General features: G+C 50.3%; 12 protein-coding genes across 19 annotated transcripts; 7 read left to right on the top strand and 5 right to left on the bottom strand.

Annotated features, from left to right (window-relative positions):
- Positions 1-2,218: 2,218 nt before the first annotated feature.
- On the top strand, positions 2,219-11,259 carry FOXR1 (forkhead box R1). The gene is made up of 6 exons (XM_028105938.2): positions 2,219-2,279; positions 8,601-8,675; positions 8,779-9,041; positions 9,256-9,482; positions 10,534-10,772; positions 11,231-11,259. The coding sequence occupies exons 1-6, from the start codon at positions 2,219-2,221 to the stop codon at positions 11,257-11,259; spliced, it is 894 nt and encodes a 297-aa protein (XP_027961739.2).
- A 7,109-nt stretch (positions 11,260-18,368) lies between these two features.
- Positions 18,369-25,403, top strand: CENATAC (centrosomal AT-AC splicing factor). 2 transcript variants are annotated; one of them, XR_003609749.2, is made up of 11 exons: positions 18,369-18,551; positions 18,668-18,831; positions 19,253-19,351; positions 21,582-21,648; positions 21,721-21,783; positions 22,114-22,178; positions 22,326-22,431; positions 23,347-23,377; positions 24,766-24,855; positions 24,953-25,065; positions 25,150-25,236. XR_003609749.2 is itself a non-coding variant. In XM_028105893.2 (11 exons), the coding sequence occupies exons 1-11, from the start codon at positions 18,432-18,434 to the stop codon at positions 25,223-25,225; spliced, it is 1,014 nt and encodes a 337-aa protein (XP_027961694.1). In that variant the 5' UTR covers positions 18,369-18,431; the 3' UTR covers positions 25,226-25,403. The 2 variants fall into 2 exon arrangements, 1 of the variants encoding a protein (XP_027961694.1); XM_028105893.2 differs by having other exon boundaries at positions 24,933-25,065; positions 25,150-25,403.
- RPS25 (ribosomal protein S25) lies at positions 25,273-28,025 on the bottom strand. The gene is made up of 5 exons (XM_028105894.2): positions 27,922-28,025; positions 27,615-27,710; positions 26,910-27,093; positions 25,462-25,561; positions 25,273-25,368 (listed from the first exon to the last, which is right to left on the bottom strand). Exons 1-4 carry the CDS (start codon positions 27,922-27,924, stop codon positions 25,467-25,469), a joined length of 378 nt encoding a protein of 125 aa, XP_027961695.1. The 5' UTR covers positions 27,925-28,025; the 3' UTR covers positions 25,273-25,368; positions 25,462-25,466.
- A 347-nt stretch (positions 28,026-28,372) lies between these two features.
- TRAPPC4 (trafficking protein particle complex subunit 4) lies at positions 28,373-31,056 on the top strand. 2 transcript variants are annotated; one of them, XM_028105724.2, is made up of 5 exons: positions 28,373-28,598; positions 28,774-28,948; positions 29,556-29,659; positions 30,299-30,425; positions 30,708-31,056. In XM_028105724.2, exons 1-5 carry the CDS (start codon positions 28,424-28,426, stop codon positions 30,784-30,786), a joined length of 660 nt encoding a protein of 219 aa, XP_027961525.1. In that variant the 5' UTR covers positions 28,373-28,423; the 3' UTR covers positions 30,787-31,056. The 2 variants fall into 2 exon arrangements, with proteins under 2 accessions (XP_027961525.1, XP_087873665.1); XM_088017539.1 differs by lacking the exons at positions 28,373-28,598; positions 29,556-29,659 and having other exon boundaries at positions 28,815-28,948.
- A 698-nt stretch (positions 31,057-31,754) lies between these two features.
- Positions 31,755-38,159, bottom strand: SLC37A4 (solute carrier family 37 member 4). The gene is made up of 9 exons (XM_028105993.2): positions 38,108-38,159; positions 36,558-36,901; positions 35,488-35,720; positions 34,937-35,180; positions 34,268-34,426; positions 33,933-34,018; positions 33,308-33,421; positions 32,553-32,691; positions 31,755-32,421 (listed from the first exon to the last, which is right to left on the bottom strand). The coding sequence occupies exons 2-9, from the start codon at positions 36,703-36,705 to the stop codon at positions 32,255-32,257; spliced, it is 1,290 nt and encodes a 429-aa protein (XP_027961794.1). The 5' UTR covers positions 36,706-36,901; positions 38,108-38,159; the 3' UTR covers positions 31,755-32,254.
- A 17,016-nt stretch (positions 38,160-55,175) lies between these two features.
- On the bottom strand, positions 55,176-66,794 carry HYOU1 (hypoxia up-regulated 1). 2 transcript variants are annotated; one of them, XM_028105872.2, is made up of 26 exons: positions 66,613-66,794; positions 65,681-65,778; positions 65,358-65,451; positions 65,102-65,180; positions 64,803-64,957; positions 64,630-64,706; positions 64,154-64,335; positions 63,838-63,953; positions 62,355-62,547; positions 62,011-62,145; positions 61,770-61,852; positions 61,515-61,647; positions 61,156-61,343; positions 60,823-60,961; positions 60,231-60,291; positions 60,004-60,083; positions 59,406-59,591; positions 59,088-59,260; positions 58,865-58,952; positions 58,627-58,749; positions 58,317-58,450; positions 58,100-58,184; positions 57,225-57,459; positions 57,085-57,132; positions 56,761-56,811; positions 55,176-56,632 (listed from the first exon to the last, which is right to left on the bottom strand). In XM_028105872.2, the coding sequence occupies exons 2-26, from the start codon at positions 65,769-65,771 to the stop codon at positions 56,568-56,570; spliced, it is 2,994 nt and encodes a 997-aa protein (XP_027961673.2). In that variant the 5' UTR covers positions 65,772-65,778; positions 66,613-66,794; the 3' UTR covers positions 55,176-56,567. The 2 variants fall into 2 exon arrangements, with proteins under 2 accessions (XP_027961673.2, XP_027961675.2); XM_028105874.2 differs by having other exon boundaries at positions 66,663-66,794.
- An 8,621-nt stretch (positions 66,795-75,415) lies between these two features.
- VPS11 (VPS11 core subunit of CORVET and HOPS complexes) lies at positions 75,416-85,396 on the top strand. Its single transcript, XM_088017547.1, has 16 exons — positions 75,416-75,644; positions 76,224-76,368; positions 76,668-76,803; positions 77,130-77,293; positions 78,103-78,350; positions 79,042-79,243; positions 79,642-79,793; positions 80,721-80,907; positions 81,791-81,937; positions 82,046-82,234; positions 82,335-82,496; positions 82,716-82,855; positions 82,942-83,144; positions 83,276-83,447; positions 84,560-84,782; positions 84,910-85,396. Exons 1-16 carry the CDS (start codon positions 75,454-75,456, stop codon positions 85,072-85,074), a joined length of 2,826 nt encoding a protein of 941 aa, XP_087873673.1. The 5' UTR covers positions 75,416-75,453; the 3' UTR covers positions 85,075-85,396.
- Positions 85,397-87,323: 1,927 nt separating this feature from the next.
- HMBS (hydroxymethylbilane synthase) lies at positions 87,324-95,366 on the top strand. 3 transcript variants are annotated; one of them, XM_028105999.2, is made up of 14 exons: positions 87,324-87,495; positions 89,676-89,729; positions 90,079-90,151; positions 90,729-90,778; positions 91,316-91,371; positions 91,717-91,794; positions 91,982-92,059; positions 92,398-92,473; positions 93,540-93,653; positions 93,904-93,942; positions 94,192-94,311; positions 94,552-94,605; positions 94,748-94,834; positions 94,932-95,366. In XM_028105999.2, exons 1-14 carry the CDS (start codon positions 87,463-87,465, stop codon positions 95,103-95,105), a joined length of 1,086 nt encoding a protein of 361 aa, XP_027961800.1. In that variant the 5' UTR covers positions 87,324-87,462; the 3' UTR covers positions 95,106-95,366. The 3 variants fall into 3 exon arrangements, with proteins under 3 accessions (XP_027961800.1, XP_027961802.1, XP_087874307.1); XM_028106001.1 differs by lacking the exon at positions 87,324-87,495 and adding an exon at positions 89,371-89,510; XM_088018181.1 differs by lacking the exon at positions 87,324-87,495 and adding an exon at positions 89,397-89,462.
- A 332-nt stretch (positions 95,367-95,698) lies between these two features.
- H2AX (H2A.X variant histone) lies at positions 95,699-97,060 on the bottom strand. The gene has a single exon (XM_028105853.2). The coding sequence runs from the start codon at positions 96,967-96,969 to the stop codon at positions 96,538-96,540; it is 432 nt and encodes a 143-aa protein (XP_027961654.1). The 5' UTR covers positions 96,970-97,060; the 3' UTR covers positions 95,699-96,537.
- A 726-nt stretch (positions 97,061-97,786) lies between these two features.
- Positions 97,787-102,407, bottom strand: DPAGT1 (dolichyl-phosphate N-acetylglucosaminephosphotransferase 1). The gene is made up of 9 exons (XM_028106039.2): positions 102,036-102,407; positions 101,583-101,703; positions 101,197-101,410; positions 100,800-100,946; positions 99,676-99,760; positions 99,127-99,315; positions 98,726-98,813; positions 98,411-98,566; positions 97,787-98,328 (listed from the first exon to the last, which is right to left on the bottom strand). The coding sequence occupies exons 1-9, from the start codon at positions 102,194-102,196 to the stop codon at positions 98,263-98,265; spliced, it is 1,227 nt and encodes a 408-aa protein (XP_027961840.2). The 5' UTR covers positions 102,197-102,407; the 3' UTR covers positions 97,787-98,262.
- A 5,857-nt stretch (positions 102,408-108,264) lies between these two features.
- On the top strand, positions 108,265-117,565 carry C2CD2L (C2CD2 like). Of its 2 annotated transcripts, none has more exons than XM_028105922.2 (14): positions 108,265-109,000; positions 111,023-111,118; positions 111,486-111,605; positions 111,774-111,884; positions 111,974-112,090; positions 112,185-112,296; positions 112,438-112,546; positions 113,380-113,444; positions 113,535-113,662; positions 113,755-113,929; positions 114,666-114,767; positions 114,894-115,027; positions 115,115-115,400; positions 116,464-117,565. In XM_028105922.2, exons 1-14 carry the CDS (start codon positions 108,647-108,649, stop codon positions 116,673-116,675), a joined length of 2,121 nt encoding a protein of 706 aa, XP_027961723.2. In that variant the 5' UTR covers positions 108,265-108,646; the 3' UTR covers positions 116,676-117,565. The 2 variants fall into 2 exon arrangements, with proteins under 2 accessions (XP_027961723.2, XP_027961722.2); XM_028105921.2 differs by having other exon boundaries at positions 114,891-115,027.
- A 3,399-nt stretch (positions 117,566-120,964) lies between these two features.
- On the top strand, positions 120,965-132,963 carry HINFP (histone H4 transcription factor). 2 transcript variants are annotated; one of them, XM_028105883.1, is made up of 10 exons: positions 120,965-121,049; positions 126,646-126,830; positions 129,091-129,320; positions 129,574-129,685; positions 129,861-130,013; positions 130,522-130,599; positions 130,687-130,807; positions 130,894-131,032; positions 131,124-131,248; positions 131,984-132,963. In XM_028105883.1, exons 1-10 carry the CDS (start codon positions 121,003-121,005, stop codon positions 132,405-132,407), a joined length of 1,614 nt encoding a protein of 537 aa, XP_027961684.1. In that variant the 5' UTR covers positions 120,965-121,002; the 3' UTR covers positions 132,408-132,963. The 2 variants fall into 2 exon arrangements, with proteins under 2 accessions (XP_027961684.1, XP_027961685.1); XM_028105884.2 differs by lacking the exon at positions 120,965-121,049 and adding an exon at positions 121,365-121,511.
- Positions 132,964-134,239: the final 1,276 nt, after the last annotated feature.

Genomic DNA, 134,239 nt, shown 5'->3' with positions numbered 1-134,239 from the left:
AGAGTGAGAGAGCACAAGCAGGGGGAGCAGCAGAAGGACAGGGAGAAGCAGGCTCCTCGCTGAGCAGGGAGCTCGACACGGGACTCGATCCCGGGACCCTGGGATCATGACCTGAGCCGAAGGCAGACGCCCAACCATCTGAGTCACCCAGGTACCCTTATTTATTTTTTTAAATGAAGTTTTATTTATTTAAGTAATACCTACACCCAAGGTGGGGCTTGAACTCACAACCCTGAGATCAAGAGTCACATGCTCCACTGACTGAGCCAGCCAGGTGCCCTGAGGAACAGGATTCTAGATCAAAGTATCTCCTCACAAATTACTTACTAATTACAAAAGAGAGAAAGAGAGAGGGTAAAAAAAGGTAACTACCCTCGAGAAACCTGGTGGATACCACTAAACCAAGTGATTGAAATTAACATCACTAATAATGAGACAGCTGACATCGTGTGCCTCTTGATGTGAATTACTGAGAAGGAAGCAACATCACTCGTATGATATTCTTGCCCAAAATGCACAAGTCTAATTATGAGGAAACATCAGACAAACCTAAACTAAGGGACATTCTACAAAATAAATGGCCTGTACTCTTCCCAAAATGTCAATGGTATGAAAGATTAAAAAGGCTGAGAAATTGCTTGGGATGAAAGGAGAGCAAAAGACTTGAAGATGAAATGCACTGTGTGAGCCTGACCTGGATCCTAGACCAGAGAGCAAATTTATATAAAGGACGTCATTGGGACAATTAGTGAAATTTGAATAGGATCTGTATGTTAAATATAGTATTGAGTCAATGTTAAATTTTCTGATTTTGATTATGGTCTCATTTCTGGTTTTCTGGTTATATATGACATTATCCCCTTTTTTAGGAAATACCCAGTGAAGTATTTATGGGTAAAGGGCATTACGTCTGCAAATTACTCTTAGATAGTTCAGAAAAATAACAATAAATGTCTTATATAGAGAGAAAAATTAAAATGTGATAAAATGTTAATACTTGGTGTCATTGGTGAATTATAGGATTCAGGTATACAGGAATTTTTATACTAATCTTGGGATTTTTCTGTAAATTTGAAATGATTAAAAACCAAATTTTAGGGCACCTGGGTGGCTCAACCGGTTAAGCGTCTGCCTTCCGCTTCCCAGGGCCCTGGGATGGAGTCCTGAGTTGGGCTCCCTGCTCAGCAGGGAGTCCGCTTCTCCCTCTGCCCCGCCCCCCACACCCTGTGTGCACTCTCTCTCTCGCTCTCCTCTCTCTCAAATGAATAAAATCTTTAAAAACCAAATTAAAAAACAAAACACTCTCCTGGGACTCCTGGGTGGCTCAGTAGGTTAAGTGTCTGCCTTCGGCTCAGGTCATGATGCAAGAATCTTAGGATCGAGTCCCATATCGGGCTCCTTGCTCAGCGGGGAGCTTGCTTCTTCCTCTGCCTGCAGCTCCCCCTGCTTGTGCTTTCTCTCTCTGACAAATAAATAAATACAGTCTTTATTTTTTATTTATTTTTTAAGATTGTATTTATTTATTTGAGAGAGAGAGAGAGTGCCCTAGCACGAGTCGAGGGGGAGAAGCAGAAGTAGACTCCTGGCTGACCAAGGAGCCGTGATCCCAGGACTCTGGGATCATGCCCGCCGCCGAAGGCGGACGCTTAACCATCTGAGCCACCCAGGTGCCCCTAAAAAAATCTTAAAAAAAAAAACCACCCCCCAATCCTATCTTCAGCAAGTACTACGAGTAAGATCTTGGATAAGCCATGAAATCTATCAGAACCTCTAGAAAGTAGCTATTAATACTATCAAGGGATCATTCTTCAGTGGTGGTGGTAGAGAAACTTACTAAACACAAGCAGAGCTTTGTGCAAATGCAGAGGGGCAAGAGGGCCTGGGATCCCTCCCTTCGGGACCCTCAGGGGCCCCAAGCCCCAAAATCAAAGTGTAAGGGGTTGAGGAGAGAGGTCGCAGAGAGTAGCCGGTGGAGGCCAGAGGCGATTAAAGGCCTCAAATTGGGGACTCTCCACACCTGAGCTGGCGCCAACTAACCGGATCCGAGCCCGAGCCCGGGGCTTTGAGGAAGTGGTGCGAGGCCTCAGCCTCAGTGTCTCCGAGTCTCCCACCCCCTACCGGGCGACCTCTCCTCTCCCTGAAGGTGGACCTGAAACTCCAACACCTCGACCTCTGGGCCAGCCTCCATGGCCAGGTCCCGGGCTTGCTGGACTGGGACATGGGCAATGAATCCTTTCTGGCCTTCACCACGGCGCACCTGCCCCTGGCCGAGCAGAACCGTGAGTGTCCGGCGCTGTGGGGGAGGGGCGTGGCGGGCGGCAGGTGGGGTCCTCGCTGGGCGCTGGGGCGCTCACCCCCTCCCCGGCCCCCAGCCCCCCACCGCGGGTCCCGCAGGGGAACCTGGAGCTGGCTGCGGTTTCGGGGCCCATGCCCCTTCGCCGGGCCGGCGCCCCCACCCCGTTCCCACCCCGCGAGGGGGCAAGGCAGGCCTCCACCGAGAGCCCCCTGCGGGCAGCGGGTCCGGCCCCAGCATCCGTCCGCCTGCTGCCTGCCACTTCCGCCCCACTGCCCGCTGAGTCCCAGAACCTTCTAGGCCTCGCCGTGGCCCTCTTCCATGGCGCTTACCGCCATTTGGCACACCACGCATTTCACTCGTTCTGTGTTTTAAAAAAGTTATGTTTTGTTCAAGGCTGTAGCCCCCTCTTAGTACGTTGGCTGACACCTAGAGGTGCTCAATATTTGCTGAAGGGATGGGTGACCGTCGTGGTCTTTAAAAAGAGGACTTTTTCTTGGGACCTCAAGGGCAGAGAGTGGAGGTGATCACCTCCTAGTTCGTGGTACATTATTGTCATCTGTTCCCGCAAGGTGCTTGGATTAACCCATTGTCCCCCTTCAATTCACCCCCCACGCCCCACACGACCTTCCCTCACCTCCCACACTCCCCTGTATCTACCCTAATTGTTTTAATGTCATTAGATAGGTGTATCTTTGAGAACTATTTAACGTTATTTTATGTTTATAGATGACCTTAAATTACTAAATGCTCATTGCTTTTTTTTTGGCTACTTGCGTTGTTTTTTTGTTTGTTTTTTAAGATTTTATTTATTTATTTGAGTCAGAGAGCATGAGGGGGAGGAGAGTCAGAGAGAGAAGCAGACTCCCCTGCTGAGCAGGGAGCTGGATGTGGGACTTGATCCCTGGACTCCAGGATCATGACCTGAGCTGAAGGCAGTCGCTTAACCAAGCCACCCAGGCGCCCCTGCCTACTCACATTGTTTTTGAGAGCTACTCTGGTTGCTGAATGAAGATCTGGTTCATTATTTCTTTTTTTTTTTTAAGATTTTATTTATTCATTTGAGAGAAAGAATGAGAGGGAAGAGGGTCAGAGGGAGAAGCAGAGCCCCCCGCTGAGCAGGGAGCCCGATGTGGGACTCCATCCCGGGGACTCCAGGATCATGACCTGAGCCGAAGGCAGTCGCTTAACCAACTGAGCCACCCAGGCGCCCTGGTTCGTTATTTCTGATGGCTGGGTGGTATTCTATCATCTGCATATACTACCTTTTGCATTTTAGTTCTCCTTACTAATGGAAACCTACATTGTCTCCAACTCTCTGCCACCATAAGTAATGCTAACGAATTCCAGTATCTTTGTTGATTAAGAAATATTTATTGAGCACCTCCAATTTGCCAGGCGATGTTCTAGACCCTGGTAATACATAATGAACAAAACAGACAAGTCTAAACGGACTCTGCCTCTGCTCTCTCTCTCTCTCTCTCTCTCTCTCTCTCTCTCTCTCTCTCTCTCTCTCTCTCTCTCTGACTCTCATGAATAAATAAATAAAACATTAAAAAAAATATATATGGTATGTTATAAGGTGACAACTAAGGGAAAAAGGACACCGTAAGAGGGTTCAGGAATGGTGGTGGTTGTGGGTTGAGGTGGTGGCAGCCACAGTTTTAAATAGGGTCATCAGGTTGGGCTTCCTTAGGAACATAATATTGGAGCAAAGAGTTGAAGGGGGTGAGACAGTGAGCAAGAGGATATTTAGAGGAAAAGTTTCTCAGGCAGAAGAAATAGGGCAAAATTCCTAAGGAGGGAATATGCCTGGGGTGTTTGAGGCACGGGAAAGAGGCCAGCAAAGCTGGATCAGAGTTAAATACAGAGGGAAGTTCACAGGGTGTGGAGCAGAGATCCGGAAGAGCCCATGTGCCACTCTAAGGACCTTGGGGTTGACTTTCAGTAAGATGTGGCATGGTTGAAAGGTTTTGAGCAGAGGAGTGACATGATTCAGGCTTCCCGAGCGTGTGAGCCGTGTGGTTGCATAGGGGGCTGGTACTTGGTTCGATGTTCTGCTATCAGTCTTGAGGTTTTTAATTTTTTTTAAACATTTTTTTAAAGATTTTATTTATTTGACAGCGAGAGAGGGAACACAAGCAAGGGGAGTGGGAGAGGGAGAAGCAGACTCCCCACCGAGCAGGGAGCCCGATGTGGGGCTCGATCCCAGGACCCTGGGATCATGACCTGAGCCGAAGGCAGACGCTTAATGACTGAGCCACCCAGGCGCCCCAGAGATTTTTAATTTTTGAACAAGGAACCCTTCATTTTCATTTTGCAGTGGGCCCTGCAAATTATGTAACTAATCCTGCATGATCTATATTCTGAAAAGATCACTGTGGCTGCTGTGTTGAAAGTACATTGTAAATATGGAGCTAAGAAGCCGGTAGACTAAGCTACTACTGTAATCCAGACAAGAGATGGTGGTAGGCTGGAGGGTCAGGGTGGTGGCCGAGAAAGCAGAACCATCTGGGTTCGTTGATGGATTTGGATGTATAGTGTAAGAAAGAGAGATTAGAACATGATTCCTCCAAAGTTTTGGCTGATTAAGTAAAAGGATGGAGTGGCCTCATGCTGAGACAGGGGAAGCTTCTGGTAGGACAGATTTAGGGAGGAAGATCAGGAATTCTGTTTGGGACTGATGCTGAGTTTGGCATACTTTTTAGATCTCCAAGTAAAAATGTTGAGTAAGCAGGAGGATATATAAGTCTGGAGTACTGGAGGGAGGTGTATTTTAAGAGTCTTTGGTATGTGGGTAGCATTTAAGGAGTGAGAAGAAGAGAAGAGAGAAGAACCAAGCATGAACCCTGGGGACATTCCTTTGTAAAGATACTGGAGAGAAGAGAGATAACCAGCCAAAATTAAGGAAATGACCACTGAGAATCAAAACCAAGAGATCGTGGTCTCCTAGAAGCAAGTGAAGAAAATGTGTCAAGGAAGGAGTGGTCATATGAGATGACCTATCCCCTGTGAGGTCAGGTGTGAGGTAGACCAACAATTGGATTTAGTACAGCAGACATCATTGGCGACCATGATGATGGTGGTTTGGGTGGGGTGGTAGAGATGAAAGCCTGATTGGCAAGGGCTCAAGGGTGGTTCTTTCTAGGAGTTCTGCCTCAAAGGAAAGCAAAAACGTGGTGCAATGGCCTGGCACAGAAAATGGGGACAAAAGAAGGTCTTTTCGGTAAGATGAGAGACTTAACATCATACCTGAATGCTGATGAGAATAATCCAACAGAAACACAACAGTGAATAGAGGAGCGGTTGGTTACACCAACATTGTCCTTGAGAAGGCATGAGAGCATCAGTGCCAGGGAGGGAGGGAGGGAGACTGACAGCAGCACTCTCCTTTGATCTCCCTGAGATCACCAACCTGCTGACCCTGTTACTTTCACTGTTCTCCATCCCTGGATAGTCTCCCCTCTTTAACCTGGAATCCCATGGTCAAACGTGTTCTCTCTTGCAAACACTATCAATTCCTTTGACCGTCGCTGGCTTTGGAGCACTTGCTTGGCCAAACCACAACCCTGAATAAATCCAGGTCTACCAAAGGTACTCCAAAGCCACGGATCAATGGATTGGTGATATCATGGTATCCAAGGCTAGTTGGGAGGGAGTTAGTTGGAAAGATGGGTGAAGTATTGTTTTTTTAAGTTTGTTTCTTTGTTTGTTGAATCAATCTCTACACCTAAATGATCCTAACAAGGAAGATTAGCATAAAAGTTCCTGTATTGACTTGAATAGACACACCCAGGAGTAGACTGTCACGTGTAGCGATCAGTCCTTCAGTATGGAAGCACCAGTGGCTGTTCAGATCTGCAATGTGAGGAAGGATTCTATTTCCCTGCATCTTTGTCAACACTTGGTATTATCTGTTTTTATGATTCTTGTCAGTTTGATGTAAAGTGTTATCTCATTATTTTATCGTATTCTTATTACTGGTTAGGCTGAGAGCATCTTGTTAGTAATTCAGATATCCCTTCCTTGTGAATACTGATTCATATCTTTTGCCCATTTATAGGTTTGTTAGCTCCTACAACATCAAAAAGTGAAAGGTTGTCTATCTAGTAGAGAGCTAAGAACTTTATGAGTTGAAAATTTCTTTTTTGGCTTATTTTATTGTCTAGTAATGTTTTTTGTTTTTCGTGGTTTTACTATGCAGAACATTTTAATTTTTAGGTATTATGATATCTGCATAAGATGTATGGATTAATTTGAGGGCAGTTGGTGTCTTTATAATATGTATCATGTCTTCATTTATTCAGAACTTTTATGTCCTTAAATAGTGATTGCATCTTTTTCCCATGAAGGTCTAGTTCATTCTTTGATGGGTTAACTCCTAGATAATTTATTTATTTATTTATTTTAAAAGATTTTATTTATTTGACAGAGACACAGCGAGAGAGGGAACACAAGCAGGGGGAATGGGAGAGGGTGAAGCAGGCTCCCTGCAGAGCAGGGAGCCCGACGCAGAGCTCAACCCCAGGACCCTGGGATCATGACCTGAGCTGAAGGCAGACGCCTAACAACTGAGCCACCCAGGCGCCCCAACTCCTAGATAATTTATAATTTTGATTGCTACTGTAACCAAATAACATAATTTTTATTATTATTATTATTTATTATTAGTATATTTTCCAGTTTCTTCACGCTACTGTAGAGGAACAGTGTTTATTAGTATGTTGTTCTTATGTCTAGCAAACTTGCTGGGACCTTATTGGTTCTAATAATTTGTATATTGATTTTGTATGGTTTCTATCTTAACGTTCTTTTTTTCTATAAATAATGGTAGTTGTGTCTTTTTCTTTCCAACTTTATATCTCTTTCTACTTTTTCCACTTTTCAGGGCGCCTGGGTGGCTCAGTCGTTAAGAGTCTGCCTTCGGCTCAGGTCATGATCCCAGGGACCTGGGGTCGAGCCCCACATCGGGCTCTCTGCTCGGCGGGAAGCCTGCTTCTCCCTCTCCCATTCCCCCTGCTTGTGTTCCTTCTCTCGCTGTCTCTCTCTGTCAAATAAATAAATAAATCTTTTTTTAAGATTTTATTTATTTGACAGAGAGGGAACACAAGCAGCGGCAGAGGGAGAGGGAGAAGCAGGCTTCCCTCCGAGCAGAGAGCCCGATGTGGGGCTCGACCCCAGGTCCCTGGGATCATGACCTGAGCCGAAGGCAGACTCTTAACGACTGAGCCACCCAGGCGCCCCTATAAATAAAATCTTAAAAAAAACCAACAAAAACAGAAACATGATGGGGGCACCTGGGTGGCTCAGTCGGTTGAGCATCCAACTTGTGATTTTGGCTCAGATCATGATCTCATGGGTCGAGGGACTGAGCCCCACATCAGGCTCGGTACTCAGTGGGGAGTCTGCTTGAGATTCTCTTTCCTTCTCCCTCTGCCCCTCCCCCCACTCACTCGCACTCCCTCTCTCTTGAATAAATAAATCTTGTAAAAAAAGCAGAAATGTGATGAGTGCCTAGCAATTAACTAGGACAGCAGGAAGAGGGAAGAGTGTTTCTGGCAAAGACAATGGCTTGTGGAAAGGCCCGGGATCTAGAGTGTGGTGTGTTGGAGATGTAGAGAGAGCCTGGGAGGAATGACAACACTGATGAGGGGCCAGGGCCTTGTAGACCACCTCAAGGAACTTCAATGTGGCCCTCATGGAAAGCCATCAAAAAGTTCTTAAGCAGAAGAGTGACAAGATTGGATTGATATATTGGGAAGATGCTCCCACTGCAACAGGATTAAGTTAGAGAACAGCAGATAAACGCTGTAGGGTTATGGCTGGACTTGGGGACTGACTGGGTGTAGCTAGACTGGAAAGAGAAGAGTTAGGAAGTCAAGAACATTTGCATGTTTCCGGCCTGAAGGACTGGTTAGGTGGTGGTGCCACTTGCTGAAACAAGGAATACAGGAGGTAGATGGAGTTTAGTTTTAGAAATGTTGAGTTCGAAGTGCCTGCGTAGTGGAGACCTCCCACAGGCAGTTCTGTTTACGGGCAAGCAGAGAAGTCTGGGCTAGAGGTGAAGTTTTGGAAGCCCTGAGTTGATAGATGGTGGCTGAAGTCAGTCACAGGCATTCATGAGATCGCTCAGGGGACAGTGCGTGTGGAGTGGAGAATGAGACGGTCAGAGAGGTCAAATATGGTGTCCTAACGCCCTGGGGCGGGCCCACAGCCCTCTCTCGGAGAAACTTCCAGGCCCAGGATCCTGGGGCCACAGTGGAAATCCCAGGACGTTTTGACCCTCTTCAACCTTTCCTTTTGTCAGTTGCCAGATACAGACTCCGAATAGTTGAGCCACCAAAAGTACCCGTGGAGAAAACAGCCAGCCCTGGTAACGATGGTGAGTAGGGGGTGGGTTCTCCAGCATGGCCGTGCGGCCCAGGCCCCCCGCCCCTCCCCGAGCCAGTGAGCTGTGGTGCACAACCTCCTTTCTTTCCACACAGGCCCAGCCCTTGAGCCCAACCTGTGGATGTGGGTAAACCCCAACATTGTGTTTCCCCCTGGAAAGCTGGAAGTCCCAGAACCTCGTAAGTGGCAGGATCTGCCAAGCACGCTCCCCTCCCCTCAGCTGCCCCCAAGAGAGGAAGACTGCGCCAACTGCTCCTCGGAGGCCACAGCGCCAGGGTCAGAGTCGCTGCCTTCCTCCAGCGAGCAGTCTCCCCCTCGGAAGCGGAAGAGGTTTGCCTCTTCCCCCAGCCCCTGGGAGGTAGGAATTTCTGGGCCCGTGGGCTGGACTTGGGCTGTAGGCAGGGCTGTTTGCTTAGGGCTAACCAAGGGTGAATGGGTTCAGGAATTAGCCGTGCGCCCTTGGGTTGGGGAGAAGCCCAGGCGGTGGCCCAGACCACCCCCGCCCGTGCCACCGCACCCCGTGGAGTAGAGGTGGTGGAGTTAGGACCAGTTCCTACTCTGTGCTCCTCTAGCTCACAGAAGAGGAGGAGGCTGAGGACCACGATGACAGCTCCTCTGTGGCTCTCCCGTCCCCTCACAAAAGGGCCCCCCTCCAGAGTCGGAGGCTCCGGCAAGCCAACAGCCAGGAGGGGAGGCTCTGGTCCCGGCCCCCCCTCAATTACTTCCACCTAATTGCACTGGCATTAAGAAACAGTTCCCCCTGTGGCCTCAACGTGCAACAGATCTACAGTTTCACTCGGTATGTGCCACTGGGGGTCCTGTGAGGAGGGGGAGGGGAGGGGGCCAGGGCCAGTCTGCCCCAGTGGCCCTGGGCTGCTGCCTTGGTTTACCATGTGGGTCTGAAAGGATAAGTGTGTTCCCAGGCCTCCTTTCCCAGGCACTGCTTCCAGGGTGTCCCCAAATGTGTGTCCACGTATCCTGTGTGCCGGAAGATATCCACGTTCACTCCCTTCCACATCTAAAAAAATCCAACCGTTTTAAGATTTTATTTATTTATTTGAGAGAGAGAGAGAGAGAGCACAAGCAGGGGGAGCAGCAGAGGGAGAGGGAGAAGCAGGCTTCCCGCGGAGCAGGGAGCCCAATGTGGGGCTCGATCCCGGGACCCTGGGATCACGACCTGAGCCGAAGGCAGACGCTTAATGACTGAGCCACCCAGGCGCCCCTGTATCTGAGTTCTTTAAAATATAAATTCACCTGGGTCAGAAATTCTCCCATCCTCCCTGTCAGGATTTTCCAGTAGAAAGTCTGGTTTCCCCGGCAGTTTCTCACATGCTTTCCCTTTGGGCTGGACTGCCGGCCACAGCTCCCGGCACCCCCAGGGGCCAGGGGTGCCCAGTTGAGAAGGGATTTACATTTGCCTCTGAGAGTCGTGTGCACATGGGTGTGAGGAGCTTCTCCGACCTTTTCCCTCTAGCCGGAGAATCTCAGAATGTTGATCCACAAGTGGTGTCCTTCCTTGACCAGGATTCCTCTTGCAGGAGTCGGTTAGCCTGATTCTGCTGTTTGCGTCGCAAGTCACAGTCCTGAGCCCTCAGAGGGAAGGAGGAAAACGAGCCCGGGAATGGGAACAATAAACTGGGTTTAAAAGATGAGGGTTTGCACAAGCAACGCACCAGGTGGGGCTTTGCCACGGGCTCCACCAGCAGAGAGCCATTCTTCTAGGCCAGCTTGCCATTCTCCACCGCGAGAGAGGGGCCGGGGCTCCTGGGCCCTGGGGGAGAACAAGAGCATCAGGACAGGGCCTCTCCCAAAGAAACCGTGCCTTTCCTGACATTCCTCCCTGTCCACAGACAACATTTCCCCTTTTTCCGGACGGCCCCGGAAGGCTGGAAGAATACGATCCGTCACAATCTCTGCTTCCGAGACAGCTTTGAGAAAGTGCCGGTCAGCATGCAGGTGGGGGCCAGCGTGCGGCCCCGCTCCTGCCTCTGGAAGTTGACCAAGGAGGGACACCGCCGCTTTGCCGAGGAGGCCCGCAGCCTGGCCTCCACGCGTCTGGAAAGTATCCAGCAGTGCATGAGCCAGCCAGGTGAGAGGTCCTGTCACGCAAGGGGCTCAGGGGAGGGGGCCTGGCCATCCTGACGAGAGGCTGAGTGTGCAGGGAGGGAGGTTGGGTCACGCCATGCACGGGGCACCTTCTGTTGGGGGGCGGGGAGCATGGCAGCGGCCCAAGACCCTGGCGTGGCGCCTGCCTGCGGTGGGACCCCGCCCACACAGGCATGGCCTTGAGGTCCAGGGGGTGGATGGAAAAACCACTGAGGTGCAGCTGGCCTCACAGCCCGCAGCCTGGGGAAATGGTGGCCACGCTGCGAGAGAAGCATGGTATGAGGGGTCATGTGCAAAGGAGGCTTTTTCTTTTTCTGGAGACCTGGTGGCATTTGGGCCTTGAGGGAAAAGAAGTAGATCATCTGCTGTGAGATGATCCGGGCTGAGGGAACAGCAGCTGCAAAGGGCAGGTAGATTCCCTTGACTCTTTTTTTCTTACAGATGTGATGCCCTTCCTCTTTGACCTTTAAATCCAAGAAGCAGGAGTCAGTCCATCCCTTATTAAAGTTACCTGCAGCAGCCTGGTGTGTGTGTGTGTGTGTGGGGGGGTCTCTGGTGTGTGTGTGTGTGTGTGTGTGTGTAGTCTCTGGGATGGGGATGGGGTGGGAGGCGGGGGTCAGCTCTGGGGCTGGAAATGGACACCATTGGCCTGGCGCGCCACAAAGGGAGCTCGTGCTCTTCTTTCTTCAAAGGAAGAAAATACTCCACCCCCTTCAGGGATCCTGGAGCCACTCCCATTTTTCTGGATTATGAGGATAGTCTTGGGAGATGCTAGCTCATAGCAGCCCGCCACTCACAGGAGGGGATGTAATCAACTGGGAACAGTGGAAAGCAGCCTAAGGAAAGACATTACTTGTGGGGCAGTTGAAGGAGAGACAGACCCTCTGAGCAGGCCAAGAAGGAGCAGTGAGAAGGGCGAGAGGAAACAGCTATTTTGGAAAAGGGGATAGTCAGGCTCAGAGCCTCATTCTCCTCCCCATGTAACCATTTTGAGCAAAGGGTGGGAACTTAGAGCCAAGATGCAGGCACATCCCCCTTGCTGTTTGTCTCCACCACGCCCTTGGGAGAAGCCAGAGCACCAGCGGATTCAGAGTTCTCAGAGGCTTCAGATCCCAGCCGGACTGCTGGAGCTTTCCTGGTGGCAGGAGCTGGTGTCCAGGGCAGGGCCAGGTGCCAGCCTCAGGTCCGAGGGGAATACGGAGAAGCCCCGTGGGCTGAGGGAGAAAGAACAAGGTTTAAAGCTGCATCCGGATGCCCCAGGCATTCAGACAGTGCTTGAGGACAATACTGATTTTCCCATCAGCCTCTCATTCCCTCTCCTGCTCCCCCCTGTCCTGCTCCCCCACCCCAGTCCTGCCCGGGAACATAGCTCCACTCTCAGAACCCAGGGCTTGGGATATCCTCCATGCTGAAGGCAGCCTTTGACCTTGAAGAACTGACCCTTATACCTGGGGCCGTAGACAAGGAGTTCAGCCAGGAACCTAACTTGGTATTACACCTAAGCAGAGAGTATTTGTTGCATCATTTTTTTAAAGATTTTATTTATTTATTTAATAGAGATAGAGAGAGGGAGAGCACCAAGCAGGTGGAGTGGCAAGCAGAGGGAGAGGGAGAAGCAGGCTCCCTGCCGAGGAAGGAGCCCGACGTGGGGCTCGATCCCAGGACCCTGGGATCATGACCTGAGCGGAAGGCAGACTCTTAACCAACTGAGCCACCCAGGCGCCCCTTGTTGCATCATTTTAAGATATACTGAACTTTTCAGGAATGCAACTGTTCTGTAAAATGAAGGATAATTGTGCCTTTTTTTTTGGTTTGGAAGTTTACCAAGAGTTGTTTGCCACTTCAGAAAATCACTTCACTGACAGCAAAGCTGCTCTAATATTTAAAACCGATAGCACACAGCTGTATGAGTCTGTGTTTGTGTCTGTTGTTCTCTCGGGGATTCTACATGGACAAATAGTTGTTATATCAGGACAGCCAATATAAAGAAGTATTTTCAATAGTCATTTGAATATCCTCTCTTAAATCTAAGCTCTTCTCACCGTAGGTATGTACAAATTTCCTACTATCTCATATTCTCAAGTCTAGTTTATCCACTGAAATACACTTTATTTCATAAATTTCTCTCCCTTTATTTTTCTGTTATATTACAGTTAAAGTGTTATATCGACCTTTTTAAAATTACATGTGTTGGTAAGTTATTTTATCAGCAAGATTCAAGATGGTAAAGACAGTCTTTTTTTTAAAGATTATGTATTTATTTGAGAGACAGAGTGTGTGTGTGGAGGGGAGGGAGAGAGAATCTCAAGCAGACTCCATGCTAAGCACAGAGCCTGTCATGGGCTGAATCCCACGAACCCGAGACCACGACCTGAGCTGAAACTGAGTCAGACACTCAACAGACTGCATCACCCAGGCGCCCCAAGATGGTAAAGACAGTCTTTTTTTTTTTTAAAGATTTTATTTATTTGAGAGAGAGAGAATGAGAGAGAGAGAGCATGAGAGGGAAGAGAGTCAGAGGGAGAAGCAGACTCCCCGCTGAGCAGGGAGCCCGATGTGGGACTCGATCCCGGGACTCCAGGATCATGACCTGAGCCGAAGGCAGTCGCCTAACCAACTGAGCCACTCAGGCGCCCTGGTAAAGACAGTCTTACAAATCGTTTGCTCTATTCCTGGGGCATTAAGGCTGGTGGGGTAGAGAACCACTGAACCAAGCACAGATAAAATATAGCCCCTGCCCAGAGGGGCTCACCCACAGCGACATGGGCAACCAGGGAGGACAATGCACGTTTATAAGTCCAGCCCCCCAAAGCCTAGCGTGGGGCTTTTCAGGTAGTAAGAACGCACTATTTGCTATGATTTGTCACTAGTAACTTCTCTAAGCGGCACATTCCATATTCTCTGGAAGCACAGAGAAGAGAACAATCAGCCCTGTCTGGAGGAGCTAGGGAAGGCTTCTCACAGGAGGAGTTAGCACTGGTTCTTTATCCCAGGTCTAGAAAAGAACAGCCACTACTTGTCCAGAAGTGCCCAAAGCCAGCTGGGCTCTGTGGGGTGCTGCTGATGCTCCAAGGAGGCAGAGGGGCAGGCTGGGGAGGTGCGGAAGAGCAGCGAGGGGATGGGAAGAAAAAGTGACCAGTTCCAAGGAAAAGACAGCACAGACATGTGCAGGTGCCCAGTTGGAGCAAGACAAGAGCGGCCTTTCCCTAATCCACTTTGCAGGTGCTTTGTGATTCTCTCCTCCTAGACCCTCTGGATGCTAATCTCTATGTGATATCCACTCAGGGAGTGGGTGGAGGGACCAGGTCGTTCATGTCCTTCCCTCTGGGCCCACCCAGCACTGTGCACCCAGAGGCCCCACCACCACCACCACCACCACTCGGGTCTAGCTAGCTCCCAGGAAGAAGGACAGGGTCCCAAGTCCTCAGCTCTAGTTTCATCTGGCCTGGCCTCAATTTGTCCACCTCCTCTGCACATCCTTATCCCTGCCTACATTCCTGTCCATGTCTGGTCTGAGTTGCAAGTGGATCCCAAAGGCAACAGGTCAGAAGTAAAGAACAAAATACAGCCTTTGTGGAAAAAGCAGCCCTGAGAGAAACCTGCCTTTGCCTCTTTTGCCCTCTGATAGCATATTCTACTCCTACTCTCGGCTCCTTTTTTTTTTTTTTCACTTATGCAACCATTATTTGTTTTGTGTTTTTAGATTTTTTAATTTATTTACTTGGCAGACAGCGAGAGAGGGAACACAAGCAGGGGGAGTGGGAGAGGGAGAAGCAGGCTTCCCGCGGCGCAGGGAGCCCGATGCGGGGCTCGATCCCAGGACCCTGGGACCATGACCCGAGCCGAAGGCGGACGCTTAACGACTGAGCCACCCAGGCGCCCCAGAGAAGTCCTAAAAGATTTTAGCTGAGACCTGGATAACGAGTATCCAGGCTGCAGAATGGGGAATAAAAGTGTTTTGTAGAGGGCACAAAGTGGATAAAGCCTGGGAGGGAGGGACCTCCTCACCTGGGCCTGTTGATGGAATGCGGATAAGGCCACAGGACAGAATATAGTAAGCGAGGGGAGAAAAACCCAAGGTGAGACTGGGGAGGGAGGCAAGGACCAGGCCATGTGGCCTTTCTAGGTTATGATAAGGGATTTACATTTTTTTCTCAAGTATAGTGAAAGTAACAGAACTTTTTTATTTAAGTTTTATTTAAGTAATCCCTACACCCAACATGCGGCTCGAATTTACGACCCCGAGATCAAGCATCTCATGCTCTTCAGACTGAGCTAACGAGGTGCCCCTTATTTTTAAAATTCTGCTTAGCCGCTCATTGGCAGTGGCTGCTAGGAGAGCACACATGGAAGCAACAGGATTTGTTAGGAGGTGATGCAGTAGTCCAGGTGGACTAGGGCAGCGGCCAGAGAACTAGAGAGAAGCAGGCTGATTTGAGATGTAGATTGGAGGCAGCATCAATAAGTCAACAGGACTGAATGGATGCAGGTGAAGTGAGGCTTAGATCTGGTTGGTTGGTTGGTTTGTTTGAGCAATTGGGGAGAATGGTGAGGTGGGGAAGCCTGTGGGAGGAGCAGGTTTGAGCAGTTCTGATTAGAATCTGTGAGATGCCTGAGTGGCTAAGTGCATTCAGCACCTGCCTTTGGCTCAGCTCATGATCCCAGGGTCCTGGGATTGAGTCCCACATCAGGCATTTTGCTCAGTGGGGAGCCTGCTTCTCCCTCTGCCCGCCACTTCCCCTGCTTGTGCTCTCTCTCTCTCTCTCTCTCTGATAAATAAATAAAATCTTTAGAATCCGTGAGACATCAGGGCAGTTATAACAGATAACTGTTATAAGTCTGGGGTTCAGAAGATAAGTCTGAGCTGAAGATGTAAATACATCCGAGAGTCATCGGGATATAGATAGTATTTATGTTCTATGTGCTAACATAGATACCCACAACACATTCTGGGGAGAAAAAAACCCCCAGCAAAATAATATGTTGGATATGACTACAAATGTGACAAAAATTATGTGCATATATATAAATGTGATGTCTAAGCATAGAAAACCTTTTAGTTTTTTTTTAAGATTTTATTTATTTATTTGGGAGAGAGAGAGAATGAGAGATAGAGAGCACGAGAGGGAAGAGGGTCAGAGGGAGAAGCAGACTCCCCGCTGAGCAGGGAGCCCGATGCGGGACTCGATCCCGGGACTCCAGGATCATGACCTGAGCCGAAGGCAGTCGCCCAACCAACTGAGCCACCCAGGCGCCCTAGTTTTTTTTTTTTTTTAAATTTTATTATTTTAAGTACAATCTACAGACATGGTACTTGAACTCATGACCCCAAGATCAAGAGTCTGGGGCGCCTGGGTGGCACAGTCTGTTAAGTGACCCACTCTTGTTTTCGGCTCAGGTCATGTCTCAGGGTCATGGGATCCAGCCCCCGTGTCAAGCCTCGAGTTAGGCTCTGCTCAGTGAGGAGTCTGGAGGATAAATGGAGCTGACATAGACCACCCACTTGGAAACCAGTTAGAAAAATTTTATGTGACTCTAAGCAAAAGAGCAAGGGAGTTGAGGCAAGGTTTGCTCTAGGAGTATAAAGAGTATAGAACAGAACTTAAATGTCTCAGAAATCCAGTAAGACAACTTAAACAGGGTGGATATGAAGACTGAGTAAAAGCAGGTGTCAAAGATAACTCTCCCCAAAACTCCAGGCTTTAGCTTGGTGGTATTCCCTGGGAGGATGAAAATAGGGGATGTTCTCAAGTGGAAGATGTTGAGTTCCACTTCACACAAGTCAAGTTCAGTTGCAACTGAATGAACACTCCGTGATGGAGAACTTTAGGGAAACAGTTTCAAAAGCAAAATTGCAGAGGGCTAAGAAGTGAGTAGAAGTTGAAGCAGTGTAGACTACTCTAAGCAGCTTGGGAACAAATGAGGGAAACAGATGGCTGTGTTGATCTGCATTTGGGGTTTGATAAAAAGAGAGGTCTGGGAAGGTCAAGTGAAGTGTAGGTTGCCATGAGAGTGTAGTGGGAACAATGTTGGGATCCGGCGAAGCCAAGAGGACTTAAGCCCTAGACCACTAATTTTCAAACTTGATTGAGCATTAGAATTCACCTGAAGGGCTCATTAAACCATAGATTGCTGGGCCCCACTCTAGAGTTTCTGATTTAGTAGGTCTGTGGTGGGGCCCAAGAACTTGCGTTTCTAACAAGCTTCCAGTTGCTGATGCTGCTGACCTGGAGGCCACGCTTTGAGAACCTAGAGCAAAGCAGCTGGTAGATGCTGAATAGTTTTCTGAGTGAATGGGTAAGAGCACTCATCTTCAAGACTGGAGGTCTTCCTGCAGTTAAAGGCAAGATGGAAACTAAGGCCACGTGGAAGGGTGGAAGATGGTGGTCAGAATACAACTTCAGAGTTTGAATTTAGAGAAGGAGCAATTTTGGGCAGACAAGGTCCAGGATTGACCCTGCCAGGGAAATGATGGGAGGTCAAGGAATTGCGTGTTGGGGGATCTTCAAAATGAGTCACATCTGACAGAGGCCTGAGTCTACTGGGAAGCTCCAAGAGGAGGTCAAGATCTGAAGGAGAGTCTGGCTACTTTCTGGGCCTGAATTATGTATAGTTGACTGTATATACACCCACAGACATTGTAGCCCATCCAGCTTAATGCACCAGTACTGGTAACAAATCTAAGTGAAATTTGGGACTCTGTGTTAGTTCTGTCAGGCACATCCTATAAGTAAGGTCTGGGCTGGGCCCCGGGCTTTTTTGGGGTGCTCTAGGGTAGAGATCACAGCCTGGGGATTTCAGCTGTTTAAGGGAGCAATTTACCTTAGGCCCTAAGGTTTAGGAGAGCAGGACAGACAAGAAGGCTGTTCATGCTAGCAAAAGCTTGTAAAGAATGAAAATTCCACTGGATGAGAAAATTTACAGAATAAAAATGTCTGTTAACCCTCAGCAATGACTCTGCAGCCTTTTTATAGCTTCCCCTTCACAGCTTCACAGTAACGACTGCTCAGAACACCCCCTGGGAGTATGGCTGTGATTAGGTCTCAGATGAAGGCCGCCTGCAGCATGCGTTCCTTACCGCCAGCCGGAACTGAAGAGCACCAAAGGTGCTGCCTCCGATGCTTCACGCCTGTGCAAACTTCCACACGGTTACTTCCTCCCCGTGCCTCAGTTTCCCCATCTGTAAAATACCGGCAGTAATAGTACGCCACGTAGGACTATTGTAAGGATTAAGTGAGGTAGTTAATATGAAGCTCTCTCTGGACACACGGTGAGCACCCTATAGTACTAGTTACAATCTGTTCCACTGTCAATGCGGGTCTTTGTCAATGCCCCGACATGCGTGCGGCTTGTGGTCCTGCAGTGGCACCTAACTGTGGCGCCTGCTCTTTCCCGCGCATCCGCACAGCGCCGCCTCCACTTTCTCTGGGTAGACGGCATCTGGGAATGTCGGTGACGGCTGGGCGCGCACGTCTGCAGAGAGCCCCAAAGGGACTCGCGCAGCCGCAGATGGGTCTGCAGTGGCGCCTGCCCGCCGCTGGGGGCCGCGGGGACCGCTGGGTTCGCCCCGCCCCCGAGGGGGTCAGGGGTCACCGGATGGCGAAAGAGCCGCTGCGCGTCGCGGACACCCAGTCCTGGGCCCATGGCGCCGGCGCAGCGTTGCCCCCTGTGCCGCCAGACCTTCTTCTGTGGTCGCGGACACGTCTACAGTCGCAAGCACCAGCGGCAGCTGAAGGCGGCTTTGGAGCGGCTCCTGCCCCAAGTGCGGCCGGGAGGCGGGAAGGGGCCGCGGACGGCCTGGGGTGGGGGATGCCGGCAGTGCAGGGAGGGCGCGAGGGTGGGACGTGGGGGTTCCACCCGGTACCCTCTCCGCCGCAGGTAGAGGCCGCCCGCAAGGCCACCCGCGCCGCTCAGGTGGAGCGCTACGTGCCCGAGCACGAGCGGCGCTGCTGGTGCCCGTGCTGCAGCTGTGAGGTGCGGAAACACCTGAGCCACGGAGACCTGACCGTGCTGCACGGGGGGCTGCTGGAGCATCTGGCCAGGTGAGATCCGGCCTGGGAGCCTCATCCAGCACTTTCGCATACTGGTGCGTGGCCGGGGGCGGGGAGGGGTTGGGGTGAGTGAGAGGAGGAATGCTTTTGTGGTTTGATTGGGTGGGTCGAGTCAGCTTACAGGCATGGCATCCTTGAGGGGTGGAGGGCTTACGGCTGCCATGGTCCGGATGGTAGTGGTGGGAAAGCCAGCTGGGCAGCTGGCTCACGGTTACCTCCCATCATCTGCTCTCAGATTCTCCCATTTTTATTGGAAGAGGGAGACTGGACATCTGGAAGAGACTAGTAACAGTATTCGCTCAGCTTTGCCCAGAGGCAGAAACCCAGATGTCAGTGTGCATTACTTATCTAATGCCTAGATATCTGAGGGATATTCTGTAATCTATCATTGAGATTATCCGTTCATTCTCAGCCCAGAGCACAAGAAAGCAACCAACAGATTCTGGTGGGAGAACAAGGCTGAGTTCCAAATGAAAGCGAAGTTTCTGATCTCCCCCCAGGACTATGCACGGTAAGTCACTGATTATGAGAGATGAAATAACAGAATGGGGCTTCTCTGGGTCTGTGTCAGGTACTGGAGCTTTCTCTACTAATTGCAAAGTTCAGTAGGGCCTTCGTAAGTATCTGTTGTCTTCGTAGCACTCATTATTCTAGGCACTATATTGGACACAAAAGAACTATGATAGAGTCCTTTAAAGGTTTCTATCTAGTTGGGGCATGGGATTTACAATGCATTTAGCAAATAGAGAACTGTATATAATAAAAGTTATCTATAATCGATTATTTAAATCTGTGGTACAGAGAATATTAAGGTCCTTTAGGAATAAAAGAGGCTTTTTATAGTGTGTGCAAGCAACTGGTACTCACCCAGTGCCCTCTTTGAATAGTTTTAGACTCTATTTTAACTAGCCTCCAGAGGACCCTGAGAAACTGGAGTGCAGTAAGCTGGTCAGCACAGAGTGAGTGCTGCTGCTTCAGGAAAAGGACACAGACAGCCTCACACTACTTTTATTGGGACAATATTGAGATTATGGGGAATGGAACCCAAAGGGATCCCGGAACCAAAATTACAGAAAAACTCATGACATCTATTATTGTTTCCTACTCTGTGTGGAGAATAATGAGGGAATTGTGAGACATGCCTAAATCCTACTACCTTGTCTTCAAATCTGTGGTTCACACTGGGTGGGAGATGGGGAACTGAGGCCAAAAAGCACTCACTCCTTACACCCTGGCTCAGCTCCACATGGTGTTTGGTGGGAATGAAGAATAGTTGAGCAGAAAAAGTTGTAATTGAGAATTATGAGGATGGACTCTTTGAGCTTTTTATTAAATAGTTTTTTTTTTAAGATTTTATTTAGAGAGCTAGCACGAGAAGGGGGAGGGGCAGAGGGAGAGGGAGAAGCAGACTCCCTGCTGAGCAGGGAGCCTGACACCAGGCTCCATCCCAGCACGTGCTGGGATCATGACCTGAGCCGAAGGCAGATGCTTAACCGAGCCACCCAGGCACCCGTTTTGACTTTTGAACCTTATAAATTTAAAGCTCACACGCACAAGGCAAAGCCAAGTCTGACTGATTTGACTGGTTAAGATACCACGAGCCACTTTTAGGTTTAGACACGTTATTACTTACATAGTGAAGAGAATAAACCCAAAGTGCCAGCTTCCTAGGTCCTTGTCCCACCCACCAAAAAGGACCACTCTGAAAAAAAAAAAAAGGGCTAACTGCAGTGACACCCTGCTGCTGGGGAGCCCAGTGTGGCCTGCAGCTCTAATCTGAGAGGGTTGGGCAGAAAGCTGCATACTACATTGGAACCTGGGAGGTGATAAGAAACTCTCATGACAGCCTAGGGGTGTGTGTGAGGGGAGACAAGGAGGCAAGTGGGAGATGGCCCCACAGCAGCTCTTTTCCTCTTGTGTTCCAGGAGCATCACACAGGTGCTCAGCCAAGATTCTGATGCTGGGGTTCTAGGCTTTGCCCAAACAGATAGGTGCAAGGCTGCCAGGGCACTATGGTAGAGCCATTCCCCTACATGTGTTTTACCAGGAAAAAAATCCTAAAACTGATTGCAAACAATGAGATTATCGTAGCTATATATCAAATTGATAATAATCACAAAAGAATAGTAATTCAAGTAACTTGAACACAAAATTCTGACTCTATACCCTTAGGATGTTTTTCAAGGACTAAAGTACTGCGGAGGAATCCTGAGCTTTGCTTAGTAGTTTTATTGTCGATGGTAGTATTGTTATTTTTCTGATACCTTTCCGTGTGTATTGTAGGATAAAACAAGTATAAGTCTCATGATGTTCTAAAGCCCATTTTTGATTTCGCAAAAAGGAAATGTGTGCATAGTAGAGAAGTGGAGCCAGTATGGCAAAATGTCAACAGTGAATCTGGGTGAAAGGTACATGGGTGTTTATTGTTCATTTTGTTTCTGTGATTCTGAAATTATCCAAAATTTGAAGAAAAAAATAATCTGTTGAAGATTTTTTTTTAAAGATTTTATTTGAGAGAGAGAGAATGAGAGAGAGAGAGAGCACGAGAGGGAAGAGGGTCAGAGGAAGAAGCAGACTCCCTGCCGAGCAGGGAGCCCGACGCCAGACTTGATCCCAGGACTCCAGGATCATGACCTGAGCCGAAGGCAGTCGCTTAACCGACTGAGCCACCCAGGCGCCCTGCAGATGTTTTCATAAATGGCAGGGGCTGGGGTTCTTGGCTGACTTGCCCTTCTTTTTAGATTCAAGAAATCCATGGTGAAAGGTTTGGATACCTATGAGGAAAAGGAAGATGAGGTGATCAAAGAGGTGAGTTAAAAGGCCACTGAAGGACCCAGCCCCCATGACCTTGTACGTAGCTAAGCAGCCTCTCCCCCGCAGATGGCAGCTCAGATCCGTGAGGTGGAGCAAAGCCGGCAGGAGCTGGTTCGGTCCGTCTTAGAGGTTGGTGTCCCTCGGAGGAGCCAGAGCAGTATCCAAATCCACTTGGTCGCTGGTTCTCCCAGGTCCAGCATTTCACCTACCAGGCTCTTCTAAAAGAACTCATGGACTCCACGCTTCATCTGCTCGGCTTGAATTCCCTTACCTGTCCGCCAGGGGGCAGGCCTTGTCAGTGGCAATGTGGGCAGAGCTGGGAGGGAGGGGAGGAAGTTTGCAAGATGGGCAGTACTATAGGCCAGTATGCCAATTTGTTTCCTACTGGAGGGTGGGAGCATGGCCTAGGCAGACTCTTAAGCATCCAAGACACATTTATTTTTCCTGAATCAAACTCAGCCTCAGGCAGTGCCAGACCCAGAAGAAGGCTCTTCAACACTTGGAAGCTGGAAAAGGACCAACAGGTAAAATTGCTAAGGAATCTCTTCAGAGTTTGGCCTGTTAGAGCATTCTGTTAACTTTTTGGCTGGAAAATGGGAAAAGTTCATCTCTGCTATCCTCATGATTCAAGGACCTCATCTGCCAGCCTGGCTCCTGCTTGTCTTTTTCAGTCTAGTGGCTTCCACCTCACAGCAGCCTTCGTACTTGGACCTGCCACCCGCCCCAGCCCTTGACTGGATGGAGACAGGACAACCTTTGACATTCATCGGCCATCAGGTACAATGGATAAGCCATTTAGGAAGGGCCAGTGCCCCCTCAATTCCCAGGACACCCATCTCTCCTGGGTTTTTGTACCGATTCTGGCCATTGGGCTCTTGTCTCTTGCTGTGCCGCTCCATAGTGTTTTCTCAGACCTCTTTCCTCACCCTCCAGTGATCACATCCGCCCGTTGCCCCCACTGCCACTAAGGAGTGCCAACTCCTACAGCTCATCCTCTGCAGAACCCCCAGTTCCTGCTCAATTTAGGACATTTGTAAATATCCCACAGGCACCCGAGGCTAACCCCTACCATCCCTAGATTTCCAGAACTGTGGAAGAGTTATTTCCTCTTTCATCTCCTACATCCTGTCGATGAGGCAGCCTATTTTACCTCCTGGCTAGATGTCCTCCATCACTTTTCTGGAAGTTTCTATCCCCCCTGCAATCCTGTGCTGAACACAGAAAGCGACTGCCTCACCTGATGTTCTGTATACTCCAGCCATACTGTGTCTTGTGTTTTTTGCACGTCATTGCCTTAAATAATAGGCCTACCTTTCCTCATTCTAGCTCAAAGGTCACCTTTTCATGGAAGGCTTATGTGAACAGGTCGCCTGTTGTAAATGTACATGGGACCATGTAAAAAGTTGTGAATGTAATCTGTGTAATTTATACTTAAATCTCTTCCCCCACGATACATATGCCCTGTGAGGAAAGGGTTTTGCTTACGTGGCACCTAGTAGGCACTCTGTTTTTTGGACATCTTCATTACTGAGACCATGAGTCTTTTGAGGGACAGGACTCTGTTATTTAACACCAGCCAAGGCACAGAAGCACCACTGTGGTGCTTGCACCCCCTCCTGTGGCTTGTCCTTTTTCTAGCTAGGAATAGTGTCATCAGTTTCTTATCTGGATTTCTCTCTCCCTCCCCTACAGGATACACCAGGAATTGGTAACGTCCACTCAGGTAAGGCCCAGGGCAGTGTTTCTCAGATGGTAAGAGGTAATTATTTCTTTTTTTTAACCATTTATTTTAGGGGCACCTGGGTGGCACAGTCAGTTCAGTGTTCAACTCTTGGTTTCAGCTCAGGTCTGATCAGGGGGTCGTGAGATTGAGCCCTACGACAGGCTCCATGCTCAGCACGGAGTCTGCTTAAGATTCTCTCTCCCTCTTCTTTTGCCCCCCCCCCCCCCCCCCCCGTGCTCGCTTTCTCTCAAATAAAAAAAATTAAAAGATGTAAAGATTTTATTTATTTGCCAGAGAAACACAGCGAGAGAGGGAACACAAGCAGAGGGAGTGGGAGAGGAAGAAGCAGGCTTCCTGTGGAGCAGGGTGCCCGATGCGGGGCTCGATCCCAGGACCCTGGGATCATGACCTGAGCCGAAGGCAGACGCTTAACAACTGAGCCACCCAGGCGCCCCTTGAAATAAATCTCTTTTTAAAGATGGACACCAAACCGACTGCCCCCCAGGAGCCCCAATTACTTTTTTAAAGAATAAAGTTGGTTATGATAAAGTGCTATCTGATCAAGGACCTGTATCTTGAATATATGAAGAACTCTCAAAACTCAGCAGAGGCATGTAAAAAGATGTTCATCGGAGTGGCTAAAATTAAAGACTGTATATGTGAAGGAACATTCATAAACTGCTGGTGGGAATGTAAAATGGCAGAACCAATTGGAAAAACAGTTCAGGGATTTAGGAAGTTAAACATACACCCACCATTATGATCCAGACATTGCAGGAGAAAAGCAAACATGTCTGCACAAAGGCTTGCACACCAGATGGTCACAGCTTTAGTTGCAGTACCCTCAAACTGAAACTGAAAACAATCCAAACGTGCCTCAATGAAGGAACAGAGCAGTGCTCAACAAAGGAACTACTGTTAAGTGCAGCATAGATAAATCTCAACTATTAAAGGCCAGATCTAAAAGAGTACATACTAGCAAATGCAAATTAATTAACAGAAGCATATCCATGGTTGCCTGGGGCTGGGAAAAGGTACACAGAGATCAAGTACTTTAAAGGGGCAGAACAATGCATAGTGGTGATATTTAGTATCTTGACTGTGATGGTTTCACTCAATAGCTTTTCAAGTTATACACTTTACATGTGCGCAGTTGCAGGTCAGTTATGCGTCAGCAAAACTGTTAAATACCAGTACGGCATATCACATGTAAGATATGTTGCTTTAAATTAGCCCAGGGCCCTCAACTTCCCATGATCCAGAATTCCTGGCTTTTGCTTTTGAACATTTCTAGTTGTCAGTTAGGTAAGAGTTTATAGCTAGGGCATGTTTCACAGTAGCCTGGAACCTAAGAGTGCCTTCATTCCCGCTTAATGGGTCTTTTCCAGGTGCTACACCTCCCTGGATGGTCCAGGATGAGGAACACAGCTCCGTAAACCAACAAATAGGACCATCCTATGAAGAGTTTATTAAAGAAAGTAAGTAAACAAATTCAAGAATGGGTTCTCTAAAATTTTCCCATTTAAAACTGTTTAAAAAGTTTACTTATTTGTAGAGGAAAAACAAAAACTGAAGAAACTACCCCCAGACAGAGTTGGGGCCAACTTTGATCACAGCTCTAGCACCAGTGTAGGCTGGCTGCCCTCTTTTGGCCGGGTCTGGAATAATGGACGCCGCTGGCAATCCAGGTATGGATACAGTGCCAGGACTCCAAACCACTACCCCCTTGGAGATGTCAGCCTTCATCCTGCTAACCCTTCATTTCCTTTCAGACATCAATTCAAAACGGAAGCTGCAGCAAGGAACAAAGAGTCACATAAAGAGAAAAAGCCAATCATTTCCTGGTAACTTTTCCAACCACCATAAGGCATAACACCAAGTCAACAAACCCATACCTATTACCTTCTGTAACTGCTTTTCCTAGGAAAGAGACACATCCGCTTATTTGATTTAATAAAGTTTTATTTTCCAAAATGTACAGTTGGTGGGATCTGCAAAAAATAAAAATAAAAGAATCAGAATTGTAGAGCCTTATATAAGTGGGATGTATACTTTCTACTCTGTGGGCCCGAGTTCTTGCTTACCTTGTTCATGCATCTTCACCAGCAGCTGGGGCATCTCCACCCTTGGTGTTTCTGGTGTAAATTACTTGAGCTCTGTGCTTTGAAACCAGTTTAATAAGTCCTAGAGAGAAAAAGGAAGGTTTTCACGCAGTACTATGAAATGCTTCATAGACGCTAGAAATACTAAATTTGAGCATGAGAATTTAATAACAAAGGCAAACATCCCTACGTTTTTATTTTTTTAAAGGATTTTATTTATTTGACAGAGAGAGAGAGAGAGAGAGGGAACACAAGCAGGGGGAGTGGGAGAGGGAGAAACAGGCTTCCCGCTGAGCGGGGAGCCTGATGCGGGGCTTGATCCCAGGACCCTGGGATCATGATCTGAGCCGAAGGCAGACACCCAACGACTGAGCCACCCAGGCGTCCCAGATCCATTTCTTGGTGATAATCGAATTTTATTTATTCTTTCTAAATGAGGGGCCCATTACTGTTGGGATGGTTACCCTCATAGCACTTTAACTTAAAAGTCACTATTTCCGGGCGCCTGGGTGGCTCAGTCGTTAAGCGTCTGCCTTCGGCTCATGTCGTGGTCCCAGGGTCCTGGGATCGAGCCCTGCATCGGGCTCCCTGCTCCACAGCAAGCCTGCTTCTCCCTCTCCTACTCCCCCCCCTGCTTGTGTTCCCTCTCTCGCTATGTCTCTGTCAAATAAATAAGATCTTTAAAAAAAAATAGTCATTATTTCCCTATTAGACACTACAGGTGGCTTAAAATATTTACACTCACATATACTAATATGAGATTATGGTAATTATATCCACAACGAAATTTTTAAAATACTTAAGCAAAAAATGCTTTACTTTTTTCATAGCCACACTTCAACATCATTGGGTTTCTTAATTCTTTAAAATGAAATTATTTGAAAATGACGACACAGGGGTCCATGGGACAAAACTGGCCAAGAACCCTGCTTTGGGGTCTACCCTAGGGATAGTATTACAACCAGGGCGCCTGGGTGGCTCAGTTGGTTGGGCGACTGCCTTTGCCTCGGGTCATAATCCTGGAGTTCCAGGATCGAGTCCCGCATCAGGCTCCCTGCTCGGCGGAGAGTCTGCTTCTCCCTCTGATCCTCCCCCCTTGTCATTTGCATTCTAATAAAATAAATAAAATATTAAAAAAAATATTACAACCAGTGGTCAGCCCGTGCCTATTTTAGGAAATTCCAATAAAAATATTTAAGATGGGGGGCGCCTAGGTCGTTCAGTCAGGTCCTGGGATCCAGCCCCCCCACCCCCGCCAGAGGCGGGCTACTCCCTCTCCCACTCCCCCTACTTGTGTTCCTTCCCTCTCTCGCTGTCCCTGTCAAATAAATAACCTTAAAAAAACGAAGACACAAAACCATTTAGGGTAGCTAATAGGGGCAGGCCAATTTAACGTGTAAAACCACACCAGTACAACACACCCCTCTCACCTTTACTAAGGAGCTCCTGAAGGGCTGCCCTGGCCAGGGAACCTCGAATCTTCAGTCTCTCAGAGACAACAGCTGGAGTTATAAGCTTATAGTTGGGAACTTCCTTACAGAGTTTGTCATATGTCGCTTTGTCAAACAAGACCAGATTATTGAGCTTGTCCCGAACTTTGCCTTTGGACCACTTCTGCTCACCAAAAGGAAAAGGAAAGTCAGTACTCCTCGAAGAAACCACTCCCTCCCTCCCCAAACAACCTGTGTCGGAGAACTCTCTTCCATAGCCATGGTGCTATACCGCAAGGGTGGCTATTCCAACTCTACAAACTAAGATTCAAGTAATTTGAAACAAGAACCCAAAATAAAAGGAAGTCTAGTTGCCATTAACGGCGTCAAAGATGCGTTAGACTGGGGGGGGGGGAAGTCTTGGGGGAAAAAAGTCTTTGCGAATTTCGGATATAGGCTGAACCCCACGACATCAAATAAAATATCATGTACTAAGCATCAAAACATACACTCTTATTTAATTTCTAAGTGCGTACCACCCTATTCTTCCAAAAACACAGAACGGTGATGAGAGCCCAAGCTCTAACAATCGGACTCTAGACCGCACAACTCTAAAAGCCATTTGCTCTACATGTCACTTATTACCACAACCACATGGGTCCGGCGTCCCCAGTACCCCCCTCTCCTGGGGGGGCTCACTCCTACCTTCTTTTTCGCCTTGCCCCCAGATTTGTTCACTGGGTCTTTGTCTTTCTTGGCCGATTTTCCGGCATCTTTCTTCTTCTTGTCATCCTTGGGCGGCTGTAGAGAAAAAGGTGGAATGCAGCCAAGTCACAAGGCAGCCCCGCACCGCCCTAACCCCACTACCGGAGCACATGGGTGAAGCCATCCCCCGCCCGCCTTAAGAAGCGGCCCGGAGGGTCGGGGGCCCTCCGTCCAGTGCCGCCCCAACTGCGCCCCAGCACCACCCGGCTTTCAGAACCGCACCGGCTTGCCACCCGCGAGAGCTCACCATAGCGAAGCCGGGAGAGCAGCGTCCACCCCTGCAGCCTCGCTAAGATGTCGGACAAAAAGGAAGCACGGCTCCCCGACCGGCCCAGAAACCTCCACCCGCAGCGAGCGCTTCCGGGGCAAGGGGCGGAGCCCGCGGCGGAAGGCCGGAGACCCGGCTCCCTCGTGCAGCGGAGAGCGGGGCGCGGCGAGGGGGCAGTCGTTCCCGAGCCGCGCACCCCGGACGCTGCCCGCGACTTATTGGGCTTTGCCGCTAGTTGTGAGGCAGCCCCACGTTGTATTCCCTGGCTCTGGAAACGAGAGACAGAAAACAATCTGCCAGGCCCCGCAACGACCCCCGGCGACCCGTGGTGCTAAGCGTGGTGCTTTAAGTGCGCAGGCGCCGCAATCAGCGCGCTCGGGGCTGGGCGGAGGGGGCGGGGGGCGGGTCCCGCCGCTGCGGTTCCGGGGCGGGGCCGTCAGGAATAAGCCCAATCCGAGTCTTCAGAGGCGCGGTGGCCGCAATGGCGATTTTTAGTGTGTATGTGGTGAACAAAGCTGGCGGCCTCATCTACCAGTTGGACAGCTACGCGCCCCGGGCCGAGGCAGAGAAAACTTTCAGTTACCCCCTTGATCTCCTGCTCAAGCTGCACGACGAGCGTGTGCTGGTTGCCTTCGGCCAGCGCGACGGCATCCGGGGTGGGCTAGGCTTGCGTCCGAGGGGTGGGTCCGGTGGTGCGGCGTGGGCTGGTGTCTCTGCGGGGCTGGGGAGCGCGCGGAGGGAGAAGGGAGAGGTGGGTGAGGCCGGGTCGCTAGTCCCTTCGGCGGAATCCCCACGCTGGGGTTTCGTTGACCCTTAGCCTCACCTCTGCAGTGGGACACGCCGTGCTGGCCATCAATGGCGTGGACGTGAACGGCAAGTACACGGCCGATGGGAAAGAGGTGCTGGAGTACTTGGGCAACCCTGGCAATTACCCGGTGTCCATTCGATTCGGCCGACCTCGCCTCACCTCCAATGAGAAGCTCATGTTGGCCTCCATGTTCCACTCGTAAGTCCCTCAGCCCTTCCTAGGGTCTGTGGGCCTGCGCTTGGCCCTTAGGCCGGCTGGATTAGTGTGGTTCTGCGGGAAGTCTCCTGAGCGGCCGTGCTTACCTTTCTTCGCCTCCTTTTAAATCGTCAGTTCTTGTAGTTGTGAAAGAAAGAGAATTAATCCAGATGACTAGGTTTTAGGTAATACCGGCAGTGGTGTGGCCTTGCACAAGTCAACTTCTCTTCCCTCAGCTTTAGTTTCTAAAGTAAGGTAACAGAATTAAATGATCGTTAAGACCTTTTCCCATTCTCAACGATAGTAGAAGGTGTGCTGAGTAATCATAGGTGTGGAGTAAGTAACCATGGCACGCATTCCCAGTGGTAATTTTACCCAAAGTTTTCAATGTAAAATGTTTTAAGTATGAGTGTAAAATACATGCAGAGCTCAAATGCATTTTAAAGAAATTTGGGTGCTGTTGCTGCTGGGCAATTGACACGGCCTGTTCTGACCTCTCAGGGTGTAATGTGAACTCAGCAGAGAGGGTCGCTTCAGTGGAAAAGTTTGAGAAGCACTCCTCCCTCAAAATAGCAGGGTGCATTCCCAACCTTACCTCCTTTGCAAATAGGCTGTTCGCAATCGGTTCCCAGCTGTCTCCAGAACAGGGCAGCTCAGGCATTGAAATGCTGGAGACCGACACGTTCAAACTGCACTGCTTCCAGACACTGACAGGTAGGCGTCTCCCAATAGGCCAAAGGGATGCAGTGGGGCAGGTTGGGGGAAGGGGACTGACCAAAGACAACTTTGGTAAGCAAGGGGGTGATGGTTAACTTTTCCTGGGACAATTGCACAGACACATATGTCTGTTTTGTGAATCCAAAGCCAATATTTAATCTCATGCCAATTTTGTCCACACCACCCAGAATGCTCAGCCCTGGTTATCCTGTGTGCAGATAAAACTCACCGTAATGGTATCTCATGTTGCACACGTTTTGCAAGGTGTGTTTCAAAATGAAACCTGAATGCCAAATGGAAATGACCTTTGGATCGAGGCAATTGCCTCACTCCCTTAGTGGGGACAATTGAAAACTGCCTGAGTCTGCCCCCTGCCTGGCACTTGCCGCTGAGGGACCACAAGACTAGGAATTAAGTGACAGAGCTAGATGTCAAAGCGTGGTCTCAGTCAGTTGGGTGATGTGATAAAGTCACTTCCCTGCTCTGGTCTTACAGATTCACAATCTTGCCTTTCCTGCTTTATGGAGCAATAAGGATAAAAATAAAAATGGGCTTATGAAAATGCCACATGCACACAGGATGATGTTATTTGCTGCATTCTCTACCCTTTTGTAACCATTCTTGGTCCTTCTCCAGGGATCAAGTTTGTGGTGCTGGCAGATCCTAGGCAAGCTGGAATAGATTCTCTTCTCCGAAAGATTTATGAGATCTACTCAGACTTTGCCCTCAAGAATCCATTCTATTCCCTGGAAATGCCCATCAGGTAGGCGGTCCCCCTCCCCAGATACTGGTCAAAGCGTCCTTGCCCCTCCCTTTGTGCTCTTCCCTGAGGTCATTTTTCCAAAAGGATAAGAAGAGTTACTTTTAAATAGAACAAAAGTGGGCTAGTCTTTTCTTGCTGTTTTGAGAAACCAAAGACTTTTCTTGTCATTCATGTCCTTCTTCAAGCAAGAGTTTCCCCTGGCTCTACCTCGGCACCCAAGGTGGGAGGAGAGTCTGAGACCTCACACTTTGTCCTCATTTGTGCCTCTTGGGTCTGGCCTAGGTGTGAGCTGTTTGACCAGAACCTGAAGTTAGCCCTGGAGGTGGCAGAGAAGGCTGGAACTTTTGGACCTGGGTCATAGGCTGAGCCCGCAATGGATCCCCCAAGTTTTGAGAGATCCTACAGCAGGGATCCTGCTGTATCCACTCCAGTGGAGATCCCCGCAGCCTCGTTAGTGCACTTGAAAATGGGAGGGTGCCAAGCCTGATGACATGTACCGATCCCCGAGCCTTAAAGCCATGCTCTCTGCCCTCCTGTATCCACCGTGAGCCTACTTCCCAACTCTGTACAGGTTTATTTATGGAGGGAGTAGGCCCATAAATGCTTAATAAACATTCCTTTGATCTGTGTTCGCTATCCTCATTAATGGTTTGGGGGGAAAAGGCTCTGGTGGGGAGACAGGAATGATAAGGGAATTCTGGGAAAATGAGATACGTTCTAGTAGAAAACAAGGAATTGTTCATTGAATGAGCATGGGGCCTTGAGTCGGGAGCCTTGGGTCTAGTTCCGGAATTGCTGACTTCTAAGGTGGTGGCGGCAGTGGTCATGACGGTAGGGTATTTATCAGGTGTTTACAGCCAGGCTTTACTGCTTTAACTTAACCCTCACCCTAATCTCAGGATGCATTCTATTACGGACAATAGATTTAGCAAAGTACGGACTCTCTGCCTCAGAGTCTCAAAGCTAGTTACTAGCCCCTGAGTTTGAACCCAGGCTTTCTGACTACACTATCCGTGAGCCACGGTTACACTGCCTTTCTCCATCGAATGGTTTCATCTGCCTGAAACCCAGTAGTTTCATCTGTAACATGATCACTGAATTAGTGAAATTGGAGGCAAAGGAGCCATAAACTTGAAGGAGTCCATGTCAGATTTCCCATCCCAAGGAGATGAAGTTTGCCCCTTTTGGGGTGGAAAGAGCAGGTATCGAGAGAATGTTTTCCAAAGAAAGCAGTCTCTGGCTTGTAGTACCCCTTTGGAAAGAATGACTCACTGATAGTGTTTAGTATCAAATCTAGTTTTAATCTGTGTCAAGTCCTCCCCCCTCCCGCCCACGCCCCACACCGTCCACAGGGTACTAGTGAACGTCATGGCCTCCTCTCCCCTTGGAATCGAAGGTATTGGCAATAACCGTTTTCGGTGCTAAGAGGCCTTAGGGCAGCAATCATGGGTCACTGGTAGCCTGCAGCTGCAGGAGGAGTCTCACCTCTACTGGGGATGGCGTGGGAGGGCCCAGGAGGGGAAGAATAGGGTTTAGGGGACTTCCTGACTGCAGGGGTTTCCTGTTTGAAGCCAGGAAATAGGAGCTAATGGAGTCCAGGAACAAAAGTTGCCTTTTAAATAGAACACGGGATGGGGAGCTGGGACCTCATTAGCCACTGGTAACTTCCAGCGCCACCTGGGCAAGGGGAAAGGCGCACAAGAGGAAATCAAAGGTTCGGTGCTAACCGGAGCAGCCCCCCTTTCTTTCTCTCTGCCCCGCTCTCCCCCCCCCAGCCCCTTGCAGGGGAAGGCCACAGGTGGGAGAGGATGCACTGGAGCCTGTACTCTTCACTCAGCCTTCTTGGGCACTCGGCCCATCTTGGTGCGGATGTTTCGCAGGAGAAAGAAGGCAGCTGTGCTGAGTGCACAGATCACTTCAGCCACCCAGAAGGCTGTGCTCCAGCTATAGTGCTTGGCAATGGTGCTGAAGGGCAGCCCAGCCAGAAAGCCGCCCACTGCCAAGGAGAAGGGGGAGGAGCCCGGGTCATTTGTGAGGCTAGAGTCAGTAGGCCTGGCCCCAGCCTCTAGCTAGCCTATGTGTAAGGCACAGTGGGGTGAGGTAGACACTCTAGAGGGCACCACTTACCATTGGCCATGAGTCCCACAATGGCGTGGGAGGTGCCGCACAAGTTGGGAGGGGCGCTCTCATTGGCTATAACTCCGAACAAGGCAATGGGACCGTAAGAAGAGAAACCAAACACAGCTCCCAACACCAGGATCCAGAGCTGCAAGGACAGGGCAGGGTGGCATTTAGAGTCTGAGAAAGTCTACCTACCTACCACTGCCAGAGGGGAGAAAAATGCTTGGCCCTAGGAACAGATGATTGTAGTAAGGAGATAGTAAGTGACCTCCCTCATCCCACTTCCTGATACAATTGACAAGGCCGAGCTAGAGGAGTGGGGCCACGCTGAGCCAACCTGAGGGCCTGGGTGGGTAGGTGAAGGAGAGACAGAAGAAGCCATCCCTCCCTGTTAGATGCGCTCTCTCAGAATTGATGCTAGGGCAAGGCAGACAGGGTAGGACAAGCGGGAGACAAACCAGGAGGAAAACCACAGACAAGGCACCTCATGCTCCGTAAAGCCTGTGAGCTCAGCGAGTGGGTGAAGAGCTGGAGTCCAGAAAGCAACATCCTAGAGGAGCACAGGGAAGAGAAGAAAACCGGGCCCCAGGTCCAGGAGGAGCACCAAAGTACAGAGGACACGAGGTAAACCAGAACTAGAAAGGGAAATCTGAGAGGCAGAGAAAGGCCTGGGCCAGGGTGGAGCCAGGGACAGGAAGCCAGACAGTGGCCCTTGCTCTCTCATCCTTGTGCCGGTGGTGGGCCAGGCCCGCCTCATTTACCTTGGGGGAGTCACTGCTCACAGTTACCCGGAAGAGGTACATGGACACGGTCATGCCAGCCATCATGAACAGCAACAGGCCATGCCGAGGGTTCCCGTAGATGGACGGCCCTGCCTGTGGATACAGGCCCAGCAATGTCAGGCCCTAAAAGCAGCAGAGAACCTCCGCCTCTGGACCCTGACACGGCAGGGCTTCTGCTGACAGGTCTTTGGCACTCCTACCACAGTTCTTGGCCCTGGGGCAGCTCTGGGAGGCCCTGGGACCTGCTCATTATATTCTGAGGCCAAACTCCACCACATCCCCTCCTCCACCATGGGGACATATGCTGGCAAGCTGCACCTAGTCTCTCCTCAACCCCAGTTTCCCTGGGGTTGTAGAGAAGCCCACTGCTAGGCTGAGAGAAATTCTAGCTCTCCTTGACATCCGTTAAAACCCTTTCCCCAGGAACCTTACCTTGCCTCCACACCCTCAGCAAGTAAGAGTAGCCTGGAGTCATTCCAACCTCCCCCCACCCATATGCCAACCTGCCCATGCCCCAGGGCTCCTGCCTCTCTGGTGCCTGTCCCGGTCACGCTGGGGAGATTTAAAGGGACCCTCCTCCTTCCTGTCCCTTCTGCCCACTCACCTTTGCCATGGCCCGGTCTGACAGGTAGCCAGCTGCAATGCTGCCTACAAGGCCCCCAACCTCCAGCGCACTCATGTAGGAGCTACCTGGCGTAGGGAGTTGTGGTGGGAAGAGGGAAAGGAGGGGTGGAAGGGTGTTAAACACACTAGGGTTGTCCCAGATTGGCTGTAACCCAGAGAGGTACAGGGTCCCCAAGGGTGACCGGCCACAGCTGTCTGGGTGGTGCCTGGCCTCAGGGAAAGAAGAAAGGGATAAAGAGAAGCTGGGCCTGAATTTCCCATCCCTTTCATCGATTCCTGCTCCTAGGCCCACCCCTGCTCCAACACCCATCTTACCCACGAGGACTGAATGTCCTTTCTCCTGGATAAGGAAGAACTGGCCCCAGTCGGTACAGCAAGTCTTTACTCCAAATACCACAAGGTAGCCAGTGGAGAGCACCCACAGGTAGGAGGATAGCAGCAGCTCCTGCAAGGTACTCTCCTCCTTCAAGGAACCTGGGGGCAGGAGGAGGCCAAGCCTCAGGCTCTGCTCTTGCTGTTCTGCCCCGACTGAGCCCCCACCACTCATTAACCAGCCACAGGGCCAGAGTCCATCCACATAGCCAGGGACCGGCAGGAAGGTACCCCTTCACCCACTGCTCTGCCCTGTCCGCTCCACAGCAAGTCTCAGCAAATGAGAGAAAAACTGAGGATCAGGGCGCATGGCAGAAGGCACCCAAGCCACTTAAGCTGAGGATGCTGTCCAGGACCGGGAAGTCTGGCTCTGCTGTGAGGAAGGACCAGGATATAACGTGAGTCACAGCATTTGTTGGCTCTGCCACTTGTCTGGTACTTAAGTGTCTCTTGGAACGGAGTTTTATTTACTCCCCACCAACTCGCCATCACCACCCCTCGCCCTACAGCCATTGGCTAGCCCAGGGCCAGGCATCCAGCCAGTCCTCAGTGAGTCTGCCAGATGAATGATGAATGAAGGGGGCCCCATGATGAGCTTGGGTGGGGGCTCACCCTTCTTGCCCTTGGCGGGAGTGGGGTCCAAGTTTCGGAGTCCAACATCGGCAGGCTCGTTGTGGATGAGCAGGAGGCAGAGGAAGGAGACAACCACACCCAGGGCCCCGGACAGGGCCAGCGTGCCGCGCCAGTGGTAGCTCTGGGCGAGGGTGGTCGCCAGGATGGGGCCCAGCGCTCCAGCCAGGTTCATGCTCGTGGACAGAATGGCCCACCAAGTGCCAAACTGAGATGGCTCGAACCACTGTGCGGCAGAGGGGGACAGAGTAGGTCCCCATGTTAAACACGCCGAAGGTGAGGGTCAGGTGGGGCAGACCTAGGAGCTCACGTTACAGGGGTGAGGAAGAGTGCGCTTCTACTTGGCAGGGCCTATGCCCTCATCTGCCACCTGATCCCACCATGTTTAGCTCCTAAAATATCTTGACAAGCAATAGGAGCTGGACTGGAACTCCCAAGGAGCCTGCTCTGGGATGGGGGTGCTGGTACTCCCACATGCTCTTTGGGCAGCCTCTGTGCTAGTCTAAACCAGCTCCCTGGAAGCAGACACTCACCTTCCGCAGGATCTTCCCACATGGAGGCCAGCCCAGCCCCTGTGCCAGGCCATTGAGGAACCACAGAGCAGCAAAGACGGGTACCAGGGAGCTCCAGGAAAACGCTATATTGACCACGCCAACCAGAAGCAGCCCCAAAGAGAAGAGCCAGCGAGCACTCATCTGGTCAGACAGCACCCCGCTCACAAACTTGCTGATGGCATAGGCTGCCGACTGGCTGCTGGTGATGAGCCCTGCAGGGGCGGGGAGAGAGAGCAGGAAGCAGGACACCTGGGGAGTTAGGGGCCTGGGCAAAGGCCCAGGAGGCATGGAGGAAGGCATGGGGTCAGGTGTGTAGAGGTGCCCTGCAGGGTGAGATACGTTCCCTCCCAGAGAGCTAGGAAGAGCCTGTGCTGGAATCGTGGGGCCCCGCTCCTCCTCACCACCAGCGCTAGCCCCAGGCTGACCCATGACTTTTCAGCCTCCTGGAGAGGTCCAGCTGCAGCTGTCAGGAGGCAAGAAGGGAGGACAGGGCAGGCCCCGTCCCTGGGATTTACAAAGGCCTGATGACATTTCCCCCTCACACTGGATGCCAACCCAGGGCTTCTGGAAGTTCTGTTGCCCCACCTCTGAACATGGGGTGAAGAGCTTAGAAGTGGAGTCAAGGGCCTTCTCCCTCCTAAAATGTCACCTGGTGGGCCACATGAAGTTATTTTGCCAACTCCCCAGTTCCCGTGACTCACAACATCAGTGGCTGGCATGCACCCTGTGGTCTTAGCATGCCCCCACGCAGTGTGGAAACAGTGCTCAGAGCGCCCCTAAACACACTCAGAATAAGCCATGCCTCTGGGGGCACTCGTGGGTCACAGGCCCACAGAGACACATCAGATGAGCAGCACCCCTCAGGCACACAGAGAGCACATGCCTAGTTCTTCGCCCGTCCACAGGTATATGGTCAGAGTCCCTCAGGCGGCATCTGCAGGCCGCTCCCTGTCCTCTGCTGTGCAAAGACCCTCCACACTGCCACAAACACCCAACTTGTCTACTAGTCCTGGGTCCCAGGGCCCACGCCCCTGCCTTCCAAGGCTCACCCAAGTCATCCTTGTCCAGAGGGATCTCCTCCACCAACGACGGCATGACGAAGGAGAAGGTCTTGCGGTTGAAGTAGTACAGGCTGTAGCCTCCAAACATGGCCGAGAAGATCACAGCGCGGTAAAAGCCGTAGCCTCGGGCCGCCATGGTGGAAGGGAGCAGGCCCCACTGGTGGGGACACGGAGCCTCTGACCACAGCTCCTGCCGGTGGCTCTCTCGGTGCCCAGATCTGCTGAGTTAGGCTTTTTCTGGCTCCCTCCTCCACCCAGCCTCCCAGGCTCCCTTTATAGCCACCTTCTGGACAATCATTAAGCCTGGGGCAGCTTGTAGGGAACCCAGTGTCCTGAGGGAGACAAGAAAACATCAGATTACTGAGGGGGAAGTGGTAGGGGCTGGAGGGGGTCCCGGAGGGAGGCACTGCCTGTGAACCAGCACCAGCCAGCATGCTGTCCCCCCAGAACTTCTGCTTTTCTTCGCTTTTCCTTGTCTGCCCGCCTGTGAAACCAGCTGTGATTAAAGGCTCAACCTAATTACTTTTGTCTGCAGGAGCCCAGGGGAGGCAGGGGTGGGATAAGCAGAGATGCCCTCTCTAGCCCTGCTCCCTCAGTCACCTGCCTTCTCATTCATTCAACCACGAAGTTTAGGGAGAGCTTACTGGTTGCCAAGCATGGCACTAGGTGCTGGATTAGTTTCTACACACACACTCAATTAGACACATATCCCCAACAACCCGACTCACAAGTCTTAGGACTCAAGTAACTCCCAATGCTCAGCGCACACTGGGGTGTAACTGTTTATGGATAGTTGCAGACCCGTAAGCAGGAGAAACTTCCCCTTTGCAGGCCCTGGGTTGCGCTAAAAGCCCCCCTAAAGGCTGGGGTCGTGGTGGGGCCACTCAGCGGTCTCTGGTCCCTTTACTCTGTAACGACAGGATGGGGTGCCCTCTGGCCGGCTGGGGCCTGCAAGGGTCGGTGACAGCACGGCCCATGGGCGGGAAGGTGCACCCCGCGGACTTCAGGCGGCAGTGCCGAGCCAGCCCGCTTCCCAGCGCCCCGGCAACACGCCCCCGGCTTTTCAGCTCAGTTGGGAAAGCAATTGGAGCAGAAGGCGTACGCGCGAGCGGAGCAGGCGACCGCACGGAGTCTCCCGGAGGCTCCTGGCTTCGGGCTCCGAGTGGCTCAGCCCGGCAGGATGGGGCCAGGCGAAGGCTCTCGGCACCTGCCCAGCCCCGTGTCCTCAAGCTACCCGGGACACCCGACTCGGGCTGGAAGCCCACGCGCCCGGGTGCGGGAGCTGGAGAGGTGCGGAGACACCGAACCGGCGCGACAAAAAGAAGCAGGTGCGTGCTGGTCACGGGCAGCACCTCGAAGGCCCCCAGACCCAGGAAATGCCCCCCACCCGGAAAGGGGCAGCTGCAAGAACAGCTCCGGTTTGTATCGGAAGTTAGGGCAACCTTTGTTGGGGCTCTAACAAAGGAGCCCAGACACCCGAGACTCCCCCTCCAGCCTCGCCTTCAGGCAGCGCCCCTCCCCCGCATTCAGCCTGCTACCTGAACGCCGGCGGGAGCCGGAGTAGGATAGAGCGGGGCGGCGGGGCCCCCGGGCGCATGCGCGTGCGCTGGGGGCGGGGCCTCCGTCTGCGCATTGCTGGCTGAGAGCCAAGTCCACCCCTCAGCGCTTAGTCCTAGTCCTGCGGGTTGTTATAGGTTCTTGGGCGAGGACAGCGCCCCTTAGAGGCTGCATTCGTATGTTCCCTTCTTAACTGGTGGGGTTCAACAAATCCGTTTTTAGTGAGTGCCTCCCACTACCAATCACTCTTCCCGCGTTATTCACAGTCTAGGAAAGCTCTTGTAGAGGGCACGGTCTTTTCTGTAAGAAATTAAGGCAGTCCCGGAGCGCCTGGGTGGCTCAGTCGTTAAGCGGCTGCCTTCGGCTCAGGTGATGATCCCGGGGTCTTGGAATCGAGCCCCGCGTCGGGCTCCCTGCTTGGCGGGAGGCCTGCTTCTTCTCCCACAACCTCCTGCTTGTGTTCCCTCTCTCGCTGCGTCTCTCTGTCAAATAAATAAATAAATCTTAAAAAAAAAAAGAAAAATTAAGGCAGTCCCCATAAGCACAATATGAACATTTAACTTGTAATCAAACTGGTGTGAACAGGGTTAAGATAAAACAAACAGGGTTCTAGAGGGGAGGGGGTGGGGGGATGGGTTAGCCTGGTGATGGGTATTAAGGAGGGCACGTTCTGCATGGAGCACTGGGTGTTATAGCAAACAATGAATCATGGAACACTACATCAAAAACTAATGATGTGGGGCGCCTGGGTGGTTCAGTGGGTTAAGCCTCTGCCTTCGCCTCAGGTCATGATCCCAGTGTCCTGGAATCGAGCCCCCCCCCCCCCCCCCGCATGTGCTCCCTGCTCCGCGGGAAGCCCGTTTCTCCCTCTCCCTCTCCCTCTGCCTGCAGCTCTGCCTGCTTGTGCTCTCTCTCTCTGTCAAATAAATTAAAAAAAAAAAACTAATGATGTAATGTATGGTGATTAATATAACATAATAATAATAATAAAAGATAAAATAGAGTGTTTAAAGTACCTGGCCAGAAATAAACCTTAAATTCTAATCCCAGACCCACTACATTTTTAACAATGTTACCTTGGGTAATAATTTCTATGAGCCCCAGTTTCTTATAAATCTCATAGGTTTGTTATGAGGACTCAGATTTTTTTTTAATATTGTAATTTTTATTTTTATTTTTTTTAAAGATTTTATTTATTTATTTGACAGAGAGAGACAGCGAGAGCAGGAACACAAGCAGGGGGAGTGGGAGAGGGAGAAGTAGGCTTCCTGCTGAGCAGGGAGCCCGATGTGGGACTCGATCCCAGGACCCTGGGATCATGACCTGAGCCGAAGGCAGACGCTTAACGACTGAGCCACCCAGGCGCCCTAATATTGTAATTTTTAAAATAATGTCTACACCCAACATGGGGCTTGAACTCACAACCCAGAGACCAAGAGTCGCATGCTGCACTGACTGAATCGGCCAGGCACGCCTCAATAGAAGATTTAGATAAGAATTAAGAAAATTTAGATAATTGCTTTCATAGAAACCGCGGGAGAATTGCTAAAAGAATTTTAAGTGTTCCAAAGTTGACAGTAAAGGATGTTTTAAATTGGGAAGGTGGTCAGGGAAGGGAGGAGAAGCCTGCAATCTGCAAGAGCCCAAGCAATGTCACTCCAGGAGGCCTCATGAAAGATTTTAAAACAGGATTGTGAAACACTAAAGTATTACGATAACCACTCTCAACCTACAATCCTTGATTGGATTCTGATGAGAACCGTGAGTGTGATCAGCGTTTTCCCTCATTTCTGTTTGGGTACCTGAAATGATGAATGATGTCAGGGATTCCCATCTGCACAGGAGTAAAGCATTCAACCTCCCAAATGAGGATCTTGGGTCTAGCCAATTGGGAGGAGCCGATTCAGGAGAAGAAAAGAAATTAATGAAGAACTGGAGTCTCGATATCAGCAAAGTATGGATAGTAAATTATCAGGAAGCTATTGAGGACATTGTAGACTTGGTTTCAGTGAGGTAGGAGATCATGATGGAGAAGGTGATGTGGCTGGAGATGATGATGATGATGATGACTCACCTGATCCTGAAAGTCCAGATGACTCAGAAGGTGATTCACAGAGAAAGAATCTGCTAAAGAACTCCAAGCTACTGAGCACCCTGATGAAGTGAAGGACCCTCAACAAAACTAAGACAACCTACTGAATGGGACTAGATATTTGCAAATGACATTTCCAATACAGCATTAGCATCCAAAATATATAAAGAACTTATACAGCTCAACACCAAAAAACAAATAACCAAATTTGAAAATGGGCAGAAGAGGGGCACCTGGCTGGCTCAGTTGGTGGAGCATGCGACTCTTCATCTCAGGGTTGTGAGTTCCAGCCCTATGTTGGGTATAGAGATTACTCAAAAATAAATAAAGAGGATAAATAAAGAGGGGCGCCTGGGTGGCTCACTCGGTCAAATGTCTGCCTTTGGCTCAGGTCATGATCCCAAGGTCCTGGGATCAAGCCCTGGGTCAGGCTCCCTGCTCATCGGGGAGTCTGCTTCTCCCTCTGCCTCTCTCCCCCGCTTGTGCTCTCTCTCTCTCTCTCAAAAATAAATAAATAAAATCTTAAAAATAAATAAATAAACTTTAAAAATTTTAATTTAAAAAATGGGTGGAAGACATGAACAGACATTTCTCCAAAGAAGACATCCAGATGACCAACAGACACATGAAGAGATGCTCAACAGCACTCATCATCAAGGAAATGCAAATCAAAACCACAATGAGTTATCACTTCACACCTGTCAGAATGGCTAACATCAAAAACATAAGAAACAAGTGTTGGCAAGGATGTGGAGAAAAAGGAACACTTGTGCACTGTTGGTGGGAATGCAAACTGGTACAGCCACTGTGGAACACAGTATGGAGGTTCCTCAAAAAATTAAAAGTAGAATTACTGGGGCGACTGGGTGGCTCAGTCGTTAAGCGTCTGTCTTTGGCTCAGGTCATGATCCCAGGGTCCTGGGATCGAGCCCCGCATAGGGCTCCCTGCTCAGCAGGAAGCCTGCTTCTCCCTCTCCCACTCCCCCTGCTTGTGTTCCCTCTCTCGCTGTGTCTCTCTCTGTCAAATAAATAAAATCTTTAGAAAAATTTTTTTAAATAAAAACAATAAAATAGAATTACCATATGTTCCAGTAATTCCACTATTGGGTACTTACCCAAAGAATGTGAAAACACTAATTCAAAAAGATATGTGCACCTCTATGGTTATGCATTACTTACAATAAGCAAATTATGGAAACAGCCCAAGTGTCCATCAATGGTTGAATGGATAAAGAAGATGTGGTATATATGCAATGGAATGTTGCTCAGCCATAAAAAAGAATGAAATCTTGCCATTTGCAACAACATGGATGGATCTAGAGAGTATAATGCTAAGTGATATAAGTCAGAAAAAGACAAATACCTTGTGATTCCACTCATGTGTGAAATTTAAGAAACAAAATGAACAAATTAAAAAGAGACAAATGGAAAAACAGACTGTTAACTATAGTGATCAAACTAATGGCTGCCAGAGAAGAGGCAGGTGGGGGGACAGGGAACTTGGTGAAGTGGATCAAGAGTGCAATTACCATGATGAGCCCTGAGTAACGTATGGACTTGTTGAACCACTCTATTGTACACCTGAAACTAATATAACACTATGTTAACGATACTGGAATAAAAATAAAAATAAAAATAAATAAAAGTAAGCTTTATTGTTATGACACACAATGGAGGACTGCTCATAGAGCATAGACCTTTACACTATAATTACTTAAAAGGGTCTTTTAAATAGGGTTTTTTAAATAATTACAAAAAGTGTTTGCATTCAGATGCCATGGGTTACACTTTTATGGGCATGACTATAACCATTTTTGCAAAGAGTTGTATAAAATAATAAATACAATACTCAATTTCTTTTCATGTTAACACCATCAAACTTCTTTTTTTAAAGATTTTATTTATTTGAGAGAGAGTGAGTGCAAGAGCACAAGCAGGGGTGGGGGGCAGTGGCAGAGGAAGAAGCGGACTCCCCACTGAGCAGGGAGCATGTCCAGAGCCAAAGGCAGAGGCTTAACCCGCTGAGCTACCCAGGCACCCCCGCCCCATCAAACTTCTAATCCCATCTTTTTATCCTTTCAAACACAGTTATGGGGGAGACATGTTTTTGTTTGTGGTAGCTGTTTCATCTTTTTTTATTCCTTTATATTTTTCTCTTATAAAAAGTTTATCTGATACTGTGATATGTTCATGATATTAACATGTTCATGTCATTATGCTTTGTAGTAGTATTATTCATCATGGGTATTTCTACTGTCAATAACAATCTAAATTAATGTCGATAAAAGATTAGGTACTACTGGTCTTTGGACCAAAGCAACATGAAAGCAAACACTTTGACATCTGTTAGGATGGAGTTGCAACTGTCATACATTTGGAATGTTATGATCCCAAGCAATCTTTATGTAATGTGAATTACACTGTATATTTTTGATAAAATTTGGCCAAATTTTACAGAAGAAATTATTTCTCTGATCGTTTGGTCCTATTTAAAACTGATTTTTTTTGGGGGGGCGCCTGGGTGGCTCAGATGGTTGGGCGTCTGCCTTCGGCTCAGGTCATGATCCCAGAGTCCTGGGATCGAGTCCCGCATCGGGCTCCCTGCTCCTTGGGAGCCTGCTTCTCCCTCTGCCTCTCTCTCACTCTCTCTCTCTCTGTGTCTCTCATGAATAAATAAATAAAATCTTTAAAAATAAATAAATAAATCTGATTTTTTTAAACTAATACGTAACCAAAGTTAACTTTCTTCCTAAAAGCCTAAATAAGGAGAAAGCAGTTTCCCATTAAAAAAAAAAAGGAAAAAGGAAAAAGTCTTTCATGACTTTAATAATTTTCAAGAGTCTAAAAACATTTTTTTTTTAATTTAAAAAAGAGTGTAGGTCAGGGCGCCTGGCTGGCTCAGTCATTAAGCATCTGCCTTCTGCTCAGGTTATGATCCCAGTGTCTTGGGATCCAGCCCTGCATTGGGCTACCTGCTGGGCAGGAAGCCTGCTTCTCCCTCTCCCACTCCCCCTGCTTGTGTTCCCTCTCTCGCTGTATCTCTCTCTGTCAAACAAATAAAATCTTAACAAAAAAAAAAGCGTAGGTCAGTTTTTTTGCAGAATGTCTCTCAAAATAGAATTGTCCAGCTGTGTTTGCAATAAGGATCATGTTAAGCAGTTTTTGGCAGATGTACTGTATAGAGTATGATGTACCACATCAGGAGGCTTGTGGTAAGTTTGATCATTTAGTTAAAATGGTGTCCACCTGATTTCTATACTGTAAAGTGTATCTCTTTGTAATTAGTAATCTATGGGTCCCTACTTTGACACCTTCATCTGTGGACCTCCCCTACCTCTCTCTAGGCTTCAGTTTCTTCCAACCTCTGATCAACCTCCACCTGAAACCTTCAGAACCATCCCCGCAACCACCCACTGCCTCGGGGACCAGCTAACACCAGCTTTCGAGCTTAACCCCCCCTGCCCACCAGCTACGAGCTCCCAGATTTGCCAGAATGATTCCACCCACGTGGAGGCCGTGGCCAGCCGCCTGGTCAGCCTGCACCTTCGGGCCTCCAACCCTCCCTCTCTCTGGACTTCTAATTCCACTGCGAGGGTGTGTTTCTGGACCGCGAGGGCACTTCCCCGCGGGGCTGGGCCGAGGACCAGCACCAAGGCACTGGGATCCTTGGGTGCAAAACCGAGACCCTGGCCGCGCCCTCCTCCAGAACAAACAGAAGCCTCCCAGGACTGACCAGGCAAACCCCTGAACTCCGTGGAAGCCGCCCCGCCCCAGAGAAGAACCTGAAGCAGGCCCTTCTGGATCTGCAAGCCCCGGGCGGTGCCCATGCAGACGCTGGGACCTGCTGGAGAACGGCATCCTAGAGAAGCAGGTGAAGCTCAGTAGGAAGATGGGGCGCACCTGCCTGAGCTCGGCGGGCTGCGCTGCGCAGCCTCGCTTCCAGGGGCTCACCCTCCAGCGGACGGGCAACCCCCAGGGGCCCGGGCCTTCGAGGGGGTCCCTCTGCACCCCCTGCTGTCGGGGCTTCTGCCTGAGCCTCTCCCTGCAGCCCCTAGGCAGCTTTTTAAACCTCGACCAAACCGGAAAGCAAGTGGAAACAGTATAGCTCTTTGCAGGAAAAAAAATCTTTTGGAGATAATCCCTCATTAGTGTATAAAAACACAAGTGATTTTTGGGCCCCTGATTTTGTATCCTGCAACGCTACTGGATTCCTTTAACAGTTCTAACAGGTTTTTTTGGTGGTGTCTTCAGGGTTTTCTCTATATAAAATCATGTCATCTGATGGGTAGAGGAAGATCATCTTAATCCAGTGTTCTCAGGCTCTTTTTACCGTCTTAAAAATTGAGGATTCTAGAGAGTTATGTGGGTTGTATCTATGGATATATTTTTTAAGATTTTATTTATTTGACAGAGAGAGAGCACAGCAGGGGGAGCGGCAAGCAGAGGGAGAGGGAGAAGGAGAAGCAGGCTCCCTGCTGAGCAAGGAGCTCCATGGGGCTCATCCCAGGACCTGGGGATCATGACCTGAGCTGAAGGCAGAGGCTTAACTGACTGAGCCACCCAGGAGCCCACATCTATGGATATTTTTCACATTATCAAAACTGAGAGATTTAAAAAGCACTTACTTATGAATACATTTTAAAGCAATGCTAATAAACCTACTAGGATATCGATGTAAATAACATTTTTAATGAAAAATAATTATATTTAAAGAATTTATGAGAATAGTGAGATTGTTTTACATTTTTGCAGATCACTTTAACTTCTGGTTTAAAAGACCACTTATTCTCACATCTGCTTCTGCATTCAAGCTGCTGCCTCTAATGTTTTTGTTGAAGCATATGAACATAGAGCCGCACACAGTTATGCAGTTGGAAAGGAAGGAGTAGTTTTATAACCTTTCCAGATATTTGGGAATATTCTTTTTTGATACTACACTAAGCTGGACAAGTGGTAGTTTCTTAAAGATTGGCTGCAATGTGGAATCTGAAACTAAGTCAACGAGGTTTTCATATTCTAATAAGTTAAAATCTATTGGTCTATCTTGCACTAAAAATGGATATTTTACACATGCATGATTTTTTTTTAGAGTGTGTGCGCGTGCAGTGAGGGGGAGGGGCAGAGGGAGAGGGTGAGAGAGAGACAATCCCAAGCAGGCTTCACGCCCAGCACAGAGCCCCATGCAGTACTTGATCTCATGACCCCGAGATCATGACCTGAGCCGAAATCAGGAGCCGGATGCTCAACCAACTGAGCCACCCAGGCGCCCCCGCATGCATGATATTTTTAACATCATGTGTTGGTCATTTGGAAATGGTTGTTCACTGAATTATGCAGATCTTCCCAATGTTAATGTATTTCATTACACAATACCCCCAAAAAATGATATTTGGTAATATCACCACTGGTTTTATTGGAAAAGCGTTAAAAGAGTAGGAAGCCATCAAGCTCAAATTTTGTTTTTGGCAACAAATACTGTCTGTTGTTTTCCTTGAAGTGATGGGATCACTGTGTTCATTTTGGAGAAAATGTCTGCCAAATACCCGAGTCCCAATAACCATAGCTTGTTTCTCAGGCGTTTTTTTCCAGTAAAACTGGTGTTCCATGAAAGAGGCTAATTCAGCTCGCAGCTCAAACAACTGCATAGATGTGTTTCCTCGGGGCAACCACTGTACTTTCAGAAGTACTTCAATACCTTACAAAAGATGTGTACTCAAGAGTTGAAATTAATAAGAGTAATGGTTTCCCCTTACCTTTTTTTTTTTAAAGATTTTATTTATTTATTTGACAGAGAGAGACACCACGAGAGAGGGAACACAAGCAAGGCGGAGTGGGAGAGGGAGAAGCAGGCTTTCCATGGAGCAGGGAGCCCGATGCAGGGCTCGATCCCAGGATCCTGGGATCATGACCTGAGCTGAAGGCAGATGCTTAACGACTGAGCCACCCAGGTGCCCCGGTTTCCCCTGCTTTATCAAGGACAGTCTCAAGTGAACCTGCCTTTCTTTTTCTAACTTTGAGTGTGTGGTGGTGAAGAAAACCATGATTACTAATACTGCTTGACGCCACTGCCTTGATTGGCTCCAAGGGGTCTGCAGCTTAATCTTTCATTGCTTTTACACCATCAGGGCAGATATGAAAAAAAAAATTACATCTCAGTATTATTATTAAGATAATTGTGTCCTCCCTGACTCCCTAAAAAAGTCCTCAGGGGTCCAAAGATTGCACTTTGAGAATTACTGCCTTAGTCCAACCAAGATTTGAGCAGATTTGATTGGACAGTATAGTCTTTGTAAAGGGTGATATAGTTCATGTTTACCCTTATTTCTAGAGTACAGTCCCTCGGGGGTCCTAACTTAATGCCTGGGCTGTTTTTCAGGATGCCTTCTCCTTGGCGGGCTTTGAGGTCTAATTTTTGTCCACCACCACCACACCCAGTCCTAGGAGGCTTCCGAAAGCTGGACTTAGCCTCTCTCTCAGCAGCTTCTTTCGAATTGGCAAATCCCGTGGTGATGCAACCATCAAATGTTGAACTTGCTTCTTTGGGACCTTGACCCCTGTGGCAGACTGATTGTAAAAAATAGCTGAAATTCTTCATCTATAGTAGGTATATACAATGGAATATTGCTCATCCATAAAAAAAGAAGGAAATCCTATCATTTGTGACAGTATGTTTGAAATGAGAGGGCATTATGCTGAGTGAAATAGTCAAGACAGAGAAAGACGTATATAGTATATTACTTACATATGGAATTAAAAAAAAATAGGTGGGGGGGGTGCCCGGGTGGCTCAGTTGGTTAAGTGTCTGCCTTCAGCTCAGGTCATGATCCCAAGGTCCTGGGATCAAGCCCCGCATCAGGCTCCTTCCTCAGTGCGGAGCCTGCTTCTCCCTCTGCCTGCCGCTCCCCCTGCTTGTGCTCTCTCTCTCTCTGACAAATAAATAAGTAAAATCTTAAAAAAAAAAAAGGAAAAAAGTACCAAATGGAAACATACCTGGAGAGAATTTAGGTAATAGTTATCAAACTCAGATTTTAAGATAAATGTGATTAGTATATCCAAGGAATCAGATGACCAGCAGAGACCTAGAAACTGTGAAAGATACTCAGTTGGATACTCTTAAACTGAAAAATACAATAACTGGAAGTAAGAATAGATCGGACACAAGTGAGGAAAGAATCAGAAGATAATTAAATTTACTTTTGTCTAAAAAAAGCAAAAGCCAAAACAAAAAACTATATTATGTAATTGTGATGGTTAATTTTATGTGTCAACTTAGAGGGTGCTTTGGATGAGATTAACATTTAAATCAGTGAATTTTGGGTAGAGCAGTTTGCCCTCTGTGGGTGGGCCTCATTCAATCAGTTGAAGACCTGAAGAGAACAAAAAGACTGACCTTCCCTGAGCAAGAAGGAATTGTCCAGGGGTGCCTGGGTGGCTCAGTCATTAAACATCTGCCTTCGGCTCAGGTCATGATCCCAGGGTCCTGGGATCGAGCCCCGCATCGGGCTCCCTGCTCTGTGGGAAGCCTGCTTCTCCCTCTCCCACTCCCCCTGCTTGTGTTCCCTCTCTTGCTGTGTCTCTCTCTCTGTCAAATAAATAAATAAAATCTTAAAAAAAAAAAAGAAGGAATTGTCCAGTAGACTGCCTTCGGACTTCATTAGCACCATCATGTTGCCTTTGGACTGGTACTGCTCCATTGGCTCTCCCAGGTGTCCACCTTAATGATTTTGAACTCTCTAGCCTCCATAATTGTGTGAGCCACTTTCTTATAATAAATCTTTATATATATATATATATATATATATATATTTTTTTTTTTTTTTAAGTAGGGCTTGAACTCACATCCCTGAGATCAAGACCTGAGCTGAAATCAAGAGTTGGATGCTCAACCAACCGAGCCACCAGGCACCCCTGATCTGTTTTGAGTTAGTTTTTGTATATGGCATAGGGTAAGGTTCCAATTTCATTTTTTTTGCATGTGGAAATCCAGTTTCCCAGCACCACTGGCTGAAGAGCTGTTATGTCCCTATTGCGTTGTCTTGACACTTCTCAAAATTCAATTGAGTATATATGTAAAGGCTTATTTCTGGTCTCCCAATTCTATTCCATTAGTCTATATGTATATCCATATACCAGTACTACACTGTTTTGACTACCATAGCTTTGTATTAAGTTTTGAAACTGGAAGTGTGGGTCCTACAACTTTGTTCTCCTTTTTCAAGATTGCTTTAGCTAGTTGGGGTCCCTTGAATTTCCACATGAATTTTAGGATCAGATGATCAGTTTCTGCAAAGAAACTCACTGAGATTTTGATAGATATTGTATTGAATCTCTAAATCAATCTGGGGTGGGATGCCTGGGTAGCTCAGATGGTTAAGTGTCTGCCTTTGGCTTGAGTTGTGATTCCGGGGTTCTGGGATTGAACCCCACATCAGGCTCCCTGCTTGGTGGGGAGCCTGCTACTCCCTCTCCCTCTGCCTCTCCTTCTTGTGCTCTGTCTCTATCTCTCAAATGAATAAATAAAATCTTAAAAATATATATAAATAAATAGGGTGCCTGGGTGGCTCAGTCGGTTAAGCATCTGCCTTCGGCTCAGGTCATGATCCTGAGGTCCTGGGATCGAGTCCCACATCGGGCTTCCTGCTCAGTAGCAAGTCTGCTTCTCCTTCTGTGCTCTGTCTCACTCTTACTCTCTCTCAAATAAATAAAAATCTTTAAAATAGATAGATAGATAGATAGATAGATAGATAGATAGATAGATAGATCGATCGATCGATCGATCGATCTGGGGAGTATTGTCATCTTAGCAATATTAAATCTTCCAATCCATGACCATGGATGTCTTTCCATTTATATAGTTCTTCTTTAATTTCCTTCAGCAAATGCTTTGTATTTTTTAGTGTATAAGTCTTATGTTTCCTTTGTTAAATTTCTTCCTAAGAATCTTTTTGGTGCTATTTTATTTTTTACTAATCTCTATACCCAACATGGGACTCAAACTCAAAACCCCAAGATCAAGAGTCACATGCTCTTCTGAGACAGCCAGGTGCCCCTCTTTTTGATGCTGTTGTAAGAATTATTTTATTTCTTTTTGTTTGTTTGATCATCGTCATTGTATAGAAATACAACTGATTTTTGATTATTGATTTTGTATCTTGCAGCTTTGCCAAATTTGTTTAATAATACTGACAGATTGGGAGGCCTGGGTAGCTCAGCTGGGTAAGCGTCTGCCTTCAGCTCAGGTCATGATCTCAGGGTCCTGGGATTGAGCCCCACATCGGGCTCCCTACTCAGTGGGGAGCCTGCTTCTCCCTCTGCCTGCTGCTCCCCCTGCTTGTGCTCTCTCTCTGACAAATAAATAAAATCTTTTTTTAAAAAAAGATTTTATTTATTTATTTGACAGAGAGACAGCGAGAAAGGGAACACAAGCAACGGGGTGGGAGAGGGAGAAGCAGGCTCCCTGTGGAGCAGGGAGCCCGATGTGGGGCTCGATCCCAGGACCCTGAGATCATGACCTGAGCCGAAGACAGCCGCTTAACTGACTGAGCCACCCAGGCGCCCCACATAAATAAGATCTTAAAAAAAAAAAACTAACAGATTTTCTATGGTTTCCTTAGAGTTTCTACATAGAAGATCAAGTCATCTGTAAACAGAGATGGTTTTACTACTTCCTTTCCAATTTGGATGGCTTTGATTTCTTTTTCTTACTTAATTGCTTTGGCTAGGACTTCTAGAACTATGTTAAATAGAAGTGGTGAACACAAACATACTTGTCTTATTCCTGATCTTAGAGGAAAAGCTTTCATCACTGAGTATGATGTTCACTATGGGTTTTTCATATATGGCCTTTATTATGTTGAGAAAAATCCCTTTCTACTCCTAGATTTTTGAGTGTTTTTTATCATGAAAGGGTGATGGATTTTGTCAGATGTTTTTTTTTGCAGCAGTTAAGATGATCATGTGTTTTCCCCTTTATCCTATTAAGGTGATATATTACACTGATTGATTTTCACATATTAAACCACCCTTGTATGCCTGGGATAAGTCTCATTTGGTCATGATATATAGTCTGATTAATATGCTGCTTAATTTGGTTTGCTAGTATATTTTTAAAGACTTTGCTTCTTTATTCATAAGGGATATTGATCTATGGTTTTCTTTTCTGTAGTGCTTTGGTATCATGCTAATGTCTGCTTCATAAAATGAGTTAGAAAGCATTCCCTCCTGTTCAATTTGTGAATAGTTTGAGAAGGATTGGTGTTAATTTGTCTTTTTTTTTTTTAAAGATTTTATTTATTCATTTGACAGAGAGAGAGAGAGCACAAGCAGGGGGAGGGGCAGAGGGAGAGGGAGAAGCAGGCTCCCCACTGAGCAGGGAGCCTGATGTGGAGCTCGATCCCAGGAGCCTGGGATCAAGACCTGAGCTGAAGGCAGATGCTTAACACCTGAGCCACCCCGGGTCCCCATTAAATTGTCTTTAAACATTTGGTAAGATTCACCAGTGAAGCCATCTGGTCCTGGAGTTTTCTGTGTTGGAGATTTTTTGGTTATTGATTCAATCTCCTTACTCCTTATAGGCGTAATCTGATTTTCTATTTTTTCATTTTTGGTAGTTTCTGTGTTTCTAGAAATTTGTCTACTTTATCTAGATTATGCACTTTGTTGGCATACAGTTATTTGTAGCATTCTCTTAACAATCCTTTTTGCTTTTGTAAAAGTGGGAGTAATGTCCCTTCTCTCACTTCTGATTTTAGTAATTTTCTGTTTTGTTTACCTCTGCTCTAATTTTTATTTCTTTTTGTTACAGTTGAGTTTAGTTTGCTTTTATTTTTCTAGTTCTTTAAGTGGTGGAATTAGATTGTTGATTTGAGGTGTTTATTCTTTTTATATGTAGGCATTTACTGCTATAAATTTCCCTCTGTGCATTGCTTTCTGTGAATCCCAGAGGTTTCGGTGTGTGTGTGTGTGTGTGTGTGTGTGTGTGTGTGTGTGTGTGTGTGTGTAGACTATTTATTACAGCAATTTTAGGCTCACAACAAAACTGAGTGGAATGTACAGAGAGTCCCTATACATCTCCTGCCCCCACCCCCACAGCCTTCCCCACCATCAACATCCCACATCAGAGTGGTACAGTTTGTACAATAGATAAACCTGCACTGACACATCATCATCATCCAAAGTCTCCAGTTTACATTAGGGCTCCACTTTTGGTGTTGTACATTTTCGGGGTTTGGACAAATAACAACATGTACCCACCATTACAATCTACAGGACAGTTTCACTACCCTGCAAACCCTGTCCTCCACCTATTCATCTCTCCTTCCCCACCAGCCCCTAGAAACCACTGATCTTTCTACCGTTTCCCTTGTTACTTTCATTTGTCTCAAGGCATTTTCTAATCTCCCTTGTGATTTCTTCTTCAATCCATTTAAGATCATACCACTTACTTTCCACATATCTGTGAATTTTCCAGTTTTCCTTCTGTTATTGATTTCTAGCTTCCTTTCATTGTATCAGTGAAGATACTTTGTATGATTTCAGTCTTTTAGAATTTATCAAGACTTGTTTTGTGAGCTAAAATATAGTCTATCCTGAAGAATATTCTATGTACAATAGAGAAGAATGAGTGTTCCGTGGTTGCTGGGTAGAATGTCCTATTATTGGGTGAAGTCTCTCAGGTCTAATTGATTTATAGTGAGGTTTAAGTACTCTGTTTTCTTATTCTTCTAGAAGTTCTATCCATCAATCCAAGTAAGGTATTGAAATCTCAACTACTGTTGTGGAATTGTCTATTTCTTCCTTCAATTCTTTTTTTAAAAAAATATTCATTCACTCATTCATTCATTCATTCATTCATTTGAGAGGGGGGCAGAGCACAGAGGGAGAGTGAGAGGGACAAGGGGTAGGGAGCAATAGCTAACAGAAAGAAAATACAAGCAGCACTTAAGTAAGATGTTCAATCTCAATTCTAAAATAAAATTGAGGCCACTTTTTACTTTATCAGATTGGCAAAATTAAAGTACTAATACTGTATTGGTTTTAGAAACCATGTGAGGCTGGGTCTCATCTTGCTTTAAAAAGAAAAATCAGGGCGCCTGGGTGGCTCAGTTGGTTGGGCATCTGCCTTCGGCTCAGGTCATGATCCCAGGGTCCTGTGATCGAGTCCCACATCAGGGTCCCCGCTCAGTGGGAGTCTGCTTCTCCCTCTCTACTTGCTCCTCCTCCCTGCTCATGCTCTCTCTCTCTCTTTCTCTCTCTTTTTCTCTGTCAAATAAATAAATAAAATCTTCAGGAGAAAAAAAAAAGAAAAATCAAAGCCAAATGATTTGTCTTAGGAGTAGGTTACTACCTAGTTCCTAATTTGTTGGACACCAAAACCCATGTCTTTAATCAACGAACGATGCTGCTTCCCATACATAATAGCAAAGAATTCAAAGAAGATAATACTTGAGAATTTAGATTAGGGTTTCTCCATATCAATTGACATTTTGGGCGAGGTAATTCTTTGTGGTGGGGAGGGCTGTTCTGTGCACGGTAGGATGCTTAGCAGCATCCTTGACATCTCTCCACTAGATACACCTCTCCTCCCCTCTTCCCAATTTTTAGAGCCCAGAATGTCTCCACACATTGCCAAATGTCCTCTGGCAAAATTGCCCCAATTGAGAACCGCTGCCTTAAATATTCCTACCTTCTAACGTAACCTACGAGATCACGAAAACAACATTATGCCCAAAGGTAGTCACTGTTGTTCGTAATACTGAAAAGCAGAAGGACCCTGCGGGTTGCAATAATAGAGGAAAGATTAAGAAAACCATGGAATGTCTATTCAGTGTATTACAGAGTTGTTAATAATGCCCATCTGATGATGGAAACTAGAGAACTCAAAATTGATCCTTCAGAAAGAATGTCTATTAAAAGCTCACTACTTTTATATTTAAGAATTACTAATGACATGCTTATGATGTTAATTTAAAAATACATGGAAAATTACATACCGCTATGAGTTGAAAACATAAAACCTGGTCACAAGAGATTTATAGCAGCTTTGTTCATGATTGGCAGAACCTGGAAAAGCAAACAAGATGTCTTTCAGTAGGTGAATGGCTACACCATGGTACATCCAGAAAACGGGGTATTATTCAGAGTAACAAAGAAATGAACTGTCGAGCCATGAAGACATGGAGGAAATGTGAATGCATGTTGCTAAGCAAAAGTAGCCAGTCTGAAAGGCTACATGCTGTGTGACTCCCAACTATATGACATTCTGGAAAAGGCAGAACTATGGAGACAGCAAAAAGATCTGTGGTTGCCAGGAGTTAGAGGGGGCAGGGAGGGATGGACGAAGAGACAGAGCATGGAAGATATTTTGGGCACTGGAACTACTCTGTATGACCTGTAATGGTGGGCACATGTATCTTAAATTTGTCCAAAGAATGTATAATGTCGAAACTGAACCCTAATGTCAACTATACTTTGAGTGATGACAATAATCACTATAGTGTCATAGATTATTATAACTGTACTACTCTGATGAGGGACGTTGATAATAGGGGAGGCTGTGCATGTATGGAGCCAGAGGATATATGGGAAGTCTCTGTACTTTCTGTTCAATTTTGCTGTGAACCTAAAACTGCTCTAAAAAAGTCTATTAAAAAAAAAAAAAAGACTTCCAGGCTTAAAACTTGTCTGACCTGTTCAGCCTTTATTTATTTACTTTTAAAGATTTTATTTATTTATTTGACAGAAAGAGACACAGTGAGAGAAGGAACACAAGCAGGGGGAGTCGGAGAGGGAGAAGCAGGCTTCCCGCCGAGCAAGGAGCCCGATGCGGGGCTTGGTCCCAGGACCCTGGGATCATGACCTGAGCTGAAGGCAGACGCCCAACGACTGAGCCACCCAGGCACCCCATGACCTGTTCAGCCTTTAGAGAAAAACATAATCATCATGGTCATTACTTATTTAATTTCTTAGACATGTGATTAATGACTGGAGCGATCTTCCTTTTGTAAAATACGGTTCCATCAAGACTGATGAACAACCCAAATTTAATTGCGCTGGTGAATTGAGTGGTGAATCTCTAGCAACACATTCTCATATCAGAGCAGTTAACAGCGAGGGCTAAAAGATCAGAATTAAGTTCAAACCTAGCTGAGGGATTTAACACCTGTGATTCCTTGGATCCATTACTGAAACCTTTACGAACTGTCAACTGTCAATTTCTTTAGTTAGTAAGTGGGCTCCACACCCAATGTGGGGCTTGAACTCGTAACCCTGAGATCAAGAGTCACATGCTCGACTGACTGAGGCAACCACACACCCCATGAATTGTCAATTTCTTATTTGCAAAACGGGGTTGTCATCTTAAAAAGCGATTGTTGGGACACCTGGGTGGCTCAGTCGGTTGGGCATCTGCCTTCTGCTCAGGTCATGATCCTGGAGTCCCGGGATCGAGTTCTGCATTGGGCTCCTTGCTCGGTGGGGACCCCGCTTCTCCCTCCGCCCCTCCTCTGCTCATGCTCTCTCTCTGACAAATAATAAAATTAAAAAAAAGTGTCACCTAAAAAAGTCTGGGACATAGAGGTCCAAATAATGTCAGTGGAAAAATAAAACCACAATTTTATTTTTGTGAAAAAAAACTTATATGAATCTCAAGTCCAAAATGTTAATATTGTAGTGGTACTAGTGTATGTAATTTTAAGATTCAAACTCCTGTCTTACCAATTTTCTATAATAAACATGGACTGTCTATATTCAGGAAACATTTTTAAAAATCACGGCACAAGGGGCGTCTGCCTTCGGCTCAGGTCATGATCCCAGGGTCCTGGGATGGAGTCCCACATGGGGCTCCCTGCTCGGCGGGAAGCCTGCTTCTCCCTCTCCCACTCCCCCTGCTTGTGTTCCTGCTCTCGCTGTCAAATCAATCAATCAATCTTAAAAAAAAAAAATCACGGCACAAAAACTGTAGAAAAGAATATTTTATTGAAACAGTTTCTCAATTAACAATGGACCAAAGTACAATTTGACTCAAACCTGTCCAACCAGCCTCAACCACTAGTGAAAGAACTCAAACATACAGGATGGGGCGGGACCCTGCAGTCTCATTTCTGCCAATGTGGCAAAAAAAAAAAAAAAAAAAAAGCAAAAAGACAACAGACAGACACAGCCAGGTTCCCCCTTGCCCTGGGAGCTGGGTGGCAGCTGCAGCTCCCGCTCCAGACGCCATACTGGAGGACAGGCTCCCCAACGGGGGCACGGTGGGTCAAGAGCCCCCATCTTAGAGCAATGCAAAAAGGCAGGCCAGCCCCCACTCCCTCCCGTCCCCCACAAGGCCTGCTGCTAAGAGGGAGAGGTGGCCTTTTTACATTCACACCCCGGCCTCGCCTTCTCCCAGGGTCTTGGGATAGGGGCTCACAGTAGAAAGCACATTTTGGTCAGCCCAGGGGGCCAGGGAAAGGCTCTGTCTGGGTGGGCAGACGAGGAGGGGGCCAGGAGTCACAGGGACACGGAGGAACAGGCTGCCGGGCAGATGCACACTGACGATGCCTGCAGGAAGCTGGCATCCCACGCCGGCCACTCCACACGCTCTCCGGCGCCCGAGAATCCGCAAGTGGGAGCTCCGGGGTTTTCACACGTCTCTCCCACACAGGGGGACTGGATTCCCTTCTTTGCTTTCTCCCTGCCTACTCTGGCCACCGCGGGGTGCACAAGCAGGCGGGGATTGATCTAGATTTACTGCAGCCCACCCGGATGGAAGGGCTTGGGCAAGAGGCAGACGGCCGCCTAACCTGCCACAGGAAGGTCAGGAAACCATGGGAAGAGGAGTCACTGGGGATGGGGCCTTTCAGGGAAACACAAGACCGTGGAGGAGAAAAGGGCAGAGATATGCACTCAGAAACCAGACCTGGTAACCAAGGCTCTGCAGACACTGGCCCCTGTAGGGCGGACTTCATGGTGGAAGAGGGCGGCAGGAAAGCGGACAGAGAAGACTGGAGACTCTCTAATATCCCAGGGCATCCCTCCCCCTGCCAGGTCCATCAAACCCTCACGGCCAATCTCTCACCTACCCACAGGCAAAGAATTAAGACACAATAGTGATTTCTCCCAAATTAGGGCCTGGATGGGTAGGGAACCAGGGGTGGGATTAGGAAATCGAACAATTTCGGTTTTTAGCACAGACCCACTGCAGAAGGAACTGGTGAGCTGTTCCTTCCTTTCCCTCCACACCTCCGATGGCGGTGAGAGAAAAGGAACCGAAGCCTCTGAGGGCAGGAGCAACCCCTCCCCCGACCCTCGATGTTTAATAAATAGAGGAGGTAGAAGGGGGCGGGATGAATGGGGAACCGGGGCGGGGGTTATAGTTCATCATTCTTCCAAGTCGGCTTCTGTCCTGTTGGTTGCTCCTTCTGTTCTGGTTCCGCTGGGGGTGGGGAAGAGCAAAGGGATGGAGCCAGTGAAATGGGAGGTGACTGGCCCCCATTCTGTGCAGATCTTCCCCCCAGGACCCTACCAACCAGGCTTCCCAGGTACCCCCAGCTCCACGCTCACCTGCTCCAGGACCTCCCAGCTCCAGAGGCTCGGCATCTGCTGCCTCAGATCCTGCTTTTGAGAAGGAAGAGGTTAGCCTCTACAGAAGGGAGGAAGGGGCTAATGGAGGAGTTGGCAAACTGTTTCTGCAAAAAGCCAGGTAGTCAATGTTTTAGGAGTTATGGGCCACACTCAGCCTCTTTGTGTGCATACGCATGTACAATAACCTAAAAACATAAGGGCCATTCGTAGCTTGTGGACCTTCCAGAAACAGGCCGTGCCTGCCAGAGTGCCAACCTCTAGGTTAAGCAATAACCATAGCACCAACCACTTTCCCCAACTCACGAGTCTCTTTCTCAGGTTCTGAAATGGGCTTTGCATCTTCAGTCTGGCCTGGAAGTAAACCAGGGGTAAAATGTAGTGAGCCGGAAGGAGAGGCCTTCTTCCTGCCCAGTAGCACCCGGAGCCTGGCACCCTGCCCTCACCTGATGGAGGGATGACCTTCTCCACTTGGTCACTGGCATTGAAGGGAGGCTCTGCCCGGGTCCCATTCTTGTCCTTGGGCCGGGGCCGGGGCTTGGTAAACTTGGCCTTATTGAGCAGATACTGCACCTCACGGTCCAGGGCCATCATCTTGGCCTCGATGTCTTTTGAGAGCAACACAGGCTTCTCTGTGGCGGGAAGCTTGGCCTGCTCGGCCACGGTCACATTCTTCCAGGCCTGTGGGCGAGGCCAGGCCAGGCTCAGAGCTAGCCCTGGAAAGCGCAGGTATCTCTGCCCCAGATGAAATACACCCCAACCAGCCCCAGACCGCAAACCACTCCACTCCACCTGGCTGTCAGCCCCACAAGGGAAGGCAGGTTCCTCAGAATGGCATTTGAGGCTTTGCACAAAGGAGTCCCAAGCTACACGCCTGGGGCTTATACCCCATTACCTGGGACCAACTACAGCTGCAGCTCTTGATCACTCCCTTGTCTCTGCACTTCTTGAGCTCCGATTCAAAGACATTCCCCACACATCCCAAAGGGAAGTTCCTGCTTCCTATGACCAGTCATTCTCACCTCCCCGAACCGGGCCCACTTTGAGGGCAGCTCAAGCCCCAGCCCCCCGGAGCAGCTGCCCTAACGTCATGGGAATGGGCTCCACTGCTGCCCCAGTCTGACAACTCATGGATGGCCACGACCCCTGTCTGGGGCTCATGAGACCTGGCTGCAAACATAAACGTCTTCTGCCTTTCCAATGAGCTGCGCGGCCAGGAGGCAGCGGCAGCTGAGTCTCCCATCTCTCCACATCTCCCACGCTGCCTAGCGCGGACACCTTGCCAGCTAAGTATCCCCGTGAGTATTTACACAGGGATTACCCAGGTCTCGTTGATGACTTTCTCCAATGTTGCCATCTCCACCTCAGTGAAGATCTGGTCCATCTCTGGGATGAGCCGGGCACCCCTGGAAGCCAGAAAGGAGACGGTGAGCCCAGGAGGAAGAGGGGTCTGGGCTGTGCACGTGGGGCACGGGAAGCTGACAGACCCTGAGGCTTGGAGGGACTGAATCAGGAAGAAGAGCAAAGGGGCTGCTCACTTGAGGAACATGCTGGAATGGTTGAGGAGATTATCAAGGGCAGACAGCCGTTCAGGCCACTTCTTGCGCTCTTCCACCCGAAAAAACAACCCGTGGCACAGCTTCCTCAGCTCAGTCAGCTTCTCCTTCAGCATCTGACGGATGCAGGGTGGGAGGGGGCAGAGGGGTTGAAGGGAGGAGAGGCCGGCCCTGGAGCCAGCCCTGCATCCCGCTCACGGCCTCACACCCCAGCTCTCCTCACCTTCTCTGACCCTGGGAGAGGAGAGCGAGGGCTCCCATCCCACCCGCCGTGTCCTGGGAGGCCGCTTACCACTGTGGTGGCCCCAAAGCCCTCGTCCTCCAGCCAGGTGGAGGCCGCGCTGAGCTTCCCAGAGATCTCCTCACGCTGCTCCTCGGTGGACACATCCTGGTACTCGGGCTGGTACAGTTTGTCCTAGGGAGGTGCACACAGGCCCAAGCATGCACCGAGCCCCTGAGGGCAAGGCTCACAGAGCCAGACCCTCCTCAGACACAGGTCCCAGGGCAGGGGTGCCTCCCAGCCTACCAACCTGGGTCTCAAAGATAAAAGCTTCCAAGCTGTTGGCAGCCTTTTCCCGTTCCTGCTTCTCTAAGTCTCGGAGCGTTAAGTCTTGAAGTCTGTGGGACAAAAGAGAATCAAGCATGAAGGAGAGAGTCTGCTGACCTTGGAGGGAGACAGTTCTCCCTCCCAGGGGTGCCGTTCCATACCCTGCCCACCCTACACACACACGCACACGCAGAGGCCCCACTCACTTTTGCGCCGAGCGGGCCAGCTCATCCTCAGGTAAGTCAGGCAGGTCCAGAACCACCAACTCCACCCCAATCTCCTCTACCATTCTCTGCTTCCGGGCAGGCTTCTTCTTCTTTTCTTCCTCTGGGGTTGGAGGAACACCCTCAGACCCTGCTTCCTTTTTCTCACTTGGCTTCTAGTGGAGAAAGAGACGAGCATGTCAGGAAAAGCTTAGTCCCTTCTGTTCTCCACAGGCGGGGCTCTAGGGGACAAGAAACAAGGCAGGCATCTATTCCCTCAGCCCCCGGGGCCACCCTGGCCTTATTCTGCCTGCAGCTAACCTGGGCCTCAGACTTTTCCTCGTTTTCTTTCTCTGCAGCCTTTTCTTCCTCAGAGGCTGCATCCTCCTTCGGCTCGGTGGGTGGGGGCTGAGAAGTGTCCTCCACTGGGGCCTCGGCCTCCTCCTTGAGCTCCGCTTGCTCCCCAGGCTCATCCTTGCTCCCCTCAGCAGGGCTTTCCTCTTCCTCCTGGGAAACAATCACAGACACCCCCCACAGAAAACAGTCACTAGCTGAGCCTAAGGCTAACCCGGCTCAGCAAGGCCAAGTCCCCCAGGCGCTGCCGTGAAGGGGCTTGCCGCCGCCAGCACGGCGTGGGGGCAGACAGACGCACTGCCCAGCAACGGGTGGTGGGCTGCACAGCCTTCGGCAGTCTCGTCGGGCGAAGGACAAGCCTGGAGAGGAGGGGAATGTGCCCCGGAGCTCGAGCACAGGGGCAGCCTGGAGTCCAGAGTGGGCTATGGTCCACTGGGGGGCTCGGGAAGGGGTGATCTAGCCAATCCCAGGCAGCTGGAATGTGCACCCCAATCCCTGCGTCCGCTGCCACTCCCTGGGCCCATACCCCACCCTCCAAGTTCCCCTGGCTCCATGCTGGCCTCACCTGGACGGCGTCCGTACCGTTCTCTTTAGTGTCCACTGTCGCGCCACCTCCAAACAGGCTAGAGATGGTGTTGCCGAGTTCTGGGAGGAAGAAAGCCCCAAAACTCAAAAGGGCCACAGCAGTGACGCCATCTTCTAACCCAAAGGCAAGGCCTGCCCGCCTCCCCAAAACGCATACAAGTACCTCCTCCCTCACACACATGCACGCGCCGCGCACACTCATCTTACTGGTCAGGGTAGATTCCTCTTCCGGGCTGTCCGCCACCAGGGTCTCAAATACAGACTCCACCTGAAAACGGATTCAAGCTGAAGGCACGCACATGCTAACCCACCTTCCCCCGACAAACCTCCTGCCATCGTGGGCATCTACTTAGGTGCTTCCCCGTGACTCGCGGCGGTGCTGGCCTATTCCCTCATCTGCCGCCTTCTACGGGCTCCTGAGTCAAGTTACCTCCACCCCTTTTGATCATGAGCCCTCTGAGTACAGAGTCCTAGCTCCTTTCCCCCAAACCCTGCACTTCTTTCCTCGACAACAGAATGGGCCATTATTTCCCAGTGTGTTTTAAAAGATATTAACCCCCAGAACTATTCTTTGAGAACGACTTACTTAGCCATCCTACGGGTCCTAAATTTTATGATACCTATAAGCACTCCAAGGCCCTAAGACCACAGCAGATCCCTGGTTAGCTGTGTTTAGACCCGAGGCTTTTCCATCTCCCAAGCCCTTCTCGTTTCTCGTGTTCTAATACCATGTGGAGGAACCACTCTGGAAAGGCTGGTGGGGCCTAGGCCCTCGCCCTGTGCCTCCTTCTGCTCTCACCCTGATGAGGCTGAGCACGCCGCTCTCATCCAGGTTGAAGTGAGCCTTGATGCCCTTGGACTCGTGGTCAGGATACTTCTTGAAGCTCTCACCCACACCTTTTAGCTTCACCGTGGTCAAATTCTGGGAGCCAAAGACCCTGGTTGGGGAGGAGAGAGCCATTCCAGGGTGGTCACCCAGCCTGCATGCAGCTCTAGACTACATAGCCTCCCGTCATGAAATATCACCACCCCCACCCCCGCAAGATGTTCACCCCAACCCTGACCACACAGCCTGCTGCCTGTCAGCCCTGTGGCCCCAGATCCTCCCTCCCATCCCGATCCCCCTTCTCACCTAAGATCCTCAGGCCCCAGGAAGCCCAGGTCACCATAGTTGATGTGGAAATTGAAGTCGTGGTTGTAGCGGTTAAAGGTGATGACTTTGCGTTGAGGGTAGGGCCCCATTCGGGAGAAGAGCACACGCTTATTGTGCTTCAGGCTGCGAACCCCGGGCTCCTCCTCCACCTCCCTCGTGAACTCCACCTACACAGCAGGCAGAGAGGAGGCACGCTGGAGAGCCAGAGCACGTTCTGGGGTAAGGGTACATGGAGAACATCAGCTGCCAGAAAACAAGGGGGCAGGCTAGAGCAGACAGAGGGAGCATGCTCAGTGAGGTAAAGGGAGCGTGTCGCCTGATCAGATGGGCCTACTCACCAGGATGGGGTAGATGACCGCATCTCGGACTACAAACGGCTTCACCTTGAAGGCTTTGCTGAGCGCGGCTGCCTGGTACACAGCCCCCATGGCGGCTGCTTCGTCGGCGTTGATGTTCTTCCCTAGTTCCTCCCTGTGGGAGTCCCACGCTTTAGCACGTCAACTCTGGAGCACCCAGCCTGGCGGCCCTCTCCTCAGCCCTGCAGCTGCCCAGCCCCAGAGCCCTGGCCCCAGTGCCTCAACACCCACACTCACTTGCCCACAGCCTTCAGCAGCACCTCCTGAACTTTAGGGACCCGGGTGGCCCCACCGACCAGGATCACCTGCTCAATCTCATCCTGCAGAGAAAGAATGGGACACGGAACAGCTTGGAGTTAGCCCCCCTCCTCAGCGCCAACTCGTCCCTTAACACTCCTGCCCCCTCCTGCCCGCCACCCAGTCACTCTCTCTGCCACCCGCCTCCCCACCCCAGGCCCACGCCTGACTCTCCCCTCACCAAATTCATCTCAGCACTCTGGAGGGCCTGCTGTACAGGCCCAGGTACTCGCTCAAATAAATCTGCACACAGCTCTTCAAACTCCACTCGGGTCACTTTTGCCTTGAAGTCCACATCGTCCATCAGGCCCTCGATCTGGGGGAGGACGAGGCACGTCAGAGTTCCCACCCAGATCCTCCTCTGGCCGGGCAGGCCAGAAACCGAGGGACCAGGATTTTGGGAGAAGGGCAAGAGACCAAGGAAGGGATGGGCCACACCGCACACCCGTGGCCTAGCTCAGGAGGCTGGGGTCCCCTCCCCTCCGGATGGGGAATATTTTCCCTCAAGCAGCCACGAGCGGGCACCTGTGCCATGTGATCAGCGTTGGCACTCAGGACGGTCTTGAGTCGATTCGCCTCCCGCAGCAGTTTGGCCATGGCACGGGGGTTCTCCCGCACATCCTTTGCTCTCTGGCCCTTACGCTGTTCATTGAAAAGCTTTGCCAGGTGCTCACGCAGCCGGAGCTCCATCTCCAGGCCCCCCAGGGTGCGGTCAAATCTTTTCAGGAAAAGGTGACAAAGAAAAGTGTGAGGAACACACAGCGTCCCTTCATTGACCCAGGAACTTGACTCTTGTCCCACGTATGTGGCTGACACCTCAGTGACAGTTTACCTACCCCTCCGATCCACTGTATCTACTGGGCGTCAACTTCGTGCTTGTCTCGGGATGCAATTAAGAGAAAAAAGATGGGGTCCCTGCTATCAAGGAGTTTACAATCTAGCATCGAACCAACACACGGACATGAAACATGTACCACCCTGTGAATTATGAGGGACGGACAAGCAACAGCATCAGGAGACATAAAAGGGAAGTGTCGCCTATTTCTCGACGGTCAGGGAAGGTTCTGTGGAGACGTGATAATTGAGCTGCAATCTGAAGGATGAGTGGAGGTAACGAGGCGAAGAGCAGGGAAAACAAATCTAGAGAGGGGAAACAGTATACGTAAGCACCCGAGGTGGGAGCCGGCAGAGTAAGTTCCCAAGGAGGGCAGGTGTGGCTGGAGCTCAAAGAGCAAGGGACTCTGGGTAGAGACAAGTGGGAGGGGTCAGGGCTCTCACAGGCTAATATAAAAGGTTTGGAACCACTGAGGGTTTTTACTTTTTTTAATTTTTTTAAAAGATTTTATTTATTTGAGAGAGAGAATGAGAGATAGAGAGCACGACAGGGAAAAGGGTCAGAGGGAAAAGCAGACTCCCTGCTGAGCAGGGAGCCCAATGTGGGACTCAATCCCGGGACTCCAGGATCATGACCTGAGCCGAAGGCAGTCGCTTTAACCAACTGAGCCACCCAGGCGCCCCCCACTGAGGGTTTTTAAAGAAACAGATAATCAGGTTAGCATTCTGAAAAGAACCCTCTAGCTGCAACGTGGAGAAAGAACCGGAGGGAGGCCACACTGGAGGCAGGGAGACCTTCTTTTGTAACCCTGCAGGTCAGAGATGATGGTAGCCTGGACTCAAGTGCTGGTGGGAGAACAGGCCAGAAATGAACAGGTTTGAGAAGACCACGTCATCGATAACCACGCGGAAAACGACAAGAACAACGAAATGACTGCACGTGGTCTACAGCCTCACGGGTTTCCTTAGAAGCAGCTCAGGAAGTTCCCTTTCAATCTTCCCAAACTGTCATCCTCCCTCTCCATCTTCCCCTGAGTCTTGCAACAGGTACCCCATGATGACCGATGCTTCAGAAGAGCATTCGTGCAGAAAAATGAGGCAGCTGCCCCTCGGAGAAGAAAGCCCCGACCCGAGGGTGTCTCAGCAAGCAGCCCTCCTTCCAGCACTGACTTACCCCACGCCCCGGATCTGCAGCTGCGGCTGCATCCCCGCCTCCTTGGTCTTCACTGTCTGGTAGGTCACGATGGTGCACACAGTGCTGCCAGAGCCCATGTCGTAGAACATGACGTTCTGTAGAGACACCAAGACAACGGTCACAGGAACCTCCTCTAACTCCAGGTGCTGTACCAACTCTCCACTTAAGGCTGAAAAGCTCCAACAGCGACTGAGAAGGGCATTCTCTTGCTGCATTTTGTCGAGGGCTAGCCATGCAAACAAGATGCCCAACAAGCCACCCTGCCAGTCTGCTCAGAAGTTCCTCCCTGGCTCACCTGGGCAGTGCTGTTGATATCCTTCCGGCGGAAGACACCATAGCTGAGGGCCGTGGCGGTGTTGTCGTTGATGAGCTGTAGCACTTTGAGGCCAGCCATGCGAGCGGCCTGCAGCACAGCTCGGCGCTCAGCCTGATTGAAGAAGGCTGGCACCGTGATCACTGCGTCCTTGATGGGCTGCTCTACAGAGGACAACAGAACGGGGCTCCCACCAGCTCCGTGCCTCAGATGACACTTTCCTAGTCTTGGCACTATTGACATTTTGGGCCAAATAACCCTTTGCCGTGTGGGGCTGTCCTGCCCATTGTAGGATGTTCGGCAGCATCCCCGGCCCAGATGTCAGGAGCAGCTCCCCACATAACCAAAGCAAAGATATCTTCAAATATTGCCAAAGGTTCCCTGGGAGGCAAAAACTGCCCCCCCCCCATGAGACCCTAAGGAACCTGGCCACCACTGACCCCACCTTAGCTACTCACCTGCAAAATCCTCAGCCAGGGAACGGGAGTAATTGAGAACCATGCCAAGTACCTCCTCAGGTGAGAACTGTAGCTGCCTGGAGGATGGGGGGTAGTGAGAGGCAAGGACAGCCGTGAGCACTACAGGAGCCCATCGGGCTTGCTGAGCCCGCCGTCCCCAGCACAGCACTCACGGGCTGATCTGGAAGTGCACAGTCTGCCTCTGTGGGTCGAAGCCTAGCTCATGCTCTGGAAAACGAGCTCTGTAAAGGGCCACGTGGGGGTTTCCCTCCTGCTTCCCCAGGAGGTGCTGGAAATAACGCAGCGTCGCTTTCGGGTTCTTGATGGCCTGAGAGGAGATAAATAAGGAGTAGGGTGTTAGGTTCTCAAGTCCACCATCACCTACCTCTCACATCAGAAGTTCAGGCTCTGGGGTCTGTCATCTCCTCCCCTCTGCCCACCACTCTAAGAAGGGGGTGGGCTACTAGCTCACCATGCTTGCTGCACTGTCTCCAAAGAACCTTTCATTTTCTTTCAGGGTCACAGTCACTGGGGTTTTCCTCCGCGATTCCCTGAAGAGAAGAGACGTAGGGCCCAGGTGCCTATAGCAGGGTGTGAACTCAGGAGTCTCAACACCCCAAATACAATCCCTCAGACACCGGACTGTTGTGGGCCCTAGGAAGAATCCACACTGGCTTGGAGCACAGACTCCCCTCTTTCCCCACCCCTGACACTGGGGTCACCCTCACTTGTTCAAGACAATTTCCATGGGCACTCCAGGTTTGACAATGGCCACCTTCATGGACTCGCTGCCCAGGTCCACAGACATCACAGCCAGTGTGTCTGAAAAGGAAATACATTTGTCAATTAGCCCCTCTTCCCCCACATTCTTGAGTCCCCTCTAACCAAAGCACAGCACTCCCCACAGAGAAGGTAAGAAAGTGAAAAGATAAAGGCCTGGGTTCAGCAACTCCAGTCCAGAGGCTTCCAGCCAAAAGCCTCCCCTCCCACCATGAATCATTCATCATTCACTCATTTATTCTTCTGCTGAGCCTGCTTCTGGGGTACACACCACTCAGTGCCAACAGGTCTGCCAAGAGCACAGCCATCACGACCCAACAGGCTAGCCTCCTTGGCCTCTGCCTCCTGATGGTGGCTGCCATTGTGCCTCTGAGGGAGGAGAAAAACAACACTTGTAACCGGATGCCCTGAGTGAAGAAGACAGAACCTCATCCCAGAACGGAGAAGCTTTAAGATTTATACTCCACTGTCACCGAGGGCAGAGGAGCCTACATCTCCAGCTCTCCCTCCTGATTAAGTACCCGGCACTCTAATCACACAAAGGGTCCTGGGCTCCATCCAACACGTCCCTAAACAGGGAAGGTACCAGGACAGGAGAAAGAAGACCAGAGCCTTCCATCTACTGCATAGGCTATAACCGGCGCACCCTAGCACTGCCCCTGCTGTCAGACAGCTGGGCTGAAGCCAGGAATCCCCGCCCAGGGCTCAACTACCTCCCTACACCTGGAGCTCCTCCGCTGGCGGGGGAAAGCCAGGCCGGGCCTGGACGGGAACTGAGAGGCGGTGACGTTGGACGAGGCTGGGATGTTAGAAGGGCCCGTCTCCTCCTCTGTATCCCTTCGGGGTGTCCCGGCCGCCCTCCGTTCTCCATCCCAACCCCCGGCCCGCCCCGCTGCCTACACAGACGCCGTGCCAGGAGCGCTAAGATTCTTCGCCGGGCGGGCACCGAGTTTCCCCCCCCGCCCCGCCGAGTTCACCTAAGCCTCACCTGGCGAAGGCGGCTGCTCCCACTCCCGGAAACGCGGCCCGGCCCACCCCTAAGACGCGGGGGCGCCCCAGGGACTGAGCTGCGGGGCCAAGCTCACCGGCGTCCGTGCGGCCCTCACTCCCGCTCCCGACCCGCCCCCGGAGCTAGCACGTTGCCTCCTCGAGGAGGGGTGGCCGGCTCCCATCGCCATCCCCACCCCCCCCGCCACCGCTTGCCTGCGCTCCTGCGGGCCCCAGCTCTGAGACAAACGCGGCGGCGGACGTACCCACGAGGACGGCAGCGCGCCCCCAAGCCCGCGCCCTTCACAACTCCCCTCGGTTTGCAAACTGTTACATTAGCCACCAATCTCTCGTCGGCGTCTCGCGCACCAGCCGGCCCCGGACGCGGCGCGCGCTCATTGGAGCCTCCGCCGCCCGGCCCTGCGCCGCGCTCCCGGCCCCGCCCCCGCCGCCCCGGCGCGCGCTCCCATTGGGCCACGTCCTAGGCCCGCCCCCTCCTCCGTCGCCGGCTCCGGCTCCCGAGGCAGGCGAGGGGCCAGTCTGCCAGTTGGGGGAAAACGGCCGTCTCCGGCCGGGGATTGGACCACGTCACCGGGCCCGGCGCCCGCCCCGGTGCAGTCCCGGACCTTTCCGGCCTCGGCGCTGGATGCCCGACGGTCGGGGTCGGAAGTGACTCGAGGCCGGTGCGAGTGGGCGCACGGACAGTCCCGCACTTGGCCCCCTTTCTCCGGTCACCTGGGGAGCCCCGGCCGAGGAGTGGGAATGACCCGCATCCCCTCCGCAGCCACGCGGAAGAGGCGCTCGCTTGCTGGTTGGTACTGAACTGCCCTAGGCTTTGGATAGAAATCAGAATGGCTGCGTTCCAGGCTTAGTCCACCCCGCCCCGTTTCACCGATGACACTAAAGCCACCAAGAGATGTTCGCTAATGGGACGGAGATAACACTTGTTTCAGTGGCAGAATTTGGCCTGGACTCCTTACTCTAAGCTCCATTTTTATGAGACGGAATATTCCAAAATGCAAAGCGCTGTACACAAAAGATTAATTTTATTTGTGAGGCTGTAATTGAGCATAAATGCACCACCTCGTGTTTTCATTCCATCAACTCTTATGTATCTTCCCTTATCTTTTCCTGCTTCTATCCGAATTAAAGTATCTCCGACGGGTATTTGGCGCTCCTCCCTCCCTTTTTGTATTTTTACAGCCCCGTAAAGTGTGCGCAGTGCTTGGAAAGTGCCCCCCCCCCCCGTTTTATTGACATGAGCTCACATTTCTTAAATATGGAAAATGGGTCCCCTGTTTCCTCACTCCCGAAATCATCTACAGGCCACCCTTCACAGAAGTCTCCCTTGAAGGCCCCGGCGGTAACTGCCAGAGCTTGTTTAAGGAACTCTTATCTGTACTTTACCTACATTTTTCATGATGCTTAGGGAGACAGAGTAGTCAGGTGTCTATGTTTAGAAGAGAAACCTACTGGCAGTAGCAGGGAGAAGTTGATTTTTCTTCAATTTGTGGATTGTTCAGTCTTCATAGGGAGACCTTGGTAGAAACAAGGAGAAATAAATCCCTTTGATACCATCCTCAACCTCATCTCTGGAGCTATCTGCTGTTATCAGTGTGGTGTGTAACCTTCCAGGCCCCTTCCTGTGCATTTACTTACATATGTATCTTGAAATATGTAACTTTTGCTTTTTTGTAAATGATAAATGTTATATAATTAGATTGCAACTTGCTTTTTTTCTTTTTTTGTAACGAAGAACAAATGATGGAGCATTTTCCATATCGGTGTGTAAAGATTCACCTCAGTGTTTACTGCTATAGAACATTCCATAGCATGGGGGTTGGTTAGCTGCAGTGATGGACATATACGTTGTCATTTCACTTCCACTGAGAGAGATTTTGTTTCTGTATGACTGACTCTACTTTTGGGTAGTTATCTGGAAAGTTAGATTATTTCCATCCATTTCTTTCTTTTTAAAAATTTTATTTATTTTTAAAGATTTTATTTATTTGAGAGAGTGAGAGCGAGCACAAGCAGGGTGAAGGGCAGAGGGAGAAGCAGAGCCCAATATGGGACTTGATCTTGGGACTCCGGGATCATGACCTGAGCTGAAGGCAGACGCTTAACGAACTGAGCCACCCAGGTGCCCCTCTTTCCATCCATTTCAGATTATGCATCTTTAACATTTATTGGGCCTCTGTCGTATATAAGCACTGCACTAGGTGTGTCTTTGCTTTTGGAAAAGTCACAGTTTATTGGCAAACAAATACATTTATGATTTCAAAGCACTTACTAAAAACCTGTTGAGTGGCTGCAAATTGGGACAGGAAGAAGGTCAGTGTGCCCTGCTCCTGAGCTCCCATCCCCAGGATATCCTTGGTGGGAGCAGTATCTGTGCCCTTGGGAGGTGCAGCAGGTGCAAGTGCTCTGGGGAGTCACCTGTTTTGTTCTCTGACCAGAGAGGAGAATAGTGGTTCACAAGAACATGTTGTAAAACAATGGGAACATTTTAAGGTAAATCACCTGTTTTAGATTGACCAAGGCAGCTGAATTCACTAGTTCTTGTTCAGAATAACTCGTTAGTAACATTTAAGGACTACATCCCTTCCCTGCCACTGAGCAGAAACCCACAAGTTGCCATCTTGCAGGACATGTGCCAAACTGACAGAAGAGTAAAACGAACACATTAGCGAAGGCATATGCATACGTTATAAACCATGTAAGTATGTCATGTGCTGAGGGCAATGTGGATCAGGGCAAATATCCTGGTTCAGGAGAATTTTAAAAATTTGTTGTCACCCAGCAACCCCCATCTTAGGTTTACAAGTAACAAATGTATCACATATATTCACCAAGAGACTGTTTGTAGCAGCTTCATTCATAACGGCCCCAAACTGACTATCACCCAAATACCCATCAATAGTTGGATGAGTGAATAAATTGTGGTGGATTCACTGAATATAATTCCATACGGCAATGAAAAGAAATGGTCTATTACATTCTGCAGCTTAAATGAATCCCACAAAGATAATATTGAGTGAAAGAAGTCAGAAGCCGAAGAGTACATTATGATTTCACTTTAGATACAAAGTTTAAAACCAGTCAAAACTAAGCTATGGTGATAGAAGTAGAGATGGTGCTTAGTTTGTGGGGTGGTAGTGTTGAGAAGAGGGCATAACAGGTTTCTTGGGGTGCTGGCCGTTCTCTGCAATGCTGGTTGCAATGGCTTTGTGAGAATTTAATAGGCTGCAGTATGTACGCTTTTCCATATATATGTTATACTTCAGTAAAAATTTTAAAAATATTTTGTATGTGTGCGCAAAAGACTAGAGGATTTGGGGTGCCTGGGTGGCACAGTTGGTTAAGCGTCCGATTCTTAATTTCGGTTCAGGTCATGACCTCAGGGTCGTGAGATCAAGCCCTGCATCAGGTTCCACACTGAGCATGGAGCCTGTTTAAGATTCTCTCTCTCCCTCTGTGCCCCTCTCCTACCCCTACCCCTACCACCCTCTACCCTGCGCACTGGTGCTCTCTCTTTCTCTCTCTCTCTCAAAAAAGAAGAAAAAAAGACTAGAGGGTTTGATTTTGCTGGAAAACTTAAGCAGGGGAAAACTCACTTTTAGCAGGAGAAGCTGCACCAGGTGAGTTTTTTTCTACTTCTTCACCAGTGGTTTTAGAATTACAAAAATATGGTTACTGAAGAGAACTGGAAGAACATAGGACATACAAAGAATAAAATAAAAACCACCCATGATTGAATTTTCTAAATTAAACACTTTTAGCATTATGTTGTATATCCACACACACTATAAACTTTAATGGGGATAATATTTTGTGACTTTTTCATTTTTTTTAAAGATTTTATTTATTTTTTTGAGAGAGAGAGAGAATGAGAAATAGAGAGCATGAGAGGGAAGAGGGTCAGAGGGAGAAGCAGACTCCTTGCTCAGCAGGGAGCCCGATGTGGGCCTCGATCCCGGGACTCCAGGATCATGACCTGAGCCGAAGGCAGTCGCTTAACCAACTGAGCCACCCAGGCGCCCTGTGACTTTTTCATTTATTGAGAACATTTTCCTATGTCATTTTTTCCCTACAGAATTTTCAGTGGCTATCTTTATAGAATTGCAGCATGAAGAACTACAAGAATGTATTTACCAAGATTACTATTTGACAATTAGGTTGTTCCTTTTTTTCTGCTATTATAAAATTGCAATAGACACTTTTATTGACAAATCTTTATGCAGATCGACCCCTTATAATCTATTTAAGATAAATTCCCAGAAGTGGTTATGCAGGCTTAAATTTCTCTTTAGGCATTTGATACATTCTGCCAAGTTGCCCTCCAGAAAGATTTATCATATGTGCTCCCAACAGCAGTGAGTGACAGCCTCTGTATCTTTAGACACTAATAAGAATACTGATGCGTTTCTACAGTCCTGGCATTATGAATTTGAATAGGATGAGGGGGAGGATGAGGAGGCAAAGGATTGGGAACATTTCAGAGTTTGCACTGAGATGGGGATGATCATGTGTCAAGAGAAAGCAAACCATTTAGTGTTCTTGAATTCTGTGATTTCATGACCGCATAGAATGTCACTCAGAATTATGAAATTTATGGAATTGACTTCTAAAAAAAAATTAAATCGAGCACCCAGAATATGGGGCTTTAGAGTTGGACAGACCTGGATTTGCCTGTAAACACCAATTCCTACCTGTGTGACACTAGGCAAGTTGTTTAGCTTTCCTGAGCCTCCATTTCTACAGCATTAAAAGCGACATGCTGGTACATGCCTTATAGGGTTAATGTAGAGGAGGGTAAGTGTTTAGCACAATGCTTGGGACGTCCTAATACACCAAATACACATTAGTTAACTACTTGTTTTTGTTCTTAGTGGGGAGAAATACAACTTAAAAATGGGCACTACTGCAGTGTTAAAACCTTGGTTAAGTGCTTTGCCAAGTTCATGGGGAATTTCCTTTCTCGTTTGTGGGCCAGATTTTCACAATCAATAATCAGCTAATTGCTTCCTCCTGTTTCGCCATAGCTTTGGAAGTTGGGCTCTCCTGTAGGGGAGACCTCTGAGCTTATTTTCTGTATTCATTTGTTAGAAAGGGGGCGGGAGAAAGAGCACAAGCAGGGGGAGTGGCAGGCAGAGGGAGAAGCAGACTCCTCAAAGAGCGGAGAGCCCCATGTGGGACTCGATCCCAGGACCCCAGGATCATGACCCAAGCCGAAGGCAGATGGCCAACCAACTGAGCCACCCAGGTGTCCTGAGTTTATTTTAGATTGACCTTCCTGTTGCTAAAGTGGAAACTTCTGCTAGCCCTTTTAGGGGCTAAGAGAAAAAACCCAGACCTTTCAGTAGTCTGGAAATTGGCTTCTACCCCAAGAGCCAGATGAGAAAAAAAAAAAAGAACAAACTGATAGAAAATAAAAGCTTGCAGCCAGAATAAGAAGTGTTCCTGTTTTGCTCCAGTGGATATGACTGTTCTGTACGTCATGGACAGCAGTTTGCTGAAAGGGAAAAGAGGCCATGGCTAGGCAATCCTTGATTCTGAATTGTGATCTCTTTAATTCCAAGCTAAAGAACTTGAATTGCTTCTTTATCTTTAGGCCCTTCAGAACTCCAGTTCTCCATATGCAGAACCATAACTAAATTAGTACATCATTTTCTCTGCAGTTTGCCTGCTTATCTTCCTCACTGTACTGAAGTTCCTGGATTCAGACAAGTATAACAAAAAGACAAATCCTGGTGTATGTTCTGACAATTATAGCCCAGCTTCACACTTCAGAAAAGCATCTAATTAAAGATTAGGGAACTGAAGAACTTTGATGTGCTTGCCCAGGGAGAGTCACTTGAACCTCTTGGAGACTCCATTTCTCAGCAGAGATAATGATACTTCCGCAAACGGTTGCTATGAAAAGTCCATAAAACGTGAAAGCACTCTTTTAGGTATAATTCGTTATATAAAATTAAGGACTAGTTGCTGACAGTACTTTTTTTTTTTTTAGATTTTATTTGGGCGCCTGGGTGGCTCAGTTGGTTAAGCGACTGCCTTCGGCTCAGGTCATGATTCTGGAGTCCCAGGATCGAGTCCCGCATCAGGCTCCCTGCTCAGCGGGGAGTCTGCTTCTCCCTCTGAGAATAAAATAAATAAATTTTATTTATTTGACAGAGAGCGTGTGAGCGAGCACAAGCAGAAGGAGCAGCAGGTGGAGGGAGAGGGGGAAGCAGGCTCCCCGCCAAGCAGGGAGGCTGACTCAACTCAGGGCTCGATCCCAGGACCCCAGGATCACGACCTGAGCCGAAGGCAGACGCTTAACCGACTGAGCCACGCAGGCGCCCCTGTCAATCCTTTCTATGTCTGTCCCCCATGGTGGTGGTTGAGCTCCCTAAAGGGCAAGAATCATGTCTTGTTCATATTTAGTACAATTGCAGGAATAGTGAGTACTCCATACATGTTTGTCAAAAGGAGGAAAGGAAGGAAGGCAATAAGTCTGAAGAGGTACAGTGGGTCGCTAATCCCTGCCTTTGTACCCTCATCAATAAGAAGACCAAATGGACACAGGCCTTACCAGGTTCAGATATCATAGGAACACTCTGGGCCTCTGCCATTGGACAGTAGGGGGAGCAACCAAGTCAACAACAAAGATGCCACTCTGCTGTTCACATCTCTGCTTTCACCTTACTTCCTTATTTTACTGAGAAATGATTGATATACAACATTGTGTTAGTTTCAAGTGTACAACCTATCACTTTGATATTTATATACATCACAAAATGGTCACCATGTAAATCTAGGTAAACATCTGTTGCCATACAAAGTTTTTACAATACTATTGACTATATTCCCTATGTTGTACATTACATCCCTGTCTTATTTATTGTATAAATACCTTTTAATCCCCTTTACCTGGGGCACTTGGGTGGCTCAGTCCGTTGAGTGTCCGGCTCTTAATTTTGGCTCAGGTTACGATCTCGGGATGGAGCCCCACCTGGGGATCTGCGCTCAGCCCGGAGTCTTCTTGGGACTCTTTCTCTCTCCCTCTCCCTCTGCTCCTCCCCCTGCTTGCATGCTCTCTCTAAATAAAAATAAAATCCTAAAAAAAAAAAGACAATCCCTTTTACCTGTTTCACCCATCCTTCACCCCCTCTCCTCATATTGCTGCCTTTTTTTTTTTTTTTTAATGTAAGCTCTGTGCCCAACGTCGGGCTTGAACTGATGACCCCAAGATCAAGAGTCACATGCTCGGGTGCCTGGGTGGCTCAGTTGGTTAAGCGACTGCCTTCCGCTCAGATCATGATCCTGGAGTGCCGGGATGGAGTCCCACACCGGGCTCCCTGCTCAGCAGGGAGTCTGCTTCTCCGTCTGACCCTCCCCCCTCTCATGCTCTATCTCATTCTCTCTCTCAAATAAATAAATAAAATCTTAAAAAAAAAAGAGTCACATGCTCTACCGACTGAGCCAGCCAGGCACCCCCCACATTGCTTCTTTTAATGTATTTTATTCATAGTATTAACAAATGATATACACACACTATCCAAAAATTTTAACGAATGGTACAAAATATACTCAGCAGATGAAAGAGGGTCCAATCTACTCCCCGTTTGTGCTTCTGTCCATGGTTCAGATCCTGAAACTGTGACAGGAAAGAGAACCTTAGCTGGAAGTCAGAAAATCTATGTGCCTGGTGGTGACTAGACAGTTTCTTCCTCTCACTTATCTCTTTAGCAAATGGGCACTATCTTTTCTGTCAACCGTATTGAGGAGAGGAGGGGGTAAGAGGAAAATCATCCACATTCATTCCTTCAACCAAACATGGAATATCTACCAACTCTGTTAGGCCTGGTTCCTGGTCAACAAAGCACAGCTCCCGCTCTCTGGGAACTCCAGCTGATGGGAAAAAAGAGTAAAATATCCTGGAAATAAAAAGCTGTGGGGGAGAGGGGTGCAAAACAAACCCCACAAATGCGAACCACATGGTCACTTTTTCACATGTCCATATTCTCTCAAATTGATTGTCACTCCTGTACACAGCTCCTTGTGACACCAAACTGTACACCTACAGTTTTCCATGTGAACAGTTGGTTTAGCCAGAGATGGAAATGGTGGGTGGCCATGGAATATCTTAGACACTTGCCACTTGTTAAATCACTTAGCTCTCAGAGCTGCTCTTTCCATGCATTCTCCCTGTGTTCGGCTTATGTCCCATAGCCTCCCACTATAGAAAGGGAAAGAAAGCCCACGTTCTTGAGAGTTCCCGCACCAAGAGTTATTTCCTAGCTTCCTTAAGAAACATATTCTATGTGTCTACTTCATGCCACACACTCTGAAGAGGGACACAAAAAACGAATTAAGACACTGACTGTGGTTCGCAATCTGTATCCCGTGGCAAACACAAACTTATAATTTTATTTCTCCGCTCCTATAGCTGAAAAGCCAGTTTCATACACCTTCATTCATTTATGCCTCAAAACAGCCCTGGGCGCTCAGGACGTAATATTCTTAAGCACAGTGGGGTACAATTCAGAAGGCGCAGGACATTCCTCATCTTTTTTGTTGTTGTTGTTAGATTTTATTTATTTGAAAGAGCATGCAGGGGGAGGGGCAGAAGAGGGAGAGAGAATCTCAAGCAGACTGCGCTGAGCCCAGAGCCCCAGGTGGGGCTCTATTCCACGACCCTGAGATCGAGATCTGGGCAGAAATCAACAGTCGGATGCTTAACCCACTGAGCCACCCAGGCGCCCTGATATTCCTCATCTTGATCCCTCATTGCCCATGCATTTAATAAGGAAGGAAACTGATGCTCAAAGAGGTGAAGGGTCCAGCACTCAGGAGCATTTTAGGCAGTTCACGTACAGAGCCAGCAAATTGGCAACCCGAGTTGATGGGCTGGGAATCCTACCTCACGAGGCCACGCCCAACGCCCTGAGGAAGCTGTCACCCGGACTTCAGGGCGCATGTGCAGTCAGGCTCCAGGAAGCTGTCCTGTCACGTGATCCGTGCGCTCCTTTCACATGACCTCTCTCCCAGAGGCGGAGACCTTCGGCCAAAATGGCGGCCTACCTGCAGTGGCGGCGCTTCGTTTTCTTCGACAAGGAGCTGGTGAAGGAGCCGCTAGGCAGTGATGGGGCTGCTCCCACGGCTGCACCTGCCTCAGGACCCGCTGTCTCCAAGTTCCTTTGCCTCCCTCCCGGCATCACTGTCTGCGACTCGGGCCGAGGGAGCTTAGTCTTTGGAGATATCCTTCCTCTGGAGCTGTCTGTTCCCTCCCCGGATCCCTGAAGAGATCCAGCTGGGATGGCATCTGTCGGGCAGAGGGGTTCGTGTTGCGTGCCACTTTACTTTAGATGGGCGCCCCGTGCTCCTTCTGTGGCTTGAGGGAAGAAAGAAGGAAGTCCATTCTCTAACGTTGCCAACTCAGCAATCCTGGGCAAGTCATTTAACCTCTCTGGTCTTCAATTTACTTATCTGTGAAAGGGGTATGAAATATCAACTTGGCAAGGTTATTTTTAAGATCAATCAAAACAATGGATGCAAGTAGGCTTTACAAGATGAATGTGTAAGGTGTCATTATCTCCCCTGCCCAAATTGTGGGCAAGGAGATAGACCAGGAGTTTGCTGCTTTGTTCTTCATAGTGTTGCTACTAAACTCTGGCCTTCTTTTTCACTCTTTTAAAGATGGGGATTTTCCGGAGATGATATGTGGGAAAAATCCTCGAAAGTTTTAAAGAGCTGAATGTATGTTAGTAGTTATCTGGGTTCTGATCTAAATATAAGTATCTCTCCTTGCAAAGGAGGCTCCTTGACTATTCTGCACATATGGAAGGCCAAATCTGGTTCTTGCCTCGCTCCCTACAGCTGACAGGCTTCCAAGCCTACAAACTGCGGGTGACACACCTGTACCAACTGAAGCAGCACAATATTTTGGCATCTGTTGGTGAAGATGAAGAAGGCATCAACCCCCTGGTGAGTCCTGGAAAGGAAGTGGGAAAGGACCAGAAGACTAGGAACAGTTGTTGGAGGGGACTAGCATTCACACGTCTTTTTTTTTTTCTTAAGATTTTATTTATTTATTTGACAGAGACACAGCGAGAGAGGGAATACAAGCAGGGGCAATGGGAGAGAGAGAAGCAGGCTCCCCACGGAGCAGGGAGCGCGATGCGGGGCTCGATTCCAGGACCCTGGGATCATGACCTGAACCGAAGGCAGATGCTTAACGACTGAGCCACCCAGGCGCCCCTCACACATCTGAGGTCTGTTCACAGGTAAAGATCTGGAACCTGGAGAAGAGAGATGGTGGCAATCCACTCTGCACCCGAATCTTCCCTGCCATCCCAGGAACAGAGCCGACTGTTGTGTCTTGTTTGACTGTCCATGAAAATCTCAACTTTATGGCCATCGGTAAGCAGAAGGCAAAGCTAACACTCCATGATTCTTTATAGATTTTTTTTTTCAGAGTTGCTTCTGCAGCTTATCTTTATTGTTTTAATGAGGTCACTTTGTACTGAACTCAGGCATTTGAGATATTAAAGTTTGGAGTGGGAAAGCATTGAGTTTCATTCTTTGAAAAAGTCCGTGAGTACTGATTTTTATGTTAACCCTTGGAAAAGTTGGGTATGAGAAGAAAGCTTGTCACTTCCAACAAGTACCTCACATGGTCTTTTTCCCCTTCTGCGCTTCTTGATCTTTTCAGCCTCAATGAAGTGCTGTTTCCTGCTCTCCTACAGGTTTCACAGATGGTAGTGTTACATTGAACAAAGGAGACATCACCCGGGACCGGCATAGCAAGACCCAGATTCTGCACAAGGGAAACTACCCTGTAACTGGCCTGGCCTTTCGCCAGGCGGGAAAGACCACTCATTTGTTTGTTGTGACAACTGAGAACGTTCAGGTACGAGTTAAGGGCAGGCAGGAAAGGGTTCTCCATTGCTCAGGGGCCTAGGGTAAGGAACTGACAAGAGAGGTAGGATTCTTAAGTTTTTCATCATGTAGCCTTGAGTCATTTGCCCTAAAATATTTTATTTCTTCACTTAAGAGATGAGGAAGAGTCAGAATTAGGAAAAGAACTAGGGCTTATAGTTAAAGACCTGAATTTTTTTCCTAGCTTGTTAAGTGACATTGGACAAGTTGCTTTACTTTGCTGGTTCCTGGTGCTCTTGTTATTTCTAACAGCCTTCTCTCAGGAATAGTCTTTTGGTAAAATAGTTCAAGCTTATTTTATTTCTCATGGTGGCAGGATTCCGTTAGTAGGTAGTGATAGGACACACAGAGGAAGAAAATGTGGTCTCTGCTTATATATATGTGTATGTATTTTTAAAGATTTTATTTATTTACTTGAGAGAGGGAGAGTGCATGTGTGTACGCATGGAGCATGAGTGGGGTGGAAGGGGCTGAGGGAGAGGGAGAAGCAGGGTCTCCACAGAGCAGGAAGCCCAACATGGGGCTCGATCCCAGGACCCCAGGATCATGACCTGAGCCGAAGGCAGATGCTCAACTGACTGAGCCACCCTGGGGCCACACTGCCTAGTTTATATATTTAATAGATGGGTGATGGTTAATGGACAAAACAAGCAGCCAGGGAAAGTTTTAGGGTGCTATAAGTTAAAAAGCAAGAGAGCCAGTATGGAGATGGGAATACCTTTGGGAAGGCTTAGATGCCCTCTCCTGAAAGGGAGTCTGTTAACCCCTTTCTTCTCGCAGTCCTATATCGTTTCTGGAAAGGACTACCCTCGTGTGGAGTTGGACACCCATGGCTGTGGCCTGCACTGCTCAGCCCTAAGCGACCCTTCACAGGACCTGCAGTTCATAGTGGCCGGAGATGAATGTGTCTATTTGTACCAGCCTGATGAACGTGGGCCCTGCTTTGCCTTTGAGGGCCATAAACTCATCGCTCACTGGTTTAGAGGCTACCTTGTCATTGTGTCCCGTGACCGGAAGGTTTCTCCCAAGTAAGGACTCCAGGGAGAAGGGAAAGGGAGTAGGGCTGTCCTTGTTCCCCAGAATTCACATGATTTTAAAATCCTAATACCTGGATCATGTCAATCTCCTACTTCGGTTTTATGTAGATTATGCTCACACCTAGATTCACTTGTAACGTTTTTACTGAAAAATGTATTTTTGCTACAGACGTTCGCTAAGCAGACCTGGTGCACCGCTTTTGGGGACTGCTTTTTGGTTTTTTTATTCTTCTGTCAAAATAAATTGGGTGGAGGAAAAAGGAAATGAGTAGTAGAGAAGTTGGAAAGGGCTGAGAGGGCAGGACACAGTACCTTTATTCTGAGCCACCTAAAAGGGGCGGCAGGGTCTTCTGCGTGAGGGAAGTGATCCCTGTCAGTGTTAGTTCGTTTTAGCTCAGCACTAAGCGCAGCGTCTTATTTTTACCAGGTGCTAATTACGTTAAATGAATGAGCGTTTGGACGTTCTTAATTTTTTAATCTATCGCTTACGTTAATCATAGGATCCTGAAGGGTAAGATCTCTTCCTTTAACTACCAGTGCAATGTCACACTTACGGAATATGCTGCTAGAGGGGCCAAAGGGTGGTTTGTTCGGGGCGGAGTGTGCACACCAAAGTTGTGATATAAGGGGTTGCTGAGACAGAGGTGGTACAAATATCTGGTGCTTTTTCTTTTCCACACAGGTCAGAGTTTACCAGTAGGGACTCCCAGAGCTCCGACAAGCAGATTCTCAACATCTATGACCTGTGCAACAAGTTCATAGCCTATAGCGCCATCTTTGAGGATGTAGTGGATGTGCTTGCTGAGTGGGGCTCCCTGTACGTGCTGACGCGGGATGGGCGGGTCCACGCACTGCAGGAGAAGGACACACAGACCAAACTGGAGGCAAGGCCACCAGGTTCCCAGAGCTGGCCATAGGCACCCAGACACAGCTGTAGGAATAGGCTCCCCAAGTCACTTTGGCCAGGGTGTTTCCTTCCCTTTGGGGCACAGCCTTACCCAGATCCCTTAGGGTAGAATTACAAGGTAAATGGTCTGGGATGAGGTCTTAGAGGAAGATAATGGCTAGGAGCCTGAGTCCACTCTCAGGGTCCGCTCTGTCTGCCAAGAGCCTTGTGAGGTAAGGCGATGTTGGTCTTGGGGGTATCTGAGAGGTCTTACCCAGTCTGGGATCTAGGCAGATCAGAATTCCAGGACTGTGTGGCTTGTGTGTTGTAGGTGCATTCTGGGAAGGTGTCTTCTCTGAATGGCTTCTACCAATTTTCTAATTTTTCCTCTTCCAGATGCTGTTTAAGAAGAACCTATTTGAGATGGCCATTAACCTGGCCAAGAGCCAGCACCTGGACAGTGATGGGTTGGCCCAGATCTTCATGCAGTATGGGGACCATCTCTACAGCAAGGGCAACCACGATGGGGCTGTTCAGCAGTATATCCGGTCAGTCTTGGGGCGCTTTCAGATATAGCTCTGCATGCAGCCAGATAGGCTAACACCTGGGCTTCGGTGAGGGGAGCAGACTCCACCAGGAACCACCCTTTCTTTCTGCAGGAGCTGTAATGGCCTGAGTGAGAAGACAGTATACTTAATTGCAAAGGGTTGAATATTACATGACCAAGATACAGTTGAGCCGATGAGTACCTTTTGTTTTAAATTTCAGCCTGGCCTTTGTTAATATTCATTTTGGGGGCAGCCAGCTGGCTCAGTTGGTAGAGCATTTGACTCTTGATCTCAGGGTCGTGAGTTCAAGCCCCATGTTGGGCATATAGCTTAGTTTAAAAAAAAAAATTCGTTTTGATCTGATTCTTTTAAAAGAAAAGGGTATTCATCTCTTGGCTTCCACAGTTTCTTTCCTTGGTACTAATTCTTGGAATTTCCTGCCCTAGTAAGGAGTTGTGGGAACCTGTCTAGCTCCTTTCCCTACCTCCCTAGAATTCCTGTTTTCAGCCAAGTTTAAGAATCAGTGCTCTCGGGGCACCTGGGTGGCTTAGTTGTTAAGCATCTGCCTTCTGCTCAGGTCATGATCCCGGGGTCCTGGGATTGAGCCCCACATCGGGCTTCCTGCTCAACGGGAAGCCTGCTTCTCCCTCCCGCACTACCCCTGTTTGTGTTCCCTCTTTCACTGTGTCTCTCTCTGTCAAATAAATAAATAAAAAATCTTTAAAAAAAAAGGATCAGTGCTCTGGAGCCTTGCTTCTCACAAGGTCTGCAGTTCAATAGCATTGATATCGTCTGGGTCTTTATTAGAAATACAGGCCTACTGACACAGAATTTACATTTTAAGAAGATCTGCAAGTGATTTCTATGCACGTAAAAGTTTGAGAAGTACACTGACCCACATACTATTTGATGCACGTGTCTCTCCAGAACCATTGGAAAGTTGGAGCCATCCTATGTGATCCGCAAGTTTCTTGATGCCCAGCGCATCCACAACCTGACCGCCTACCTGCAGACCCTGCACCGGCAGTCCCTGGCCAATGCTGACCACACCACCCTGCTGCTCAACTGCTATACCAAGCTCAAGGACAGCTCGAAGCTAGAGGAGTTCATCAAGGTGCAGGGTGGTGTTAGTGGGAGATTCTGCAAGGGTCCCACCAAGCATGAGGTGGCTCCATCAGGGCTTGCCCCTCAGCAGATGCAGGGAGGGGAAGGAGCTGATCTTATTTGGGGACCAGGACCCTCTGGTCTATAAACTGGGAAGAGGAACAGCCTTTCCTCCTAGTTCTCTCCCATCTCCTCTCTTGTTTTATGATGCTTGAACTTCCCATAGTGTCTAAGCTCAGGGAATTAACATTGGGGGGGCCCTGGGTCCCCAAGGAGTCCCTGAAATAGTAGGGGCAGAGGAAGACTTTAGCTCTTAGAGACTTTCTGAGAAGCAGCAGGACGTCATGTTCTAAAACCATGAAGTTTATTTACTTTATTTTACTTATTTATTTATTTTTGGTCTCCACCATCCTGGCATCGGCTTTATTGTTATCTTAAGAATCTGTGGGTGGGGGGGCACCTGGGTGGCTCAGTCGTTGGGCGTCTGCCTTCGGCTCAGGTCATGGTCCCAGGGTCCTGGAGTCGAGCCCCGCATTGGGCTCCCTGCTCAGCGGGAAGTCTGCTTCTCCCTCTCCCACTCCCCCTGCTTGTGTTCCCTCTCTCACTGTGCCTCTCTATCTGTCAAATAAATAAATAAAATCTTAAAAAAAAAAGAAGAAGAATTAAGAACATTTAAAAAAAAAAAATCTGGGGGTGGGGCACCTGGGTGGCTCAGTCAGTAGGGCGTGTGACTCTTGATCTCCGGGTTGGGAGCTCAAGCCCCACATTAGGCCTAGAGCTTACTTTAAAAACCAAAAAACAAGAAGAATCTGGTCTTAGAATCAGATGCATGTTTCCTCTCCCTTCCCCAACCCTATTTCTGTGAATGATTTTGTTTAATGTCTCCCTGGCAGACAAAGAGTGAGAGTGAAGTCCACTTCGATGTGGAGACGGCCATCAAGGTCCTCCGGCAGGCTGGCTACTACTCCCATGCCCTCTACTTGGCTGAGAACCATGCACATCACGAGTGGTACTTAAAGATCCAGCTAGAGGACATCAAGGTAAGTGAGAGACCTCTTCTTTTTCTAGGACATTCTCGGAATGATGAGAGTGCCTCCTGGTGGGTGAGGCTGGAGCACACGCTTCCTCTGCCCTTTACTTCTCCACAGAATTATCAGGAAGCCCTACGGTATATCGGCAAGCTGCCTTTCGAGCAGGCAGAGAGCAACATGAAACGCTATGGCAAGATCCTCATGCACCATATACCAGAGCAGACGACCCAGTTGCTGAAGGGACTCTGTACAGACTATCGGCCTAGCCTCGAAGGCCGAGGCGATCGGGAGACTCCGGGCTGCAGGGTGAGACCTCAGGGAGAATGGCTTTTGGACAGTGGGGATCACCTCAGGGGCCTCAAGGGTACCACGCCCATTCCTCCTCCCTCCTCCCGCACCATCCCAGGCCAACTCGGAGGAGTTCATCCCCATCTTTGCCAACAACCCTCGAGAGTTGAAAGCTTTCCTGGAACACATGAGTGAAGTCCAGCCAGACTCACCACAGGGCATCTATGACACACTCCTGGAGCTGCGGCTGCAGAACTGGGCCCACGAGAAGGATCCACAGGTGAGGCCTGGCAAAGCTGGGGGAGATGCTGGGGAAAAGATCATTCTTTCACCTTCTGTGGTTGCTTTTTTTGCCACCTTCTTTAGGTCGGTAACACCTCACCCCTGGGAGCTAAGTGGTCCCCTGTGAAGAGGCGGTTGAAGAGGCAGTTGATTTGCCTTGTCCCGGAGACCCTGTGATTTTGCTCTTCTGGCCAGCAGCTCTTTCCTCCTTCCCTAGGTCAAAGAGAAGCTTCACGCAGAGGCCATCTCCCTACTGAAGAGCGGCCGCTTTTGCGACGTCTTTGACAAGGCCCTGGTCCTCTGCCAGATGCACGACTTCCAGGATGGGGTCCTTTACCTCTATGAACAGGGGAAGCTGTAAGATGGGGGGGGGTCTTCTGGGAAGGGGGAAGGACCTGGCTTTCCGGGGGCGGCCGCTGAGGTGTGCCGTGCCCCGGCCCCAGGTTCCAGCAGATCATGCACTACCACATGCAGCACGAACAGTACCGGCAGGTGGTGGCTGTGTGCGAGCGCCACGGGGAGCAGGAGCCCTCCCTGTGGGAGCAGGCGCTCAGCTACTTCGCCCGGAAGGAGGAGGACTGCAAGGAGTACGTGGCAGCTGTGCTCAAGCACATTGAGAACAAGAACCTCATGCCGCCCCTCCTGGGTACTTGAGAGGGTGGGGTAGCGGGGGTGAGGGGTGTGCGGGCGGCCGGCAGCTCTGGGGCAGGGGCTCTGCCATTCCCTCCAGGGGGTGTCCCTTGCTTCATTGTCTCGTTTCCTTCTCGACCCAATCAGTGGTGCAGACGCTGGCCCACAACTCCACAGCCACCCTGTCTGTCATCCGGGATTACCTGGTCCAAAAACTGCAGAAACAGAGCCAGCAGATCGCACAGGACGAGCTCCAGGTGCGGAGGTACCGAGAGGAGACCACCCGCATCCGCCAGGAGATCCAGGAGCTCAAGGCGAGGTACGTGGCAATACAGAGCTCCAGGGGATGACCTTGTTCTTCACCGGGTGTCACTAAATATTTTTCGTAGAGGGTTAGGTGGAGCGTGTTCAGATATTTCATTCTTAAAGATCAGAGAACGGTATATTCCGTAGATCATGATTTATTGGGCTTTGGAGAGTGTTATCTTGTGGCAGGTACTTTTCTTTCTGTAGGAATCTTATCTTTTACTTTTCCTAAACACACATCTAAGTTGTGGTTGGAAGCCATTCAGAAGTAAAAAACCGCTTTAGAAGATACAGGAAGTGGATAATTTAGAAGTATTTATACTATATATTAATCTACTTTTAAGTTTTAATCTGACCTTAACTCTATAAAATATTTATTAGAGAAGAACAGTTTCTTCATCCCACAAATATTTACTGAGCCTCTTTTGTGTCTCAAGCACTGTTCTTAACAACACAGACAAAAAGCCCTGCTGTGTGGAACTTACAACGCAGAGTTAGAAACACATTGAATAAGCAAAATATTATGTTAGATGGTGATAGGGTCTAAGGAGAAAATGAGTTCAGGAAGGGGAGTAGGGTGCAGAGCGTGTGTTATGTTCTCACGTATAAGGCGGCCAGGAAAGGCCTCACTGGAAAGGTCACATCTGAGTAAAGACCTGAAAGACCAGCATAAGCTCCCAGTTCTGGGATGACTGAGTCTCGGGGATGGAAGGCACAGCACAGGGAGCACGGTCAGTGGTTGGTAACAGCACTCTGTGATGACAGGCGGTAGCCACACTCGGCACACCAGGACACGGACTCGTCAGTCGGGGGTTGTACACCTGAAACTAACATGACCCATGTCAGCTGTACATCAAGTAAAAAAATAAGGAGATATGAAGGACAGTTTAGTGGTAGTTGTGAAAACTGGAAGCGTTAGTTGGCCTTGGCAGGGAGTGTGTGCTGAGACTGCAGGCCCAAGGCGGGTGTCCTCATTTGACTCCCTGTTGGTGACAAGGGCAGGGCCTTGCAGTCCCTTCCAGGGACCTCTCTCTCCTCCTCGACTCCAGCCGCCTTCAGTCTGCACCCGGCTCTCGGCTCTGCCCACACTCTTTGCCACTCCTTTCTGGTCTCCCTTGCCTGCAGTCCCAAGATCTTCCAGAAGACCAAGTGCAGCATCTGTAACAGTGCCTTGGAGTTGCCCTCAGTCCACTTCCTCTGCGGCCACTCCTTCCACCAACACTGTTTTGAGAGTTACTCAGAAAGTGATGCCGACTGCCCCACCTGCCTCCCTGAAAACCGGAAGGTCATGGATATGATCCGGGCCCAGGAACAGAAACGCGATCTGCACGATCAGTTCCAGCACCAGGTGGGCATGAGTGCGTGGATAACTGTCCCACTCACCGAGCCTCACGGGACCATTAGCTGGTTTTCTTCCCTCCTCACTGAGGATAGGAGACCTGCAGTTCTGATTCTTCTCTCCTCTTTCCCTGCAGCTCAAGTGCTCCAGCGATAGCTTCTCTGTGATTGCGGACTACTTTGGCCGAGGTGTTTTCAACAAATTGACTCTGCTGACCGACCCTCCCGCAGCCCGGCTGACTACAAGCCTGGAGGCCGGGCTGCAGCGGGACCTGCTCATGCACTCCAGGAGGGGCACTTAAGCAGCTTGTGGGGAGGGCGGTGCGGCAGTGGAGACCCAGGGGACGCAGGCAGGGCAGACACACAGTGCCCAGGACTCCACCCTGATCTGATGCCATAGCCCTCAGGAGTAAAGGGGACTTTCTTTTTCTCCCTCCTCCTTTGGCCAGGCCGCCATTCCTCCTCTTCACTTTTTGAGCAGTGTGGATCATTCCAGACCAGCGGGGGAGGGCACCTCAGCAACCTCTGAGTATGAACAATAGCTGCTTTATTCTCTATCCAAGAGCACCAGGCCGTGCTTGGGTCCTTGCTCCCAGAGTCTATAAATAAAAGGATATAATAGTTTGGGAGTTGAAGGGTTTATTCTGGGGACTTCATGGTGATTCTTAGCTGTGCAAAATGTACTTTTCCTCTGCCCTGGAAGAACTCCACTTCCTTTCCTACACAGTTCCTTGAAGACCATGTTGACAGGACCTCATTCCAGTAATGGGGCCTGTGGCACCTAGTAGATTTTGATTTACCAAAGAACCTCTGCGAAAGGCCTAATGCTTTTCTGCTCCAAGAGCAGCCTGGATCAAGGCCCCCAAAACAGCGTCTGCTCTGCAGTCTGGCTGGTCTCTATGGCTCTTGTTGGAACAGCATATTCAAGCAGAAGGCAGACTGGTGGGGATCCTAGGGTTTAGGCCTGCACAATGGTAGATTGGTGTCTTGCTGGATTTAGTATCGGATGATAAACAGGATAAAGGGGCCTTCACTGAAACATTTTGTTTACCTCTTCAAAGTTGCAAGCTGAAGTTTGTGTTGCCAGGTGTCTGCCTATTATTTGGGTTACACTGCCTGTCAGAAAATTGCTCTGGGGCACCTGAGTGGCTCAGTTGGTTAAGCATCCGACTCTTGGTTTCAGCTCAGATCTCGATCTCAGGGTTATGAGGCCAAACCCTGCATTGTGCTCCAAGCCCAGCATGGAGCCTACTTAAAAAATTTTTTAAAAAGGAAAATTGCTCCTATGGGGTTGCTTAGCCCAAGAAAGTAACTTGGACATTGTGCTTAGGTAGTATTTAGGAAAGGCAGAGTCCACTATATTTATCATGGCTAAAAATACAGACTTTGGGTCAGGTGACCCGAGTTTGAATCCTAGTTTGATTAGGGGATCTCTTACCTCCTCTGAGCCTGTTTCTTCATCTGTACGTCAGGAATGAGAACACCTTCCTTGTACAGCTGTTGTACGAAGGCTGAAGGAGCAAACGGGTATCTAGTTTTTTTTTTTTTTTTAAAGATTTTATTTATTTGACAGACACAGCGAGAGAGGGAACACAAGCAGTGGGAGCGGGAGAGGGAGAGGGAGAGGGAGAAGCAGGCTTCCCGCCCAGCGGGGAGCCTGATGCGAGAGAGGGAACACAAGCAGTGGGAGTGGGAGAGGGAGAGGGAGAAGCAGGCTTCCCGCCCAGCAGGGAGCCTGATGCGGGGCTCCATCCCAGGACCCTGGGATCATGACCTGAGACGAAGGCAGATGCTTAACGACTGAGCCACCCAGGCGCCCCGGGTGTCTAGTTCTTTTGATAGTGGTTAGCACGTGGGTGCTCAATACATGGTTATTAATACTGTTAGTGGATAAAGCACTTTTCCTGACACACTTGTTTCCACTAACATAATTGTTGGGACTCACACTTCAGTTATTTGTCTTTAGGCATGACCTTTGATCTCTGAACCAGTTTCGTCGATTAAAAAGTAGGAATGTTGCCTACTTCAGGGTTGTAGCGGAGCTGTTTTAACGGAGCCAGGGAAGCTCCACCTAAGTTGCACTAATTGTGCCACAGCTAAGGGGAAAAAGCTGTACAAGTCTGGGTTGCCAACTTTCTGGAGTATCATCTTATGTGAAGGTGTGGAATCCAGCCGAAGGAGCGTGGACGTGGCTCAAGGACGCTTTACTTCCAACGCAGCATTTTAGGGTTGATATTCTTTTCCGCTTGGGCAGGGCTAACTGGCTTGACTAGCCTTTTGGGTGGTGGTCGGGGGACTGCAGAGTTTGCTCTGTGGGTGAATCTGGGGAGCAAATCTTAGTCACTCACCATCATTATTCTTGCTTCAAAACGAGGTTTATGTAAAATAAATGAACAGTAAGCCCCGGGTCTCAAGCCAGGAAGACTGGGGAGGACGGGAACCCAGCGTCCCCACCAGCCCGGGGGAATAGGGGCGGGAACAGAAGGGTAAGGTCTCTGTCGCAACGTTCCAATTCCCGCCCCGAGGGTGGTCCTCCCCGAGGGCGGGTGCCGGAAGTGACGCAGAGCCCTGAGTCTGCGGCTGCAGGAGGAGCTCGGACCCGCGTGCACCCGCTGGCCGGGCCCTCCGGCTCCCCCGGCTCCCCGGGGGACCTCGGCGGCAGCCCCCGGACCTATCTCCCGAGCACAGCCATGTCTGGCAACGGCAACGGGGCCGCGACGGCGGTGAGTACTGAGCCGGGGACTCTCGCAACTTCGGCGTTCCGGAGTGGCGGCTCAACGATTGGCTCCAGGTTGCCACCCTCCGTCGTCTATTGGTCGGAGCGACTATCCGTCGTTTTTTTTTTTTTTTGGTCAAAACAGTTTTTAAAGCGGCAGTAGCTCGGTTGCCCTTAGGAAGGACAGGGGAACTGTGTGAGTGATGGGGGCGGGCTTAAGAGTGGAGGGATTGTCTGGAACGGAACCCCCATCCCTGCGGGGATCTGGGTGGGGGTCCGCCGTGCCTTGGCACCCACGGCCCTAGATTTAATGACCCAGCCCAGGAAAGTTCGTCTCCACCAGACAAGGTGCTATTCCCGGGATCCTTTCACACGAGACAGGGCCGAGGCGGGATTCGGCCACCTTGGGAATATGTCCCACTTTGGATCCTGAGAGAGCGAACCCCCAAATCCTCCAACTGCACACAAACATCTTGAAAGTGCGCCTTCTCCCCTTTTTCCCTTTTAGCGGTCACCCAGCCCCAGCCTACTCTCAAGGTCCCCAACTGAGACACACCTTTGGATTACTATGGTGGGTGGGGCGCCACCCTTGAGTCTGGTCCCTAGTTGGCCGCCCGAGCTCTGGGCTTGTGTAGATGCAAATTACAGCCAGTGGAGGCCACTGCCAGCGCGAGATAAGAAAGAGATGGGGCAGCTGCTTATCTCCGAAGTTCAGCCTGCTGGGGAGGAGAGGGATTTTTTGCCATTACAGACATTCTTGAGCACTGGACTAGGAGTAGGAAAATCTGGATTCTGGCTCCAGCTCTTTTCCCATTATTAGCTGTGTGATTCTGGGCAAGTCATTTCACTTCTTAGTCGCTTCTGTAACATGGTCCCGGAGATACCTGCCCCGTCTACCTGATAGGGTTTTCATGAAGATTAAAAGCAATAGTTCCAGCATGTACATGTTCAGTAAATATTTTTTAATGGAATAAAATATGCTGTGCAGAATCGATGCAATTAAGGGATTGTGTGAACCTAGCAGTTTCTGGGACCTTAGATTCCTTTCTGTGGGCTCCCAGTGCCCAGAATTTTAGTGGCCATGTTTAGCATTTTAGGCCTGGCCTAATTTGCTCAGGGTCCCTAGGGTTTATTTATGGGAGAACTGATAGCAATGCAGTAGACTAGGGTCCAGGAGCAGCCAGCTGTCACATCCTCCAACAACAGAGGACCCAGAGGCTTGCCTGCAAAACAACTCCATGGGATGAAGATCTCAGAATGGGGAAAGTTGACATAATGTACGGTGGCTACTCTCTGATCTAGAAAGAGATAGGACCTCAGAGTGAGGAACGCATTTCTCCCTGCGTGGCACTGAACACTTTTGTCCAGCGTGCCCTGGCAGGAGGAAGAGGTTTGTCCCTTTGAGTTCCTAGCTTGGTCAACGACGTTCCGATATTTCTGGTGGGTGAGACCAGAGGCGGCACTCTAGGGGAATGGATGTTAGGCAGCTTAGCCTTTTAAGTCTCGGAGAACATCTGAGGCAGAAAATACTGGAGTCCCAACCTCTTCATTTTATAGATGAACAGATACTGATGAGATGCTGTGCTAAAGGTCAGCTTGCCAAGAGGCTGGGCAGGACTCTATGTAGGATCTGTTGACCGCGGTCCTTTATATATATTCCCGCCGGGTTAGGGATCCATGGTGTGGTATCTGTGGGGTAGCGTTGGCAGCCAGGTGACAACACACCAGTGCCTGCTGTATTGTGGATCCTGAACTTGTCCTTGGTGACTCAGCGCCTGTTCTCTTATGGCCCCAGCTGCCCTGCCCCTGTCTGCTGCGGGACCCACCCTCCCTGTAGCCAGGCTGATGGGCCTTATCTCTTTACCCACCCGGCTCTGTGCAGCACTCCCCCAGCCTTAGCCAGGATGGGCCTCAGGGCTCAGCATCCAGTTATTAAAGCAAGAGCAACACGGGTCCTGCGAGCGCTTCCCTCAGGTCTCTGTTTCTCTGGATCTGTGAGGAGGGCGGAACGTATTGAGGAAGGTAAAGGGACCAGTCTTGGAGGATTTCCCCACATCAAGGCTCAGCAGGCCGCAGGCCAGGGGCTGAGGTTCTTTTCTTCCAAGCCACTGATTCTGGTTCTTGGACAAGGTGTTGAGGAACACGAGGAACAGAGGGGACTGTGACTTGGGGATTTCTTTTCTGCAGGAAGAAAACGGCCCAAATATGAGAGTGATTCGTGTGGGTACCCGAAAGAGCCAGGTGAGTACAGTTACCGGGCAGAGGAAGTTTGTGGGAAGAGTTCTGTGCTCACGGTATCACAAGTTGGGGGGCCCAGAGGGTTAGTTCCCAGGACCTCAGAAATGGAAGGTAAATGGGATGGCTGGGTGTTAAATCCCATGAAGAATGGCATATTGCATTCTGTGGAGAGAGAGTCTGGGCAAGCTGTTGGGGTGGAGAGGGCTCCCAGACCAGACCCCTCTCCTTCCTAGGTGGGCATTCAAACCCCTCTCTGAATTCCAGTTCCTTCAGTAGGTCCCTAACCCTCCGAGGGTGTGAGCTCAGGGCAGTGCCAGGGAATGATAGCACTAATCGGAATGTTTGCCCCCAGCTGGCTCGCATACAGACAGACAGTGTGGTGGCAATGCTGAAAGCCTTCTACCCAGGTCTGCAATTCGAAATTGGTGAGTTTTCTGGACAGGAAAGGAAGCTAATGGGAAGAAGCTCTTCCCCACCCGGAGGGGCAAACACAGCATTTCTGGCTTTCCCTAGGCTCCAAGCTTCATCCCATTGCCTCTGAGAATTTTTTTTTTTTTTAAGATTTTATTTATTTATTTGACGTGAGAGAGAGAGCACAAGCAGGGGGAGCGGCAGGCAGAGGGAGAGGGAGAAGCAGGCCCACCCGCAGAGCAGGGGATCATGACCCCAGGATCATGACCTGAGCTGAAGGCAGACCTTAACGCACTGAGCCATGCAGGCGCCCCGCCTCTGAGAATTCTTGGCTGTCCCCAGTTTGGAGGGCCATTTCCTCCTCTGAATACTAACAGCTCTGACTCGCTGGGCCAGCCTGGCATTTAACATCTTCTGCTTTGGGTCTTTTTATTGGTGTGTCTAGTTTTCCTGCTAGCTCATTACATTCCCAGAGGGCAGGGATTGGGGTATATGTGCCTCTGTATCCACCAGAAGTCTTAGCACAGTGCTGGGCTCAGGAGGGGCTCAGGAAATGCTGCTCGATGAGCACCTGATTGATTCTCTCCTCAGTTGCTATGTCCACCACAGGGGACAAGATTCTTGATACTGCGCTCTCTAAGGTAACATATTCCCCCCCCATCCTTTTCCCTCCCTCCTCTCTCCTCCCCCCAAGAGATTCACTCTGGGGCTCTTTTTTATTTTTATTTTTTTATTGTTATTTTTAAAGAATTTATTTATTTGAGAGACAGAGACAGAGAGTGCAAGAGAGAGAGAGCACACACGGGAAAGGCAGAGGCAGAGGGAGAAGCAGGTTCCCCGCTCAGCACAGAGCCCAATGCAGGGCTCGATCCCAGGGCTCGATCCCAGGACCCGAGGATCATGGCCTGAGCGGAAGGCAGACACTTAACCAACTGAGCCACCCAAGCGCCCCTTATTCTTTATTTTTAAAGATTTTATTTATTTATTTGAAGCGGGGGGGAGGGAGGGAGCATGGTGGGTGGGAGCGGCAGAGGGAGAGGGAGAAGCAGATTCCCTGAGCAGAGAGCCCAACATGGGGCTCGATCCCAGGACCCTAGGATCATTACCTGAGCCGAAGGCAGCTGCTTAACTGACTGAGCCACCCAGGCACCCTTCTGAGGCTCTTTCTTGACTGGCAGATTGGAGAGAAGAGCCTGTTTACCAAGGAGCTGGAACATGCCCTGGAGAAGAATGAGTAAGTGAAAGACAGTTCTTACTCATCTCTTGCTAGGACCCCTGTGCACATCAGACCTGGATATCAGCTAGACTGTGGGGCTTCAACCTTTGGGTAGGCTAGAGGGAGGCTCATATGTGGGTTTCTCAGGCCTCAGAAAAGGAGAGTGTCCTGGTTCTGAGCGATCTGGCTGCCTGGAAGGCGGGATTGGCTGGGGGAAGGGAGGGTGCAGGGCTCAGGGTCCTGAGGTCCTGGACAGGCCCGCTTCCTAGCAGACCACTGAAGTAGAGGCAGGCATAGGTGGAGGAGGGGTGGGGGCCTGCTGCTGGGATTCTTTCTCCTTGCCTCCCTCTTCTGTCTCTCTAGAGTGGACCTGGTTGTTCACTCCCTGAAGGACCTGCCCACTGTGCTTCCTCCTGGCTTCACCATTGGAGCCATCTGCAAGTAAGAACCGTGCAAGTTGGGCATGGGCAGGCGGAGGCATCCTGTTAACCTCTGCTTTTCCCTTTGGGACTCTGCCCTCTGCCTCTAGGGAACTGAGAACATGCCAGTTCGTTGGTTATGGAGAGAGCCTGGAAGTGACCTGCACTGAGATCTCTTCCTCATTCTTTAACTTTCCCTCTGTTTCCAGGCGGGAGAACCCCTATGATGCTGTTGTCTTTCACCCAAAATTTGTTGGGAAAACCCTAGAAACCTTGCCAGAGAAGAGGTGAGTGGGGCCTGGATAGGCATCCTGGTGGGACATGCACAGAAGGTGGAGGGCTGAGAGGGAGAGGAGGAAATCTCGGGTTAAATCTCATTTTTTTTTTAAATTTTTTTTTAAAAGATTTATTTATTTATTTATTTGAGAGAGAGAGAGAATGAGAGGCAGAGAGCACGAGAGGGAAGAGGGTCAGAGGGAGAAGCAGACTCCCTGCTGAGCAGGGAGCCCGATGTGGGACTCGATCCTGGGACTCCAGGATCATGACCTGAGCCGAAGGCAGTTGCTTAACCAACTGAGCCACCCAGGCGCCCCTAAATCTCATTTTAAACCCTCTCTCTGAGCAGTGTGGTGGGAACCAGCTCCCTGCGGAGAGCAGCCCAGCTGCAGAGAAAGTTCCCACACCTGGAGTTCAAGAGCATTGTATCCTTTCCGAGGAGGGAGGGGGCAGTGGCCAAGGAGGAAGGCGGGGTCCAGAGGGTCCAGGGAGTCACGAGAGCAAAACGAGCTTCCAGAGGAAGTGGACACCGGCCAATGGAATGTCTGTCCTCCAGTGTCTGCCCTATTCATCCATCCACCCATCCATCCAACCATTCATAATCCTTTCATATTTTCTTAGCCCCAGGCGAGTGCCTGGCACTAGGGATAATGGTGAGCAAGACCAACGTTGTCCTTGCTTATAGAGTTTTACATTTTTGTTCTGGAAACAAATGAGCATTGATAATACAGAGTGATACTAAACAGTGATTACTTGGGAAGGGGGGGGAGGTGGAGGGTGCTTCCATTTTTATTTCATATTCTATTTTGATACTCTAAACATATCAAATGTTTTGTAAAGCTAATTTTCCAAAATAGTATGTGTTAGCACTCCCGTGCACAAAGTAGGGAATTCTCTGGAAGCTTCTAGCTAGAACATCTAGAAGCACAGACTTGGGGGGTCAGGGAATGCTTCTCAGAGGTGTGGTAACCTTGGGCAAGTTAGTTAACTTCTCTGTATCATCTTCCTCATCTGTAAAATGGAAATAATTAGAAGACCTACCTCACTGGGTTGTGAAAATTAAATAGGAGTATGTAAAGCACTTTATTTTTCTTTATTTTTATTTTATTTTATATTTTTAAGGATTTTATTTATTTGCCAGAGAGAGAGAAAGAAAGAGAGAGCACAGCAGGGGGAGCGGCAGGCAGAGAGAGAAGCAGGCTTCCCACCGAGCAGGGAGCCCGATGCGGGGCTCCATCCCAGGGCCCTGGGATCATGACCTGAGCCGAAGGCAGACGCTTAGTCGCCTGAGCCACCTGGGCGTCCCTGTAAAGCACTTTCAATCAGTGTCTGGTGTATAGCCATCAAGTGTGAGTAATTAAGTTAATGTTAGCTGTAATCAGTAAGCAGAAGACCAGAGGGGAGCTGTTAGATACGGAAAGACTCAGGCAGGGGGAGCAGTGTGAGGTTCCAGACTGCCCAGTGCTTGTGGTCCTTAGCAACCCTGCACAGCGGGGAAACCTCAACACGCGGCTGCGGAAGCTGGATGAACTGCAGGAGTTCAGCGCCATCATCCTGGCCGCCGCTGGCCTGCAGCGCATGGGTTGGCAGCACCGGGTGGGGCAGGTAGGGGCTGTCCCTGTTCGTCCCCAGTTAACCTTCCTCCTTCTCCTGCCTGTATTCTCTTTCCGAACATCCTGCCTCTAACGGTATAAGCTGGACATGGGTCCCAGGCTGGGAAGATAGGGGATCAAAGGCCAGACTCCCACTTTTGCCTACCTAGGCTTTCTGTGTGATAGGGAAGCCCCCTCTCACTACTGTCTGCTTTTGGGCACCCTCATCTTCACCCTTCTGACTGTCTGTTCTGCCCCTGCAGATCCTACACCCAGAGGAATGCATGTATGCTGTGGGTCAGGTATGTTTGACCAGGGAAGCCATGTGTTGATGTGCCCTTTCTTTTGTTCTCAACCAAAAAGCCGGTCTCATAACCTTCTGCATCTACTTCTTCCGGCATAAACATTTCTAAGGAAGGGCAGGCCTTGGGAGGCTTCTGGGCTAAAAGGGATCCTTCCTGGGGAGCAGGAGGAGGTGGGCTGGTTCCCGTCCTCACCTCCAGTGGTTGCGGAAAGATTAGGCCTGATGTCTTAGGCTGTTTTTCCATCAGGGGGCCCTGGGCGTGGAAGTCCGAGCCAACGACCAGGACATGCTGGATCTGGTGGGTGTGTTGCATGATCCGGAGACTCTGCTTCGCTGCATTGCCGAGCGAGCCTTCCTGAGGCACCTGGTAGGGTCCATGTTCCACCTGTGGAGGGGTGGGGACTTGAGGAGTTGGGAATAGTTGACGGGAGATTTCTCATATTAAGGCTCTTATTGAGAGGTAACTCATTCTTGAATGTTTGGACAGGACCCAGGTCTGGGCCCCTGCCTCTGTTTCCGTTGTCTTCAGAGGTGTCTGTATCTCTGAGGGCTCTGGCCACACGGTGGTGTTGAGTCCGTAGTTCACAGGGAGAACTTCTCATTGCAGGAAGGAGGCTGCAGTGTGCCCGTGGCAGTGCATACAGCCATGAAGGATGGGCAAGTAAGCAGGGGAGGTTGGGTGGGAAGGCAGGTAAGGGAGCACCGTGACATGTTCCTGTGCATCTTGAGTTGCCCGCAAAAAGAGCCCGGGTTTCCAAGCAGTGCTCTCAGAATATGCTGAGGTAACCCGTTTTCTTTGCCAGCTGTACCTGACTGGAGGAGTCTGGAGTCTAGACGGCTCAGATAGCATGCAAGAGACCATGCAGGCCACCATCCGTGTCACTGCCCAGGTGCCAAAGCTGGAGAGTGAGGGAGAGGGTGAGAAACAAACCTGCCTGTTAACTCCTCTTTCGTGCTCACCAGATCCCACCTCCTTCCCTCACCTAGCATGAAGATGGCCCTGAGGATGATCCACAGCTGGTGGGGATCACTGCCCGGAACATTCCACGAGAAGCCCAGCTGGCTGCTGAGAACCTGGGCATCAGCTTGGCCAGTTTGTTGCTGAACAAAGGAGCCAAGAACATACTGGATGTTGCACGGCAGCTTAACGATGCCCACTAACTGGTCTGTGGGGCGCAGGTGCCTGGGTCCTATTGTCCAGTGCCTACCTCCCAGCCCTCAGTGCCCTATCCTCACTGCTACCTGGTGAGTGATTACCCCAGGGATTGAACTGCAAGGTCAGAGACTTACTTACCTCACTTTGGGGCTGTGGGGAGTGCCTTGCCTCTGCAGTAGGTGGGGGTTTCATCTCTTTAGAGAAAAAGTTCAAGCCACGGCCTTTGAATGTAACCAACTCAACTAATAAACCAGCTCTGAAGGTGACTTTGTTTTTGGTGAGGTTGCAGGAAAGATAAGGACAGACACAAAGCCTGTACTCTTTACTTCAGAGGCTGGGACCTCTGTGCAAAGTTCTCCTGGAATGTTCTTTGTTCCTGCCACAGCAGTTCTCATTTCAAACAACAAACGGTCTCCCAGCGAAGAGCGGTGATCGGAGAAACCTAGGACTTAATCCCTCTCCAGCTAACCCGTATGGGTATTCGATAGGTGGGCCATGTATCAGAGTTCCCCCGCCCCCCCGCCGACCCCCCCCACCTCAGGATAGGAGTCTACAAAGTCAGTGCTACAACTGTTATAGAATGACAACAGACACTGCGTTTTTTTAAAAAAAACAATCCTTTAATAAACAAAATTAGTCCATCTGAAACTCCCCAATACGTAAGGTACTAGTCTTGGATGGGTTGTAGCTGCAAAATTCCAGTTCCGAAGCAATCGGAGGCTCAGTGCAGACAGGGACGAACGGGCCGGTGCTGGTACGGAGGGAGGTGCGTGGCCCGCGGAGTAGTCGCCGGAAGGGAAGTGGGGCGAGCGGCGGGGCCCGAGGGCCCGGCTGCGGTCACCGCGGGAGCGCGCACACCTCCTGCGGTCCCCACGGCCCGCAAGGCCGGGGCCCGGCCCCTCCCCCGCCGCGGCCCGGGCGGCGGTCCCCGCAGAAGCGTCCGGCCCGCGGGTGCAGACGGCGGGACCCGCGGGAAGTGGGGGGGGGGGGGCGGCGCCGGGGCGAACGGTGATCCGTTCTTCCCGCACCGCGTCTGGAGAGTCTCGGCCCGAGCACCAAGCCGGAACCCCGGCCCCGGCGCGCACCTCAGCCCTGCGTCAGAGCGGCGAGCGGCTCTTCCAGGAGGCGCCGCGGCCTCCCCGCCGCCCATCCGCGGTTCCGGGGCCCGGGCGGCTGAGTCACGGGCGCCGCGGCGCCCGGGCCTCTGCGCCAGGCGAGCGGGGCCGGCCCCCGGCCGGGCGGCAGCGGGAGCGAGGGCCGGCGAGCCCGCGCGGGGGAGGGGCGGCGGCGGCGGCGGCGACGCGGGAGGGGGGGAGCCGAGCGCCGCGGCCGCCCGCCCCGAGCCCGACGTGGCTCAGCTCTTTCCGTGAGGGCGGTGGTGGCCCTTAAAAGGGCCTTTGTGATGGCATGGGGGGCCGGCTGCGGCGCGGGCGCCCCTCAGTACTCCTGAGAGGCCTGGGTGGCCTTCTTGCCGCCCGCGGGCGCCTTCGGCCCCACGGTGGCGCTGGTCTTCTTGGGCAGTAACACGGCCTGGATGTTGGGCAGGACGCCTCCCTGGGCGATCGTCACGCCGCCCAGCAGCTTGTTGAGCTCTTCGTCGTTGCGGATGGCCAGCTGCAGGTGGCGGGGGATGATCCGCGTCTTCTTGTTGTCGCGGGCCGCGTTGCCCGCCAGCTCCAGGATCTCCGCGGTGAGGTACTCGAGCACCGCCGCCAGGTACACCGGCGCGCCGGCGCCCACCCGCTCGGCGTAGTGGCCCTTCCGCAGCAGCCGGTGCACGCGGCCCACTGGGAACTGGAGGCCGGCGCGCGACGAGCGCGATTTGGCCTTGGCGCGGGCCTTGCCGCCAGTCTTGCCGCGGCCCGACATACTGCGCGAGGTAGAAGAGCAGTGAAGAGGGACGCCTCGAAGGGGGGTAAAAGAGAGCTGCCCGCCGCAGTCCAACTGCTGCCGCGCGCGCCCAGGGGCTGCCCTTATAAGCCCCCAGGGCACACCTCCGCGCCCTCCTGATTGGCTCTTTTCTCGAATACCCGCCTCCGGTTGGTTGCAGTTAACCCTTCCGTGACGCGCCACGGCCGAGGGAGCGCGCCCGCCGATTGGTCCAATTTGAAAACCTTTTGCCCGGGGAAAAAGGCGAGGAGGAGCGGTAGCACGCAGCCAGCCACCCACTCCCCGAGGTAGCCAATCCATGTGAAGGGCGCCAGATTTAAACGCTACAGGGGGAGACCAGAACCGGAAGACAAAGGGGGTGGAGTCTGAGCCACGTCTAGAGCCTCTGGGAAATCTGCGAGGGCTTAGGATTTTTAAAGGAAAGGGGTCAGCGCCACTGCCTCCCTTTCCAGGTATGGTCACTCTCTTCGCCTTTCTCCCTCCTCCCATCCTGCAAAGGGAAAGTGAAAAGGGGAAGAAATGGGATTCCCCCCCCCAAATTCTGTCCCACACGACAAAGGTATCTCCAATCTTATGACCCTCCCTGCCACCGAAGTATGAGGATTTCAGTATTTATTCAACATGTTCTGTCTGGTCGCAGTTCTTTCTGTTCACTTCTTGCTACAAGGAGCCTGCTGTACTGAAAGAAAAAGGAGGGGGCAGAGGCATAGGCATCCTCTTGGAGGAGGTGCCTCCACCAACCCTCCCAATCTACCCTAAGATGCCCATATAGGAGATATACCTACAGGAACAACAATAAGAAAAAGACAACACTTTATTGTCACCACCGGGAGCACCTGGCCCCCCAGTCTGCTCTTACTAATTAGAATACTTAATTTATAGTCAAATATCAAGTGATTTTCGAGCCTGTGTCCCTATCCCCAGCAAGGGCTCTATCCCCAGGCCCAACATATTCCTCGAGAGTCCGAGTCATGGATAACTGCATAAAAGCGGCAGTATCCCACCTCAGGAGGCTGCAAAGACGAGACGGGACGGAGAGGGAGAGTGGCAAGTTGAAGGAAGCCACAGGCAAAGTCCAATCAACAGTCAGTAGAGGGCAAGACAGGCCCAGGGTGTCAATAATCACAGCGGAATGGAATCACTAAGTACAAAATCTGGGGGAGAATAAGAGGTGGGAGAGGCCTGGGCCAGGAGGCATTCCCGGTCAGGAAAGAGGTCGGCCTGAGTCAGGAACCCTGCAGACTGTGCAGTAAAGGGCAAGGACCAGGGGACTCAGACATCGTAGAAGAGCCGGACAAGCTGGTACCGAATGGAGAAGGTGACAGCACTGCCAAGGATCTGTGACGAGAAACACACTAGAGTCAGAATCATGGAGAAAGGCAGACAGGGAGCTGTATGTAGAGCCCTTCCCCGACCACACCTGGAGCAGCAGCAGGAGCAGAGTCAGGTTTCTCTCATGCATGGGCCCGACGACCTTAAGGAGCAAGTTGATGAGGGTCATGTTGTTACACTCCGTGAAGGTACCATCCTCATGCTCACTCTGGCGCACCGTCACTAGCTGGAGACTCTCTGCTACCTGGAGGGGCCAGAGGTGGAGAGAACTTCAAATCTGCTGCAGCAATGGGGATCTGCTTCATGCTTCCAAACTCCCCTTGGATCTGATGCAGGCCCAGGATCCCCAGTCCCTGAATTCCCAGTGATGGCCTAGAGCCTTACCTCCTTGTTACCCTGTTACCTTTAGAATAAAGGTGCCCAAGAAAGAGAGGTTCTTGGTCTTGAACTTGGAATAGCTCATCTCCAGTTTGCCTGTCTTGGTATTGAGTCTGCAGGGGGAAGAGAGCTTTATGTGACGGGGCCACTACTCCAAGAACTCTCTTCACTGCGGTCAATTAATAGAAAGAGCACTGAACATGGCATCAAACAACCTAAGATCTATTTCTGGCTCTGCTTACTACTGTGTGATCAGAGCTGATTAGATTATGTAGGTGAATGTGCTCTGTAATTTGTAAGGGCTAACCATGTGGAGAGAGCCCTTCTTTGGGCCCACACCCTTTGCACAGCAGATGTATAAGGCTGGCTTTACGCATCCCAAGTGAAAAAGCTGCGATGTCCCTTTCAAGCCCCAAAAGTGGCTACCTGGGAATACGGTGGCGAGGGCAGGGTATGATATGCAGGAGCTGAGGCAGTGAGTAGAGGAAGTTGAACACCTGGGGCATGAAGAAGAGTAGCATGGTCTTGCTGAAGTGTCCCAAGATGCCCACCACGGCAAAGGTCATGCCAGCAAAGTAACAGAAGGTATCTCCCACAAACACCCGTGACGGGTACCTGTGTGGGGGAGAGGATCTGAGCCAGTGGCAGGAGGCACTATCCATCTTTTCTCTTACATTACACTTCCTGGGCCCTAGGCTAGCCCTGACTCTAGTTCTGGCCCAGAGGAGACTCTGGCTCTTCCAGCAACTGTCTAGGACCCAAGGCCCTGCATTCATCTCTTCCTGGGGGCTCCACAGCACTCGTCCCTAACTGCGACTGGGCAGAAAGCAATTGAAGAATATTACCAACTGGAGACCCAGAAAACACTCAACATAGGTGTGCACAGGTTTAAGCCTCTCCAGGAGTTGGGTCATGACCAGGACCATACTCATTCTATGATCACATAGTTATCCCCCTAGCCACAGGCCCACTTACCAGTTATGGTAGAGCAATCCCAAGGTGGTGAAAAAAAAGGGTATCATGAAGTAGAGGGAAAAGACATGATCATCCCGATAATCACCTTTGGAAGCAAGGGAAAAAGAAAAAAGGAAAAGTTGATAGGTGCTTCCCTTGCATACCTGGGTCCTATTTTTGTCTCTAAGTTCTGTCCCAAGCTGTACTCCCCACCTCTTCCAAGTCACATTCAAGAACTCACCACCCTTTTTGTGTCACCCAGGCAATTCCTAATATTCCACCTCATTCACGAACCCTTCCTAAATGAGTTACTGTCTTCAATTTGGTTTAGATCAGTCAGACCTAGGTTTAAATACCAGATTTACTTCCTGTGTGACCTCAATCATGACACATTTAAATTCTCTAGCCCTCAGTTTCCTCAACTATAAAATACAGTTCACGAGAACCCCTGCCACATGTTACAAAGTTTAAATGAGATAATGCTCACTAAAGTGGTTAGTTTTAATAAACACTGATATCAATGCTTATCAGCCAAAGACCACCAGAAACACACAAGCAGTCAAAGCTGGGTTTACTGACTTGTAACAAGGGAGACACTGGAGACCACACATCATAGGCAACCATGAGATGCCTTAGTAAGGGAATATTAGGAGGATGTGTTATAGGATTTGTTTTAAGTAGTTCTGGGGAGAAAGCAAGGAGGTGGAGTTTTGCCCTAGACTGGGTGCAGTCAGTCGAAGTAATTCTGTGACTGAGCATCTTAGTTTCATCTAAAAAGTAGGAGGAACTGAGTTATCAGAAGGAAGCAGCAATTGCTCACGTCAGCCAGAAGAGGGAGACCTTAGTCATTTTTGAGGGATGCACAAAATGCGGTTCTACCCGGACTGGTTTTACTCTATAGTGGTCATAGAGTGACCCTGTCTGACTTGGAAGTTCTGTGAAATTGTTTCTGTTCCATAGAAGACCATGGCCTACCTATTAGTGCCAATCCAGCTAAAAATGACAGGGCTTGCTATTTTTCTTTCTTACATTTAATAAATCTTAATATATCGTTTTTTTCCCCCCCCAAACTCCCCAAAGCCAGTATCAGGCAACTTCCTTAACACTCAGACTTCTCTTCTCTCCCTCCTCTTAATCCCACCTACCTTCCAGCTCCACCAGATTAAAGACGATGATGGAAGCAGCAATGACCAGTGACTGGCCAGCCTCTAGGCCATTAATTCCTGCTAGGATATTGATGGCATTGGTACAGAACACTGCCAGCAGCCCCATGTAGACGTAGTACAGGATCCCTGGGGGAAGAAGACAGTAAAAAGTGTGTACCATTGAAATGAGGACTCAAGGATATTCTGTTGAGAAAAGTGGTGGGGACAGAGGATCAGACGAAGGACCAACAGAAAGGATCTGAGAAGACACAGGGACAAGTCAGGGACACTTGGAGGAGAATCTGGAGCACCAGGAATGATGCTCTGCTAGATATCTCCCAGGGTAAGGGTGCCCTGAAGTAGGGGCCACAGGGGCCGTGGTGGCAGGGCTACTCACCCAAGTCCAGATGCAGGCCAAGAATCGGCCGGAAAGGCTTGGGCACCACAATGGTCGTGTTGCCAAAGTTGGTGAAATAGACCATGAGAAGAGGTAGTGAGGCAGCTGTAGGCAGCAGCAGCTTATGGCGCCAGCGCAGATTCAGTACATCGTCCGCAAAGCCCAGGAAAATCATGCAGCAGATGGCAAGGAGCGCACCTATCAGGGCCACAAACTGGGGGAGGCTCGGGCAGGTCACAGCTCAAGCCTACGCCCACCTCACCTTTCAAAAATACCTGTCTTTTCGCTGGATTCTCAGCCCCTCCACCCAAACCCAAATAACCCGAACTCTCTCAGGTAGCTCCCAGACCCCGGCCACAAGCAACCTCCCCCACTCACCCACTTACTTCATGGTGCGGGAAGGCTTTACACCGTTCCTCCATAAAGCAGTTCAGGAAAGGGAAAGGGATGAAGCAGAAGAGGATGATAAGGAAAACAGCACCGCTGATCACTCCCTGGGACTCTGGGCTGTGGCCCAGCAGCAAAGGGAGGGGGCGGAGGGAGAGGAAAGGGGGCGTGGTCACTCACTAGGGCAGGCACTACAGCCATCTAATGGGGAAAGGGGGTGGGGTGGGGAAGGGCACCAGTGCTGGAGTCCCCGATGCACCTGAGGGTCCCCTCAACCACAACATCCCTTCCCAATGTTAGCCAGTGCTGCCCTTCATCTCCCAGAGCCCGGAGCTGTCTGCGGAGTTAGGGCTCCTTCTCCGCCGGGTCAGGCACCCCAGTTCCCGCCCTTGTCCTGCCGGCCCCTTCCTCTGCCCTTGCGTCCCACCCGGGACCCGGGTGCCACCGCTCACATTTGCTGCCGGCCGGTTTTGTTGAGGTCCTGGCCACAGAGGTGCGCGGCGATGAAGTGGCCACGGAAGGCGGGGATGAGGGTGACCGTGGCCACAAATCCCAGCAGCGAGCCGATCAAGTTCACCAGCAGCGGCATTGGCAACTCCGGGAAGGCCCACATGATGACCAGCCAGGGGCCCCGCTCGGCCACCTCCTCAGCTAATGGACAAAATGGGCAGAAGCCCTGGGCCCCCAGCAGGGAGGAGTTGCCGCTCCCCACAGGCTGGGTCTTCCCACAACAGCCTGAGCGAAACCCAACAACTCTGACTTGAGCCGTCCTCCGGACTCGCGCGAGCCTCTAACAGCGCAACCTCGGCGCTGCCCCCACTGCACTTGCATACCCACTGGTTTCCTCCCGGATCTTGTTCGCAGAGCAACCAGCGTCGTGGAAGGCGGCGGCGGCCATTTTTAATACAGGCACGTAGAGCGGGGGACACAAATGTTCCTTTAAACTGCGTCCTTTATTTGAGAGTTTTCAACACGAGGGTAGTGGCAAAACAATTAAAGACAGACAAACAAAAGCGGATACTTTCCTAACGCCGTATTAAAGATGTAAAGCCCAAAGCGGAAAAACGCCTTGCCCGGTTCCAAGATGAACACCTCCTTGTCCCACGTGTCTGACGCCGCTTACTCTTGGTTCCACGTCAGTTTTAGGTCCGCGGGCCGCAGCCGGTCTCGTTTAAAGGGCCAGTACCCCGCGTTTCCTCTGGGGAGCCCCTGGAGCCGGGAAGATGGTTCCTGGAGGCAACGGGGAGGGCAGGAGGGATGAGGATGAGGAGCCGCTCCCCCGCTGCGGGAAGAAAACCTGTTGCCAACCTAGTCGGAAGTCGAGATAAACGCAGCTTAGTTCCCGGGAACGCAGCTACAGTTCGGAAGCTGCTGTAAATTCTAAAGCCTAGGCACTTGAAAAGTCCCTCCCACTCCTCCCACTCCATGTTTTCTTGTCCTTGATTCAGGTACTTTGCCTTCATCATCGCACCGCCTTCTGCCCCCGCAGTAGCAGTAGTTGCCGGGCAACCCAGCGGGGCACTTCACCGCTGAAGGCGCAGGGAGTGCCCTCCCGTCTTGGATTTAACGTGGGACTTGACTTTCCTTGGTCCTCCATTGTGCCAAGCTCCCAAACCGCTGGAAAGAGCTAAGGAAGCAGAAGACTCAGCCCCGCACGTGGCTTCTGTGGGCCTGAGAAACTCGCAGTCAGGCTTCTTCCTCTGGTTATAGTGCCTTTGGCTTGGCACCTGTGTCCTTGCAAATAACAGTTCACCAGCTTCATTCCCTTTCATTCACCAGCCGGCTCTCAGTAGAAAATGATTTACGTTCCACAGAGAGGAAACCACCACCAGGGACTACAGAGACAACTCAAGTATCTCCTCACTTTGTCCACTCTCGAAAATGGCATGCTCCAGGAGTCAGGGTCAGGTTGACTCTTTTCAGGCCAAAGATGGTCTCTCCTGTCTCTCAAAACCAGGTGTGAAATGTCCCTTCTACTTGAAAGCAGCTCTAATTAGCAACAAAACCCAAATATGTATGAAATATACTTAATATACATAAAGTAATCCCAGTAACATACTTGATAGTATTCCACCAGATTTTCAGTACTTATTATCCCACTGGTATCGTTTTTGCCCGGGGGGGGGGGGGGTGGGTGCGCGCGCGCATGCGTACATGCATTTGTGCCTCAGACTTGGAAACTCTCTAGAAGCAAGTGTTTTCTACTCCACAGGGTATTCCCATGGGGCTGACACAGAGATATCTGTATACAAGGTATCATCCCACACAGTAAGTCTGGGTCTTAAAGAGGGACAAATGGCAATAGGAGCACATGGAAAGAGCAATTAGTTGTGATCAGGGGAGGTGAGTAGCATCTCCAAAGATTTCAGTAGGTGGCAAGAGTGGAAGGGCCTCCCAAGTAGGGGAAGTGAGACTCCAGGAGCAGGTGGAAAGGAGGAGCTTGTGGGAGCCTCAGAGGAGGCAGCATTCAGTTATCTTGTTGATCAGGAGCAGGCTGAGACTCCCTGGAGGTTGGAGGGACAGTGTATCTATTTCCTTCTTTATTATCCTTCCCAACCTGTCATTGGGAACCTCTGACTCTTCTCCACAGATCATTAGCCACCCCCCACCCCCCGTACAACCCCCACTGGAACAGGGTTGGGAAGGGACTTGTTCAAAGACAAGACACTAGGGATTCCTCATCCAATATGCATGTTACCATCAGAACATGATTACTGGGGTACTGGCATTACAATATTTTTGTTCCCATGATGGTAAATGCCCAGGTGATGATCAGACTAATTAGGAGAAACAAACACAGGACTTGGCCACGCTTGAAATTTTGTGCCTTTCCTGGTAAAAATTCAAAACATTTGCCTGAATGCTAAAGCTGGTTCTAGAACTCACAGATCCGGTGAGTTGTCAGTGGCTTCTGCTGGTTTCTTGGGCTGGGTAGACAATATCTGAGATGCGTGTCTCCTACTAGGAGGCCCTGAGTGCCTCCCAGTGAGCAAAGCCAATCTATTGTTAAGTTGGATTGCCTGTCAAAGCCTGTCCCCAAAATGTTTTACAGTGCCTAAGAAGTCCATGAGACAGCTTTGGATAGTCTGGGGCAACGAAACTTGCAGGACCCTATCTGTGTCTCTTTCCAGGCAGTTAAGTTACTTTTTCCTTTTCTTTCTGCCTCTCCCCTATCAGTGTATCAAAAGTTGTTAGCTGAGGGGTACATGGGCGGCTCAGTCATTAAGAGTCTGCCTTTGGCTGGGGTCATGGTCCCAGGGTCCTGGGATCAAGCCCCACATCAGGCTCCCTGCTCAGCAGGGGGGGGCCTGCTTCTCCCTCCCCCCACCCCCTCCCGCTTGTGTTCCCTCTCTCTCTGTCAAATAAATAAAATCTTTTTTTTTAAGATTCTATTTATTTATTTGAGAGAGAGAGAGCACAAGCAGGGGAAGGGACAGAGGGAGAGGGAGAAGCAAGCTCCCTGCTGAGCAGGGAGCCTGGCTCGCCCGCCACGAGGCTCCATCCAAGGACCCTGGGATCACGACCTGAGTCAAAGGCAGACCCTTCACTGACTGAGCCACCCAGGTGCCCCAAATAAATAAGTAAAATCTTAAAAAAAAAAAAGTTCTTAGCTGAAAGCATGCCCCAAGATCTCCCATTCCACTGAGATAACATGAGCTTTCAAAAGATGCAAACAATATAGAAATTCCTAGTGTTGGCATGCATAATGGAATATCTTGTTAGACTTCTTAAAATTACAAGAATTTACTAATCCCTACTATGTTCGTGGGAAATTCTTAAGTACTGTGGGGACAAAGTGATATAAATGCACTTTTTCCCCTCAGAGCGTCTGCTTTAGCATATTAAAGCACCTTGGTTGAATATGAGGAAATAGATGAGTGTGACAGGGTCCCCGCTCTTTTATTAAAATATTTTATTTATTTATTTTATTCTGGGGGGAGGGGCAGACGGAGAGGGAGAGAATCCCAAGCAGACTCCACACTGAGCATAGAGCCTGACAGGGGGTTCAGTCCCCCAACCCTGAGATCATTACCTGAGCCAAAACCAAGACTTAGACTGAGCCACCCAGGTGCCCCCGAGAGGGTTCCCACTCTTTTTTTTTTTAAGATTTTATATATATTTTTAAAAGATTTTATTTATTTATTTGAGAGAGAGCGCACACGTGAGCACAAGCAGGGGGAGTGACAGGCAGAGGGAGAGGGAGAAGCAGGCTCCCCGCTGAGCAGGGAGCCTAATGCGGGCTAGATCCCAGGGTCCTGGGACCATGACCTGAGCCGAAGGCAGACACCCAACAAACTGAGCCACCCAGGTGCCCGAGAGAGAGAAAGAGAGAGAGAGAGAGAGCATGAGCAGGGGGTGGAGAAGGGGGAGGGGGACAGGGAGCGAGCCCGCTGAGTAGGGAGCCCAACATGGGGCTTGATCCTAGGACCCCAAGATCATGACCTGAGCGGAAGTCAGACGTTTAACTGACCGAGCCACCCAGGCGCCCTGTTAGGGTTCCCGCTCTTAAGCAGCTTCCTGGTGAGTGGGAAAAGCCAACATAAACAGCCAGCTAGACTGTAAGACAGAATGACATAAGTGCTACAGAGCTAAGTAACAAGTGGAAGGAAGAGTAGCAGGACTAACATGGGAGACTCGTGTGAGACTGAACTGTGAAGCAGTGTCTGGCTGCCCAGGACCGAGTGCTTCGCGGAGGAGTTGAGGAAGTAAGTCCGAGAACTCAGAGAGCTGAGATCCCTGGGAGGTTGGAGGGTTCCTGAAGAAGGGTTCCTGGGGAGGAGAGTCTGCATAGTGTAACTTTGCACCCAGACAACTTCTTACATAATCTGCTTCTGTAGCTCGAGCCGCTTTGCCCAGTGACAGTTTCCTCCTGGGGTCTGGCCCTGAGTTCTTTCATCCCTTCATTGCATGTCTTTTCCTCCCCTTATGATTAAAAACCCACATTCTAGGGGCGCCTGGCTGGCTCAGTCAGAAGAGCATACGACTCTTGATCCCGGGGTTATGAGTTTGAGCTTCACAGTTCATTCTCACACAAGTCTCCCGTGTTAGTCCTATTGCTCTTCCTTCCACTTGTTACTTAGATCTCTAGCACTTATGTCATTCTGTCTTACAGTCTAGCTGGCTGTTTATGTTGGCTTTTCCACTCACCAGGAAGCTGCTTAAGAGTGGGAACCCTATCAGGGCGCCTGGGTGGCTCGGTCAGTTAAACGTCTGACTTCCGCTCAGGTCATGATCTTGGGGTCCTAGGATCAAGCCCCATGTTGGGCTCCCTACTCAGCGGGCTCGCTCCCTGTCCCCCTCCCCCTTCTCCACCCCCTGCTCGTGCTTGTTGAGTGTACAGATTACTAAAAAAAAAAAAAAATTAATAAACTAAAAAATAAATGCTAGGAATCTTTCATGATTTTTGGCGTCCAGTGATGATGCTTGGCAGGGCTATACCAAGGCTAGTCCATCACCAACCATCTCCCCATCATTCCTTACAGTGAATTCCTAGCATCCCAGGCTACCCCACCACCTCCTCTGGTTCAGGCACTCTGTTGCTGACCTGCCAGATCCTGCCTAGCTCTGCAGCCCCACACTTTAGAAGACATTGTTTATTCCCAGGTACTCATTCCTTGGACTACTGACTGGATTGGGAGAGAGATTAATACCTTCCCTGTTACCTATCTGGGTGCTGAACACTTTGCCATATGTAGCTGGAGAAGAAGTGTCTCTTGGGGAATGGGGGTTCCTTTGAATCCTGATGCAAGAGTTCCCTCCCCCTCCCTTCAGAAGAAAATGACAAGCCCCTGTCCTATAGAGATGGAATCTACTCCCTCAAATCGAGGAAAAGGGATGGATCCTGAGGCCAGAGTGTATCTATAGCATCATTTTGTGTGTGCTTGTTGGGATATCACATATTTGGATGGCATCACATAATTTGGCTGAATCTATTGATAGCCCACTGCTACACCGCCAGCTCCCTTCTCATTACCGCCTCTTCTACACGTGCTCCACAGGCAGGAGCTGTTACTATGGAAATATATTATTTTTAAAAACAGAAGCAGCCCCAGGCTTGGGAAATATCTCCAGAACAAACCCACAGGAGCAAGGAGGTTAATAGGGTGTTCCTGAATCCTAGCTCCTAGTGGAAGGGAGGTGGTGGTGGTGGACAGGGCTTAATATTCCATGTTTTATTCTCAGACTCTACCAGGTTCAGGTTCTTTCTGATCGGTGTCTCCAGGACCTCTGTCAGGCACTTCTATCTAGGACGGATGCTCTGCACCTACTCACCCAGGGCCTAGCTTAGGCCAAGAAATGGGAACCAAAGAAGGTGCTGAGCCTGGGGGTGTTGGGAGAAGGGGGCGATGCTATCCACGGGGTTCGGGTCCTTCTTCACCCCACATGCGTCCAAACTATAGAAATCTAAGCTGCGCAGGGGAAATCAGAGGCGGTATCTCGAGCGATTGAAGTTACTCTTGCTGTGAGCTCAGGGGAAGGGGTGTATCCCAATTTCAGTATGGGGCGGGGTGGTCAAAGATCCCGCCTATTTTCAACCCCGGAACCTCCTCCCCTCTGTGTCGTCCTCCCTCCCTCTTCTAAGCTCCTCGAGCCCCGGGCTCGCCAAGCTCCGCCCAGCGCGGGTGCGGCTCCTTTAAGGGCGGGTGGGGGCGGGGCGCCGGCCGTGTTGTCAGTGTCAGCTTTGCGCACGCAGCCCTTCCGGAGCCGGTGCCGGTCCGCGAGCCCGCACGTCTCTGCAGACGAGTCCCCGCCCGGGTCCGGCAGGGCCCGCGCCGTGGGAGGAGTCGGACGCTGGCCGGAGACTAACCCAGGTCGGACTGCCGGACTAACCAAGGAGGGAACCGGACCGCGCAGAGAGCGACCCCGGCGTCGCGACCCCCGAGGACTCCTCTTGTCGATCTGTGGCACCCGCTAGTTCCGGACACCCAGCCCCGCAGAGCCCCCGAGCCCGCGCGCCCAGCCCCGGGGGAGCCCGCCCCCGCCCCGCGGCCCGCCCGGGCCATGCTCCCCCGGGGCAGCGGCTGAGCCCGAGCCGGGTCCCGGACCGGAGCCCGCGCGGAGCATGGATCCGGGCTGGGGGCAGCAGGACGTGGGCTGGGCGGCCCTGCTGATCCTCTTCGCCGCCTCGCTGCTCACGGTGTTTGGCTGGCTGCTACAGTATGCCCGGGGCTTGTGGCAGGCGCGGGCCCGCGGGGGCCGGGGGCCGGGACCCGCCTTAGCTGCCGAGCCCGCGGGCTTCCCGCGGGAGCTGGGCGTGTGGCGCTCGCTGCTGCGGCTGCGGCCGACCCGGGCCGGCGTCCCCGAGGAGCCAGGCGTCCGGGGCCTCCTGGCGTCGCTCTTCGCCTTCAAGTCTTTCCGAGAGAACTGGCAACGGGCTTGGGTGCGAGCGCTGAACGAGCAGGCCTGCAGGGACGGGGTGAGTTGGACAGAAGCACCTAAGTGGTCCCCTCACTCAACCTTTCCTTATGCCTGGAGGGCCGGATGGGGGTGGGGATCAACTGGAGAACCCTATGGCTATGGCTTCTCTTCTCCTCCGGGATTAGAGAAAAGGATGCAGGTGGGGCTGGAGGTTGTAGAAATCTAGCTGTGTCCCAAATTCTCTATTCTGTGGTGGAGGTATTCTCTGGCTCCAAACCCAAGCACAAGTTGCTGTTCTCATAGCAACGCTAATCCCTGGGCCTGAGGGCACTAACATGTAGCCTGGGTGCAGGTTGTGTTGGAGGAACGGGGATAGAAGGGAAACAGGTGCACCTGCAGAAGGAATTTGCCTGGTCCTCATGCCACTTCACCCAGTTAACATTTCATGCCCCATATCCCTGGTTTGACCAGGCAGATAGATCCCCAAGGAGCCTGAATTACCACCACCACCCCCAAGCCCTTAGTAATTTCACTGATACAGACTAACACATCCTTCTTTTTGCTGACCTGCAGCATATATATTGTGGAAAAGGTGTTAAGGTGGAGAGCAGATTAATAGTCCATGCCCTTCTCAGTAGATGAGCCTGGAGCTGCCCCTTGAGGGTCAGTCACAAACCAGCCCAGCCTACTTCCTCCCATTGCACCATGGGCATCTGGTCTCCCAGGAAGTAGGGCAGGAAGCATGGTCATAAGACTGAGGTGGGGTGGGAGGTAGAGGCCTCCTTGTCATGGGGCCCTCTACCATCCTGGCCCAGCGATCTCTCTTTGCCCTCACTGCCTATCAGCTCCCTGCCCAGAGGGTTCTCCAGCTCTAGCTCCCACTAGGACTTTACTCGCTCCCCAGATGCCTGGAAGCGGAAGTGTCCACACAAGAAGTTGCTCAGTCTCCTCTGTCCAGCTAGCCAGCCGAAAGCCAGATGACATCTGTTAGTCTACACCTTGAACTCATCCCTCCACCCAGTTCTTCCTGTACCTTGTCCCTAGGTCAGGAGCAACTCCTTGGCACAGCTGACTCAGCTGGACATTGGCCTCCCTTGCAAGGGGTGGGGAGATTGGGGTTCCAAGCATCCATCTCCCCATCTCCCTATCTCCCTGGGCCTGGCCTTCAAACAAGCCAATGACAGGAGCAGAGAAGTTGGTATTCCCTGGTTTGCCAGGCACACGAGCCCTGTGAATTTATTTCCTCTCATCCCAAGACCCAAGGAAGGGCTGCCAGCTCAATTTGTGCTCCCTCCCCAATTCTTCTTCCCATCCTGCTCTCTGAATGGGGCTTCAGTAGGCTGTTTTCACTGCTGTGTAAGAATTAGGAAGCTCTTTCAAGACCTAAGCTAAGCAGCTTTCTGCTGCCTAATACCACCCTGCTATCTGCCTTGAGGAATTAGCTAGGCCCCTGGACCCTTGAGCCCTCTGAGCTTGCTTTTCTTCCCAGTCCCTCTGGGAAAGTTCCCCAAGGCCATGCTGAGCTAGTCTTCAACCCCAACAATATGAATAGGGTCATACCCTTGATTCTCGCATCCTATTTATCTGGAAGAAGCCTTAGCCTCATTTCTTCAGCTCTTGTCTTGAATAAGTGGCCCTGCTGCTTTTACCCTTAGCTCAGCCATGTCGCTCTCTCCCCAGTTATATGTATGTACCAACCAACACCTTTATTATTTTTTTTCTATTCACGCCTTTCTTCGGGGGTAAGTTGGGGGATGAAGAGGAAGGTGAGGGGAGAAGAGGGAGGCTCCTGGTAATTCCAGGAGAAATCTAGGGTCTTCCGCTCAAGGTGATCTGATCTTTGAGGTGATCTAGCAACTGCAGGCCCTGGGCATCTGGGCGTGTGGCGCTCGCTGCTCACCCAGAGGGGTGTGGTTCTAGGGGAACACTTCCTGTCCTAAAGCCCTGAGCCAAGGAGGGGCCAGAAGCCAGCCTGCAGCTGAGGCCTCTGCAGTGCCAGGGCCCAGCCAGCAACTGAGCAGGCCAGCCCTGTGGGGGGCAGCTCCAGAGACCTGATCCTGTGTCCACATTACTCCCTCAGAGTTCCATCCAAATCACCTTTGAGGAGGTGCCCCAAGTCCCACCCAGAGCCAGCATTGGTCATGTGACCTGCGTAGACCAATCGGACCGCACCATGGTAAGGGTTTGATGGGCGCTGCCTTCCACAGGGCCTGAGGCGGGCTGATCCCAAGAGTTCCTTTTAGTCTGAGGGCTCTTGACCTGGAGTCTCTGAATGCCTTCAGGGTCCAAGGACTGGCTTCAGGAGGGCTGAGAGTTGCATTCAAGTGACATGTCAAATGTAGCACACGTGTGTATATCTGCATTTTTCTGGAGAGAGGAGTCTTTGGCTTTTATTTAATTCTTCTGTGGGCTTGTGACCCCAAAGACGTGAAGTCTCAAGGAAAAGAGAGTGGGGAGGGGTCTTCCTATGGCAGAGCAAAGCAGCGCTGAGCCCCCGTCCTCCGCGCCTGACCCTTCTTGCCTCTGTGCCTCGCCGGTCTCAGGTGCTGCGTTGCCAGCTCTCTGCTGAGGAGGTGATGTTCCCAGTCTCTGTGACCCAGCAGTCCCCCGCTGCCGTCTCCATGGAGACCTACCACGTCACTCTGACACTGCCACCAACACAGGTGGAGGGGGATGTGGGGAACCGAGGTGGGCAGGGGGCAGTTCAAGGCCTCAGCCTTGCAGTTGGCTTCCTATCTGGGACAGAATTGGGGAAGGGAGGGTCCTGGGGAATAGGGAGTCGTTGGAGGCATGAGGCAAGTCCACCTAGTCCCTCTGTCCATCCCCCGCAGTTGGAAGTCAGCCTGGAGGAGATCCCTGGCGAGGGCCTGCTCGTGTCCTGGGCCTTTACTGATCGCCCAGACCTCAGCCTGACGGTGCTTCCCAAGCTGCAGGCCAAGGAGGTAAGGGGGCAGGGCGGGGAGGAAGAGGCAGAGCAGGGAGGCAATGCAGAGCTGGGGGCCCCACCTCTTTGTTCTCCTCTGCTGTGCAGAGAGGCGAGGAGCAAGTGGAGCTCTCCACCATTGAAGAATTGATTGAGGACACCATTGTCAGCACCCAGCCGGCCATGATGGTCAACCTCAGGGCTTGCTCTGCGCCTGGAGGCCCGGTAAGTAGGCCCTCAAAGCAAATAGTTTGTAAGCGGAGCGTCCCCAGTGTGCTACGTTGGGATTCCTGTTCTTTTTACCTCCTTCTGCTCTTAGGTACCCAGTGAGAAGCCACCCGTGGTGCCCCAGGCACAGCCAGCCATCTCCAGACCTACCCGGTTATTCCTCCGGCAGCTTCGAGCGTCTCACCTGGGAAGTGAGTTGGAAGGTGAGAGCCAGAAGCAGCTGGGGGACTGCCAAGGCTATGGGTGCAGGCGCTCCCTGCCCTCTGCTAAGGGTGTGGCTTCATTATTCCTCAGTGGCTTCCCATCTTTGATCTGAGCATCGTCTAATTTCTGGTTCCTCCCAGGCACTGGGGAACTGTGCTGTGTAGCTGAGCTCGACAACCCGGTGCAACAGAAGTGGACCAAGCCCATGAGCGCTGGTCCCGACGTGGAGTGGACTGAGGACCTGGCCCTGTAAGGAGTGACTCCTCCATCCCCACCCCTGCTCTCATGGGCAGACTGAGGATCAAACCCTTCCAGCATAGCCCTGGCATGAATCAGCTCTACTCTTAGTAAACGCTTATGTGAGCCCTGATTGTATGCCAGGCCCTGGCCTAGGTCCTGGGGATACAAACATGACCAAGATACACCCCCACTCCTGAGTTGATTGCAGGCTCCAGGCAGAGACAGAGGTACATAAAGAAGATGGGATAAGGGCTCCAGTCAAGATTTACACAAGGTGCCGTGGGCATGCTTAGGTGGGGGAGATTAATTCCCATGGGGAAATAAAGATCGGAGTAGGCTTCATGGAGGAGGTGGTGTTTAAACCACCCCTTACAGCAAGAATAGGATTTCAACAGACTGTGACAGAAAAATGTTTTTGGCAGAGGAAACAGCTTGAGCAAAGGAAAAGGGGTGGTTTGACAGAGAGAGAGAGACAGGGAGGGCAAGACTGAGGAGGATCCATGCCCAGCATCCCGAGCGGAGCCCTATCCCATTCTCTTGGGAAGAGACAGTGTTTGTTTGTTTGTTTAATTTTTTAAAGTCTTATTTATTTAAATAATCTCTACACCCACCGTGGGGCTCCAACTCATGACCCTGACGTCAGGAGTCACCTGCTCTTCCAGCTGAGCCGGCCAGGTGCCCCAGGAAAAGAGAGTATTTGGGCGGCAGGAGTTAATCTGATCGGAGCCCTCGTTCCATTTTATTTATGGACATCTCTCTTTGCCTCTGGACTGTGGTCAGTTTGAGGGTGGGTGCGGTTTGCTAATCTTCCCCCTCCCTGCCCCACCTCCTCCTGGCCACAGGGATCTGGGCCCCCAGAGCCGGGAGCTGAGCCTCAAAGTACTGAGGAGCAACAGCTGTGGAGACGGTGAGTATCGGGCAGGAAGGAGCACCTCTGGGTGGGTGCTAAGTGGGGCCTGGTCGTGGGCCCAGCTCACAGTGCTGTCCCTTTCCCCAGCTGAACTCTTGGGCCAGATCACACTGTCTGTGGGGCCCCCTTCCAGACCTCTCTCCCGAAGACAGCTATGCCCACTCGCCCCTGGGCCGGGGAAAGCCCTGGGACCGGCGGCCACCATGGCAGTAGAGGTGAGAAGCCGAGCCTAGGGGGAAGATGGGAGGACGCTGGGGAAGGGCAGTCTTTGAGGCCCCGCCTCTTTGCTCTTCCTCCCCCTCGGCAGCTTCAGTATGAGGAGGGCTCCCCCCGGAACCTGGGCACTCCCACTCCCTCCACTCCACGCCCCAGCATCACACCCACCAAGAAGATCGAGCTAGACCGGACCATCATGCCTGATGGCACCATTGTGACCACAGTCACCACCGTCCAGTCCCGGCCCCGTGTAGAAGGGAAACTAGGTAAAGAGAAGGGAGCCCAGTCCGAGCCAGGGGCCCCTGCCTGCAGACCCGTGTGGGACAGGGAAGGGCAAGGGAAGGGCAAGGGAAGCCCTAATTCTAGCTCCTCCTGTTTTCCAGCCACAACTAGCTAATCATCTCTCTCAGGCTTCCCCTTACATCCCTCCTCTTCCCCACCGTTCCTCTCCCGCTGGGATCCTGGGGATCCTGGGTCTTCTGGGCCCTCCTGCTGGCTTCTCGCCCTTCCACCTCCCACGTTCCCCACTGACTTTTCACAGGTCTCCTGCTGGCCCTTTCTGCGGCCCCAACTGCCTACTTGTCCCTCCCTCTACCCTCAACCTTCTAGCACCTTTGGGATCCACCAACAAACCCAGTGACCTCTGTGATACTTCTCTCACTCCTGGGGGCCCTCCATGACATTCCTCCCATCTCTGGGGGGGGTCCCACGGGGTTCTCTCTGCCCCCAGGGGACCCTTGTGCCATCTCTGGGCACTCTCAGCATCTTCAGGGCTTCTCCCCACGCCCTGGGTGGGCCCCCTGGCACTTCCCCGCACTCGCATTGGTGTCCTGTGGTGTCTTTTTGCCCCCCTGGCATCTTATTAATCACCCGTGTGATTGACTGTCCCTTAGTCACCCCTGCCCTCTGAGTCAGCCAAAGCCTGCCTCTCAGTAAAGACAGTAGGGGGTGGGGGCCACTTTAAGGCACCTCCCAGCTCACTGACCCTCCCCCACCCACCAGACTCCCCCTCCCGCTCCCCGTCCAAGGTGGAGGTGACCGAGAAGACGACAACTGTGCTGAGTGAGAGCAGTGGCCCCAGCAGTGCTTCCCACAGCAGCAGCCGTGAGTGGGGGACCGGGAAGTGTGAGTGTCGGTGGGCACGGGGACCCCAGAGTCAAAAAACCATTTTGCGTGGGACCCAGGAGCCGGGGAAGAGTCAGGTTATCCATCGTCTGTACCCCCCAGCAGGGGAGAGCCACCTTTCCAACGGCTTGGACCCTGTAGCAGAGACAGCGATTCGTCAGCTCACTGAGCCCAGCGGGCGGGCAGCCAAAAAGACACCCACCAAGCGTAGCACTCTTATCATCTCTGGCGTTTCCAAGGTAACGTGGCTCTGAGGAGAGGAGCTGGGATAGGGAGAAAGCCCTGATGGGTCACTCCTGCCCATTAAAATGTGTTCCTCCTACCAGGTGCCCATTGCTCAGGACGAGTTGGCACTATCTCTGGGCTATGCGGCATCCCTGGATGCCTCAATGCAGGATGATGCAGGAACCAGTGGAGGTCCCTCCTCACCACCCTCAGACCCACCAGCCATGTCCCCAGGACCCCTCGATGCCCTCTCCAGCCCCACCAGCGCCCAGGAAGCAGATGAGACAACACGTTCGGACATTTCTGAGAGGCCATCTGTGGATGATGTTGAGTCGGAAACAGGGTCTACTGGTGCGCTGGAGACCCGCAGCCTCAAGGATCACAAAGGTGGGGAGATATTGGCAGCACCCCCTCCCCTTCTTTTATGCCCAGTATCAGGACCTGGGTCTTACTGGACACTTAAGGGAATGGGATTCTCAACCCAGTTTGCCTTCCCCTTCCTCCGCTGAGGGATCCCCAGAGTTCCCAGCCTGTTTCAGCCAAGACAGAGTGGAGAAGGGGAACTTACTGCCTAGGGTCCTGGCCTGGATCTGACAGATGCCAGTGACAGGGAGGAATGCCAGAGTATTTCCCTTAACTTCCACTTTTCTTCCTTCCTGGGTCTAAGCATATATCTTCTTTCCTATTGTTGTGTTGTTTTTTTTTTTTTTTCTTTATCCCCCTTCCATTCTGTACTCTCTTCCTTATGAGTATAAGAAATCCTACCCTGGGTCAACTCTCGGAGTGTCCTTCTAGCAGTGACATGGCTGGCCCATGGATAGTCGTGGTGCTTTTCTAACTTTTAAAGATGAGGGGCTCACCCCCACACATCTTTATCCCTCTGCCAATGAGTCTATCAACCACAAATGTATTTAACTGTGACTTAAGTCTGCATCACTTCTTGGTATAATGAGATTCCTAAGTCCAAAGCCTGCTGTGTAAGCACTTTTCTCATTATGTTGGTCCTGAATTTACCTCCTTGAGGTTTTCTAGCTGCCCTGCTTCCGGCTCACATCCTGGAATTTGGTCGACGAGTCAGTGCCCACCCACCTTGTCGTTCCATGATTTTAGGGGCTCTTAGGAATCCCCTCTACTCAGCCTTTGTCTTTCTGTAGTAAAGAGGCCCAGTTGTCAGTCTGGCCTCGCAGAGCAGCAACCCCGTGACGTTGCTGCTCAGCGGCAGTCAGGGGGTGCACACAATCCCATGAGCACCGCCAGTTTTTCCTCAGGAAAGATAAAAGGCATGTTTTTTCTCTACTTTCTTTTCTAAGGAAGCCTGGCTTTTAGACAAAGGAACTGGTTCTGTTCTGTATCTTTGACCCCTCCTCGCTTGGTCCTTTCTCTGCTCCCCACCTCACCCCATGTCTGCCCTGCCCCTCTCTCTGCCTCAGCCTCCCCTCTCCCCCCACAGTGAGTTTCCTGCGCAGTGGCACGAAGCTTATCTTCCGCCGGAGGCCTCGACAGAAGGAAGCTGGTCTGAGCCAATCACACGATGACCTCTCCAATACGGCGGCCACACCCAGTGTCCGAAAGAAGGCTGGCAGCTTTTCTCGCCGCCTTATCAAGCGCTTTTCCTTCAAATCCAAACCCAAGGCCAATGGCAATCCCAGCCCCCAGCTCTGAGGGCCCTTCCCACCTCCTGAGCTAGGAGAGGGCAGGAGTCCTCTCAGCCCACCCCCCACATCCTCTTCCGTTCCCCTTCCTGGGTTCCCAACAGCCTGGGCCAGGGAAGCCCTCTGGGTTCCAGGAAGCCCTGTCCACCCTGGGCTGTGGGGCCGGTTGGAAGGCTACTTGCAACGGGAAGCATGAGAGGGGCGGGCACCCGTTGCTGAGGACACAGAAGAGGGAGTGGGTGGCTGGGAGTAGAGGAGGGCTCTGTCCTGGCACGTGTGGGCATTTCTCAGAACCGGTTGCCTGCTGTTGACATTGGCCCCTCAGAGGAGTCCCAGGGTGCTCAGCTCCTCAGCTGGTCCTTTCTCCCCTATTTATTCTCTTTTCTATTTATATGTGTGGTCCAGGACCCTCAGTGAACAGATGAGAGAGGGCATCTCTCCCAGGTGACCCTTCTTTCCTGTCCCAGGAGGGTAGGCAATTAATTCCCTTTGGGACAGGACTCCCATGTCTCCCTCAGGTCCCCACTCCAACCAGCACCAGTGTCTGCCTCTGGGGACATTGGCAGCTCACAGAAAGCCCGAGCCGGTGCCCTGGATGGGGGGCAGGTACTCCCCACCTCCCTGCCTCCCCTCCTGCTCCTCATCCCTCCCTCCCCTTTATTACTGTTTTTGTACTTGATGCCTTCTCCGTGAGCAGTGGCTCTGTCAGAAGGAGGGAGTCAGGAGCTGGATGGAAGCCTTCCCCAGAGAAATGGCTTTCAGGGGCTTTATTAAAGACTGTGATGATGATGGAGCAAGAGCAGGGCTATACCTCTGTGTGTTGGGAGATGATGATGTCCATTGCTGTGTGATGGCTTGGAATTTAATTTATTAAATTAAAGTCAAATTGGAGTTTACAAACTGGACAAATGGTTATCCTTTGAAAGGTGAGTGAGCAGCAAGGCTGGGGCATTGGGGGGTGGTCAGAGACAGGGGACCAGATAGTGAGGTAGGGTAAACGACACACATATGGGGTCTGCTGAGAAGTTCCTGCAGGGAAGAAGGGACAAGTAGAGAGAGAATGGGAGAACGAGACTTTGAAGGGTGAAGTCATAGCAAAAAACGTCAATCAGAGAAAAAAGCCATCTTCATTCCCCTTTCTTGAATAAGCTGCTCCTTCCAGGATATAATAGAATCCTAAGCATGGATTCTGGATCTAGATGGCCTAGATTTGAGTCTCAGCTCCTCTAATTACCTGTGTGACCCTGGGCAAGTTACGTTACCACAGAGTGTCTCAGTTTTTTCATCTGTAAAATGGGAACTGTGATAGTAGCTGTCCTTTGGTTGTGGCTGAGAAGTAAATGCATAAAGTGCTTACAGTTCTGCTGGCATATGGTCAGTGCTGAATAAGTGCTAACTGTTGCCTCAGAATTCTGAGATAGATTGGGAGGGGGAAGTTTTAAAAGGGTTTCAACATACTGAAAAGTCTTTCATTCCTAAGTGTGGGCAAGTTTCAGGGAGTTACGGATACTAGCAAAATCTACACCCTGGTTCATGTTCTGTGGGACCTGACCCAGGATTTGAACCAGGTAAGCTGCAGCAGGATGTCAGCCCTGGACCAGGGACAGAAAGCCTGAGTGTGCCACAGACACACCAAGTGACCTTGGGGCACACCACTTCTCTTTTCTGGATCTCTACTTCCTCATCCCTAAAATGGAGAGTGGCTTAGATAATCATTCAGGTCACGTCCAGCCTCGCCATTCTGACTAACTTACATCACAGGGGGTTTGGGGCACATGCCTTTGGGTAGGCAGCATGGAACTGTCGATGTTTAGCATGTCCTGTCCATACTAGTCACAGAATATAGGATTTTTATTTTTATTTATTTATTTGAGAGAGAGCGCACCAGTAGGGTGAGGGGCAGAGGGAGAAGCAGACTCCCCGCTGAGCAGGGAGCCCAATGTGGGGCTCAATCCTGGGACTTGCCCTGAGCCGAAGGCAGACACTTAACCAACTGAGCCACCCAGGTGCCCCCGAATATAGGATATTTAGTACGTGGCGGAGTATGGATATTTGGTTAATTTGTATAGTGATATGCTCAACTCTAGGTCATGAAAACTCAAGAGATTTACCAGGCTGTTTCCCTTGATCTACGAAGGGCAACTCTTAATAGCTCACAGAGGAGCAGCTTATTTACCAAGAGGCCAAGATAGCCAAACACACTGATCTCGAAATTTTACAATAAACTTTTGTTGATGGGAGGGCAAGTGTTCAGATTCCCACTGGATCTGTGGATTGAGTGGATGGTAACTGGAAGTTGTACTCAGCTTCTAGTGCTGAGCTGCCCAGAGCTCAATGGAATCACATATTTTATGGTAAAGAACTGGATCACATTTCAAACACAGGTGGTTGTTGTTTTTTTTAATGAATGTATAAGAAATACAAAAGATTATTTGATCAACTTTATCCATTTTACACTTTCAGAGGAGAGCCACAGCTTTTCATGAGTATGAATTATGCTTTAAGTCTTTGTGGCAGCTTTCAAAGAACAAATCTCAGGGTGTGTCTGAATTATCCAACCAAAATTGTAGCTTGTTTTCAAGAGAAGCAGACTGAGATGGAAGTAGATAAGCTAGACAGCAAGATGTGGTCTCAAGTTTTGGAGATGTGTGGATCCCAGAGCTATCCTGAAACTTTTGCCCTGTAAAAATTGTTTTGAGTCTACATAGCTCTGTGAATGAAATTTTTCCTCATGAAATTGCTAAATTAAAGCTAAGAACCATCTTCAGCGGTGTAAGTCTGAATTAAAAGAAGGCTGGCATTTTGTGTATTACTATCTGTGCTTTTGAAGGAATGAAGTTGATAAAGTATATTTTTGTTACTTCTAAATTATATTTTAAAAACTCTTTTAAAATAGGGACAATGCTATAATCCACTGTTAGTAACAAACTTCATGCACAAATTTTTTTATGCACAAATTTCCGATTTTACTCTGACTTTGTTATTTTTAAGTGTCTTATTTATATTGAACATTTAATGTGTTTTCTGATTATATGAATCATATAGGCTTATTTTAGGTTAGAAAATACAGAAAAATGTAACAAAATAAATCTCAAGCCCAATGAACTTTACTAAGGTACATTATTTAACAAATACCTCTTGAACCCTTAATGTTTCAGCTGCTAGGCTAAGTGATGGAGTCATGAAGGTGAAGAGCACATACAATCCCTGCCCTGCCTTACTGGAAGACTTCTTGGGAAAAGAAGCATCTTCACTGAGACCAGAAGAACGAGTAGGAGTCAATCAAATACATGTCAGAGGGGGAGAAGGGGGAAGATGGCACCAGGCAGAGGAAACAGCAAGTACAAGGCAGGAAAGGTTAAAAGGTGGCTAGGTGTGGTGGAGAAACTGCAAGAAACTCTGGGCTGGAGAGCAGAAAATGAGGGCAGGAAGGACTAAAGACACGGTTGAAATATACAGGACTCAGATGTTGAAGGGTCTAGAAAGCCTCAGTATGGTTTGGGGTTTTTGCCTCGAGGCAACAGAAGGCGTTGACGCGTTGAAACCGGGGTGGTGGTTTAATCAGATCTCCGTGAGCAATGTCTTGGAGGGAAGCAAGAGTGCATACAAGGGAACCAGATAGTGTAGACATCGGGCTGGGCGTCGTTAATAGACTAGCGAGGAGGCGGCGAAGGATGGGGGGTGAATTTGAGAGCTCCGGTGTTTAAGGAGGTAAAATTCACAGGGCTTGGCGGAGGATCGTAGGTAACGGATGAGGGAGGAATCAGGGAGGACTACCGGCTTTCCGACTTTAAAGGAGGGGATGGATAACATGGCTGTTCACTGAGCCTCGGCAGAGGAGAGGTGGTGGGGGGAAAGAGAAGATGGCACAGGAATACCGATATTTAAGAAATCAGAGTAAGAGGGCGACGGATAGAGGTAGGATCGAGTTCGGGTCGGGAGGGGCTGACAGCTCCGCGCACGCATCCTTGAGCGCAGCTGCCACCGCCTCCCGCTCCTCCTCCCTGAGCTCGCCGGCAGCTAACGCAGTAAGCCGCGAGCGGAAGGAGAGACCCCACTAGGCGCTGAGCTCAGCCCCGCGCAGGCCCAGTAGGTGCCGAGCGCGGAGCCTGCGCAGTTGAGGGAACTCGGGGCCTTGGGATCCCAGTCCGCGCCTCGCCTGGAACCCCGCGGCGCCAGCGACGCTACCTTCCCCCCAGCCCGCCGGTCCTCACTCCCGCCCCTTCCGTATTTTGGTCGCGCACGGGCTCCGTCAGTCGCAGCGGCCATTGGCTGTTAGAGGGATCCGAGAGCGGCAATTGGCTCTCGCTGGCCGTCGCTCAAGCGCCCTTCCGGAGATGGTCCGAGGTGGGAAGAGTTGCAGAGAGCCGGCAGCCGAGGGAAGGTAAGCTGGGCTCCGGGCTTGGTAGGGGGAGCGTCGGGGTGCGCTCTGAGCAGGCTGCCGGGGCCAGGCTCTTCTTTAGTCACCTCGGCGAGGCTTCCTCTGGCAGCTCGGCCACGTCGGTTTGTCTGGCGCCTGCAGTGCCCCCGGCACCTAACCCCGACTCGAACCTCCTTGCTTTCTCGTCTGGGGCTTCGCTGCTGCTGAGACATGGTCACCGCCATGCCTTAGTGGGAGAAGGACTCCGGGAAGCCTGCGGGGCTGCGAGGGAGAGGTTTTACCTGCCGGGACGGTCTCCTTCTCTTCGAATTCTACCGGTGTTTCAGGGGCCCGGGCCCCGCCACGTAGGGCAAGTCTTCCCCGCTTCGCCTATGCACTGGGATTTCTTTCGGTCCTGACTTCCCTCATTGGCGCTTTGTTTTGGCGGTTGTCGTCACACGTCATTGTCATCTCTTCGGTCAAATTGTGAGTCCTTAGGAGGTTCAGGACATAGGTTCTTCCTTTTCTTGAATAGCGTTCTGGTTAATTTGGTGCCTTGCGTTAAAATATATACTCTTAAGTATTTGCTGGTTGCTTCTTACTGTGATTCCAGATGAAAAGAAGTATTAGGAATTCCTCTGTTTGTCCCTTTGTTGAACGTCTTGTAGAATTATGCTTAGAGCGTCTCACCCTCAGAAGCAAGGATCCAGATAGCTAACACTTGTTGAGTTCTGGCAGGGTGTTACGGTAAGCGTTTCAGTATCCATTATTTAGTTTAGTCCATAAGTCAATTCAGTGAGACAGGCTTAATGATTCCCCTGCTTCATGGGAAACTGAGGCGGAAGTAACTTGTGGGAGGGCACACAGCTAGTAAATGGGGGCGCTTTCTAACCAGGTTTGTTGAATCCATCACTAGTTGTGATATTAATATCCCATTTTACATTCAAAAAAACAGGTTCAGAGAAGCGAGATTATTTATTCGAAGAGTAAAGTAATAAGTTACAGGTTCACTTAAACATTTTAAAAGAGACCGTATGAGGATGTGCTGGTCCTGAATTTAGAACTGAACAGGACACAGGCCAGGCTTGTAGGAGCTCACAGTTTATTGGAGGAAGCTGACAGAATAACTACTTACTGAAACATGTTTGGGGTATTGTGTATACAGATAGGAGGCCTATAGGGAGGAAGGAATCAGACAAGGAGAGAGAAGATGGCAGGTGTAGGAGGAAAACGGAGCCAAACTCCCTGGCTTTGAATTCTGTCTCCATCACTCCCTAGCTCTGTGGCCTTAGGTAAATTACTTAACCTATCAGGGCCCATTACCTCATTTGTGAAGTGGGATAATAACACCTCAGTAGGTGGGTTGTTGTATTAATGAGTTTTTTATACATAGAGGACACTTAGAACAGTGTTTTGCCTACTGTAGATACTTAATGAATGTTATATTATTCTAGGCAGAGTAAAATAATTGAGACAGGAAACTTGAACCCAGGTTTTCTGACAGCTGGTCCAATGCCCTCTCTAGTATACAAGGTGCCTCACTGTATTCCTTGCCTGCAGAAAGAGGAGTGGTGACCAGATAGTCACTGTCCCACAGCTCCCCAGGGTAGAGACAAGCAGGGCGCAGGGAGAGAAAGTAAAGAACGCTGGGGGACAGCGAAAGAGGGATTCAGGGAGCTTTACCTAAGTTTCAAGTCATTCTAGATATCTAGATACCTAGATAGCCCACCTCCTGGGCCTTATCCAGTCCAACAACAGGTATATGTTTAGAGTATTTGTGCTCAGCACTGTGCTGTACACAGTATATGGACACAGATGGGCGTGGTATGGTTCCTGCTCAGAAGCAGCTAATATTGTCCAGTTGGGTGAATGAGAATAGAACACATCAAATGACCGTGGGCAACATACAAATAGGGTTGAGATTTTCTGGTATTAGCTAGGCCAGCCATAGAACCGAGAGGCCAGAGTAATCTGAGGGGCAGGTAATGTAGGAAGGCTTCCTGGAATGTGATCAGATCCTGACATTGATTGTCCGAAGCGTACAGAGCTCTGTGCTAATGCTGGGAATGGGAAGGGCAGGGGCGATGGTCTGCCCTGAGAAGCTCCTAGTCTGAGGGAGACAGACGTTCCATTCCGTCGCAACAGCACTAACAAAGCTGTACACAGTGCTCCGGGGACAGCAGGTGGAGTCTCCAGCTGTACCTGGATGAATTGGGAAAGGACTCACCAAGGAAGGGACACTGGGCTTGAGGGTAGGTAGAAGTTTCTCAGGCAGAGAGTTTCAGGAGAATGTAATGTGTATAGGGACCAAGATGACTGAGTCAGAGAGGAAGAGGAATGAACGGAAGGGAGAGGAAGCCAGAGCGGCAGCACGGTGTGGACAAGGAAGAGCATGGTCTTTGGCTTAGAGTCAGGATGCTCTTACATCAGATGAAATGAAGTCTGGGAGAGGGCTCGCCACAGGCGGACTCATGGTAGGGCCTCAGTCGTGGTAGTTTCCTTACTCCGTTTCTGGAGAAGTACGTTGAGGCCGGTTGGAGAAGAGCCTTGCGTGCAGTTCCAAGTGGACCTGATCCTGTAGGCAGGCGAGAGAGGAGGTTTCGGATGTTATGTCTGACTTAGGAAGGCTTTCCCTACTTTTCCTACCCCAACATCATAAAAATAGTCAACATTTTTTTCCTAATAGGGTTCACTGTGAGTCTAGAGCAGCCCAGCAGCCCCATGTGCACCTCAGAGTGTCAGAGGTCACTGGCTTCTTCTCAGAGGGGAGGCAGAATCTGTGGATTAAAAAAGGGTTTCTCTGATAAGCAGGTACGGTAGGTTCTTGTACTTATGGGCATGAAGGGTTTCATGTATTTTGCATTTTCTCTGTTTTTTTCCCCCTCTTGGTATGTGGTATTTTTCAGAGCTCCCACCTCTTTCAGGTAGACCAGTGCCCTGCTCCCTCCCAGGGCCTACCACGGTAGGGGCATCAGCAACTGGGGGGCATCATCCAGGACACTCAAGGGGCAGAGTCAAGGCCCCTGTTAGTGTTCTCTCTTGTCCCTGAACTTTTGCTTTCAGTGTTGTCCTCTGTCACTCTAATTTAATGAGGGAAATTGTTCTTTGATTGTTCTACAAACTCTGCTCTTGGAACTGCCTGTGTCAGAACTGGGGTGCTGAGATAAAAGGACAGATTTCTAGGCTTAACCCTGGGCGTCCTGAATCAGAAACTCTAGAGAAGGGGCTGGAGAACTTTGCATTTGTATGCATATTAAAGGTGGAGAACCTGCAGTTTCTTACTCAGCTTTCTCCAACAGATATTTATTATAGGCCTAAGCATGCTTAGAACTGTAAGTACCCAAGGTACAATATCAACTGGATAGATAACGGCTTCTTATGTTTAAATGGAATCTGTATTTGACCCTGGAACAACACGGGGGTTGGGGGTGCCAACCCTCGTGCAGTCAAAAATCCACGTGTAACTTTTTTTTTTGTTTTTGTTTTGTTTTAAAGATTTTATATATTTGACAGAGAGTGAGAGTGCACAAGCAGGGGGAGCGGCAGGCAGAGGGAGAAGCAGGCTCCCTGCTGAGCAGATAGCCCAACGTGGGGCTCCATCCCAGGACCCTGGGATCATGACCTGAGCTGAACTGAGTCACCCAAGTGCCCCTGTTTTTGTTTTTTTGTTTGCTTGCTTTTTAAAAGATTTTATTTTTAAGTAATCTCTACACCCAACATGGGGGCTAGAACCTACAACCCTGAGATCAAGATTGCATGCTCCAGGGGCGCCTGGGTGGCTCAGATGGTTAAGCATCTGCCTTCAGCTCAGGTCATGATCTCAGGATCCTGGGATCGAGTCCCACATTGGGCTCCTTGCTTAGCAAGGGGCCTGCTTCTCCCTCTGCCTGCCACTCCCCCTGCTTGTACTTTCCCTCTCTCTCTCTCTCTCTCTGGCAAATAAATAAATAAAATCTTCAAAAAAAAAAAAGATTGCATGCTCCACCAACTGAACCAGCCAGGAGGCTCCAAAGTGTAGCTTTTGACTCCCTGAAAACTTAACTCTTAATAGCCCTACTGTTGACCGGAAGCCTTACCATTAACATAAACAGTTGATCAACATGTTTTGTATGTTATATGTACTGTGTACTATATTCTTACAATAAAGTGAGCTAGAGGAAAGAAAATGTTATTAAGGAAATCATAAGGAAGAGAAAATACACTTATAGTACTGGACTGTATCGATGCTGTAAGTTTATGTGAGCTCTTTATAAGGTGAATTATCTGTCAGTACCTACACCAATATTGCCTTATATGAAACAAAACACTGCAGATGTTACACGTATTACTAACACTAGGCATCAAAAATGAAAAGATAATATACAGTCTATAAGTGTGTGTAATGATAAATTTTAACTTCTTATTTATTGTGTTTTAAGTACTGCACCCAGTGTGGGGCTCGAACTCATGACCCCGAGATCAAGAGTTACATGCGCCACTGACTAAGCCAGCCAGGTGCCCCGATAAATTATACCTTTTTATGATAGATTTGTGTATATTTTTTATGATAGTAAATAATAAATAATAGATAACAAATAGTAAATAATAAAATAGACTAGTATTTATGTATTCGTGACATACCTGACTTTTTCTTAATTCTTTAGATAAGTCTAGACTGCACAGCTTGTCTGCAAATTTTTTCAAATTGTTGCAAACCTCCAAGAAGTTTTCCAATGTATTCAAAAGTATTGCAAAACTCTGCATATGAATGGATCTGCCCACTTCAAATGTCTGTTGTTCAAGGTCACCTGGACATTTTAGTCCAGAGGATGTTAGGGGAATCGTGAGTAACCACTGGGTAGGTTGGACAAAGGCAGATTGTATGGTGGTTTAAAATTCTGGCGGGGACTTAGGATGGGATGCAGTAAGAGGTAAGTTGCTTCTGGGCTCATCCGCAAGCCGTGTGGGTTAGAAAGAATACGGACTTTGGAGTCAGCCTGACCTAACCCTGCCACACCACTAGTCTGGCCTTGAGCAAACCAGTTGACCTCTCCGAACCTGAAGTTCTTATCTGTAAATGAAGTTAAAAATAGTACTTCCCTCATTGGGTGGTGTTGGTAATTCAGTGACATCATGTAATGTGCTTAATATGGTGCTTGACCTACAGTAAGTGTGAAATTAAAAACAATGTTTTGTTATGCCCGTTTCGAAGCTGAGGATGTTCAGGATTAGAAGGGTGAAGTTCCCTGGCTACGGTCACATAGCTAGTAGGTGGTAGACACAGGAGTCTGGATCTGAAGTCTGTTCCTTGTCCAGAGCCATCTCTTTGAACCTGTGCACACTGTTCTGCATTCTATCAGAATAATTAATTCCTTCTCGGCCTGTTGCTCTGAAGCTTCGTGAGAAATCGGCTGTTCAAGTTCTTAGCTCAGTGCCGGGCACACACTCAGTAATGTTCGTGTGTGTTTTCCCTTCGCAGGAAGACCAGACAGCTTCCAGGGGTTTGAGGACCTGAGCTGGAGTAGCTGTTTCTCACGGGTCATGGGAGAAAGGCCTCCTGGTGCTTGGCAGGCTGGGCAGCCGTTCACCCCCAGTGGCACTTGGTAGAATCCTTGCAGCTGTGGATTTCTTTCTCCTCTAGGGTGAAGGCCATGCCGCCCCCGGGGAAAGTTCCCCGAAAGGAGAACTTGGGGCTTCAGTGTGAGTGGGGGTCCTGCTCCTTTGTGTGCTCGGCCATGGAGGAGTTCTGCGAGCACGTCACTCAGCACCTGCAGCAGCACCTGCATGGCTCCGGGGAGGAAGAGGAGGAGGAGGAGGACCCGCTTGGTAAGGGGGCAGGGCGTGAAGGGGAAAGAGCTCAAGGAAGGCGGAAACCTGGACTTTCCTACTTAGGCCGTTTTTGCTTATAAAAACATGGTAGATGGACGCTTTATAGAAAACGGATTCAACAGGGTAAGCGGAACGAATCTGCCGTCAAAAGGCAATTACTGACAGTACTTTAGTGAACATTCTTTTGATGTCTTTCTGCATATATACATACATAAGGATGGTTTTATTTTTTTTTTAAAGGATCATATTGTACAAGCTGTCCACAGCCTGCTTTTCTGATTCTCTGGTAATGCTTCTTGATGTTTTCTTTACTGCAACTACCAGTTAGGAATACATTTCATATCCCAACCCCATACACAAAAGTTAAAAAATACTTGAAACAATCCTTGCCTTTATTAAATGCTCTCTGAAGTGTTCTATCTTGTTCTTTTTTATTTAAAAAAAAAAATGGGGAGGGACGCCTGGCTGGCTGGGTCGGTGGAGTGACTCTTAATCTGAGTCATGAGGTCAAGCCCCACATTAGGCATGGAGCCTCCTTTAAAAAAAAATTGGTTTGTAGGGCGCCTGGGTGGCTCAGTTGGTTAAGCGTCTACCTTCGGCTCAGGTCGTGATCCCAGGGTCCTGGGATCGAGCCCCCACATCGGGCTCCCTGCTCAGTGGGGAGCCTGCTTCTCCCTCCCTCTCTGCCTGTAACTCTGCGTACTTGTGCGCTCGCTCTCTCTCTGTCAAATAAATAAATAAAATCTTAAAAAAAAAAAATTGGTTTGCAGTCCTCTAAATTGATTTCTCCAGTTACTAATAGGTCACAACACAGTTTAAAGAATTCTGTTCTATAGAAAATACAGAGGCAGCTCTCTTTCCCCTACCTCAAATTCTGTTTTAAGTCTAGTGACTATGAACTATAAGTAATAGTTTCAGAAGTCAAATAATATATGTATGAAAGAGAAATTAGGGTGTGTGTGTGTTTTATTTTTTTATTTTATTATTTTAAAGATTTTATTTATTTATTTGAGAAAGAGAATGAGAGACAGAGAGCACGAGAGGGAAGAGGGTCAGAGGGAGAAGCAGACTCCCCGCTGAGCAGGGAGCCCGATGTGGGACTTGATCCCTGGACTCCAGGATAATGACCTGAGCCAAAGGCAGTCTCTTAACCGACTGAGCCACCCAGGCGCCCTGTGTGTGTGTTTTAAAATAGGCTCCCTGCCCAGCATGGTGCTTGAACTCACGACTGTGAGATCAAGACTTGAGCCAAGATCAAGAGTTGGGTGCTCAACCAGCTGAGCCACTCAGGTGCCCCATATATATATATATATATATATATATATATATATATATTTTTTTTTTTTTTTTTTTTTTTTTAAGATTTATTTTTTTTTGAGAGAGAGAGCTCGGACATGCACGCACACTAGCAGGCAAGAGGGGCAAAGGGAGAAGCAGACTCCCCGCTGAGCAGGGAGCCCAATGCAGGACTCGATCCCAGGACCCTGGGATCATGACCTGAGCTGAAGGCAGACGCTTAACCAACTGAGCCACCCAGATGCCCACTCCTTATATGTTTTAAAGTACCTACTTTCTAAAACAAGTAAACCCCTATAAAGAATTGAAAATGTGCTTGGAGAGAGCTGCTCGAGAGCTAGGCAGTGGACTGCAGCAGTCAGTGGCTTTCCCAGAGTGGACAGGTCTTGGGCAGGATATGGGGAAAGAAAGGACTGGTCTGAAGGAAGGAGTGGGAGGCAGCGGCAGAAACCCGGAGCGACTAGCGCCTGCCAGCTACACTTGCCTTCTGGGAGATTTTGCACTGGGCCTCCCACACACCCTTCCTGCTGCCTCGACCACGCTTCTCCCCCTAGTTTACAGATATTCGCCCATCACATCTCAACATGGGGACATTTCCAAGTCATCCCTGTCCACATCAAATGACCTCTCTCTGACGATGTTATAGTATCCCAGACCCCTGCCCCCCCCCCCCATGGACCTTGTGACTGGCTGCAGTTTTATATTTATACGTGTGGTTATTTGATTAATGTTTTTTCTCCATGACTGAAAGCTGCTGTGAGGGTAAGGACTGCGACTCTTTTTACTTGTTATATCCCCAGTGCCTGGCACGATTGGTGGTGGTTAAATTGCTGGTATTTGCCAAATGAACTGCTGCTAATTGGGTCAGAGTCCAGCCTCCTCTCCCGCTGCTAAGTGCTGTAGGTAGGAGAGCTGAGCTTTGCAAAGTGTCAGACTCTTACCTCTAAACCCCTTTATGCAGAGGAAGAATTCTCCTGCTTGTGGCAGGAGTGTGGCTTTTGTTCTATGGACAGTTCGGCTGACCTCATCCGCCATGTCTACTTCCACTGCTACCACACCAAGCTGAAGCAGTGGGGGCTGCAGGCTCTGCAGAGCCAGGCCAACCTCAGCCCCTGCATCCTGGACTTCCAGAGTCGCAACATCATCCCTGACATCCCCGATCACTTCCTGTGTCTGTGGGAGCACTGTGAGGTCAGCGGGCAGTGCTGGGAATAGGGGCGGAAGGAAGTTGGGGATCTTAGCTCACGATGCCTTGACCCTTTCAGGGATGCCCTATGTATGCCAGGTTCCTACTAGCATCTCATTTTTGGGTATCTCCCTTGCTCAAACTTTTATGTCCCCGCCAACTTAATTTGGGAGACAGCCAAGGAGCCCCCTTGGACACGTAGGGGTCAAAGGCCCTCTACCCATCCTTAGTCCTTACCGCAAGTTGCTCCTGGCACAGAGTTCCTTCGACAATCCCGAGTGGTTCTATCGGCACGTGGAAGCGCACAGCCTGTGCTGTGAATACCAGGCAGTCGGCAAGGACAACCATGTCGTGCTGTGTGGCTGGAAAGGTAGGGCTGCTCCTTAACATCTGGCCTTTAAAGAACGCCTGGGGTTGCTGAGGGCCTAAGGCAGCTAGGTATGGGCCCAGTCCCATGGTGTAAGGGTGGCTGCCAGCTGGAGACTTGGCACCAGAGCCTGCTCTGGGGGTCCGTGGCTGGAGCGTGACTGGGCCTTCCTTCCCAGGCTGTACCTGCACCTTCAAGGACTGCCGGAAACTTCGAGAGCACCTCCGCAGCCACACTCAGGAGAAGGTGGTGGCCTGCCCCACCTGTGGGGGCATGTTTGCCAACAACACCAAGTTCTTAGATCACATCCGTCGCCAGACCTCGTTGGATCGTAAGCAATCAGAGAGGAAGGGGAGTGGGTGCAGGCTGTCCTGCGTGGGGCGGTGGGGGTTAGGGGCATGTTCCTGGGAGAGGGGGACAGTGAAGGCCTCTGCAACTTGGCTACATCTGTCCTTAGGGCTCAGTCACCTGCCACAGCCTTGGCTGCCTGAGAATCATCAGATGTTGTTATTCAGTGCTTATTGTGTGTCCTGTCTCTTTGTCCAGTGAATCCTCACAGCCCCATGAGGTGTGCTTCTTGTCCCCCTTTTTGCAGATGACGAAACTGAGTCTCAGGTTAAATCACTAGTGAGGTGCACAGCTAGTTTGGGGTCAAGCAGGGATTCTAATTCAGGTTCTTGACTCCCAAGTCCCAGGCTCATTCAGTGGTATTGTGTCCATCCCTAGTTCTTAAACTCCCCCTTTCTTGGTGGTTCCCCTCTCCTGGGCTTGCTCTCCTCTCTGTGCCTCCCTGCCCCGCCCCCCGCAGCCCACCCTGTCTTCTGCCTGCCCCACCCCAGAGCAGCGCTTCCAGTGCTCTCACTGTTCCAAGAGATTTGCCACGGAGCGGCTCCTGCGGGACCATATGCGTAACCACGGTGAGTAGCCAGAGCCCCCAAGCTCCTGGCCCTCCCTCCGGGTTTCCGCCCGGCTTCAGATCACAGCCCCCCCTCTGCTCCTCTCAGTGAACCACTATAAGTGTCCTCTGTGTGATATGACCTGCCCGCTGCCATCTTCCCTTCGCAACCACATGCGCTTTCGCCACAGTGAGGACCGGCCCTTCAAATGTGACTGTTGTGACTACAGGTAGGGGGAGCCAGGGGCTGGAAGGCCGAGAACTCACAGTCCCGTGTCCCGCATGCCCTCCAGCCTCTCCTGACCTCTCCCTGTAGCTGCAAGAATCTGATTGACCTGCGGAAGCACCTGGATACCCACAGCAAGGAACCAGCCTACAGGTGTGATTTTGAGAACTGCAGCTTCAGTGCGCGATCCCTCTGCTCCATCAAGTCCCATTACCGAAAAGTGCATGAAGTAAGTGGGGCCGTCGGTGGGAGAGGGCTGGCAGAGGTGTGGGGAGCCCAGGATGAAGCGCTGGCCTCACTCTCCCTCCCCTCCCCATCAGGGAGACTCAGAGCCAAGGTACAAGTGTCACGTGTGCGACAAATGCTTCACGAGGGGCAACAACCTCACTGTGCATCTTCGTGAGAAGCACCAGTTCAAGTGGCCCTCAGGGCACCCCCGTTTTCGGTATGTCTCTCAACCCTGCCCTCTAGATTCACAAACCTTCCCCCCGCATATCTTTTCAACAAGTTAAAAACCTCGAATTTGGGGCGCCTGGGTGGCTCAGTCATTAAGCGTCTGCCTTCAGCTCAGGTTATAATCCTAGGGTCCTGGGATCGAGCCCCACATCGGGCTCCCTGCTCAGCAGGGAGTCTGCTTCTCCCTCTGCCCCTCTGCCCCTTCTCTCCCTTTGCCCTTCTTCCCACTTGTGCATGTGCACGCTCGCTCGCTCTCTCTCTCAAATAAAAAATAAAATCTTAAAAAAATTTTTTTTGAATTTGATGATCATCCACCATCTCCATTCAGGCTCGAGGAACAAAGTGGTGGAGCAGAGATGATTTTTTAAATTTTTGAATGTGGTGCCAAAGCCCTGCAGCGAGAACCAGAACTGGAGCCTAAGGGTTCTGACCATCTCATAAATCCTGTGACACTCCCACCTTCCAACACAGATCATTTCTTTTCCCACCCCCTCTCCCTCCCTCCCTCTCAAGTTTCTACATACGATTTTCCATCTTGAGTAATGCTCCTTCCCTCTTGTCTTCTACATATTCTCATGAAGCCCTTTTTGGTCTCCAGCTCCTTCCTATCACTTAACATCCCAGGGCCCTCGCGTCTGCCCCTCGCCTTGCCGCTGTCCAGGACGCGCCCCCCCCCCCCCCGCCCCGCGTGTGGTTTCTGCCCTATGCGCCCCCGCCTCCCCAGGTACAAGGAGCACGAAGATGGCTACATGCGGCTGCAGCTGGTTCGCTACGAGAGCGTGGAGCTCACGCAGCAGCTGCTACGGCAGCCACAGGAGGGATCGGGCCTGGGAGCAGCACTGAGTGAGAGCAGCCTGCAGGGCATCCTTCTCGAAGCAGTGCCAGGGGAGCCAGGACCCCAGCAGGAGGCTGAAGAGGAAGAGGAGGGCGGGAGCAGCGAGGGGACAGGCCTCTCAGCCTCTCAGGACACTCCCAGCCCTGTCATCCATGTGGTGAATCAGACCAACGCCCAAGGCGAGCAAGAGATCGTCTACTATGTGTTGTCCGAAGCCCCAGGAGAGCCCCCGCCAGCCGCTGAGCCCCCCTCAGGGGACATAATGGAAAAGCTTCAGGGAATAGCCGAGGAGCCCGAAGTCCGGATGGTGTGAAGGCTGCGGAGCCTGACCATTTCAACCCCAGGCCCCCGGGTTTGAGCCAGGCTGGTGGCTGTGCCCCTCGTGGGCAGCCCCTGCCAATGGAGGCCTTTAAGAGTGGTGCCAAGAGCAATGCGGTACACTCTGGACCCGGCTTGCATCATGCAGCAGGCTCTAAAGCCTTCCCTTTTCTGCCATACCACGTTTGGTGGGGATCCTGAGGAGTTTGGATTCCTTGAGGGGGATGCCCTGGTTGTGTATGTTCTTGTAGAGGGGCTAGTATCAGGCTTACCCATAACCCTCTAGTCACGCTGAAACGGTGACTAAAATCCTCTGTCAGCTCGCACCCATTCCCATCTTTAGGGGTCCTTAGGTCCAGGGATGCCGTGTAACTGGTCCCTACGAGGGCCTTTTCCTCACAACCAGCCAAGGCAGCGTGAACCAGGCAGTTCTTTCCCTCCGAAGGGCTCCTACAACCCCAAGGACTTTCCTGGTTATCCTCAGGGATGGGAGTGGAGGCACTGAGTGTGGAACAGTTGTTTTGGTAATAAAAGAAACACTTGGGCTGTTACTCATTTCTTCTTCCTTATGTCTGGTGGCTGTTAACTAGATAGGAGATGCAGCTGCCCAGAAGAGGAGCTGAATAGTTAGGCTTCTCCTTCTAGTGACTGAGGTTCGTTTTTGTTTTTAACTTTCCTCTTGTTCCCCTCCCCCCACCTCCTTGGTGAAACTTCTTCATTTCTTCTCAGAGCATCTACTGTCTCCATGGAGGTCCTGTGAGTGGGCAGAAGTAGCGCTCTAGAATGCACACATGGGCCTCTCAGGAAGGGAGAGCGCCTGGCCACCGTAGCCATCCGCTCTGAGTCCTGGTTAGATACCCAGTTCCTCTGGCGGAGGGATTCTTTACCTGTGGGACCAGGAAGGAAGCCTCGGCGGGGGGCGGGGCGGTAGAGGTGGAGGCCTGGGGAATGGCAGGTACTCTAGGTTTAGGAACCAAGTTAGAAAATTGTGTGTCTGACTATACATTTTCCTGGGGAAAGGGTCTGTTTTTCACTAGATTCTCAACGAGGTTGAAACCCTCCGAAATAAGAACCAGTTTTTGGGCTATCTAGCCACTTCTCTACACCCTGTGTCCATTCTTAGGGTTGCTTCCACTCCAGAGAGGTCAAGGAAATACTCTCAGGGGTCCTAGCTGGACAGAAAGCTGCCCACAAAGGACAAAGGACCAAATTTAATTCTCTTTACAAAAACTCTATGCCCATTGCAGGAAGAATTTAGGAAAGAAAAATCTCGTTAATTCCATCAGCCATTTACTGAGTTCCTCCTATATAGTCCAGGCATTGTGGCAGCGCCTGGGTGGCTCAGATGGTTAAGCATCTGCCTTCAGCTCAGCTCATGATCCCACGGTCCTGCGATCAAGCCCCACATCAGGCTCCCTGCTCGGCAGGAAGCCTGCTTCTCCCTCTCCCATTCCCTCTGCTTGTGTTCCCTATCTCGCTGTCTCTCTCTCTCTGTCAAATAAATAAAATCTTAAAAATAAATAAAGATACAAAAAAGAATAAAACCCAGGACTTGCCCTGAAGAGACATGTGGTACAGAGGCAAGGAAAGATCTAAAGAAGTGGAGTGATTGAAGTCAAGCAGGTTTCGTTAACTAGGAGGCAGTACTAGTTGGGCGAGGGATCAGGAAAGGCGTCATTGAGGAAGTGATTAGAGCTACCATGTACAAAGGTGTGGACAAGTTACTCCACGTAGAGGAAACAAGGGGTGTGAAGCTGAAGGAGTACTTTGTGGTCTGCAGCACAGAGGGCTGTGGGGAGAGACGACACCAGGAAGGCAGGCCAGGCC

Source organism: Eumetopias jubatus, unplaced genomic scaffold (genome assembly GCF_037043125.1).
Source record: "Eumetopias jubatus isolate StellerSeaLion01/CBP00866 unplaced genomic scaffold, mEumJub1_p1.0 scaffold_13, whole genome shotgun sequence".
Classification (NCBI taxonomy): Eukaryota; Metazoa; Chordata; class Mammalia; order Carnivora; family Otariidae; genus Eumetopias; species Eumetopias jubatus.
This window is presented reverse-complemented; position numbering and strand designations above follow the sequence as displayed.

Bases quoted from the DNA above. Each gene is read 5' to 3' on its own strand.
- FOXR1 (XM_028105938.2), top strand. From the start codon at position 2,219: ATGGGCAATGAATCCTTTCTGGCCTTCACCACGGCGCACCTGCCCCTG. The intron at 2,280-8,600 runs GTGAGTGTCCGG...TCCTTTTGTCAG, and splicing joins GCCCCTGGCCGAGCAGAACC to TTGCCAGATACAGACTCCGA. The intron at 9,483-10,533 runs GTATGTGCCACT...CCCTGTCCACAG, and splicing joins CAGATCTACAGTTTCACTCG to ACAACATTTCCCCTTTTTCC.
- CENATAC (XM_028105893.2), top strand. From the start codon at position 18,432: ATGGCGCCGGCGCAGCGTTGCCCCCTGTGCCGCCAGACCTTCTTCTGT. The intron at 18,552-18,667 runs GTGCGGCCGGGA...TCTCCGCCGCAG, and splicing joins TGGAGCGGCTCCTGCCCCAA to GTAGAGGCCGCCCGCAAGGC. The intron at 22,179-22,325 runs GTAAAATTGCTA...TGTCTTTTTCAG, and splicing joins AGCTGGAAAAGGACCAACAG to TCTAGTGGCTTCCACCTCAC.
- RPS25 (XM_028105894.2), bottom strand. The intron at 27,094-27,614 runs GTAGGAGTGAGC...TTTGGTGAGCAG, and splicing joins GGGGCAAGGCGAAAAAGAAG to AAGTGGTCCAAAGGCAAAGT. The intron at 25,562-26,909 runs GTGAGAGGGGTG...TTTTCTCTCTAG, and splicing joins TCAGGAGCTCCTTAGTAAAG to GACTTATTAAACTGGTTTCA.
- TRAPPC4 (XM_028105724.2), top strand. From the start codon at position 28,424: ATGGCGATTTTTAGTGTGTATGTGGTGAACAAAGCTGGCGGCCTCATC. The intron at 28,949-29,555 runs GTAAGTCCCTCA...CTTTGCAAATAG, and splicing joins TTGGCCTCCATGTTCCACTC to GCTGTTCGCAATCGGTTCCC. The intron at 29,660-30,298 runs GTAGGCGTCTCC...GTCCTTCTCCAG, and splicing joins CTGCTTCCAGACACTGACAG to GGATCAAGTTTGTGGTGCTG.
- SLC37A4 (XM_028105993.2), bottom strand. From the start codon at position 36,705: ATGGCGGCCCGAGGCTACGGCTTTTACCGCGCTGTGATCTTCTCGGCC. The intron at 34,427-34,936 runs GTGAGCCCCCAC...TCCTGCCCCCAG, and splicing joins TCCCGCCAAGGGCAAGAAGG to GTTCCTTGAAGGAGGAGAGT. The intron at 33,422-33,932 runs GTGAGTGGGCAG...CTGTATCCACAG, and splicing joins CAGACCGGGCCATGGCAAAG to GCAGGGCCGTCCATCTACGG.
- HYOU1 (XM_028105872.2), bottom strand. From the start codon at position 65,771: ATGGCAGCCACCATCAGGAGGCAGAGGCCAAGGAGGCTAGCCTGTTGG. The intron at 65,452-65,680 runs GTGTGTACCCCA...TTTCCTTTTCAG, and splicing joins AGACCTGTTGGCACTGAGTG to ACACACTGGCTGTGATGTCT. The intron at 56,633-56,760 runs GTGAGCGTGGAG...CCCCACCCCCAG, and splicing joins GCTGGGAGGTCCTGGAGCAG to CGGAACCAGAACAGAAGGAG.
- VPS11 (XM_088017547.1), top strand. From the start codon at position 75,454: ATGGCGGCCTACCTGCAGTGGCGGCGCTTCGTTTTCTTCGACAAGGAG. The intron at 80,908-81,790 runs GTGCAGGGTGGT...TCTCCCTGGCAG, and splicing joins AGCTAGAGGAGTTCATCAAG to ACAAAGAGTGAGAGTGAAGT. The intron at 81,938-82,045 runs GTAAGTGAGAGA...ACTTCTCCACAG, and splicing joins TCCAGCTAGAGGACATCAAG to AATTATCAGGAAGCCCTACG.
- HMBS (XM_028105999.2), top strand. From the start codon at position 87,463: ATGTCTGGCAACGGCAACGGGGCCGCGACGGCG. The intron at 90,152-90,728 runs GTGAGTTTTCTG...TTCTCTCCTCAG, and splicing joins AGGTCTGCAATTCGAAATTG to TTGCTATGTCCACCACAGGG. The intron at 94,606-94,747 runs GTAAGCAGGGGA...TTTCTTTGCCAG, and splicing joins CAGCCATGAAGGATGGGCAA to CTGTACCTGACTGGAGGAGT.
- H2AX (XM_028105853.2), bottom strand. From the start codon at position 96,969: ATGTCGGGCCGCGGCAAGACTGGCGGCAAGGCCCGCGCCAAGGCCAAA.
- DPAGT1 (XM_028106039.2), bottom strand. From the start codon at position 102,196: ATGTGGGCCTTCCCGGAGTTGCCAATGCCGCTGCTGGTGAACTTGATC. The intron at 100,947-101,196 runs GTGAGTAGCCCT...TTCTTCCCCCAG, and splicing joins TGGCCTGCATCTGGACTTGG to GGATCCTGTACTACGTCTAC. The intron at 98,329-98,410 runs GTGTGGTCGGGG...TTCTCGTCACAG, and splicing joins TGCTCCTGCTGCTGCTCCAG to ATCCTTGGCAGTGCTGTCAC.
- C2CD2L (XM_028105921.2), top strand. From the start codon at position 108,647: ATGGATCCGGGCTGGGGGCAGCAGGACGTGGGCTGGGCGGCCCTGCTG. The intron at 111,606-111,773 runs GTGGAGGGGGAT...CATCCCCCGCAG, and splicing joins TGACACTGCCACCAACACAG to TTGGAAGTCAGCCTGGAGGA. The intron at 112,547-113,379 runs GTAAGGAGTGAC...TCCTGGCCACAG, and splicing joins TGGACTGAGGACCTGGCCCT to GGATCTGGGCCCCCAGAGCC.
- HINFP (XM_028105883.1), top strand. From the start codon at position 121,003: ATGGTCCGAGGTGGGAAGAGTTGCAGAGAGCCGGCAGCCGAGGGAAG. The intron at 130,808-130,893 runs GTAGGGGGAGCC...CTCTCCCTGTAG, and splicing joins TGTGACTGTTGTGACTACAG to CTGCAAGAATCTGATTGACC. The intron at 131,249-131,983 runs GTATGTCTCTCA...CCGCCTCCCCAG, and splicing joins TCAGGGCACCCCCGTTTTCG to GTACAAGGAGCACGAAGATG.